The sequence below is a fragment of the Oncorhynchus nerka genome, linkage group LG14 (assembly GCF_034236695.1).
Source record: "Oncorhynchus nerka isolate Pitt River linkage group LG14, Oner_Uvic_2.0, whole genome shotgun sequence".
NCBI classification, from domain to species: Eukaryota; Metazoa; Chordata; class Actinopteri; order Salmoniformes; family Salmonidae; genus Oncorhynchus; species Oncorhynchus nerka.
Genome location: NC_088409.1, coordinates 37,746,842 through 37,867,693, shown reverse-complemented (window position 1 = coordinate 37,867,693; position 120,852 = coordinate 37,746,842). Strand labels below are relative to the sequence as shown.

The 120,852-nt window shown below is 42.5% G+C and overlaps 3 protein-coding genes, 1 long non-coding RNA gene and 2 pseudogenes across 9 annotated transcripts; 2 read left to right on the top strand and 4 right to left on the bottom strand.

The window, feature by feature from the left end:
- The first annotated feature begins 12,370 nt into the window (after positions 1-12,370).
- Positions 12,371-27,255, top strand: LOC115140976 (uncharacterized). The gene is made up of 8 exons (XM_029679517.2): positions 12,371-12,476; positions 13,232-13,277; positions 13,359-13,557; positions 13,718-13,800; positions 14,288-14,525; positions 15,744-15,925; positions 24,311-24,577; positions 24,821-27,255. Exons 2-8 carry the CDS (start codon positions 13,248-13,250, stop codon positions 26,609-26,611), a joined length of 2,790 nt encoding a protein of 929 aa, XP_029535377.2. The 5' UTR covers positions 12,371-12,476; positions 13,232-13,247; the 3' UTR covers positions 26,612-27,255.
- LOC115140977 (ras-related and estrogen-regulated growth inhibitor-like protein) lies at positions 27,053-29,365 on the bottom strand (annotated as a pseudogene).
- Positions 29,366-30,141: 776 nt separating this feature from the next.
- Positions 30,142-39,519, bottom strand: LOC115140975 (transcription intermediary factor 1-alpha-like). Of its 2 annotated transcripts, none has more exons than XM_029679515.2 (15): positions 39,282-39,519; positions 38,986-39,175; positions 37,709-37,824; positions 37,445-37,580; positions 36,964-37,084; positions 36,601-36,717; positions 34,752-34,866; positions 34,500-34,646; positions 33,577-33,688; positions 31,747-33,284; positions 31,411-31,610; positions 31,176-31,278; positions 30,970-31,038; positions 30,664-30,798; positions 30,142-30,526 (listed from the first exon to the last, which is right to left on the bottom strand). In XM_029679515.2, exons 2-15 carry the CDS (start codon positions 39,173-39,175, stop codon positions 30,239-30,241), a joined length of 3,387 nt encoding a protein of 1,128 aa, XP_029535375.2. In that variant the 5' UTR covers positions 39,282-39,519; the 3' UTR covers positions 30,142-30,238. The 2 variants fall into 2 exon arrangements, with proteins under 2 accessions (XP_029535375.2, XP_029535376.2); XM_029679516.2 differs by having other exon boundaries at positions 39,345-39,519.
- Positions 39,520-57,127: 17,608 nt separating this feature from the next.
- Positions 57,128-63,781, bottom strand: LOC135559644 (uncharacterized). The gene is made up of 2 exons (XR_010458455.1): positions 60,908-63,781; positions 57,128-59,354 (listed from the first exon to the last, which is right to left on the bottom strand). It is a non-coding gene; the product is annotated as an uncharacterized LOC135559644 (long non-coding RNA).
- A 3,310-nt stretch (positions 63,782-67,091) lies between these two features.
- On the bottom strand, positions 67,092-72,716 carry LOC115142209 (DC-STAMP domain-containing protein 2-like; annotated as a pseudogene).
- Positions 72,717-82,220: 9,504 nt separating this feature from the next.
- LOC115140974 (disintegrin and metalloproteinase domain-containing protein 15-like) lies at positions 82,221-119,958 on the top strand. 5 transcript variants are annotated; one of them, XM_029679513.2, is made up of 24 exons: positions 82,221-83,012; positions 88,786-88,889; positions 94,353-94,429; positions 94,678-94,756; positions 94,908-94,984; positions 95,773-95,986; positions 96,146-96,211; positions 96,363-96,434; positions 97,673-97,842; positions 97,998-98,082; positions 98,202-98,350; positions 98,555-98,732; positions 99,336-99,428; positions 99,802-99,997; positions 102,044-102,152; positions 102,334-102,529; positions 102,692-102,769; positions 102,894-103,005; positions 105,090-105,249; positions 105,533-105,586; positions 106,284-106,398; positions 112,279-112,344; positions 116,656-116,825; positions 116,984-119,958. In XM_029679513.2, exons 1-24 carry the CDS (start codon positions 82,748-82,750, stop codon positions 117,048-117,050), a joined length of 2,952 nt encoding a protein of 983 aa, XP_029535373.2. In that variant the 5' UTR covers positions 82,221-82,747; the 3' UTR covers positions 117,051-119,958. The 5 variants fall into 5 exon arrangements, with proteins under 5 accessions (XP_029535373.2, XP_029535372.2, XP_064856112.1 ...); XM_029679512.2 differs by lacking the exon at positions 112,279-112,344 and adding an exon at positions 114,815-114,883 and having other exon boundaries at positions 82,222-83,012; XM_065000040.1 differs by lacking the exons at positions 105,533-105,586; positions 112,279-112,344 and adding an exon at positions 114,815-114,883 and having other exon boundaries at positions 82,222-83,012.
- The last annotated feature ends 894 nt before the right edge of the window (positions 119,959-120,852 follow it).

Below are 120,852 nucleotides of genomic sequence, written 5' to 3'. Positions count from 1 at the left end.
AGCTGTCCCGGTCAAATGTAAACGCTGTTATTGTCAAGTGGAAACATCTAGGAACAACAACGCCTCAGCTGCGAAGTGGTAGGCCACACAAGCTCTCAGAATGGGACCACCAAGCGCTAAAGTGTGTAGCATGAAAAAAAACAGTTGCAACGCTTACTACCAAGTTCCAAACTGAATCTCGAAGCAACAGCACAAGAACTGTCATTGAGAGCTTCATGAAATGGGTTACCATGGCTGAGCAGCCATACATACACAAACCTGATATCACCATTCGTAATGCCAAGTGTCGGCTGGAGTGGTGTAAAGCTTGTCGCCACTGGACTTTGGAACAGTGGAAATGCGTTCTCTGGAGTGATGAATCACGCAGCACCATCTGGAGTGATGAATCACGCAGCACCATCTGGAGTGATGAATCACACTGCACCATCTGGAGTGATGAATCACTCTGCACCATCTGGAGTGATGAATCACGTTGGACCATCTGGAGTGATGAATCACGTTGGACCATCTGGAGTGATGAATCACGCTGCACCATCTGGAGTTATGACTCACGTTGGACCATCTGGAGTGATGAATCACGTTGGACCACCTGGAGTGATGAATCATGCTGCACCATCTGGAGTGATGAATCACGCTGCACCATCTGGAGTGATGAATCATGTTTCACCATCTGGAGTAATGAATCACTCTGCACCATCTGGAGTGATGAATAACGTTGTACCATCTGGAGTAATGAATCACGCTGCACCATCTGGAGTGATGAATCACTCTGCACCATCTGGAGTGATGAATCACGCTGCACCATCTGGAGTGATGAATCATGTTGCACCATCTGACAGTCTGACGGAAGAGTCTGGGTTTGACGGATGCCAAGAGAATACTACCTGTCCCAATGCATAGTGCCAACTGTAAAAGTTTGGTGGAGGAGGAGAAATGGTCTGGGTCTGTTTTTCATGGTTCGGGCCAGGCCCCTTAGTTCCAGTGTAGAGAAATCTTAATGCTACAGCATTCAATTATATGTGTGTGTGTGTGTGTGTGTGTGTGTGTGTGTGTGTGTGTGTGTGTGTGTGTGTGTGTGTGTGTGTGTGTGTGTGTGTGTGAGGGATGGTAAATATGAATATGTGTAGGAGGGTGGTAGAGAATGGGTGTGTGGATGCATAGAGTATATGTTGTGTGGGAATGTATGAGAATGGATTAGTTAGTAGATGGATAGATGGTGTGTCTGAGAGGGTGGGAAAAGATGTGAGGTTGGGACAAGCTTGGCTTGGTTGGGTAAGGATGGGAGGTAGGGACAAGCTTAGCTTGGATGGGCAAGAGTGGGAAAAGATGGGAGGTTGGGACAAGCTTGGCTTGGTTGGGTAAGGATGGGAGGTAGGGACAAGCTTGGCTTGGTTGGGTAAGCATGGGAGGTTGGGACAAGCTTGGCTTGGTTGGGTAAGGATGGGAGGTAGGGACAAGCTTAGCTTGGGTGGGCAAGAGTGGGAAAAGATGGGAGGTTGGGACAAGCTTGGTTTAGGTGGGGTAAAGGTGGAGGAAAACTGGGAGGGAGAGGGGGAGAGGGATACATTTGGGTTGGGAGAGAGGGAAGGAAGGATTTATCTATACTGCAATGTATTTGTATTTATTTTTGTGACTTTAAAACCTGCTGTAAAATGAATAAAATTTCTGGACAGATTAGGAGACGATTTAAAACGTTTTTATTTCAACTTTATTTAACTAGGCACGTCAAACACGGACGATGCTGGGCCAATTATTATTAGTCCTTGTTTGCCTTGATAGCTTAGATTCAGTGGTGGTTATTGGTTATTGAGTGGAGATTGGGACGGGGTGGCTAGTAGGGCATCAGACACTTCTTTGAAGTAAGTCCTTCTCTATACCATCTACTACATCTTTCCATCTTGATGTAATGTATCACTAGCCACTTTAAACAATGCCACTTTTATATGTTTACATACCCTACATTACTCATCTCATATGTATATACTGTACTCTATACCATCTACTGCATCTTGATGTAATGTATCACTAGCCACTTTAAACAATGCCAATTCATATGTTTACATACCCTACATTACTCATCTCATATGTATATACTGTACTCTATACCATCCACTGCATCTTGCCTATGCCGTTCTATACCATCACTCATTCATATATATTTTTATGTACATATTCTTATTCATTCCTCTACACTTGTGTGTGTATAAGGTAATTGTTGTGAAATTGTTAGGTTAGATTACTCGTTGGATATTACTGCATTGTCGGAACTAGAAGCACAAGCATTTCGCTACACCCGCATTAACATCTGCTAACCATGTGTATGTGACAAATACAATTTGATTTGATTTGGTCTCTTGGTGGACCCACTCTCCTCAAGTAGAGCCCACCAGCCACTATACTTTAATTGAATTCACAAGGTATTACAAACTGATCAAAGGATTTAAGTGGCGGTCATTCTCCAATGTATTTCCAATGACATAATTCACAGATTTTTGATACATTAGGAGAGGAGTTAGAGCTTAAATGCCCTAAAAAGGCACAGCAGCTCAAAGTACAAAGAAGTACTTTGTTTAATGTTTTTTTGTTTTTGTTTTGTGTGTTCTCTGTTTAATGTCTGGCCAGTATACATGTTCACATGTTCTATATTGGTAAAGTATACAATAACTATTCATTCATACTATGTCCACCGCCCTTATATGACATGTCTGCTAAAATGTGTTATCTGATTCTTCAATGATAAATGGAACAGACAAGGTTAACTTTGATTCTATACAAGTAAAGACCAACAAAAGTCAACTCATTCCATGGAATGTGCACAGGCTCCATGATGGCAAAAAAAGCACAAAGTTCTTGAATATTTAAAGAGATTGTCAGCAGATGTGGTTTTGCTGCAAGAGTTACATTTAAAAATAAGGAGACGTGTAAGATTTAATGAGGAGCTGTGTTGTGGAGGCCTATGCTGCTTCCTACCATTAGGAAATAAGAATACACCTTTTTCCCTTACATCCCAGCACACGGACCAAGAAGGCTGTTTTCTAATGTTGAATTGTACCTTACATAGTGAATAATACACATTGATTTAATTGTACATCCCCCGGGGCAAATCTGGTGTTGTTAGATGGAATTCAAGCTACAGTGCCTTGCGAAAGTATTCGGCCCCCTTGAACTTTGCGACCTTTTGCCACATTTCAGGCTTCAAACATAAAGATATAAAACTGTATTTTTTTTGTGAAGAATCAACAACAAGTGGGACACAATCATGAAGTGGAACGACATTTATTGGATATTTCAAACTTTTTTAACAAATCAAAAACGGAAAAATTGGGCGTGCTATTATTTTATATGGAAACCTAAATCACTCATTTGGCCACTTAGCAATAAAAAAGGCAAATTCAAGGATCCTCCAAAGAGGCTAAAATATGTCATAGCTTCAAATAATTTACAGGACACCTGGAGATTGTTATTCACAACTACAAAACTACTCCTTTTATCTGATAGTAAGAAAAGCTATTCAAGAATTGAGTAACAAAAAAACAAAAAAAATGCACTCAACAATTTACTTGGTTCAAAAAGCCATGGCATATGAGATCATTCTCCTGTAGTATCATGCTTAATTACACACAAAAACAAAGAAATTATGGGGAATGAACAGAGTGCATCATCAAGACCCAAAATGTATTATATACATAAATGAAAAAAGTAGACAGAGAAAAGCCACCCAACATAATTTGGGAAGCTTTTAAAGTGTACATTAGGGGAATGATAATCTCACACAGCAAAATGTTTATCTGAGTTAGAAATTACATAAAAAATAAAAATATGTCACTATCTTATCATTTTAAAAGATAAGGACACAAATGCTTTAATTAGAAACAACACTATTAATGACAATTTTAAAAGATTCTATTAAAATCTATACAAATTAGAATGAAACAATAATTGGACTGATCCTACAGCCGTATTAGATTAAACAATCCTGAAGCAACCATCAGCAGACAAAAAATCATCACTAAAAATAGAAATCACACAAAAATAAATATTAGACACTATTAAAACATTCACATGGAGAAAATAACCAGGTATGGATGGCTTTTCCATAGAATTGTATTATACATTCTGGGACGAAGTAGCGCACCTATTTAAACAAATGACAACACAAGTCCATCAATTCAGTGCTTTGTAGCTCCATGTTGTGATGGTATTGTAGCGATTTTTGTTGGTGGAAGGAGAGGAGGACCAAAGTGCAGCGTGGTACGTATCCATAATACTTTTAATTAAGAATGAATACACAAACAAAAACAACAAAACAAGAAACGAACAGTTCTGACAGGGGCAACAAACACTACCCAGAAAATAACTACCCACAAACATTGTGGGAAAACAGGCTACCTAAGTATGGTTCTCAATCAGAGACAATGATCGACAGCTGCCTCTGATTGGGAACCATACCAGGCCAAACACAGAAATACAAAACCTAGAACAAAAACATAGAATGCCCACCCCGACTCACGCCCTGACCAAACTAAAACAGAGACATAAAAAAGAAACTAAGGTCAGGACGTGACAGGTATTTTCTGTTAAACCTTACTAATGCTTGTCTACTATATCATTCTTTAAGCCTAGGCATTGGGCTTGAGATTGTTAAAGAAACTAACTCATATAAGATAGAAAAGTGTGTGTGCATTAATAAGAGGCCCGTTCTAACTGTTCTGTGTGTGTAGCATGATCCCATGAAATCTGGGCACTCAGCCAAGAGCTGACAGAAACTAACTAGTTCCTCTTAGCTTAACTGGAGACAGGGCAAATTGTTATATTCTGCACATCAGTGATAGAGCTATTGTTCTGTTTGGAGCCTGTTTCTGGGCGAAAGATTCATCTTTTGTGTGTATGTGACCAGTACGACCATACATTATCTGGGCCAACAGGCGCTTGCTTGCCCAACTTGGGGGAACCGTTGAGCTACTGTTAGAATAAGTATATCTGAGGTGACTTCCTGTCATTCAGGTCCCTATTGTCCTCACTCAGTTGCAACAGACTGAGGCAACCTTTTCACCCAGTTGTCTCCCCTCACAAACACATACACATACATAGGGTCATGTGTTTTGTAGATTCTTGCATGTGGTAGCTTGACTACATAAATTAGTACAGGAGGCTCTCACTCCATTTTATCTGTGTGAGTGGTGCGACCAGCCTCCTTATTATAATATATTTTTAATAAAAGTAATACCTTGATTGATTATTGACTTGGCCTCTCCTCATTATTAGTTAAAGGTAGAATTTTCACCACATTCTATCAAATTGTTATTTCAGTTATATTTAAAACCAGGAAAATCTGAAGAGCACTGCAGACTACAAACCCATACGTTTAATAAATTGCAACAATAAAATAAATACAAAGTTTACAAGCAACAGAATGGCAAAAGTCTTACCAGATAATACTTATTAATTAAACAGGGTTTATTAAAAATATACATTTACAAACAAATCCAATAACACATTTCAGTACAATACACTGAAAAACAAGATATAGATGTATCAATAATGGTTGTTGATGCCGAAAAGGCTTTCGACCGTCTTGAACGGCCTTTTTTATTCAAAACCTTGGAAGCCTTGTACTTTCCAGCTGAGATAATACATTTAATAAAAAATATATAATAAATATCCTGAAGCAAAAATATACATGTACACAAATACAACATTATCTGACGAAATTGCTTTAGAAAGTGGCACAAGACAGGGATGTCCTCTCTCCCCCTTTCTGTTATCGCTGGCAATTGAACCGCTTGCAGAAAGAATTAGACAGGACTCATAAAATAACAACTCATGCAATCCTTTGTGGACCACAAAAAAATATCAAATACTTAAGATGCTTAATAAATGACAACAAACAACAAATATATAAAGATAACACTATCCCATTACTCAACCATATCAAAGCAGATTAATTTAAATGGAACAATCTTCCCATGAATCTTACAGATAGAACAAACCTCTTCAGAATGGCATTGCTCCCAAAGTTGTAATATTTATTTTCGGTAATACCAATTACTCCACCGAAGACCTTCTTTAAAAAAAGTATACTCGGCAATAACAGACTTTATGTGGGCAAATAAAATCTCCCTAAATCTGACTTGCAATTGTATCACTTTGCCACCCAAGGCTTTTAATTGAGACATATTGATAAATGCACTAAAGAAGAACAATGAGCAAAAAAGGGTTATGGGAAAGGGAAAGGGGGATACCTAGTCAGTTGTACAACTGAATGCATTCAACTGAAATGTGTCTTCCACATTTAACCCAACCCCTCTGAATCAGATATTGAAGATTTGCATACTCACCCCCAGAATCTTTTCACGTGTCTATTTTCAAATGATAAAGATAAGAACATTAATAACTTCAAAGTTAAGAACACTCTAACAATACAGAAGAACATGTAACAAACTATACAATAATAAATATCACTCCTTAAAATCACAGCCCTATGGAACAATCATTGGATAGCTTTTCATAATCCACCAATAAAATGGTCCACATGGAAAACTAAAGGCATAGAAACCGTAAATGACGGTAATTGCAAATACATTTATTTCCATGACAGAATTAAGTAGTGTCACGACTTCCGCCTCATACGGGTCCTCTCCTTGTTTGGGTGGCACTCGGCGGTCGCGTCGCCGCTGTTCTAGCCATCATCGATCCACTTTTCATTTTCCATGTGTTTTGTCTTTTTTTCTTCTCACACCTGGTTTCAATTCCCTCAATAATTTGTTGTGCATTTAACCCTCTGTTCCCCCCCCATGTCTTTGTGTGGGATTGTTTATTGTAAGTGCTTGTGCACGTGTTGCTTGGTGCGCGACTGTTTTTTTGTACCCAACTTATCTTGTTATCTTTATGCCGTGGGCTTTGCTATTAAACTACTATGGCTATTACTAAGTTCTGCTCACCTGCGTCTGACTTCCCTGCCACTGATCATGTACCCCTTACAAGAAGCCATTTTGGACTGACCAATGTAGATATTTTCGAATACATACAACTTAAAAGTTTATTATCACGGAATGTCCATTTGTACATCAGAACAATCTTGAGGGTATCCTATTTGAGTCAAACAAATATATTCATATGGTAGGTAAGATATAGAAAATATTGCAGAAAGCCTATCCAACTGACAACCTCTTAGAAAATATAAACTATTGTAACCAAGACCTAAAAAGAACCAATATTGGCACACGACTGTTGCAACATAACTAACGAAATTACGACAATTTACGCTGAATCCAGAAAAAAATTATGTACAGAATGTATTATACAAGAGGCAACATTCACAAATGATACAGCACAACGACAGTCGTGTCTTAAGTGTAAAACTAACAATGCCTCAATAATCCATGCCTTCTGGGGAATGGTGAAATCCCAAAATTAGGGTCAGGGTTAGAAAGCTAGCTGTCAGAAGTATTACAATATAAATGTAGGCCTACTTTTAATCCTTCTGTTTGCATATTTCAAGACATGCCATATGAGAGGAGCAGTGAGATAGCCGATGGGTTGGACGATATTCTTCTCGTCAATTGTCTTGAAAAAACATATACTTAACTGGAAATCAACCAATCCTTCATCGTTAAGACAATGGAAAAATCATATATGTCATTATCTGAATATTGAAAGAATGTAGGTGACGGAGAGGAACAAAATGGTGCTATTCAAGGATATGTGGCAGAGAGTAGTGCAGGCACTGGAGATAGGTGGGAACAGGTGGGTCTGGGCAGGAGTGATGTAGTTGAAGTTTGTGTGTTCTGTATGTTGTCTTTTGTTGCCTCTGTGTATGTTTTGTATTGTTTGAAGAAAATAAAATTAAGATAAGACACCTGCCAATATGAATCTTTAGTGTACAGTTCCTCTTTTCATTTGAGCTCATAAAGACCATTGGTCTTATGACTCTATTTATCCCATAAAAGCACACAAATCAATCATTTCTGTGTTAATGCATTTACACCACTTTTTACAGTCATGTCACATGGACTTTGTTTCATCTTCATTACTTTTAAGGAAGAAGCTATTATGTGGCCTGTGGATATGCTTGAGGTTACCCATGTGCTGCAATAAGGACATCTTCCATGCTTTTGGGGGGGATAAAATCACATTTTATTTGTCACAGGTGGACTTCTAGGCAGAGTTGCAAAGAAAAAGTCATATCTCAGACTGGCCAATAAAAAGAAAAGATTAAGATGGACAAAAGGACCCAGACACTGGACCGAGGAAGAGAGACGCCTCTTCACTGTTGAAGTTGAGACTGGTGTTATGCGGGTACTATTTATCTATTTATCTATTCTCAAACTAGACACTCTAATGTACTTTTGCTCAGTTGTGCACCGGGGCCTCTCACTCCTCTTTCTATTCTGGTTAGGGCCAGTTTGCGCTGTTCTGTGAAGGGAGTAGTACACAGTGTTGTACAAGATCTTAAGTTTCTTGGTAATTTCTCGCATGGAAAAGCCTTCATTTCTCAGAACAAGAATAGACTGACAAGTTTCAAAAGAAAGTTATTTGTTTCTGACCATTTTGAGCCTGTAATCGAACCCACAAATGCTGATGATCCAGATACTTAACTAGACCAAAGAAGGCCAGTTTTATTGCTTCTTTAATCAGCACAACAGTTTTCAGCTGTGCTAACATGATTGCGAAAGGGTTTTCTAATGATCAATTAGACTTTTAAAATTATAAACTTGGATTAGCTAACACAACGTGTCATTGGAACACAGGAGTGATGGTTGCTGATAACGGGCCTCTGTATGCCTATGTAGATATTCTATAAAACATTTCTAAGTGGCCCCAAACTTTTGAACAGTACTGTAGGTAGAGTTATTAAAGTGACTATACATAGATAATAACAGAGTTGCAGCAGTGTAAAATAGGATCTGGGTAGCCCTTTGATTAGCGTTCAGGAGTCTTATGGCTTGGGGGTAGAAGCTGTTTAGAAGCATCTTGGATCTCGACTTGGTGCTCCAGTACTGCTTGCCGTGTGGTAGCGAAGAGAACAGTCTATGACTAGGGTGGCTGGACTCCTTAACAATGTTTAGGGCCTTCCTCTGGTATAGAGGTCCTGGATGGCAGGAAGTTTGGCCCCAGTCGATGAGAATGGGGGTGTGCTCGGTCCTCCTTTTCCTGTAGTCCACAATCATCTCCTTTGTCTGATCACATTGAGGGATAGGTTGTTGTTCTTGCACCACACTGTCAGGTCTCTGACCTCCTCCCTATTGGCTGTCTCGTTTTTGTCGGTGATCAGGCCACTACCACTGTTGTGTCATCGGCAAACTTAATGATGGCGTTGGAGTCGTGCCTGGCCGTGCAGTCATGAGTGAACAGGGAGTACAGGAGAGGACTGAGCACGCACCCCTGGGGAGCCCCCGTGTTGAGGATCAGCGTGGCGGATGTGTTGTTACCTACCCTTACAACTTGGGGGCGGCCCCTTCAGCAAGTACAGGATCCAGTTGCAGAGGGAGGTGTTTAGTCCCAGGGTCCTTAGCTTAGTGATGAGCTTTGAGGGCACTATGGTGTTGAACGGTGAGCTGTAGTCAATGAATAGCATTCTCACATAGGTGTTCCTTTTGTCCATGTGTGAAAGGGCAGTGTGGAGTGCAATAGAGATTGCATCATCTGTGGATCTGTTGGGGCGGTATACAAATTGGAGCGCGTCTAGGGTTTCTGGGATAATGGTGTTCATGTGAGCCATGACCAGCCTTTCAAAGCACTTCATGGCTACAGATGCGAGTGCTACAGGTCAGTAGTCATTTAGGCAGGTTACCCTAGTGTTCTTGGGCACAGGGACTATGGTGGTCTGCTTGAAACAAGTTGGTATTACAGACTCAGACAGGGAGAGGTTGAAAATGTCAGTGAAGACACTTGCCAGTTGGTCAATGCATGCTTGGAGTACACATCCTGGTAATCCGTCTGGCCCTGCGGTCTTGTGAATGTTGGCATGTTTCAGTGTTACTTGCCTCAACCCGAGCATAGAAGTAATTTAGCTCATCTGGTAGGCTCGTGTCACTGGCCAGCTCTTAGCTGTGCTTCCCTTTGTAGTCTGTAATAGTTTGCAAGCCCTGCCACGTCCGACGAGCGTCAGAGCCGGTGTAGTATGATTCCTTCCTAGTCCTGTATTGACGCTTTGCCTGTTTGATGGTTCAACGGAGGGCATAGCGGGATTTCGTATAAGCTTCCAGTTTAGTGTCCCGCTCCTTGAAAGCGACAGCTCTACCCTTTAGCTCAGTGATGTTGCCTGTAATCCATGGCTTCTGGTTGGGGTATGTACGTACAGTCACTGTGGGGACGACGCCATCAATGCACTTATTGATGAAGCCAGTGACTGATGTGGTGTACTCCTCAATTCCATCAGAAGAATCCCAGAACATATTCCAGTCTGTGTTAGCAAAAACTTTTTTATAGACCGAGTCACTGGTGCTTCCTGCTTTCCTGCTTGTAAGCAGGAGTCAGGAGGATAGAATTATGGTCAGATTTGACATGGAGTCATCTGTGAAATTCAGCATGGCTTCTGGGAACTTTCACTATACAGAAGTCCATTCATGTCAAGTGCATTCCACTCCTTGGAAACTGAAATGATCTAAATTTCAGATTGGGCTTGAAATTAGAGAAAGTGTATTATGTGAATAACCTCTACCTTAAGCTAGTATCTTTTCCTCTAAACTAAGAATCAGCCTTCAACTGTGATAGAAGGATTGTTTTATTAGAAAGAAAACATGAAAATGTTCTTGAATGTGGGAATGAAGTTGAATAAAGATGTCTCCTTTGCTCTATAATGGTTTAGAGCTGGGAAAATGGAAGTAATAGTGTAGAAAATAAAAAACGTTTTACCACAGTTGGCCTTTGTTCAGGTCAAGTAGTAATTCTACCTTACCCCTGAAATGGAAACTTACGAACGAGCCCTTAATAACCAACAATGCAGAGTATTTAAAAAGTAAAACTTGTTAAATGAACTAAAGGAAAATCCTGCATCATTGCAAGAAATAATAATAGATAAGAATAAAACAAGGGTGTCAATGCAAATACTCCAGGTACCCTTTTGATGAACAGTTCAGCAGTCTTATGGCTAGGAGCTGTTAATGTCAGTGAAACTCTGCTTAACGATATCTGTGGCATTTCATTGAAATTAGCTTAACAATGTATCTTCTGTTCAATTTTGGAAATGCCCAGATGAGTTAACTTGAAAGTTTCTTGGGTTGTTTTTCCCATATAATCACACGTCACTTCTAAACTGGTTCACATAATTGAGTCATTAGAGCTGACGAACTTGAATAGCCTCCTCAAGTGGGGCTCCGTGTACATTGATGGTGCTGTTTTTGATTTAACTAGGCAAGTCAGTTAAGAACAAATTATTATTTACTATAGCAGCCTACACTGGCCAAACCCAGACAACGCTGGGCCAATTGTGCACTGCCCTATGCAACTCCCAATCACAGCCAGTTGGAATCGAACCAGGGTTTCTGTAGTGACGCCTCAAGCACTGAGATGGAGTGCCTTAGACCACTACACCACTCAGGAGCCCATGTTATGTTAGCCTACCAACCAGGACCCCTAAGTAATGGAGTTAAGTGGCAAAGCTATAGTTGGCCATGTTTATCTAGACACTAATCAATGTATTAGTCTACCTAGACGACTAATAGGGTTGTAGTAAGCTTTCAGATACTTTCAACATCTTTTCAAAAGTTGTAACATCATCTACTATGTCAGGGTCAATCCCTCTTAAGACCGTGAGCAACTTCATCTCTGAATAATTTCAGTAGTCACAGAAAGTTGACTCAATCTTGTGCCTGTAGGCCTATTCATGTTTTCTGATTGAATCGGTGTATGGTGTTTCCAATGATGCTTTGGAAATCAAATCACTTATGCAATGTTTCATTTATTTATTCAGTGACTGTTGCAAGGGATAGGACATTAAAAGCCCCTACTTCAACATTAAGGTTCTACTACAGTTTTTGAAGGGCTAAGTAGTAGACCTAGGCTTTAATTTAGACTTGGAATACCTGATGTTCAAATGCTGACCCTTCTACCTGTGTTTTCAGCTGTTATCGTGACTGTTGTAGACATTCCACCACAGAACAAGAGAAATAACAAGCGTGCACTTTACAAACAGTACAAGGCTATAAACAAGCAACAACAAAAAAATACATAGAGAGGCTGCTTTTAATAATATGCATGAAATATCAATGCAGAAGCAAGGTATCCGTCAATTTGCTATGCTCCTCTAATTGATGAGTGCAAAAATGTGATTCGCAGTTCGATCACATGCGTGTCCTTTCCAAATTGAAAAGATGTCATAACCCGTGCACTTCAGCAGCGATACTTATTTAGTGCTGAACGGCTCTGGAAGCTCAGGAGTTGATAGGCTGAATTGAAAGTTGTGCAAGCCAAAGCTGCATAAACACTTGGAGAAGAGTTTGTATTTCAAATCTTTAAAACTACAATTATCTGAGGTAAGAATGTTATTCCATTGTTTTTATCAGCCTTCAAGAAATGTTTCCTTATTTTCCTAGGCAAGGCTACCTAGTTGGTCAATCTTACGGCAGATGGAATCATTAGCCTGGGCTACAACAAGGTGTTAGTGGTAGCCTATGTTGGCATATAGTTTGTATATATATCATTGACAGTAATTCTATCCAAAGCTCTGCTTACTTGATCTTATTCGAAGCATATATTTCTCTTGTCTTTCAGTATTTTCCTTTAAATTTGATAGTGTGAGCAGAATTGCTTTCTGTGTTTATGTTTCTGGTCAATACCACTAGGCTGTGGCTTAATATTTGATCATACTAAAACCTGGATGTAAGGATGGATGACCTCTGGTTTATGTAAATATTTATTGAGTTCCTTCCTGTTACTTAAATTAATTACAGAATTGTTTGAAATGGTTTCTTCATTGCAGCACTGCTGAACAGTTCATTCCCTTTCATGACTCCCATTGTTCACTGTCATCCTCCTTGGGTATGGTCAGCGCCCATTGAAGGGATAACTAGATTTCCATGCTAGGAGCATAGAACAACTGATATCATTGTGGCACCCTAGCAGCTGACATTAGATTCTAGACATTAGACATTAGACGTTAGATTCAAGATAAGGAAGTAATTATGAAACAGATGTGGGAAAGATTCTGCTTTTCCCCCTGTGTCCCTATGAGGTGTTTGCCTGACAGTCACTAAGGTAATTCACTCTTTCTACATATTCTGTTTTACAGGATTGGTGAAAAGGACATGTCGTACACAAATAATCATTACATTGAGGTGAGCTGGAAAATATATAAAAATAATAACCAGGGGTTAAACGTTTGATTCCAAGGGAGTAAATTGTCCTTCTATCCCCAGGCCAACGCCGTGCAACGTGTGGCTAGTCTGCCGCTCTTCGACTCCGCCCTGAAAACTGTTGTTTCAGTTTACATGGACGTAAAAGGCCGTTACCCGCTCCTGGGTGTGGTGGGGGGCGTGGCTGAGATTGGGGTGCGTAATGCGTCCCAGGCTGCCATTCTCCGTGCCACCCCCCTCCTACTTAGTCTGGAGCCCCAGAGTGAGTCCACTGAATACTGAAAACTCTACTGATTAATTATACCCTATTGCCTTATAACTCTCATCTGCCATCAAATATAAAATGTAAAATGTAAATAACATGGATGCCACTGCTACCACTAAATAACTCTAACTTTTGGTTTCCATCCCTCACATTGCAGTTGAGGTCGTCAATAACTATGCTTGTATGGGCTTGGACCAGCTGGAAAAGAACTTTCCCGTCCTGCACCAGTCTACAGAGGAGGTGGGTCTCTTCTCTCTCTGTTTCTGTTCTGCCTGGCCCACTGGGTGATGATGCAGTGTGTGAGGCTGTCTGACTGGTCTGTTATCGGAGACACATTCTGATTGTTCCAGCATTAACTGACCTTTCACACCACTTTATAGTCTATTAGATGCATTACCAGAGTTTCAATAGTTGACATTGACATTAAGTTTAATGGCGTTAGACTATGTGGAAGGTTACTGCTATTGATCATTAGTCATGTTGGATGGATTCCATTTATAACATCCTACTATTGCTCTGACTGATTATTTTTTCCCTTTTTCTAAATTCCAAACTGCCTCTCTCCCTTTCTTTCTACCTTATCATCTACAACTATTCTACCACTCCCACCTCCCCCTTTTACTTCACGCACCATCTTTCACTTCTTTCATTATCTCAACACCCTGCTACTTCTTTATCACCCTATTCCCTACAACCCTCCTCTCCTCCACACCCATCCTCCCCACAGGTATTGGGTCACCTGAAGGATGCCTTCTTTCTGACCCTGGATGACGTGCAACTGCGTGTGAATGATGAGCTGGACGGGATACAGGGGCGCTGGGACAAGCTGACCGATGCCACCTGGTACTACCTCCTGGCTCTGCAGGAGTCACAGCTGGGTCAGATGGCCACCTCGGGCCTGGACGACATCCTCACGCGCTCAGAGGAGGCCATGGCCAAGTACATGCCCCTGACGGCTACACTGCGTGAGTTTTGGTGGAGGGTAGTGGAGGGGCTAGTGCACTTTACACAGTCTTTGTCGAATGGTGGATTGGGAGGCTGTCTTTCCGCTGAAGTGTATTCATGAATGCTTTATGAGGTCTTTGGTCTAAAATCAGGTAACAGTATACAGTGTACACCACAATCTGCATGGTCATCCTATTGCTGCTTTCTGAGCTTTACCACAGGGGTTGTTAATGCTCTTCAAGTGTTTGATAATGTCCCTACTAATTTGTTTTGAGGCTGTTCTAATACACAATGACATCCATAATAACAGATTTGAGAATAAAAACGATTCTTCAAATGTTTTTTTTGTGTTGTTTTGTAAATATTTTAATCATAAGAAAAATTATAATAAATAACTAATTAAAATAGAGCATAATTGATATCCTGCTGTCTGTAAAGGAGATCAAATCAACATGAAATCAGATCAAATCAACCAGATTGATGTGATGCACTGTTGTCTTGGTAACATTGCAGTACATTATCAAGTCATAGTGACTCATATCCTCACTTGAAATATAAAGTGTGCTTGTAAATTCTATTTCCTTTCATCGTTCATCAACATGTAAACAATCAAGCATGTTTTTCGATGATGGTGTGTAATTGTAGAGTGCATAGACTGTGTTGATCAGACAGTGTGTAATTGTAGAGTGCATAGACTGCGTTGATCAGACAGTGTGTAATTGTAGAGTGCATAGACTGTGTTGATCAGACAGTGTGTAATTGTAGAGTGCATAGACTGCGTTGATCAGACAGTGTGTAATTGTAGAGTGCATAGACTGCGTTGATCAGACAGTGTGTCACACTGATGACGCTCTGTGTGTGGGGGAAGAGGTGTTTGGAAGGGGTGAAAGGAGTTGTGATGCCTGTGTGGAAGAAATGACACATAGCCTACCATGCAAATACAACCAACTACTAGTAACCCACTGGGCACAGACGTCAATTCAACGTCTACTCCACATTGGTTCAACGTCATTTCATTGAAATGACGTGGAAACAACGTTGATTCAACCAGTGTGTTCCCAGTGGGAAGTATATGTCCCTAACACCTCGCTCTGTCAATATGGCTGTGTCCAGTCTTCTTCGAATATTGGACGCTACAGTTACGAGGGCAGGTTTTGGCAACAAAGACACATCTACATCTTTCTGTTGAGTTGACCACACTATATTTGTCTTTTGATTTGCCTCTGTGTGTTCCCCAGGCCTAGACTGGGAGAGGAGGACACAGCAGTATGAGGATGAAGATGGGGAGGATGAGCCTGGGTTGTGGACGCGGTTCCGAGGCCTCCTGCTCTATCTGAGCCTGCAGCTGTACCACCGCCTGCTGAAGCTCAGAAACAGGCTGGAGCAGGCCATGGGGATGCTACAGGATGCTACCGAAAGGGTGAGAATCACCTAGAACCCTCTCTATGGCTGTGCCTGTAGCCTCAACTACAGCCCTCTTGCTTTACACGTATCACGTCCTAGCCCAGGTCAATCTGCTCTCTCCTCTTCGTCCTTTCTCACACATTCATCTGAACCACCCATCCTTTGCCACCCTCCGTGTCTCACTCCCCTGTTTTTTACACCTTTCTCTTCCTTCTCGTTTTCCTCCACACACCAATCTGTTCCTCATTGCTGTCAGACCTCGCATCGATCATGATAAACTATACCGCCTCCTCTTTACTCAATCAGGGTACAGCACAAAATCGAACAAGGTATTAAAGACATTTAGATGTACAGTTAAAATAGTCTAACATTCAGACAATATAATAATTTACACTAAAAGTAAAACATAATGATAATAACAATGTAATGATAAAATAACAACACAACAGAATAACTTTAAATGGATGAATAAAACATAGCATTTTCAGGCAGCACCTCAGCTGCTCTTTGTTGACCTCCTCTGTAATCACTTGATGCTCGGGAGGTTCTCTAACCAACACAACATCCTCACCTGTCTCTGTCTGCCTTTATTGGGTTCGGGTTAAATAGAAGCAGACTACGTGCCCAGAGACATGGTCAGTGCTCTCTGTGAAGGCTCTAGGGCACTCCCTGCATTTCCTGTCTACATGAGCAGAGGGCTGGGGCTCAGCCCTTACTTGGGAACAGAGTTCTGAGCACGGAGAACCATCATTAAGATGTAGCAGACTCAAATCTCCTGGGGCAATAGCAGACTCTATGGCCTAGGACAGAAGGAGGGGAGGGAGGGGAGGGAAAGCTTATGAGACAAGCGAGGTGACAACATTTGAATAGAGGGCTAGATAGTTCACATAAAACGTTTTTGTTATCCTTGTTATCTTTTGAAGAATTTATTTTGAGCATGCACAGGGAAAGGGATAGAAAGGGACATGAAATCTGCAACAAAAATGTCCACAAGAGATACATAGTACGTCAACATGAAAAGCATCATGACAATGGCACCACAGCCATCCAAATTAACAACTTGAAAGGGACAAAGATTAAAAATATGTATATTTAACCTTTATTTAACTAGGCAAGTCAGTTAAGAACAAATTCTTATTTAGAATGACAGCCTACTGGGGAACAGTGGGTTAACTGCCTTGTTCATGGGCAGAAAGACAGATTTGACCTTGTCAGCTCAGAGAGTCGATCCAGCAACCTTTCAGGTACTGGCCCAGCACTCTAACCACTAAGCTACCTCCCGTCCTGAGAATGGTCCCTGTGGGATTTGGCCTATGTGAGCTTTAGAGCCTACCACTGCCCCTGCAGCACACACTCAGACAGACAAACACACAGAGCGATGAGGAGATATGAGGGCTGGGGGGCAAGACTTTGATGGACCAATAAGACACAGACGGTAAACATACACAGCTCTCTGAATGCAAGAGTTGCGGAAACTAACAAAAAACACTATGGTGGCATGTTTAGAAATTCATTCATTGTGAGGCTTACTGTCGATATGAAGCTCAAGCTGGGTTTAGGTCAGTTGAAATTGGGGGATATTTTCAATAACACGGTCACTATATGGGTCACCTCAAGGAGGCTTTTAGGAAAGAGGATGAACATTGAGAAGAATAACTACTAGAATTTCAATGGATTGTTTTATAATACATACATTTTTAGGTTTATGGTTCGGTTCAGTGACCTAAAATTGGGTGTATAGCGAAGCTGTCAAAGTAGTTACTGAATAAAAAAATATAAAAATGAACAGTAACACTAGGAAATGTTTCATGCATTTTCGTAGAGATATTATATGTTTTTCCTTACAACTATAGGGTTTCCAGCAGCCTCTTTGCTTGAACCTCTTGTAATGTGCTGTGATGGAACGACCTGAGTCCCGAGTGCCTTGCGAAAGTATTCGGCCCCCTTGAACTTTGCGACCTTTTGCCACATTTCAGTCTTCAAACATAAAGATATAAACTGTATTTTTTTGGGAAGAATCAACAACAAGTGGGACACAATCATGAAGTGGAACGACATTTATTGGATATTTCAAACTTTTTTAACAAATCAAAAACTGAAAAATTGGGCGTGCAAAATTATTCAGCCCCTTTACTTTCAGTGCAGCAAACTCTCTCCAGAAGTTCAGTGAGGATCTCTGAATGATCAAATGTTGACCTAAATGACTAATGATGATAAATACAATCCACCTGTGTGTAATCAAGTCTCCGTATAAATGCACCTGCACTGTGATAGTCTCAGAGGTCCGTTAAAAGCGCAGAGAGCATCATGAAGAACAAGGAACACACCAGGCAGGTCCGAGATACTGTTGTGAAGAAGTTTAAAGCCGGATTTGGATACAAAAAGATTTCCCAAGCTTTAAACATCCCAAGGAGCACTGTGCAAGCGATAATATTTAAATGGAAGGAGTGTCAGACCACTGCAAATCTACCAAGACCTGGACGTCCCTCTAAACTTTCAGCTCATACAAGGAGAAGACTGATCAGAGATGCAGCCAAGAGGCCCATGATCACTCTGGATGAACTGCAGAGATCTACAGCTGAGGTGGGAGACTCTGTCCATAGGACAACAATCAGTTGTATATTGCACAAATCTGGCCTTTATGGAAGAGTGGCAAGAAGAAAGCCATTTCTTAAAGATATCCATAAAAAGTGTTGTTTAAAGTTTGCCACAAGCCACCTGGGAGACACACCAAACATGTGGAAGAAGGTGCTCTGGTCAGATGAAACCAAAATTGAACTTTTTGGCAACAATGCAAAACATTATGTTTGGCGTAAAAGCAACACAGCTCATCACCCTGAACACACCATCCCCACTGTCAAACATGGTGGTGGCAGCATCATGGTTTGGGCCTGCTTTTCTTCAGCAGGGACAGGGAAGATGGTTAAAATTGATGGGAAGATGGATGGAGCCAAATACAGGACCATTCTGGAAGAAAACCTGATGGAGTCTGCAAAAGACCTGAGACTGGGACGGAGATTTGTCTTCCAACAAGACAATGATCCAAAACATAAAGCAAAATCTACAATGGAATGGTTCAAAAATAAACATATCCAGGTGTTAGAATGGCCAAGTCAAAGTCCAGACCTGAATCCAATCGAGAATCTGTGGAAAGAACTGAAAACTGCTGTTCACAAATGCTCTCCATCCAACCTCACTGAGCTCGAGCTGTTTTGCAAGGAGGAATGGGAAAAAAATTCAGACTCTCGATGTGCAAAACTGATAGAGACATACCCCAAGCGACATACAGCTGTAATTGCAGCAAAAGGTGGCGCTACAAAGTATTAACTTAAGGGGGCTGAATAATTTTGCACGCCCAATTTTTCAATTTTTGATTTGTTAAAAAAGTTTGAAATATCCAATAAATGTCGTTTCACTTCATGATTGTGTCCCACTTGTTGTTGATTCTTCCCAAAAAAATACAGTTTTATATCTTTATGTTTGAAGCCTGAAATGTGGCAAAAGGTCGCAAAGTTCAAGGGGGCCGAATACTTTCGCAAGGCACTGTAAATGACCCTAACTGCTGCTGCAGGCTGCTGGCTTGAGAGAGAGAAGAATAGGCTGGTGCTGAAAGCCCACCAATGAGGGTCGGCCTCATCAGACAAACACCCTCATTAATGCTCCTGCACACTCTCCCATAGAGACTGAGGCACTGGGACAGAATCGAGTGTGTGAGACAGCGATTGCGTGTGTGTGTGTGGTGTCCTCAGATGTCCTACATTGATGAAATTTGGCAGCAGGTACCATGCTGCATTGTTACGTTTGCCCTGAGTCTGTCCCCAGGCCTCACCAGAATCCTTGGTTTGGTTTCACACAGCAGGAACACAAGGGGATAGTCTGTCACTTAGCTGACCCAAATACCTCTCCCACCACTTGTTGTCTTCCCCACCAAAACTGTGGTACTTTTGGCCTAGTTCTAGAGACTTGGTAAAATGTGTTTGCCTATCTGGAGCTGTTGATCCGCACTACAAGCTCACATGTAAAAGCCTGGAGGATGGTGTGATTTGATCTGCTTCTAGTTCCACGTTACTGCTGCGGTAAACAAGTTACGCTGCCAGGCATCACAAGTGATGTGATATGTCAGATCTTATAATGCAGAAGAGAACAGATGGAAAAAGAATGACGCATTTCATCAACGGTCATATTCAAGTGTCCTCCAGGTCAGATGACATCCTCTTGGCAGTGGACGGACATTGGTTGCTTTTTATGGCTAAATGACTAGTTTTACAGTGACTGTCAGTTTGTCATGTTTGTTTTTTCAACTTCACAAATAGTGGCGAGAAATCGCTTTAAAGGGTCCTTCAACAATTTCCCCAAAGATGAAATTCATATACAGTTGGAAGTCAGAAATGTACATACACTTGGTTGGAGTCATTAAAACTTGTTTTTCAACCACTCCACAAATTTCTTGTTAACAAACTACAGTTTTGGCAAGTCGATTAGGACATCTACTTTGTGCATGACACAAGTCATTTTTCCAACAATTGTTTACAGGAAGATTATTTCACTTATAACTCACAGTATCACAATTCCAGTGTTCAGAAGTTTACATACACTCAGTTGACTGTGCCTTTAAACAGAAAATGATGTCATGGCTTTAGAATCTTCTGATAGGCTAATTGACATAATTTGAGTCAATTGGAGGTGTACCTGTGGATGCATTTCAAGGCCTACCTTCAAACTCAGTGCCTCTTTGCTTGACATCATGGGAAAATCAAAAGATATCAGTCAAGACCTCAAAAAAAAAATTGTAGACCTCCACAAGTCTGGTTCATCCTTGGGAGCAATTTCCAAACGCCTGAAGGTACCACGTTCATCTGTACAAACAATAGTACGCAAGTATCAACACTGTGGGACTACGCAGCCATCATACCGCTCAGGAAGGAGACGTGTTCTGTCTCCTAGAGATGAACGTACTTTGGTGTGAAAAGTGCAAATCAATCCCAGAACAACAGCAAAGGACCTTGTGAAGATCCTGGAGGAAACAGGTACAAAAGTATCTATATCCACAGTAAAACGAGTCCTATATCGATATAACCTGAAAGGCCGCTCAGCATGGAAGAAGCCACTGCTCCAGAATCGCCATAAAAAAGCCAGTGTCAAGTCCTGACCTTAGTTCCTTTTTTATGTCTCTGTTTTAGTTTGGTCAGGGCATGAGTTGGGGTGGGCATTCTATGTTTTGTAGTCTAGGTTTTGTATTTCTATGTGTTTGGCCTGGTATGGTTCCCAATCAGAGGCAGCTGGCAATCGTTGTCTCTGATTGAGAACCATACTTAGGTAGCCTGTTCCCACCTGTGTTTATGGGTCGTTGTTTTCTGTCTTTGTGTGTCTGCACCAGACAGAACTGTTTTGTTTGTTCCACTTTGTTGTTTTTTTTGTTCTTGTGTTCAGTTTCTTTATTAAATCTACCATGAACACGTACCCTGCTGCACATTGGTCCTCTCCTTCCAACAGCCGTTACAGCCAGACTACGGTTTGCAACTGCACATGGGGACAAAGATTGTACTTTTTGGAGAAATGTCCTCTGGTCTGATGAAACAAAAATACAACTGTTTGGCCATAATGACCATCGTTATGTTTGGAGGGAAAAGGGGGAGGCTTGCAAGCCGAAGAACATCATCCCAACCGTGAAGCACGGGGTGGCAGCATCATGTTGTGGGGGTCTTTGCTGCAGGAGGGACTGGTGCACTTCACAAAATAGATGACATCACGAGGAAAGAAAATTATGTGGATATATTGAAGCAACATCTCAAGACGTCAGTCAGGAAGTTAAAGCTTGGTTGCAAATTGGTCTTCCAAATTGACTATGACCCTAAGCATACTTCCAAAGTTGTGGCAAAATGGCTTAAGGACAACAAAGTCAAGGTATTGGAGTGGCCATCATAAAGCCCTGACCTCAATCCTATAGAACATTTGTGGGCAGAACTGAAAAAGTGTGTGCAAGCAAGGAGGCCTACAAACCTGACTCAGTTTTTATTTTATTTATTTCACCTTTATTTAACCAGGTAGGCAAGTTGAGAACAAGTTCTCATTTACCAATTGCGACCTGGCCAAGATAAAGCAAAGCAGTTCGACAGATACAACGACACAGAGTTACACATGGAGTAAAACAAACATACAGTCAATAATACAGTATAAACAAGTCTATATACGATGTGAGCAAATGAGGTGAGAAGGGAGGTAAAGGCAAAAAAGGCCATGGTGGCAAAGTAAATACAATATAGCAAGTAAAACACTGGAATGGTAGTTTTGCAATGGAAGAATGTGCAAAGTAGAAATAAAAATAATGGGGTGCAAAGGAGCAAAATAAATTAATTAATTAAATACAGTTGGGAAAGAGGTAGTTGTTTGGGCTAAATTATAGGTGGGCTATGTACAGGTGCAGTAACCTGTGAGCTGCTCTGACAGTTGGTGCTTAAAGCTAGTGAGGGAGATAAGTGTTTATAGTTTCAGAGATTTTTGTAGTTCGTTCCAGTCATTGGCAGCAGAGAACTGGAAGGAGAGGCGGCCAAAGACAGAATTGGTTTTGGGGGTGACTAGAGAGATATACCTGCTGGAGCGTGTGCTACAGGTGGGAGATGCTATGGTGACCAGCGAGCTGAGATAAGGGGGGACTTTACCTAGCAGGATCTTGTAGATGACATGGTGCCAGTGGGTTTGGCGACGAGTATGAAGCGAGGGCCAGCCAACGATAGCGTACAGGTCGCAATGGTGGGTAGTATATGGGGCTTTGGTGACAAAACGGATTGCACTGTGATAGACTGCATCCAATTTTTTGAGTAGGGTATTGGAGGCTATTTTGTAAATGACATCGCCAAAGTCGAGGATTGGTAGGATGGTCAGTTTTACAAGGGTATGTTTGGCAGCATGAGTGAAGGATGCTTTGTTGCGAAATAGGAAGCCAATTCTAGATTTAACTTTGGATTGGAGATGTTTGATATGGGTCTGGAAGGAGAGTTTACAGTCTAACCAGACACCTAAGTATTTGTAGTTGTCCACGTATTCTAAGTCAGAGCCGTCCAGAGTAGTGATGTTGGACAGGCGGGTAGGTGCAGGTAGCGATCGATTGAAGAGCATGCATTTAGTTTGACTTGTATTTAAGAGCAATTGGAGGCCACGGAAGGAGAGTTGTATGGCATTGAAGCTTGCCTGGAGGGTTGTTAACACAGTGTCCAAAGAAGGGCCAGAAGTATACAGAATGGTGTCGTCTGCGTAGAGGTGGATCAGAGACTCACCAGCAGCAAGAGCGACCTCATTGATGTATACAGAGAAGAGAGTCGGTCCAAGAATTGAACCCTGTGGCACCCCCATAGAGACTGCCAGAGGTCCGGACAGCAGACCCTCCGATTTGACACACTGAACTCTATCAGAGAAGTAGTTGGTGAACCAGGCGAGGCAATCATTTGAGAAACCAAGGCTGTCGAGTCTGCCGATGAGGATGTGGTGATTGACAGAGTCGAAAGCCTTGGCCAGATCAATGAATAAGGCTGCACAGTAATGTTTCTTATCGATGGCGGTTAAGATATCGTTTAGGACCTTGAGCGTGGCTGAGGTGCACCCATGACCAGCTCTGAAACCAGATTGCATAGCAGAGAAGGTATGGTGAGATTCGAAATGGTCGGTAATCTGTTTGTTGACTTGGCTTTCGAAGACCTTAGAAAGGCATGGTAGGATAGATATAGGTCTGTAGCAGTTTGGGTCAAGAGTGTCTCCCCCTTTGAAGAGGGGGATGACCGCAGCTGCTTTCCAATCTTTGGGAATCTCAGACGACACGAAAGAGAGGTTGAACAGGCTAGTAATAGGGGTGGCAACAATTTTGGCAGATAATTTTAGAAAGAAAGGGTCCAGATTGTCTAGCCCGGCTGATTTGTAGGGGTCCAGATTTTGCAGCTCTTTCAGAACATCAGCTGAACGGATTTGGGAGAAGGAGAAATGGGGAATGCTTGGGCGAGTTGCTGTTGGGGGTGCAGTGCTGTTGACCGGGGTTACACCTGCTCTGTGAGGAGGAATGGGCCAAAATCACCCATCCAACTTATTGTGGGAAGGTTGTGGAAGGCTACCCGAAACGTTTGACCCAAGTTAAACAATTTAAAGGCAATGCTACCAAACTTCTGATCCACAGGGAATGTGATGAATGAAATAAATCATTTTCTCTACTATTATTCTGACATTTCACATTCTTAAAAAAAAGTGGTGTTCCTAACTGACCTAAAACAGGGAATCTTTACTAGGATGTCAGGAATTGTGAAAAACTGAGTTTAAATGTATTTGGCTGAGGTGTATGTAAACTTCTGACTTCAACTGTAACTGCCATTATAAGTCTGTCAGTCTTCAGCTAAGTGCCTTATCATTGTATCATCAGATCGGCCTGAGCAGGTTGCTGGAGGTGGTAGGCTCTGTGCTCCAGAGACTGCAGCTGCTCTACGTATACCAGGTGTTGCGTCTAGAGGTCGTGAGGAGGCTGGCCCTGGACCAGCTGAAGGCCCAGGTACGGGTCCTGGCTGAACTGGGGCCCGTCAAGCAGCTGTTGGGACTGCCTGCTCAGGTGCAGCTTGTGGTGGCTGACCTGCAGGAGCTGGGCAAGATCCTACTACAGCTGCTGGTCAACAGCACCCCTCTCTACAACATGGTGAGCATTCTAGATTATAGTTGCACCCTTCCTTACTAGGTTACTTAACCTTCCTCTTTGTATCATCTCCCCTCGTCTAATCTCTCCTTTATTTGCCCTTATATGTCGCTCTGTATGTATATTCCCCACAGTCTTAATCCCCTGTGTACCCCCACCTTTTATCTCGGTCGCTTTCTCTCTCTGTCTCTCTCTCTGTCTCTCTGTCTGTCTCTCTTTCTCTCTCTATCTCTGTCTCTGTCTCAGCTCCAGCAGCCAAGTGATCAGGATGTGGATGACTTCCTCAACCACCAGGAATCCATGTCCTCTGACACCACTCGCCGCAGTTCTGCCAATAGCCTCTTTCTCAAGGCCATGGACGGCCGCCCACACAAACGCACAAGCTCGTATGCCCGCTCCCAAAGGGGCTCAACCAGTGCCCCCAGTCCAGCCCCAGCCAAATCGCCCAACAGCAGCCATGGCAGCCAGAAGCAGGATGACCAGACTCTATCTCTGGAGCTCAAGGACCTGGATCTCCCTTTAACCATCGCTGTGTGTCATCGCTCTTCAGTACGCAGGGGCTCATCCAGCAATATCAATCCCCCAGACCCCAGCCCAGTCCCCGACCCAGCCCCGGCTAACCCAGCCAACGGCGATGACCAGCCTCTCTCTCGCCAGGGCAGCCAGAAGCCTGTCGACCTGGCTCTCTCTCGCCGGGGCAGCCAGAAGCCTGATGACCAGCCTCTCTCTCGCCGGGGCAGCCAGATGCCAGAGGATCAGCCTCTCTCTCTGGAGCTAGACCCCCTGGAGCTCCCTTCTACAAGCACCGTGCTTCGCCCCTCCTCGGCTGCCGAAGTCCTCCTTGGCTCCATCCTCCAGTACCTGAGCTCTGAGACACCCTCGGACAAGACCATTATACCCAAGGTGGAGACCACTGAGGACCTGAGCCCTGAGAAAGTCTCAGATGAGGCCATGGCACTCGAGGTGGAGAGCACTGAGTACTACTCAGATGCAAGAGATGTGAGCCCATCCAGATGCAACAGCCTATCTGCCCACTCCCACAGAAGCTCATCAAGTGCTGGTAACCTGGATGACCAGCCTCTCTCTCGCCGGGGCAGCCAGAAGCCAGATGATCAACCTCTCTCTCGCCGGGGCAGCCAGAAGCCAGACGACCAGCCTCTTTTTCTGGAGCTGGACCCCCTAGAGCTTCATTCTACCAGCACTGTGAGTCACCCCTCCTTGGCTGCCGATGTCCTTCTAGGTTCCATCCTCCAGTACATTAGCTCTGAGCCACTCTCAGACGAGCCTGTTGTACCCGAGGTGGAGACCACCAAGAACCACACAGAAGCCAGAGACGAGAGCCCACCCAGATGCAAGAGCCTGTCTGTTCGCTCCCGCAGAAGCTCATCAAGTGCTGGCAACCCATCAAACGTCCGCCAGGGCAGCCAGATACGGAATGAAGAGCCTCTCTCTGTGGAGTTCAACATCCTGGAGGTCTCTTCTACCAGTGCTTTGCGCCGCCGATCCTTGGCTGCCGAGGTCCTCCTTGGCCCCATCCTCCAGTACCTGAGCTCTGAACCATCCTCAGACGAGACCGTTATACCTGAGGTGGAGACCGCAGAGAAGAATGCACACGCAAAAGATGAGAGCCCACCCAGACACCAGAGCATGTCTCCCCGCTCCCGCAGGAGCTCGTCCAGTGCTGTTGTGCCCGAGGTGGAGACTACTGAGTACTACTTTGACGAAGGAAACGGCAGCCCACTCAGACGCAAGAGCCTGTCAATCCGCTCCTGCAGGAGCTCATCCAGTGGAGGCAATGCCCCAGCCCTCGGGCTAACCCCGGACAACCCACACAATGACCGCCAGGGCAGCCAGATGCAGGACAGCCTGGAGGAGATGGACACCCTGGCCTTCCCTTCTACCAGCACCGTGCGTCGCCGCTCCTGGGCTGTCGAGGTCCTCCTAGACCCCATCCTGCAGTACCTGAACCCTGGGCACTCAGAAAAGGCCGATATAGAAGAGGTCGAAATACCCGTTGTGGAGGCCACAGAGCACTAAGAAGTCACCAGTGTCCTAGAAATGGCCTCCCTTTGCAGGCCCAGGTGTAAGACTTATTAGTTGATTTTAGTTTGTGGGTACACATAGGGGGGCCATAGCTCAGCAGACATAATCTGTGATCGGTCCATTGGAATCCAAAATGTGTCAATGTATGTCACTGAAAGATTCAGGCGTTCTTCTTCATGTACAGACGCCAACCCACATTTGTTTTGGTTTCCTAACTGAGCATCATGTGACATTATACACCTTGCACCCCATTATATATTAGACCTAACTATTCTTCAATGATGTGCTAACCTGATGTCGCATTCTGTTTTCTGTTACACTAAGTAGCCGTGAGAAACATAGTTTGTCATGATTAAAGGTAGAATATGGACTGGCCTAAATATGGATGATGGAAGGATGTTGAATGTGTTGATTGAGGAATGAGCATCAAATAGACAGTAGAAAATGTGTATGTCTTTATTACAATGTCATAACATTTAATATTTCATAACATATAATACATGACACATTTAGATTGTCCTACAGTACGCATCAACATAATATTGGTTGTATTCAAGAAATAAATAACATTTGTATTGCTGCGGTGAAATGTATTGAGGTTATGAAGAGTGAAATAAAGTGCCATTTCCCCATCTACAGTACAGTACTCAGCTCATACATGTACTTTCCCAGAATAACCCATTCATGTTTCATGCATTGCATAAAGGTGAACATTACAACATATAACTTTTCCCAAATATTTATTACACAGAAATTAAATAGTTTTATCCACATTAGAGAGAAAATAGTAGACGGCACGTGTCAAACTATTGATTTATGACCCTATGTCCGGATGACGTGTGCATGCCCATATTTGGGCATCCTGTCAGGACATCCTGTTCCTGTTCTCACGCCTTAGAGTGAGTGTTAATTTATGCATATAGTGCATCTATTCCTTTGAAGCTGTCACGCTTTCAAGCCTTCAACATTTTACGAACTGAATGTACATTGTCACTGAACAGAAACTCCCTAACAATTGGCAATGGGTAGGACTTCCATCAGATCAACAGTATTGTCAGATGTCAACTACTCCAGATTCCTGTTCATGCTTCACATTGAATACATATTGAGTGAAGGATGGAAGTGCACATGATTTCTCATACAGTTTATCAACAGTACTGTAAGCCTACTTTTCAACTTCAGAAAGTAGAATAAATTATTGAATGACTGCTTCCATCTGCAATTCAATCTTTAGTGTAACTCTACAAGATAAACAATTTCTCCTTTCTGAAAACCTCCCAAATAAGTTCCCTCTCCGCACCTGCAGTTGCACTACAACCTGCCATAGACAATTTTTCTCAATTGCCAACGGTGTAGCTACCTACATGTTCTGACTATCCAAATCTCATTGCGCATAATGTAGTCTATCCTGTGGTAGATTACTCTGCACGTTTCTTCCCGAATACAGCTGACATGCTTCTCACTATACTTTTAATACCCGCAGCACCTTTCCGCAGAGCTCTCGACTCTCAGATAAGATCTATCAGTCCATGGAACACCAGCAAAACACCCTGGTATGTTTCAGCTGCGGATTTCTCGAAAAATACGCAATATTCCGAGATAGCCGTCTGCCCATTGAAGTTGTTTCTCACTTATCGACTCACTTATTGCACTGTCATAAAAACACATACAAACTTGACGTATGAGTTGTCACTATGGTTCGATGACAAATTGGCAAATGCGTAATGATGAATGGCGACATTTGGGTAGTCCAAGAGTGTTTACCTGTGGATAGAGCGAGTCCAATATGTTGAAGGATAAGGAAGGAATTGATTCTGACGGAGAAACATGTGAATTAAATCAAAAACATCATAATGTATTAAATGGTCAGCATTACGCACAACATGTATGTACTTATTTGGCAAGCTTACCTATTTCACCGTACTCGCCTATAAATCTTCTGGTAATAAATCGGACGGTGAGCGCTGGAAAAGACAAAAAGTTGTGTACAGTTTAATCTACATGTATTTTAATTGCACGTACGAACTTTGAGTGTACATGGTCACTGAAAATAAATTCCCTTACAATATGCAATTGTAAATAGCCCACCCACTCTACCTACTTCATCCCCATACTGTTTTTATTTACTTTTCTTCTCTTTTGCACACCAGTATATCTCTACTTGCACATCATCATCTGGCATTTATCACTCCAGTGTTAATCTGCTAAATTGTAATTATTCGCTCCTATGGCCTATTTATTGCCTACCTCCTCATGCCTTTTGTATATAGACTTTCTTTTTTCTACTGTGTCATTGACATGTTTATTGTTTATTCCATGTGTAACTCTGTGTTGTTGTCTGTGTTACACTGCTTTGCTTTATATTGGCCAGGTCGCAGTTGTAAATGAGAACTTGTTCTCAACTTGCCTACCTGGTTAAATAAAATATTCAATAAAAAAAATTGGTAGACCTTCCGTCAGATAAACAGTATTGTCAGATGTCAGACACTTGAATGCCCTTTGAGTGAAGGACTGCAGAGCATATAACTCGTTAACAACACCTCTCCCTGGGAACATTGCAAGGTGCATATTAAACACAAAGACAAGAACACATACCTACCTGATTTCCCGAAATTTTCAGCCCCATGTAATAAGATATTAGCTTCCACTATTTGCTGAGTTCCCTCAATTGTCTTGCTGCAGTGGTGTGAGCTGGGTTTGACTTGGACAACCATTTGGACTGAATTATGCTTCAAAATGCTCTGTTCATTACCCTGTTTTATATAAGGTACTGTACAGTGACTAGGTATATATAGTTTGCAAGAGCTGAAGGATAGGTGGAGCCATTTATGAACCAATGAGAAGATAGCCTGTTTAATTAAGTGGGCAGGGTCACAACTCTGATTCATTGATAAGGCTGACTGTATTGCCTACGTGTGAGTTGATAATAGAACTCATACAGTTATGTGATCATGATGGCTAGTCTTCTTGTGATAATTAAATGAACTGTTTCAGGTTGGTTAAAATCTTACATTCAACATTTTTCATAACTTTGATCAATTGGTAAATCCCCTCTACACAAAACTACTGAAAATATGAACGTATCAGAGAAATGTGAATCACTAACCAAATCATTTTATAAACATTTTCATTTAAACTGCCTTAACTCTGGGAAGGCAAATGTGTGCATTGCACACACCATTGACAGTTAATATCACTGATTCCCCAGGGTGTGTACTAATTTATCAGTTAGGAGAAAAACAAAAACAGCCAGGAATGCAGCCCTAGAGGACAGTCAGAAGTTGTTCACCCCTGATCAATGTGCTTTTACTCAGGCGCCATCTGGTGGCGTAGTATCAGCATCGCCAAGAACATTGGTTGAATCTTTGGCAGCCTTATGCATCAGTGCACCTTTCATCTAGGCCAACTTCAGCACGTTTGAAACACAGGCATACATAGAATATTTGATATACTAGCGCACAGTACAAAAGGCTTCCGTATTGCATAGTTGGTACAAATGTGCAAAAACAAAGTCACACACACAATCCCTTTTGTTTTTAATTTAATGAAACAAAGTACAATGTCAGTTGTATATAATTGACTAACATAGCATTTCTGAGACTCCACTTCAATGGCCATTATTCAGTCTGCATCTTTTTTAATTTTTTTCACATTAGTTTCATTTTCATCTGTTTCAACTCTGACCTGGGAGTGATGTTTCTTAGCTTTTGGCACTTTGGTCATATTGGTCATATTCAGCAACTCCCTCATCCTCTTCAGAGACTCTGCAGCTGTTGGTTCCTCAGGTTCCCCAGTCTCAGTCCAGCTGCTATTGGGGTGCCTGAGGAGGGAGGGGTGGAGAGCTGTCCCAAACACTTCACCTAACTTCCTCTGAAAGCTGCCCCGTAGCGTGACAACCAACTCCTGGTCCTTTTGAGATAATAACAAATGCACATTCAATGTAATTTGTCTGGTATTTTTGTCTGTAAATTCTCAGTTAAGTTTAGAAAATGCTTTCGGTAATGACATTTTTACTATATAAATTACATTTTAAAATATGTGACAACCTTTGAGTTCATCAACATGGTGTCGAAAAGGACCCAGACGTCAGAGACAAATTCGGAGGGGGTACGGTAAGGGGGTGATCGATGTTGTAGCAGCCTTCCATGTATGGAGTCAAGACATATTGAATCTGAGGGGGGCTGAAGAGATAAAAGTATGAGAGCTCTCATTTGAAATGTGCTAAATAATAGCAAAATATAAGATTATTTACAAATATCACTAATGCCAGTGAGTTACAATATGCCATTTTGGTCAGGACAGGCTAATCATAAAAATAAAACAACTTGTTTTTAATATATTTTCATACACACCTCAGCCGTGCTGCAAAGGATGTTTCTGTCATTCTCACACCTTAGAAAGAGTAGGAGATGCTCACATTTCTGTTAGCAAAGAAAATAACATCTGGTTAATGCCAGCATTGAATCTAAGAAGTTACAGGTCCAATAGTTAAATTTAAAAATGTTATCCAACTCAGCAGGAGGATACAAATTCAAATCTACAACGGGGTGAATCGTACCCTCTGGTCTGCTAGGCTGAGGCACATAGTCCTGTGCCTGTCATCACTGTAGGGGTCTGTGGTGTCAGCCAGGTCCTGACAAAGTGAACACTTCCACTCCTCCCTACCAGAGGGGGAAACAGACAGCACATAGCTTTAACACAAGGAACTCAGACTAGCATATTCCCTCCATATCAACTCCACCAAACTGGAACTTTACACAGAAACTAGTACTGTAATTCTTTAGAGAGATTACCAGAAGGAAGGACCAATGGGTGGGATATGACAATCTTGGTGGTAGCCCCTCCCACACTCCACACAGAATAGAGAACCACCAACAGTGTGGCAGGCCGCACAGGTCACATACTGGAGCAGTGGGGGACTCTCTGGGGAGGACAGGGCCTTAGTCCAGAGGAGGCTGTCTGACTCTGGTGGTGTGATGTCATCGCCATGGGACTGCAACAACAGCGGAGGGGATAGATCATCATCACTATCTTACTAAGCTAAAAAGGACAATGTAAAGTGCTTTATCACTAAACTTAACCAACACTTTAAATCAGAAACAAAACATGTAGTGCAGCTACGTGCTTACCTGGTGGTCTTCTGCAATCTCTTGCAGAATAATCTCATCTTTGCTGGCCCCTTGGACGAGCAGGAACTGAGGAAGAGCGCCTCCAGGAGTGGGGGTGGAGATGGGTAGCTGAAACATCAAGACCCTTGGTTGCCAGTACCTTGATTTGTTAACATTGTTGCCATTGGTCAAGCTCGGTGGCTCAGTGTTATTGGGTTGCCTGGTTGGCATTTCAGTGGCCACCACCAAACCTGTCCTGGTGGGGTTTAGAGAGGGGCCCTCCACCAAACCTGTCCTGTTGGGGCTTGGAGAGGGGCCCTCCAGTAGCACTCTAATGCGTGTTGGCAGCTCAGTTCTCCAGTTATTCACATGCCGATGAAGTGACCTGATAGCCTTAGCGTCCTCATGTTGTTGGTCATAAGCCATCTTTTTATTGTTAAGGGGGGCAGTACGGGTCCTACCCACAGAATAGGGTTTACTGTTAGGGTCCATGTCAGTTTCCTCTTTGGGGTGGTGGGTGTGGGTTAAGACACTGTGAGAGAGATGATTAGAGGTCCTCTCAGTAGACAAAGTCCCTGTGAAAGGCAGATCTGAAGAAGTACTGTCCGAGCAGGCAGCTGCCTTTCTATCACCCCAGGCTGACGGGACCTCCATCTCGATAGCACTGTCTGCCTCTGTGTCAGTCTCCAATTCAGTGACAGTAGAAGTAGGCTCGTTCTCCCTGGCCTGAGAGTTTAGGTCAGGGTCTGCCAGGCCAGTAGGAGGCAGGCTTCTATCACAGGGGGAGTCTGCTAGTGCTTTAACCGGGAGGACAGGGATAGGGTTTACAGAGGGAGGCTGATGGAGGATCCACAGTAGCTGCGATTCTGGAAAGTTCCTATTCTGATGCTGAGCTACGGCTGCAGGAGAGGAGGAGCCAGAAGGTGGGTGGCAGATCTCTACAGGTGAGTATGAGTGGAATGTCCAGGACTTTCCATCCTTACCTCTCCGAGATCGTCCAGGTCCAGGTGGAGGAGTTGCCTTGAACATACCATAAAGTCTTGGTGTGGCTTCGATCAGTGGTTGGAGAGATGGAGAAGTTGGAGGCTGAACAGGGGATAGCTGGGCATGGTTTGTGGGGACCAACGCTGATTGGACATGAAGTGCAGGGACAAGTGATGGCTGGGCATGGTTCGATGGAAGACAGAATGGTGAATTCTGTATATTCAGGGAGGGGTGAGATGGTGCTAGTGTAGATGGGCAGGGCTGGGGTGTCACAGGATGGCTCAATGGAAGGTTTGAAGGGGTGTGGACAGGCAGGGAGCGATAAGGAGGAGGCGCACGGGAGGTGGAGGGCTGGGAAGTTGAGGGCTGACTGTGGGGGTTGGATGGGGCAGTGTAAGAGGGGTGTGGGGGCTGGAAGACAGGGTTATGTGGAGGGGGAACAGAATGGATGGACATGTTAGGAGCACTGGAAGAGGTCTGGCCAGAGGGAGCATTGGGTCTTTCTTGGTTTTCCAGGGGGTTGTCTTGACTAACATGTGATTGGGCAAAGGGAACAATATCACCCAAAAGTTTACCTGGAAAAAAGGAAGAAAAATAATACTATTGTAGGAGCGATGATATAAATGCGATGGTCACAACCAAACAGTCTCAAGCTTGCGTCCTGTGGCCCCATTCCCATTGAAAGAAATTCCTTGGGTCGATTTTGGCATGTTATTTTAACAACACTGAAATGGGCAATACTGGACTACCACATCGTTATGTGGTAATCAATGCTAAAGCATTTTTTTCCTGATTTAATCTAAGGATTTTGTTAAAATCCAAGCCAGCAAAGCCTACATGAATATGAGATTGAGTATCTTGATTTACCAAAGGAAGCTATTTGTTTCTTGAAGTCATCAGTAATCACCAGCTGCAACTTAAGCATGGTCCCCGGGGGCTCAGTACTCTGAGTCAAGAGATGCTGTAACTGGGACCCAATCTGTGGAGTGAGAGGAGCATGTGTCCATAGGGTTATGCATGTGTGTTGATGTGGTAATGTTTGTGACGCAAAATTAGGGTCAATTTCGAATTTCTGAATCTAATTCAATTTCGAACAATACAATTGAATTTGCCACACCACACAGAAAGCAACATTTGAATTGAATTTTAATTGAAGGAAGTAACATTTAATTCAAACCAATTGAACTAAGACATAAAACATGAAAGTATCATTCATTTGACAAATATTTTATCAAGAAGGATATGCCACTTATTGATGCAAATAATACACACATACCATTTCAAATATTTGTCATGAGATGTTAGATTATTCCCTTCCATACTGCAGTGTTTGACCTAATGCCTTCTGGGAAATGTATTCTGATATTTAAAAACATTAAGGGAATGATGAATTATTATAGAAAACCCACAACATGATTTTCGAATATTTCCAGACCACAGTAATAATTTTAAATGGTTTTAGGAATGAGTTTTAAAAATGAAAATGTTCAACCTTATGCTACGTGATATTGGTAACCATACATTATGTCAAAATAAACATTTCTATGGTGATTGGTTGGAAAAATAAGCCATTTGAATTTCACTGAAATTTATAGAATTCAATTCTACTTCCTTTCATTCAAATTCTGCTTCATGTGGGGGATGGCCAATCCAAGTTCAATTCAAAGAGAAATTGGCAACTCAATTCAGAATGAAGTGTCTTTGGGGGAGAAGGCACTCTCATATAAGCCAAAAGAAAAACAAAGAAATGTGTGAGCAGCTTTGTACAGGCAGAACAAGTGGGTTCCTACCTGCCCTTTGCAGGAGAGCAGGGCAAAGAAGTCCTCCACATTCAGGGCTTTCTCAGCAAAGTCAGCAACATACTCCTGCCTCTGCCCCAGTCTGTTTAGCGCACTCCGTCTCGTCTCGATCCCTGCCACCTCGGCCTTACACATTGTCTAGGTAGACATGAGCAAGCATTTTATCGACTCAAACTGAGTAAAATCACATACACACCTTCTTTAGCTTTCATGCATTGTGTTAGTCTTGTATAGCTGAAATACCTCTATGTTGCTGTAGAGCGACATGGCTCTCGATTTCAAGAGTTGAACCGTGGCAAGAAGCATTCTCTTCAGGCTCTCCCTCAGCTTTGACTTGAGTTGTGTTATGTCTAGCAATCTGCAAGTGGGAGAGAACATGTGGGTCTTTCCATGAAATGAATGGCTTTTGCATCCCTTTGATATATGGAGTACCAGTCAAAAGTTTGGACACACATACTCATTCAAAGGTTTCTTTATTTGTACTATTTTATACATTGTAGAATAATAGTGAAGACATCAAAACTATGAAATAACACATATGGAATCACGTAGTAACCAAAGAAAGTGTTAAACAAATCAAAATATATTTGATATTTGAGATTCTTCAAAGTAGCCTTGAGAACAGTGTCATGACGTGGCCCCCCACCCTCACTCTCTCTCCTAAACCCAGGATTTGTTATCTCAGGTCATAAATTCCTGGCCGAGACGCTCTCCCTCTGGTCATGCAGAAAGAGAGGGAGAGCACAGAGAGAGAACAAAGGACTTCACTTAGCCAAACTCCTAAATGCCAAAAATGGGAGAATTAAACAATGTCTCTACTTTTGAGAATGTGGGAAGGGTCCGTGGACACTTAAGGGACAGTTATGACGAGTGTGTTTCATTTGGTGATCTCATGAAGGACAGCAACTATATCTCTTAAAGTGTACATTTCCTAGCTGTCAGGTTTACATCTAAATATTGTGAAACGTATGTGATTAAACATTAAACTATTTGTGAAAAGATTCAATGTAATGTTAACCTTCTAAATGAGAGTATGGATTTTCATATAGAGATTAACTAGTCAGTGGCCACGCCCACGTGAGCATAGACATTACGTCAGGGTCATGGACCGCCCTTTTCTACTGAAACGCATAAAACCCACTCCTGATGAAATTCACACCAGACCACGCAAACCCTGGTGTAAGCCAAATTTGCAAATGTTTGAATTTCTAAGACCAAAACATGCTGGGTGACCCCCCCCCCCCCCGAAGCATCTATTCTATAAGAACATTTCTGAATGGTACTCTGAAGTATCCATTCTAACCACCTACAACCACGAAAGACTGTGACCTCAATTAAAGTTAACCCAGAGACTCTGATGAACCTTACAGGACGATCGAGGATTCCAACAGAGAAGACAACAACGACATACGGGCGTAAATATGAATTGCAATTTATTTTGGAATGATCGGTCATCATGTAAAGTATTAGCAATTTCTATGAGTGTAGTAATCCTCTGAGTTTCCCGCTCTTGAACTGCACACCCCTTTCTTTTGTCGACCAAGCCGTCATATCGGCTTTGCCCTCTAGGGGCCTTTTCTTTGTATCATTGTTAACAACCCAATGTATAATATCTACTGTTTGTTTTCATGTATTTCTGTGACTTGATTAGTTAGTTGTCTTTTAATTGTTGCATGGTTTAATTCAATCACGTAATCAATTAAACGTTAGGTAATCGATTTTATAAAATAGCATGTCATATAATATAATCATAGTAAAGACACAACAACAGCTTTGCACACTCTTAACATTCTCTGAACCAGCTTCAAGAGGTAGTCACCCGGAATGCATTTCAATTAAAAGGTGTGCCTTGTTAATAAAGAATGTATTTCCTTATTAATGCGTTTGAGCCAATCAGTTATGTTGTGACACGGTAGGGGCGGTATACAGAAGGTCTTTTACCAAATAGGGCGATCAAGTCCAAATTATGTGAAGAACAGCTCAAATAAGCAAATAATTCAAGGCACACTTGAATTCATGAAATCAAGGCACACTTAACCAGCATGGCTACCAATATTGTAATTTCATTCCTGTGTAATTGACCAGTTATTACCTGCCATCCATGTCCAGAAGGCTCTGCTTCACTGCAAATCTCTGCTGCCTCACTCTCTGCACCAGGGACTGAAGCTGCTCTTTCTGGCTGACCATCGCCTCATGGAGGAACTGGAAACTGCATGGGAATGGAAGGGGAGACTCAGGAGAACAGGAGAAGAGACTTCAGCCCTGTTAAAATGCTTAAAGAATCCATCTTGTCCTCCTCTCAAAGTAATCACGTGACTTATTTTTTACCTATCGAATTGTGTTTTAGCGATTACTTCAAGGTCGGTAAGGATGCTTCTTCTACAGTATTTGAACTAGGCCCAACCTCACATTCCATGATACTGTGACTGTATTTACAATATGCCAGGAAACTTACCTGTGGTTCCTGTGATCCATTAGTTGGCAGTCTCGACAGGTCAGCTGATCGCAGGTCAAACAGAAGAGCTTGATTGGCTCATGTTTGTGTGTGGGACAAAACACTGTGGGGGCAGAGACTCCTGCAGGGGAATACAAAAATATGATACATTCTAGTATATAAACATGCTATTTCAGTGTCCTGGTATTATCAACAAGTGTTTGATGACTGTGTCTGGCTCAGTCAGACCTCTAAGTCAATGTTTGGGAGGCCCAGGTCTTTTGTGTGCGTGTAGTGACCAGATAATAAAATATAACTTGAATATTACAAAGTGTTTGCATAAGATGGTATGATGCTTGTAAAAATCTTTGAGCAGATAAGATATGTGTGGATAATTTAATCAAATTCTACATGAGTAGAAGTCTCTGAAAAAATAGCCATAATGCTCAATAGCATGGTATTGAGGGTATATAATTCTGGATGATGATTTTCTAGGACAGACCTGTTGGGGGTTGGAGCCGGATAGTGTGGTCCTTCGTCACCTTCACTCTCCTGTGTGCAGATACACACTCCGAACACAGCGCCTCTCCACACTCCACACACCAGCCACTCGCCACGAACCCCTCACAACAGGTACACTGCAGTCACAGACGTGATGATGGAATACACAGAATTTGTAAAGGCATTCACAGGCCATGGGAACAGCACTATCATTGACTGAGTTAATATTATTGAGTTATTCATATTAACCCCCAAAGTGTCTCACCTGGACATTACCAGTCCAGAGTTTGTTGGAAGAGTTCTTAATAAAGAGATTATCTTTGACTTCCAGAATATTAAATGGCAGGTCACAGGACGGACATGCTGGAGAGATAGAGAGATCTGGAGAGAGAGAGAGAAATAGACTATTGTTGCAATGTTGTAACATTTCCATTCTCAGTGTTTCCTGTCTAAAACACTGTGTGATTGTCTTGTGGGTTTCTCTGAATAGTCTTTGGCCTCCCCCCCAGATAATGATACTGTGACCTTGGAATTATAAGGTTATATCTGCCAAAAGTCTAGTTATGAGATATTGAGCATTCTCATATGTTGGATGTGGGTTGAGTAAAACGGTTCTGGCACTGAATTATAAGATTAATTTAATTTCAAAAGAAAAGCCATGTAATTGTTAAATAAAGAGTATCCCCTCCATCCTTCAAACCGCATAAATACATTAATTCATGTTCACCATATATTTGTTAAAGCAATAGTTCACTAAAATGTCAAATACACCATGGATAACTAGCAACATGGCTAAAGCTTAGCTCTGGATGAGTAAACTGGTATATTGTTCTGGTCTTTGATGCCCAGTGCAAGCAAACTACTTACTAGTTATCCATGCAATCTGGTAAGTTTGTATTTTCAGTGAAATATTCTTTCAATATCTATATAGAACAAGATAAAAATAGGGATGCCTCACCAATGGGGATTTAAGGGATCATCCAAGGTACCTGCATTTACTTATTGCCATAAAGAGTAGAAGTTGTGGCCAGTCATTATTCTACAAAAGTGGTGAAACAAATCAAAATAATTGCAAAAGAGCATCAGAACCCATGATATGAATAATCAAGGACATGGAACTATTGGTTTTATCAAAATGTATAGTTTTAAATATGGAGAGTCCCAGATCTCAGAACTGTTTTGTTATGTCTTCCTCTTTCACGACATCACTTTATACCATTTTTTATTGGAAACCCAGCATTGTGTGATTGAATTGCAAATAGAAACTTATAAAACCAAGTTCAAAGCAAAGCTGTTTGTGCAAATAAAACTTCCTATATATTTATTTTTTTCCGTCGTAAATTGACTTTTCCCAATAACCTGAGGTCTCACATGTGAAAATCATCTAAAGAGCTGTGAAGGACACCAACTAAAGTCAAGAACAACTCTAACTAGCTATGTGAATAACTCATTTTTTTACCAAAATGTCAGAACAGTCCTTATTCCAAGGGCTCGATATAGTAAATTCACCAAACCGATGTGTTCAACAAAAGTGCTTCATACCTTTCTGCAACCCTGGATTGTCTGGGGGCAGGCATGCTTGACATATAGAGTGCAAACAGGGAAGAAGTTGGGGATATCGCTCGTGGTTTAAAGTTAACCCACAGAGGACACAAGTTCCATAGGTTCCCGATTCTTTTACTACGTTCGGCCCAAACGGAAAGTCACCGCCGCTTTGCCCGCCATGGTTCATCTGTGTGGAAGAGTCATTCGGGATAAAATAGCTTTTAATGACAGAAAAACGAGACATGCATTACTATTCATAATCATAATGTATGTATATTTAAGGCGAGACTTACCTCTATTGATGATTATTCGCACGCAAATGAGAATAAAAACCGTTAAACTGTTTTTGTATTTACCTTGCGCAGGTTCTAAACCAGGGCAGGCTACTCCGGATATTCTTTCAGACTAAAAAAAACATTGTAACGGAAGAAGTTTGGTCAAAGATAGTCCAGCTAGGCGTAAACTGCTTCTCCCGATCACGACGGTTGCATTAGGCGAGGTCCATGGCGACGTTGGCTAGCTAAACTCATGCGCAGAATCACGTAAACATTGGTCTTGCGCCGAACTGCGCATGTGCAGGCCGTCAAAGGCACTGCTTCCACATAAATTCGTTTTTGACGAAAATGTGACAGTTTGTCCCCTTCACGAGGTTGGAGTTAGAAATTGTTCAACAACTTAAGACATTGGCTCCAATTTAGGTGTGCCTTTAGAGGAAATTAACAACTAAGGAAGAATGTTTTACTTCTCATTGGACTTGTTCAAAGTTGCAGCAGACTGCAGGCGACCGCCGACTGACTGATCTACAAATCACCTTCCATCATAAATAACTACTCTTCATTATTTTTAGATCAGTCCATTTAGCCACGATACATTACAGTTTTGACAGTTTTGAACCTATCGAGCACGGCCCATTGACTTCTCAAACCCAAAGTCCAGGCCTGGTCTGTTTAGCAAGCCTTCCCGGAAGACTCGCAATGTTGCACCTCTGGGTTTAGAAACTCTCTGGTTCGGTGACTTTGAGCGAGACGTTGCCGCATAACCACTGATCAGATTACTCTACCTCTAATTCTGACATTAGCTCTAGGAATGACATATTATCAGATCCAGAGTCAGTGGGTGGAGTCAGACCTACATAAAGGAGTAGACTGTATAGTGTTGTGTATTCTAGAGTTGGTAGCTTCCATGATATTGGCCTAGCCTATACTTATGATAGAAAAAAAGCATGAATAACACAAAACAGGTAACAAAGTGTAAAGTTTTATTCAACAAGTTATACAATTATCATGAACATAACACACATACTATGTTTCATTTCTAGTCATTTTTGCATTTGACATGTTGGTTTTAATATGAGTGACAAAAATGTAAATAATGAAAACATAAATAGCATGCTATTATCCATAAGAACTGACATAACAATGAAGTTGAAATAATAATGTTGGGTAATTGCAGATGAAATAGAAGACTATAATGTAAACCTTTCATTTAACCATCCAATAGGCCTACAACTTTATTAACCCTCTCTGTGGCAGACACATAACAACCAGGTGTGAACAGCCAGGGAGGAGGAGTTAGGGAGTTAGAATACTAGGATGGGGTGGGTGGAGGGGCCCAGGTCAAAGTGTGATTTTCTGGGTGGAGTAAACTGTTCCCTTAAGTGGTAGGTTTCCCAAGATAATGTTTGACCAGCTCCTCACTGTAGAACGCAATTACACTTGATTGTCTTCTCCTGGCTCATCTGTCCGTATTGAATGGTGGCCAGTGTCTGGACTAAGTTCCAAAAGTTCTCAAAGGAGACCCCCTTTCCATCCTTCACTCCAATCTGCTGCAGCAGCTGGCTCAAGCCTTGTTCATCTCCTGAGGTCTATTAGAAAGGGTATAAAGTTATAAAGTCCAAAAGTTATGGGCGGGGTTACAAAGTTGTCTGTCAGAAGTATTACAATGTAAATGTACTTTTAATCTGTCTGGCAGCATATTTCAAGACTTGGCATATGAGGGTGCAGTGGGATAGCCGATGGGTTGGACGATACTTTTCTCGTCAATCATCTTGAAAAAATATACACTTAAAAACTGGAAATCAACCAATCCTTCATCGTTAACACAATGTTGAAAGTGTGTGCGCGACAGAGAAATACAATTGTAAAGTTTGAGGCCATGTGGCAGAGAGTGTGGGCTCTGGAGATGGTGGCATGAGCATGTGAGTCTGGGCAGGTGTGATGTAGTTGATGTTTGTGTGATGTTGTCATGTGTATGTTTTGTTTTTTAAAAAAGGGTTGAAAAATATAACATAATTTACGGTCCATATTTAAATAGAGCCATCCAAACACCCCATCAATCCACCCTCCATGAATCAGTAATGGCTGGATAGATGTAAGCATGTAATTACGCAATGTATCCAGTTGAACTAGGTGGAGCCACAACCTAATTCCAATCCTCTCAGATCCACAAAGGGGAGGCAACACACAGCTTGATGGTAGAGATTAGACTGCTTAGGGATCATTTTGGGATTGCACTTCTATTTGTTCAGGGGTTGCCATAGAAGGGAAGAATTTATCAATCAAAATGAGGGACCTCTCCCTGGCCCAATAGTTCAAATGCATTATTCCTTCATCCTTTCCTTGGGATAAAAATGTATATAACATGGCTGGATAGGTTTAAGCCGGGGTTAAACTACACAGATTTCCTGAATTCAGTCATGTCAGATCAGTGATTACCGCAAGGAAGGAAGGAAGGAACATATTGGAACAGAGTCGTACTTTACTGTGTGGGTTCATATTACCTTGTCAAGGGTAGGTAGCTGTGTGGAGACCAGGGTCTGGAACTCCTCTGTGGTTAGTGTGGGGGCATTGTTGGCTGCAGCATCATGGAACTGACTTACCAGGGTGTTCAACGCCAACTCCAGATCTGAGTACTTGTGGTGTGTGAGAGAGAATAACACAAAGATTAAGAGCAGATTTGAAGGACGTATACACTTTAATAGTGTATGACAGATAAATTGTACTATGCATACCACAACCTAATCATGAGTGTAAGTTACTCATTTGCAATCACATTATGATCAGTATCCTGCACAGTGCATACCTGGTAGTAAAACATATATGTGTCACACACACTACTGTTAGGATAATGTTTACCCAAGAACAATACCAAGATGTGTTAAGCCTCAGGGCTAGTCATGAACATAGTTTAGGGCGTGTCGCTTGACACACCCTTATGATAAAATTACCTGTACTTTTGAAGCATTTGAATGGAGTTCACCAGTTGTAATTAGTTAAACTGCTATTACTGACATTTCCTAATTTATTTGATATTTCAGCAAATGTTGATTTAGCTGCCACAATATCTGCATCATCATGGGAAAAACATTAATGGCAGGATCTCAGATTCAGAAAGAATTGGTACAATTCCAAAATTCAATTGAGGGTTGATTGTATAGGATTCTGAAGTATTTAATTTGTTTACATACACACTGAGTGTACAAAACATTAGGAACTCTTTCCATGTGCTCTTTCCATGAGACTGACCAGGTGAAAGCTATGGTCCCTTATTGATGTCACCTGTTAAAACCTCTTATGGATCAGACTCTTTTTTTCAATTTTCGCCAAAAATGACATACCCAAATCTAACTGCCTGTAGCTCAGGACCTGAAGCAAAGATATGCATATTCTTGATACCATTTGAAAGGAAACACTTTTACGTTTTTGGAAATGTGAAATTAACGTAGGAGAATATAACACAGATCTGGTCAAAGATAATACAAAGAAAAAAACATGCAGTTTTTTTTCCATCATCTTTGAAATGCAAGAGAAAAGCCACAATGTATTATTCCAGTTTAGGCGTAATTTTTGACCACTAGATGGCAGCAGTGTATATACAAAGTTTTAGACTGATCCAATGAACCATTGCATTCCTGTTAAAAATGTTGCATCAAGTCTGCCCAAATGTGCCTAATTGGTTTATTAATACATTCAAGTTCACAACTGTGCACTCTCCTCAAACAATAGCATGGTATTATTTCACTGTAATAGCTACTGTAAATTGGACAGTGCAGTTAGATTAACAAGAATGTAAGCTTTCTGCCCATATCAGATATGTCTATGCCCTGGGAAATGTTCTTGTTACTTACAACCTTATGCTAATCACATTAGAGCACATTAGCTCAACTGTCCCGCGGAGGTTAAATCTACTTTAATTAGTGTATATGAAGGGGGGGAGACAGGTTAAAGAAGGATTTTAAAGCCTTGGGACAATTGAGACATGGATTTTGTGTGTGTGCCATTTAGAGGGTGAGTGGGCAATTCAAAATATTGAAGTGCATGTAGTAGGTGCCAGGCATACCGGTTTGAGTGTGTCAAGAACTACAATGCTGCTGGGTTTTTCACACGCAACAGTTCCCGTCTGCATCAAGAATGGTCCACCACCCAAAAGGACATCTAGCCAATTTGACACAATTCTGTGAAGAATTGGAGTCAATATGGGCCAGCATCAATGTGGAACGCTTTCTACACCGTGAAGAGCCCATGCCCAGATGAATTGAGGCTGTTCTGAGGGCAAAAGGGTGTTCTCCTAATGTTTTGTGCCCATAGTGTATATTTCAGCAGAATTGTATTAAACTAATGGTTGACTGACTGATTCATTAATTTAACAACCCCACTCAAGCGTTGTAGCACACCCTGTCAGTCTGCACTGGCAGCTCTCACAGATTTACCTTCTGGGTGTTGGCCAAAGCTGTAGAACGTTATTCCTATTAATCTCGGGTAGCCTTTTGTAATACATTGCATATCCATAGCTGAACTTTGGGCTCATTAAATCCCACTGTACTGCACCTATTATATGTGTGAGGCGTCAACTTTTACTATCAATGTTGGCTAGAAACCAATTTTCAATGCAATAAATTCAGATATCATTCAAATAGCCACGCAAAATTAGACGTTCCTCCTTAACAAAAAAGCGTACCCGTTCCAGCGTTTCCGCAGAAAGGGGTGCGTGAACCTGATTGATTCCCCGTGCTTTCTATTACTCTGCGCCGAATGTCGAGGCACAGGGCACTCAACTGCTACAAAATAACTGGCACCCAGATTGCGAATTCCGTGTCAAAATGAAATCCACAAGACCAGTGAGCATAATGTCGGCTAATGATATACTCTGGTAAAATAGCTAAATTGGTTTCGATTTGTTACGCTCTAACATGTTAGCGCTTTATCGTACATCATGCGCTGATGTCAGTTTGCACGAAAGTCCTATAGGTGAGATCCGGCGCCCTAGCTAATAAACTTGATTACAGTCTCCTGTGCGTTCTAAATATCAAAATAATAAACAGATAAGTATTGACTTAAAGATTATTAATGGTAAGAAAACAACTCTTACAAGGTGATATATCATACCTTGGTCGCCATTGAGTCCGTTTTGGTCTGTCCAGTCAAGAGGAAACTTTTCTTGTCAGCGTTCCATTGCCATCTTGGCTGGAATCTCGTATCCTCCCACACACACAAAAAAAAACTGGATTCCACCCCGGCATCAGACAAGGAATGGGGAGGAGAAACACCGACATTTAACACTGGGCCTGTATAATGAACTGAGGGTGGAAACATGAGACGTGTGCGTTGTTATTCAGTTTACTTATTTATTGTACTTTTTAATTCAAACTTTGTGGGCCTTTACCACCCCATTTACAAAGTCATAGTGTCCTTATCTGTTTCCAACTTTCCACAGAGACATACAAATATGAATATCACAAAACAGTCTGACTAACATTATAAAATGTAAATCTTAAATCATGTATTTATTCTCTTTAAATGGTCCTAAAATGGTCAATCCACAATCCATGACATCAGCTTGTACTATTCATCTTTCAAATAACTCTAAGGTCATTGGCCCTATAGCATCTAAGGTTATCATCAGTTTGATTATAAATGAACCTCTGGAGTGCAGGTGATTCATGCAGTGCATTACAATGTTACTCAATCATAAATGGGGGGAATTTAACCAAAACCAAAGCTCATTTACATTCTAGATTTGGAGAACACTTCAAATGCATCTAAAAGTTCAGTATGAAGTTCCCCTATTTTTAATCGCACTTACAGATGGAAAATACATGGGCTAATACTTTGGATAACATGGAAAACATGTATTTTAATACTAAATTAAATGTATATAACTTAGAAAGTCATTTGCTCATCCCTATTAACATCTGTAGCCTCTTTATCACAGACTGCAGTGTTCTGAGCTGAGCACAATTAGTTCCTTCTGAATGTGAGTGGAGCTGGTTGGTTTTAAGGTGGTCATCCTTGAGAAAGTTGCGGTTGTGAGTTGTGGCCAAGGCTGTGGACTGTGACTGTTCTCAGGGATCCATACTGAGTGGTCAATCTGGCCAGAGGTGATAGAGTGAAAGAAGGCGTCACTGTGTGAAGTGTCACTCTCGCACCCTTGGGTCTCCGCTCACACAGACGGCCGAGAGGGACAATGTTGGGTTGGGGTTGTGGTTATAGTCATGGTCACTAGGCTCAGAGTGGTCCTGTTCTGAGTAGTCTTGGTAATGAATGCTCAATTAAATATCAGATCATGTTCATTCTGATGGTAATGATAGTAGTGATCATAATCATACATATGAAGAGTCACATCTCCATTACCTGTGTTCAGAGTCACTGGGGGGGACTGATATGACCACTACTGTCTAGAGGTCGACAATTATGATTTTTCAACACCGATACCGATCATTGGAGGACCAAAAAAAGCCGATACCGATTAATCAGCTGATTTTTTAAATGTATTTGTAATAATGACAATTACAACAATAATGAATGAACACTTATTTTAACTTAATATAATACATCAATAAAATCATTTTAGCCTCAAATAAATAATGAAACATGTTCAATTTGGTTTAAATAATGGAAAAACAAAGTGTTGGAGAAGAAAGTAAAAGTGCAATATGTGCCAGGTAAGAAAGCTAACGTTTAAGTTCCTTGCTCAGAACATGAGAACATATGAAAGCTGGTGGTTCCTTTTAACATGAGTCTTCAATATTCCCAGGTAAGATGTTTTAGGTTATAGTTATTATAGGAATATTTCTCTCTATACGATTTTTATTTTTTATTTTTTAGTATTGCCAGTGTATGTTGATGGAATTTATAGGTTTAAATTAATGATTAGAATACTCCACCCTGAAACCATATAATTGTATGAAATTGATTAGAATCATAAAGTTATAATTAATGATGTGTGTGGTTTTAGTCAGTAGAATTATATATCCGTGAGTGTAGTTTTTAGTCAGAATTAGGGTAAAACAATATATCTGTACAATGTCTATCATCGTATCTTAAAAATAGACTGTCTTAGCAAGATTCGGTGCCGACCTTGGCTGGAGGCCACTGAGAGTACTTCCCAGGGTCTCCCTATCTTGAGGGAGGACGGGGAGTGATTCTCACAGTGCGTAGGATACCTAATGTTTGTGTGTGAAAGTATGTGCGTGTGTGCGTAGGATACCTAATGTTTGTGTGTGAAAGTATGTGCGTGTGTGCGTAGGATACCTAATGTTTGTGTGTGAAAGTATGTGCGTGTGTGCGTAGGATACCTAATGTTTGTGTGTGAAAGTGTGTGCATAAGAAGCCAGTATAAAATTAATGGTTTTGTACAACAGACCAACGCTCTCGTGAATAAACCTTTTTGACTATTTTATTACTGTTTCATTCGACCAGTATCTTACAAATTATAGGTCACAGACTGAGTAGTATAATTGAATTGGGTTAGGAACCTTGAGAACATAATTCTCATGACAGTGTAACAGTATAGCTTCCATCCCTCTCTGCTACCTGGGCTCAAACCAGGAACACATCGACAACAGCCATCCTCGAAGCAGCGTTACCCATCACTCCACAAGGAGAACAACCACTCCAAGTCTCAGAGCGAGTGATGTTTGAAACACTATTAGCGCGCACCCCGCTAACTAGCTAGCCATTTCACATTGGTTACACCAGACTAATCTCGGGAGTTGAGAGGCTTGAAGTCATAAACAGCCAAGCATTGCAAAGAGCTGCTGGCAAAATGCACGAAAGTGCTGTTTGAATGAATGCGTACGAGCCTGCTGGTGCCTACCATCAAATCATAACATAATGACATTATAATCATTACATAATAACACACATAAATATGAGCCTTAGGTCATTAATATGGTCGAATCCATAAACTATCATTTCGAAAACAAAACGTTTATTCTTTCAGTGAAATACGGAACCGTTCCATATTTTATCTAACAGATGGCATCCCTAAGTCTAAATATTGCTGTTACATTGCAAATCCTTTAATGTTATGTCATAATTACGTAACATTCTGGCAAATTATTTCGAAATGACCTGACTCTGCGTGCAATGAACGCAAGAGCAGTGACACAATTTCACCTGGTTAATATTGCCTGCTAACCTTTCTTTTAGCTAAATATGCAGGTTTAAAAATATATACTGTGTATTGATTTTAAGAAAGGCATTGATGTTTATGGTTAGGTACACGTTGGAGCAACGACAGCCCTTTTTCGCGAATGCGCACCGCATCGATTATATGCAACGCAGGACACGCTAGATAAACTAGTAATATCATCAACCATGTGTAGTTATAACTAGTGATTATGATTGATTGATTGTTTTTTATAAGATAAGTTTAATGCTAGCTAGCAACTTACCTTGGCTTCTTACTGCATTCGCGTAACAGGCAGGCTCCTCGTGAGGCAGGTGGTTAGAGCGTTGGACTAGTGACCGAAACAAGGTAATAATCTGTGGTTCTGACCCTGAAAAAGGCTGTCATGCCCTGGTCTTAGTATTTTGTGTTTTCTTGATTTATTTGGTCAGGCCAGGGTGTGACATGGGTTTATTTTGTGTTGTGTTTTTTATGGGGTTTTTTCGTAGGTTTTGGGATTGTGGCTTAGTGGGGTTTTCTAGCATAGTCTATGGTTGCCTGAGGCGGTTCTCAATCAGAGGCAGGTGATTCTCGTTGTCTCTGATTGGGAACCATATTTAGGCAGCCATATTCTTTGAGTGTTTCGTGGGTGATTGTTCCTGTCTCTGTGTTAGTTGTCACCAGATAGGCTGTATAGGTTTTCACGTTCCGTTTGTTGTTTTTGTATTGTTTGTTTTTTCATCATTATTAAACATGTATGAAAATTACCACGCTGCATTTTGGTCCGACTCTCCTTCGACGGAAGAAAACCGTAACAAAGGCAGTTAACCCACCGTTCCTAGGCCGTGATTGAAAATATGAATGTGTTCTTAACTGACTTGCCTCGTTAAATAAAGTTATTAAAATATATATATAAAAAATAAATCAATTTTAAAAATCGACAAAATCTACTACTGTCCCCATTGTCTCCTTCCACCAGCCCTATACTGCTGCAGGCCCCACGCTGCACCCTGCTCTCTGAGGGCCGTTGCCACGTTGCCATGGCGATCCCCATCTTCATCAGTCTCCTGGTGCCCCTGTAGGGGATGTGGGGGCAAGTTAGCGCCGCGGTCCACAGGCCCAGCTGCTCATCATCACTGGAGTCTCTGGAACATACAGATTATACCACTGTTACAACACACAACTGCTCTTCTGTATGACTAAGAGACACATTCTAGTTCATTAATTCATTATTATTCCACATTAGTTATATGTTTAGTTACTACGTTACAAATTGTTTCTAGTGACAAAATGCAATTGGGGCAAGTGAGTAACTTACTGTATTTTAAGTGTAACCAAACAAAGTGTAACACGATAGTTAAGTGGGCAGCTAGAGTCTAACAGGTTTAATAGTCTAACGCGTGGTCATCATGAGTAATGTGCCCCTGTGGATGCCTCCCAGCTCTTTCTCACAGTCCTCCTGAAAGGTCAGGGGTCCCATGCAAACTGCACACACCTGGCCCATACTCTGGAAGCACTGCTTACACTATACCCCTGTGTAATGTTAAAACAGCACACAGATTAGTGCAACAAACCACAGTGGAGCAGTTGAATGGAAGAGAAAAGTCAGATTGCCAAGAGGAACTTAAAACTCATCAATACCAGGGGCTATTTCACAAAATAGTATCAAAGATATGGCCTGCAAACATGGGTTAACATTCTGAAACAACAAGTAACGAGTAATAAGTGATTGCAAAGAGTTGCAAATCTGGCTTTGAGAAACACCCCTCGTTGTGCTTCACCAAAGTTGTTAGCTGAATTCTTATCCTTATAGGCTGAGTCAACAGTTTAACAGAGTCAACTCCCTCACTGTACACACAGTAAGGTCAAACTCCATTTGATTTTAAAAGGAAAGAAGGTAAGATTTTATGACACAAAAAAAGCAGTACATGAAAGGCAGGTAACTTTTATGAGCTTGTAGAGGAAACAGATCTATCTACTTTTCAATGGGGTCCTATAAACAAAAACAAAAATCCCCAAACAAAGACAACCTTAAAGGCCTGAGTTCAGCTGCTGTACCTTTACACTGAGGGGTGATGCATGTGACCATGCTGGGGTCATCCTGTCCCTCTCCTCCCCTTCCACAGGCCATGCAAGAGACAGAGGACACCCCCATAATTTCAGCCAGGTAGGACCCACCTGGGAGGCTAGATTAAAGAACACATCATTAGCTGTAATAACATTAGTAATGTGTCAAAGCTATCTGTACACACATCCACTATAAATATGTGTAATGTGTTACAGTCCTGTACTATTCTGGATTTGCATGGGCAAAAAAATGCACTAGTTAAAATACTAACATGGTGAAAAGATGAGAAATGGCTTCAAGAATGGGAGATTTAGGTGAAATTGACATTCATTTTACCAGATTGTGAGTGTCTGGAGGAATCTGGGTCCCTCTCCTTCTGCCCTATTTCTGGCTACAGACCTCAGCAGGGCTTTACCTAGAGACTGAATCCTCCTGTGGAAGAGCTGCACTCGCTCCTGCCCCACAGAGGAATGAGAAACACCATTACCTGCTCTATGTTATGTTAAAAGTGTCTGGAAGTGTCTGGATCTGGAAAAGGTGCTGGACAAATAGAATGCATCTGTAGCATGGCCCAGTAGATAATCTATAGAATTTCCTGATCATTTTGTCAATCTCAGAGAAGAAATTAGATTGTCACCAGGGCAAGACAATAATTACCTATCGGCAGACAATAGACATATACAGGTAATTGCCAAAATAAAGGAAACACTTGAGTAAATTAGGGATACAAAGTACACTGCTCAAAAAAATAAAGGGAACACTTAAACAACACAATGTAACTCCAAGTCAATCACACTTCTGTGAAATCAAACTGTCCACTTAGGAAGCAACATTGATTGACAATAAATTTCACATGCTGTTGTGCAAATGGAATAGACAACAGGTGGAAATTATAGGCAATTAGCAAGACACCCCCAATAAAGGAGTGGTTCTGCAGGTGGTGACCACAGACCACTTCTCAGTTCCTATGCTTTCTGGCTGATGTTTTTGGTCACTTTTGAATGCTGGCGGTGCTTTCACTCTAGTGGTAGCATGAGACGGAGTCTACAACCCACACAAGTGGCTCAGGTAGTGCAGCTCATCCAGGATGGGACATCAATGCGAGCTGTGGCAAGAAGGTTTGCTGTGTCTGTCAGCGTAGTGTCCAGAGCATGGAGGCGCTACCAGGAGACAGGTCAGTACATGAGGAGACGTGGAGGAGGCCGTAGGAGGGCAACAACCCAGCAGCAGGACCGCTACCTCTGCCTTTGTGCAAGGAGGAGCAGGAGGAGCACTGCCAGAGCCCTGCAAAATGACTTCCAGCAGGCCACAAATGTGCATGTGTCTGCTCAAACGGTCAGAAACAGACTCCATGAGGGTGGTATGAAGGCCCGACGTCCACAGGTGGGGGTTGTTCTTACAGCCCAACACCGTGCAGGACGTTTTTCATTTGCCAGACAACACCAAGATTGGCAAATTCGCCACTGGCACCCTATGCTCTTCACAGATGAAAGCAGGTTCACACTGAGCACATTTGACAGACGTGACAGTCTGGAGACGCCGTGGAGAACGTTCTGCTGCCTCCAACATCCTCCAGCATGACCGGTTTGGCGGTGGGTCAGTCATGGTGTGGGGTGGCATTTCTTTGGGAGGCCGCACAGCCCTCCATGTGCTCGCCAGAGGTAGCCTGACTGCCATTAGGTACCGAGATGAGATCCTCAGACCCCTTGTGAGACCATATGCTGGTGCGGTTGGCCCTGGGTTCCTCCTAATGCAAGACAATGCTAGACCTCATGTGGCTGGAGTGTGTCAGCAGTTCCTGCAAGAGGAAGGCATTGATGCTATGGACTGGCCCGCCCATTCCCCAGACCTGAATCCAATTGAGCACATCTGGGACATCATGTCTCGCTCCATCCACCAATGCCACGTTGCACCACAGACTGTCCAGGAGTTGGCGGATGCTTTAGTCCAGGTCTGGGAGGAAATCCCTCAGGAGACCATCCGCCACCTCATCAGGAGCATGCCCAGGCATTGTAGGGAGGTCATACAGGCATGTGGAGGCCACACACACTACTGAGCCTCATTTTGACTTGTTTTAAGGACATTACATCAAAGTTGGATCTGCCTGTAGTGTGGTTTTCCACTTTAATTTTGAGTGTGACTCCAAATCCAGACCTCCATGGGTTTATAAATTTGATTTCCATTGATCATTTTTGTGTGATTTTGTTGGCAGCACATTCAACTATGTAAAGAAAAAAGTATTTAATAAGAATATTTCATTCATTCAGATCTAGGATGTGTTATTTTAGTGTTCCCTTTTTTTGAGCAGTGTATATTGAAAGCAGATGCTTCTACACAGGTGTGGTTCCTGAGTTAATTAAGCAATTAACATCCCATCATGCTTAGGATCATGTATAAAAATGCCCAGTTGCCCATTATTTTGGCTACCATGGCTAGAAGAAGAGTTCTCAGTGACTATGAAAGAGGGGTCTCAAAGCAGTATAGGGGGTTTAAAGGGTGTTTGTGTGTCTCAGTCACCAGATCTCAATTCTCAACCCAATTGGACACTTATGGGAGATTCTGTAGTGGCGCATGTTTACGGGAGGCAACAGTCATATAATATAATTATTTAACAATGCTATTAAATTGTATTCACTTATAGGAAGTTGCTAGCTATCCCATAAAGCCATTAGCGAAAACCACATTATCTTTGTGGTCTGGCAACTTCCTGTTCTTCGACAGACTCTGGCTGGACTAAAGATGACGCAAAGTAGAAAAATGTTAAAGTTTGCAGCGTCCGTCCTGCAATGGAGCCTTCAACTGCAAGGGGGCATTATGTTTGCACTCCATTATGGACTTCCCCATTGAAAAGCATGACATGCGGAGCCTTCAACTGCAAGGGCATTAACTCCATTATGGACTTCCCCATTCAACTGCAAGGGGGCATTGCGTTTGCACTCCATTATGGACTTCCCCATTGAAAAGCATGACATCCGGAGCAACGCAACGGAGTGCTTATGGGTGATGTGAACGAGGCTTGAGACAGCGTTTTCCACCACCATTAACAAAAACCTAAATTATGGAATTTCTCATGGAAGAATGGTGTCGCATCTCTCCAATAGAATCTATGCCAAGGTGCATTGAAGCTGTTCTGTTGGCTTGTGGTGGCCCAACGCCCTTTTAAGACACTTTATGTTTCCTTTATTTTGGCAGTTACCTGTACATAGAGTTATATGTGCACATAGACAAAGTTACGGTACACAGACCCGGTGCTGATGCTCAACATTCTGTACATGGTTTGAATTCCATCTGATCCAACAGTCTAGTATAAAATGTAGTGACACTAAACCTGAAGCTGCTGGCAACGTGTATGAACACTGCCATTAGAATGATGCAACACCTTCCCTGTCACACCAGTTTGTAATAGATAATGGCTGATGCTAACCGTGCCACTACTAGTATACAAACAATGACAAAGACCGCCACTACATAAGACCAGAATCGACAACAAAATGATAGTTTTTTTTCTGGTTGAATAGTTTATCTACCTTTGGCACGACAAGAAGAGAACGTGATCAAGCTGTATTAACTTTTTAAGCATAACATTTCTGTCTGTTCTTTTGTCCTGAAATCAAGATAAGTACATCTGTATTGCTGTGCAGTGCTGACCTTGTTTCAATTCTATGCATGGTTCACATTCCTCTTTCTCATAGACTCCCAGACCAGTAGACTACTGCAGAACAAGTTATATTCTGCCTGCACAAAACCACAACCTGTAGTGGCTATTGTGAACAAATCTATCTGTGGATCTTTTTATTTCAGTGTAGTTGTTATGTAACTGACAGCCCCTAACTCATCAGTGTTTGCAGATCTAAATGAAATAGATAGGTGTAAGCGACAGCTAAGTCCACTGGGAAGGTATCCATTTATTACTACACCTACCTGGTTCCCTGAGATCAGCAAACACAGAAGTGGTAAGGGCTAGAGGAGGGGGTTTGGGATTGGACAGGTAAAGAGAGAGTTGTGACTGGGTCATAACGTACCCGTTCTCGTTTCGGGTGGTACCTGGCACACACGAGCCTCCTTAACTCATTTTAAGAGAGAGGAAGCAAAACAAACAGCTTATTTTGGCCACTGGGTGTCAGTGTTAAATAGCAAAAAATACAGAGACCCTGTAGAATTTACTCCATATCCCTAGGCCAAGGCATAGATACAGATAACAGACAAAATAAAGGAAACACATAAAGCATCTTAATGGGGAGTCGGGCAACCACGAGTCAGAACAGCTTCAATGCACCCAGGCATTGACTGTTGTGTCTGGAGCTCTACCAGAGGGACGAGACACCATTCTTCCATGAGAAATTCCATAATTTGGTGTTTTGTTGATGATAGAAAACACGTTCTCAAGCACCGCTCCAGAATCTCCCATAGGTGCTCAATTGGGTTGAGATCTGGTGACTGGAAGTCCATGGCATATGGTTAACATCATTTTCATGATCATCAAAACATTCAGTGACCACTATTGCCCTGTGGATAGGAGCATTGTCATCCTATGGGAGCATAGCCATGGTAGCAATAATAATGGCCCAAATAATTTTATACATGACCCTAAGCATGATGGGATGTTAATTGCTTAATTAACTCAGGAACCACACCTCTGTGGAAGCATCTGCTTTCAATATATTTTGTATCCCCCATTTCCTCAAGTGTTTCCATTATTTTGGCAGTTACCTGTATGTTAATCTTAGGGGCAAGTTCTACCAGATATTGTAATGTTAAAAGTCCACAAAAAATATATTTACTGAACAAAAATATAAACGCAATATGTAAAGTGTTTGTGCCATGTTTAATGAGCTGAAACAAAATATCGCAGAAATTTTCCACACACACAAAAAGCTTATTTCTCTCACATTTTATGCAGAAATGTGTTTACATCCCAGCTAGTGAGCATTTCTCCTCTGCCAAGATAATCCATCCACCTGACAGGTGTGACATATCAAGAATCTGATTAAACAGCATGATCATTACACAGGTGCATCTTGTGCTGGGCACTCTAAAATGTGCAGTTGTCACACAACACAATGCCACTGTCATGTTATGTCTTGTCCCTGTGCCTTCTCTTCGTTTCCCCCTGCTGGTCGTATTAGGTTACTATCTTTCTCTCTCTCTTTCGTTCCGTTCCTGCTCCCAGCTGTTCCCCATTCTCCTAACGACCTCGTTTACTCTCTCTCACCTGTCTCCTCTTTTGCCCTCTGATGTCTCTATTTCTCTCTCTGTTTCTGCTTCTGTCCTTGTCGGATTCTTGTTTGCTTTGCCCTTGTCCCGTCCTGTCGTTATCTGCCTCTTCATTAGATGCTGCGTGTGAGCAGGTGTCTCTGTCCTCTACGGCCCGCACCTACCCAGAGGGACCTGCAGTCTGTTGCCGCTAGCCCTGCAATTCTCCTCTACTACTAGTAGGAGGACTCCCCTGCAAAGATAGAGGATTTATGTTTTCCCTGTTTGGACATTAAAAGACTGTTTCTGTTGAATCGCTGTTGGGTCCTCACTCACCTGCATAACAGCCACAGATGTCTCAAGTTTTGAGGGAGCTTACAATTGAATTGCTGACTGCAGGATTGTCCAGAGCTGTTGCCAGAGAATTATTATTATTATTTTTTAATATATATATTTTCTTAAACTTTAGCCCCCTTTTTCTCCCCAATTTCGTGGTATCCAATAGTAATTACTATCTTGTCTCATCGCTACAACTCCTGTTCGGGCTTGGGAGAGACGGGAGAGACGAAGTTCGAAAGTCATCCACAACTCTGAAACACAACCCAACCAAGCCAAGCCGCACTGCTTCTTAACACAGCGTGCATCCAACCCGAAAGCCAGCCGCACCAATGTGTCGGAGGAAACACCTGGAGACCTTGGTTAGCGTGCACTGCGTCCGGCCCACCATAGGAGTCGCTGGTGCGCGATGAGACAAGGATATCCCTACCGGCCAAACCCTCCCTAAACCGGATGACGCTAGGCCAATTGTGCATCGCCCCATGGACCTCCCGGACGCGGCCGGCTGCGACAGAGCCTGGGCGCGAACCCAGAGTCTCTGGTGGCGATGCAGTGCCCTAGACCACTGCGCCACCCGGGAGGCCCATTGCCAGAGAATTTAATGTTAATTTCTCTACCATAAGCCGCCTCTAACGTCGCTTTAGTATTTCCAAAATTCCCCCAAAATCTAAATATATACCTTTATATGTATAAATTATTAAACCAGAGAGCGCTCTTAGATCATAGGAAAAGGCCGCACTTGACCGTTGCACGTGAATCATTCCCACGGTGAATGGCTAGGCCCACTAACCTATGAAACCATACACTATTGCAGAGACTTTGATATTACCGGCTGCAATTGATATGGTGAAAACAATGTGTTGGGAGGCAGAGGCACAGAAACTCACATCAATACCTTTGTCAGATAACACTGTTAAACAAATAATGTATGATATTGCTCACAATCAAGAGGAAACTCTGACAGAATGACTCAAAAACTTCCAAGCTTATGCTATTCAAATGGACGACAGTTGTTAGGGCAGAGATGCCTATGCATTGACTTTTGTTTACTATACATGTCGGGGGATGCTATTCATAAGGACATATTGTTCTGTCTCACGATTTCCAAGTATGAAACGGCATATGGAATGTGTGCTGCGTGGCTATATTGACGACAAACAGATTCCATATGGGATCGAATGGTGGACATTTGCACAGATATGGCTCCATCTATCAGGGGATGGGGGGCAGGCCTCTGCACTCTAGTTATGAATGTGTCTCCCTCTGCAATATGGACACAGTGTACGATACACCGAGAGCAACTGGTGGCAAAAGAGCTGAGCACAGAATTCTGAGATATAGTGCAGAAGGTAACTTCGATTGTTAACTACATCAAACCACATCCACTGCGCACACGCCTGTTCGCAAAACTATGTGGAGATATGTGATCAGAGCATGGCAATGTTTCACATTGAGGTTTGGTGGTTATGAACGGAGAGTGTTGGAGAAAAAAAATGCATTGAGAAAAGAATTGTTGTCATTCACAATGGGATGTTAAAAGAAAAAGAAAAAAGACTTCTGTGTAATGAAAAGAAAATAACAGAAGTGTCCCACACAGTGATAACTGCTCACCTCCAACGCTTGGATGAGTACTTTGGGACAGACCTACTTCCCAATCCGTTCGACTGTGATCCTGGCTCAGTTGACATGCAGGTAAGTGAAATTGAACAGCTGATCTAGCTGTCATGTGACCGAATACTGCAGACAATGCATTCACGGGTCACTACGGAGGAGTTTTGGTTCTTAACTCAAAGGCCCTGCTGTTTCCCTCTGAGCATTAATGCCGAGTTCAAAACAACTGGGAACTTGGAACTGGGACCTCGGAAATCTCCGACTTCCATGCGCTCACTGCAACTGGAAACTCGGATTGGGAAAAATACACTGCTCAAAAAAATAAAGGGAACACTTAAATGACACAATGTAACTCTAAGTCAATCACACTTCTGTGAAATCAAACTGTCCACTTAGGAAGCAACACTGATTGACAATACATTTCTGTTAGTGGAATTTCTAAATTCCTGTATGTTTTGTAGCCAAAACCAAATTCGCACTCATTCTAATTCATTAATGATTTGTAAGTTCATTAATTATGCATGAAGTAGATCGAGACCAGTCTTAAAAGCCAGGTAACAGCGTTTAATTCAAGAGAGCACTACCACATACACATATTTCCACAGGTTATAAACTGACAATGACGTCAGCATTTTCTAAACGTTCTATCTCTTAGAGGCCCTATAGTTTCTCGAGCTTTTCGCTCCACGCCTGAAGTCAAGGTCAGTCAGTATAAATCAGCATTCTAGACAGTCTGGAGATAGCCCGTTCCTGCCACCTGGAGATTGTCCAAATGAATGAACTAAGGAACAGACCTTCATTGTTACTAAACTCCTGACTACATTATATACAATTGGGAAAGGGAGCAAGAGAGAAAATTCATATGTACAGTACATTATAGCATTTGGACTAGTCAGTTCTGATTGGAATGTATACATAATTATTCATTTCAACCATAATTTCCTCCAACAATCCTCCCTTTGATCAAATATTATACATTCAAATCTACATCTAATTTTATCAAAAATAAAAAATAAAAATATGAACTAACATTATTATAAAGGTTTATCAGATTATCATATGAATAGACATATAACCAACATTATTATAAATGTTTATCCGACTCTTCACCCATCATTAATCAAATCTAACCTTAACTCCAACTGTTTTTAAACCTACATCAGAATCATAACTCTTCTTTCAGGATTTTCGTTACAATCTTTATTAAAAAACAGTCTAATATTGAAACAAAGTACAATCTAATTCTATCCTCAACACTAGTCTCATCAAACATAAATTCCCCAATGATGAAAGATCCAGATTTGTCCACTTGTCCTGTAGTCAGGCATTCAGTCCTCCACGGGTCAGGACCTGGAATCGTCCCACACCTCATCATCTATTGTCATAGATTACTCCAGAGTCCTGGAAATAATAACTTTCATACATACACGCAATCAACCACGTCCGTACAAAACTAACACAGTCACACAGGTGAAGGTAGCCCATATCACAACATTTTTCCATACACACTGTCAACCCAATTTAGTTCAGAGAAGTATCCACCCCAGAGTTTCTGCCAACCCGTGAGCCAGGGTGGTCAAACCAGCTGAGGCTTCGGGCACTGATTCGTCCGGAGCTGTGTTATTTGGGATGTAAGCACAAACATGGTCCTGATTATCACGCATACTTCTCCCTTTTCAGCCATTAACATATCTAATGCAATTCTATTCTGTCAAGCCTTCCAGCTGGTTACTTCAGTCTGTTCTACAAAACCTTTAATAACACCTCTGGTATACCTGTTAAATCGCTGTTGATTATCATAAATATAATTAATCCAGCCCACGTTCTTATGAGAGTAGAGCCCCGGAAATGCTTAACTCTAATCCTGCTAGGATCTGATTTCTTGCTTTGACTAATCTGGCACCTCCCCTGGAACCCCAATGTTATCAATGTATACCTTGTCATCAAATGACCCAGATGGAGTGCTTCTCTTTTCCCGTTTAGATAACTTCATGTCCTGGTGTCGAATGAGTGAACATTCTCTGTTCTATTACAAGTACTAACTTCTCCCACATTTTTTTCCATGAGTACTATATCGGGCCAAACAGTAATAATCTCCTCTGGATACTGTAAAGGGAGGAACCTGGGGATTTAAATAGTGCAAATCAATACAACTGTCATTATCTGGCATTCCTGCTTTCGTGAACAGCCCAAACTCCTCTATCCAGAACCGTACTAGGGTGTCGACCAAGACCTGGTCATCTCCATACCACAACCCTTGATCCTCCTTCATTTCTATTTAAAGGGTTAAGCGTATCTTTATGCCACTCTACTCTACCTTCTTCCATACTGGGTGAGTGGATTCATATCGCCCTCTCTCCCAATGAGCTATGACCTGTGTCCACGATCAATATGGGAACCTGCACCGATATCTCTTTTATTTTGGAAGACGAACAGCTTCCATGTGAAGCCCCACCCTCTCCCCTAGAACACATCGCTTAGCAAGAGTCAGACACATCTTCACTTCTATGAACAACAACAGTGAGGAAAGGACAGGTAAAGTATTTTTCATTCGAGAGATGGCCCCCAGAATTCTGTTAATTCCAGTTCTCCTCTCGAACTCTGTTATTGTTCGACAGGGTCACTGTGCCTTACCCTCCCGCAGTGCGATATGAATCCGGGTAGCTCTTTCAGCTAGCTGTTACCAGGAGTCCTTGGTATGGTCCCCCCAACAAGCCTATGGGACTGGATTGAGTGACTTCACCTGTAGTTCACCTGTAGTGCATAAAATCTTGGACATACAGGTTTGGTTAACAAACAGTTTCTCATTTGTTCTGTTTATTAGCAAAAAAAATTTTTTTATCAGTTAATTATCCCGTAGGTCACATCCTATTCTAGAACACAATTTACCCATCCCCCCTTTGTTACCTGGCTCTGCCCAGGTAACAACCTTGCCTTATTCTTAAACAATGACTTAGGTAAGATTTAGTGAATTATCCTTATGTCTGACATCATCATGTAGGAGCCCCTTTTAATTTTCCACATGTCCAATTCTCCCTTGGGCGCCCATTCATGTCAATCCTGTACCAATTCCCTGTCAAGTTTCTTATCTACTTTTATGAACTATCTGCGCTACTTATATATTTTCTTAAATATATATTTTTACCAATTGAAACCTTTTCTCTCATATCTCTCAAATACCACTAAGCTTCTAACTGTTTGACTTTATCTAAAATCATTGATTTTTAGAAAAAACATGTCTATGAGCGGCTTTTCTCTAAAGTCCTTACATTTCCTTAATCAATCTATCTTGATCCTAACAATAATCCTAAATCATCACAGATGTCCTATATTCCTGTTAAATGTAATACTATTTAAAAACGTATAATAATCAAACAAGGTCTAATAAATGCTAACCATATTAAAAATCCTTCCTACACTAACAAGCCCTCTCCTTCGGGGACCCTCAGTATTCTATCTGACAATAACATGAATTTAATATGTGTTGCAAAGTGTGGAATACCTTATCTACAGTAATTTCTCCCCCCTAAAAAACTGCAACTTATTTTTCTATGTAATTCCCTGCCCTATTGGCTTAATCTGTTTTATCTTCCCCTATTTATTCTCAATGATAAATATGACTTTTTCTCTGTTACAATACCAAATCATTAATAGCCCATTCAAAAACTTCACAGCTAATGTTGTAAAACAGAATCCTGAACCACTTTCTCATTTGTGGTTCAAACAATAATTCTAAACCCCTCAACCAAAACTCCATTATTATGAATTACCTTAAAACTAGTAACTCAATATGACCACATTCATTATACAAATGACTCTCCCCTGAGGCTGATCAGACCTCAGAAGACAGTCACGATAAGATCAATAGGTCATAAAATTTAAAGAGAATTCAATTGTATAATTAAAACTCATAATGTTCCATATGTGAGTGTGCCTCTTTAAAATACCTTGTCACTGGGAACAGGGAAATCCCCTTAACCCAAACTTTTACTACTACAACGACACCCAATAATTCTGATAATCCCTTCACATCGTTTGTTTTAAATCTCTTGATGTATCATGTAACTTATTTTTCTATCTTCAAATTGTCGTCCCACAATATATTTTCCACTGTCATACACTCAAACCACTGTGATTGACGTGCACTGTTCCTTTAAGATAAGACATTATTTTTCCCGTAAAGAAAAACAGAGAAAATAGATAGTGTTTTTTTTATTTTTTTTAGGATACTTTAACTTCTAGTTCGAATTCCCAGGCGTTACCTAACCACAAATCAATACTCGGAAAAACAATCACAACTTTTTACGATTAAACTATTCTTACCTATTTTATAGTCCAAAGCGTTGCACTATATAGTCCATTTAGTGCTTGGCACTTCCGTTGCAAGCTGTGGCATCTTTACGATACTTCTCCTTTTTTAAAATGAAATGTATCTGGAACTTCTGGCCGCTTTTGAAAAGTAACTCTAAGCTATAATGCATGCATTTTTCCTCTAAATGCCACAACCCCTTTTCTCGGTTTAAATTTGAGGAACGATGTTGTTAAACGTGCAACGTCATCACCCATCTGCCTGCCTCTGTAAAATATATATTCCCTATTCAGATTGCGTTCAGTTTTAAATTCTAATCATCAAAGTAAAACCAACCCAACTTCTCAACTTACCATACTCTAACATTTAAACGTACCATGTTTTGTGTTAAACTTATCATATGTCAGTCGATTCATAAATAGCTATAACATCCGGATAGCCCGAAATTGTATCGTATCTCTCCGTTATTCCCTACATTTCTTTAGGTGACTTTCTCTTCTATGATACATTTATTTAAATACGACTCCCATCTCAATACATTATTCCACCAGATAATTTTGGGCAAAATAGCGTTTTTCATCGAAATTGTCTCGCCATTATTTTTAATGCCTTCTTTTTTAACAAAATGAATTCAATCTAAAACACATAATAAACGTTCATTTAATATCTTTTACAAACATTGGCGACCGTATTTTTCAGGCAAAACATGCAAATAGGTCAATTACAATCTAAAATTAATTTTAGTTAAACGCCTCGGCCGGGATTACAATTAAACCTTCTTTTGACTCACCTTATCCATTTTTCTCAATATTATTATTATAATTGTCCGTAGTCCCAAAACTTCGACACCGGGAATTCCCCGAAAATCGTCCTAATTACAGATATAGCAAGGAAGGGTTTTAAATATCAGCTTCCATTCAGGTTCTTTGTCTGAGTCAGATTTTGGATGCTTCCCTTCCATTCTCTGTTTAAATTATTACGGTAATCTCCCGCTAGTTTTTCGACACTTCTTTTGTGGAATTTCTAAACAATCCTTCCTTTTCTGTCTGACTGTTTGTGTGTCTCTTTTATGGAAATCTTACCAATAGCTTTGACTTTTGAATCAGATATTAGGTCTTACCTTACAACTATAAGCCCAGGGTTTGTAAAGCCCTAGTTAAAATCTTATTTTCCGGTTGTGTCAGAGGGCTTTTAAAGAACGCTAATAATCGTTATCTCACGCCACTAATTGTTAGACTCCCCTCTCGCATGGAACTATCCTGTCTATAGATATGGCTTTTATCTCATTTCTTTAGATTTAAGTTCCCTCTCCTCCTTATTTGGATATTTCCGTAGTATTAGTTGAATCGGAACGATGATCAATACTGCCACTATTCAAATGACCAATCCAGTTATCTTGCGCATTCTTGCCGTCTCCCTACGCCCAGTATTTGTACAAGCTCACCGTCCTATCCCCCAGTACCTATTTAATATCCCGTCTTAATCTCGGGCGGGTGTGCCTCTCATGATTAAGTTTATTTTATTTACGGTAGTGCACATTACCACAGGTTATTTTCGAACCTGCTTCAGTGTATATCGGTTATACAAAACCCAGTGTATGATGGTCATACAAACCCTGTGGGAATAGCACAGCTCCCATTATTGATGAATTCTGAAAATTTCAGAACATCAATTAAAGAACTCAAATCCCCCAGAATCGAGAATAAAGGCTACTTTACCTGCTGCCGGCTGGGAAAGCATTGTTCATTTGAATCTAGTCACCTTCTCTGTACTCCGTGATAATACGCAGGCCTGAATTTGAACCTCAATTCAGAGGTCAGGTCTTTAGTAAAACGAGTCAAAAACGAGTCCGTGCACGATTTTCAGCGTACTACCTCCAGATAACAGGGAGGGGTATTTAGATCCGGGATCGAAGGACCAATTGTTAGTGGAATTTCTAAATTCCTGTATGTTTTGTAGCCAAAACCAAATTCGCACTCATTCTAATTCATTAATGATTTGTAAGTTCATTAATTATGCATGAAGTAGATCGAGACCAGTCTTAAAAGCCAGATAACAGCGTTTAATTCAAGAGAGTACTACCACATACACATATTTCCACAGGTTATAAACTGAAAATGACGTCAGCATTTTCTAAACCTTCTATCTCTTAGAGGCCCTATAGTTTCTCGAGCTTTTCGCTCCACGCCTGAAGTCAAGGTCAGTCAGTATAAATCAGCATTCTAGACCGTCTGGAGATAGCCCGTTCCTGCCACCTGGAGATTGTCCAAATGAATGAACTAAGGAACAGACCTTCATTGTTACTAAACTCCTGACTACATTATATACAATTGGGAAAGGGAGCAAGAGGGAAAATTCATATGTACAGTACATTATAGCATTTGGACTAGTCAGTTCTGATTGGAATGTATACATAATTATTCATTTCAACCATAATTTCCTCCAACAATTTCACATGCTGTTGTGCAAATGGAATAGACAACAGGTGGAAATTATAGGCAATTAGCAAGACACCCCCAAAAAGGAGTGGTTCTGCAGGTGGGGACCACAGACCACTTCTCAGTTCCTATGCTTCCTGGCTGATGTTTTGGTCACTTTTGAATGCTGGCGGTGCTTTCACTCTAGTGGTAGCATGAGACGGAGTCTACAACCCACACAAGTGGCTCAGGTAGTGCAGCTCATCCAGGATGGGACATCAATGCGAGCTGTGGCAAGAAGGTTTGCTGTGTCTGTCAGCGTAGTGTCCAGAGCATGGAGGCGCTACCAGGAGACAGGCCAGTACATCAGGAGACGTGGAGGAGGCCGTAGGAGGGCAACAACCCAGCAGCAGGACCGCTACCTCCGCCTTTGTGCAAGGAGGAGCAGGAGGAGCACTGCCAGAGCCCTGCAAAATGACCTCCAGCAGGCCACAAATGTGCATGTGTCTGCTCAAACGATCAGAAACAGACTCCATGAGGGTGGTATGAGGGCCCGACGTCCACGGTGGGGGGTTGTTCTTACAGCCCAACACCGTGCAGGACGTTTTTCATTTGCCAGAGAACACCAAGATTGGCAAATTCGCCACTGGCGCCCTATGCTCTTCACAGATGAAAGCAGGTTCACACTGAGCACATTTGATAGACGTGACAGTCTGGAGACGCCGTGGAGAACGTTCTGCTGCCTGCAACATCCTCCAGCATGACCGGTTTGGCGGTGGGTCAGTCATGGTGTGGGGTGGCATTTTTATGGGGGGCCGCACAGCCCTCCATGTGCTCGCCAGAGGTAGCCTGACTGCCATTAGGTACCGAGATGAGATCCTCAGACCCCTTGTGAGACCATATGCTGGTGCGGTTGGCCCTGGGTTCCTCCTAATGCAAGACAATGCTAGACCTCATGTGGCTGGAGTGTGTCAGCTGTTCCTGCAAGAGGAAGGCATTGATGCTACGGACTGGCCCGCCCATTCCCCAGACCTGAATCCAATTGAGCACATCTGGGACATCATGTCTCGCTCCATCCACCAACGCCACGTTGCACCACAGACTGTCCAGGAGTTGGCGGATGCTTTAGTCCAGGTCTGGGAGGAAATCCCTCAGGAGACCATCCGCCACCTCATCAGGAACATGCCCAGGCGTTGTAGGGAGGTCATACAGGCACGGGGAGGCCACACACACTACTGAGCCTCATTTTGACTTGTTTTAAGGACATTACATCAAAGTTGGATCTGCCTGTAGTGTGGTTTTCCACTTTAATTTTGAGTGTGACTCCAAATCCAGACCTCCATGGGTTGATACATTTGATTTCCATTGATAATTTTTGTGTGATTTTGTTGTCAGCACATTCAACTATGTAAAGAAAAAAGTATTTAATAAGAATATTTCATTCATTCAGATCTAGGATGTGTTATTTTAGTGTTCCCTTTTTTTGAGCAGTGTATATTGAAAGCAGATGCTTCTACACAGGTGTGGTTCCTGAGTTAATTAAGCAATTAACATCCCATCATGCTTAGGATCATGTATAAAAATGCCCAGTTGCCCATTATTTCGGCTACCATGGCTAGAAGAAGAGTTTTCAGTGACTATGAAAGAGGCGTCTCAAAGCAGTATAGGGGGTTTAAAGGGTGTTTGTGTGTCTCAGTCACCAGATCTCAATTCTCAACCCAATTGAACACTTATGGGAGATTCTGTAGTGGCGCATGTTTACGGGAGGCAACAGTCATATAATATAATTATTTAACATTGCTATTAAATTGTATTCACTTATTGGAAGTTGCTAGCTATCCCATAAAGCCATTAGCGAAAACCACATTATCTCTGTGGTCTGGCAACTTCCTGTTCTTCGACAGACTCTGGCTGGACTAAAGATGACGCAAAGTAGAAAAATGTTAAAGTTTGCAGCGTCCGTCCTGCAACGGAGCCTTCAACTGCAAGGGGGCATTATGTTTGCACTCCATTATGGACTTCCCCATTGAAAAGCATGACATGCGGAGCAACGCAACGGAGCCTTCAACTGCAAGGGGGCATTATGTTTGCACTCCATTATGGACTTCCCCATTGAAAAGCATGACATCCGGAGCAACGCAACGGAGTGCTTATGGGTGATGTGAACGAGGCTTGAGACAGCGTTTTCCACCACCATTAACAAAAACCCAAATTATGGAATTTCTCATGGAAGAATGGTGTCGCATCCCTCCAATAGAATCTATGCCAAGGTGCATTGAAGCTGTTCTGGTGGCTTGTGGTGGCCCAACACTCAATTAAGAGACTTTATGTTTCCTATATTTTGGCAGTTACCTGTACATAGAGTTATATGTGCACATAGACAAAGTTACGGTACACAGACCCGGTGCTGATGCTCAACATTCTGTACATGGTTTGAATTCCATCTGATCCAACAGTCTAGTATAAAATGTAGTGACACTAAACCTGAAGCTGCTGGCAACGTGTATGAACACTGCCATTAGAATGATGCAACACCTTCCCTGTCACACCAGTTTGTAATAGATAATGGCTGATGCTAACCGTGCCACTACTAGTATACAAACAATGACAAAGACCGCCACTACATAAGACCAGAATCGACAACAAAATGATAGTTTTTTTTCTGGTTGAATAGTTTATCTACCTTTGGCACGACAAGAAGAGAACGTGATCAAGCTGTATTAACTTTTTAAGCATAACATTTCTGTCTGTTCTTTTGTCCTGAAATCAAGATAAATACATCTGTATTGCTGTGCAGTGCTGACCTTGTTTCAATTCTATGCATGGTTCACATTCCTCTTTCTCCTAGACTCCCAGACCAGCAGACTACTGCAGAACAAGTTCTATTCTGCCTGCACAAAACCACAACCTGTAGTGGCTATTGTGAACAAATCTATCTGTGGATCTTTTTATTTCAGTGTAGTTGTTATGTAACTGACAGCCCCTAACTCATCAGTGTTTGCAGATCTAAATTAAATAGATAGGTGTAAGCGACAGCTAAGTCCACTGGGAAGGTATCCATTTATTACTACACCTACCTGGTTCCCTGAGATCAGCAAACACAGAAGTGGTAAGGGCTAGAGGAGGGGGTTTGGGACTGGACAGGTAAAGAGAGAGTTGTGACTGGGACATAACGTACCCGTTCTCGTTTCGGGTGGTACCTGGCACACACGAGCCTCCTTAACTCATTTTAAGAGAGAGGAAGCAAAGCAAACAGCTTATTTTGGCCACTGGGTGTCAGTGTTAAATAGCAAAAAATACAGAGACCCTGTAGAATTGACTCCATATCCCTAGGCCAAGGCATCGATTCAGATAACATCCAAAATAAAGGAAACACATAAAGCATCTTAATAGGGAGTCGGGCAACCACGAGTCAGAACAGCTTCAATGCACCCAGGCATTGACTGTTGTGTCTGGAGCTCTACCAGAGGGACGAGACACCATTCTTCCATGAGAAATTCCATAATTTGGTGTTTTGTTGATGATAGAAAACACGTTCTCAAGCACCGCTCCAGAATCTCCCATAGGTGCTCAATTGGGTTGAGATCTGGTGACTGGAAGTCCATGGCATATGGTTAACATCGTTTTCATGATCATCAAAACATTCAGTGACCACTATTGCCCTGTGGATAGGAGCATTGTCATCCTATGGGAGCATAGCCATGGTAGCAATAATAATGGCCCAAATAATTTTATACATGACCCTAAGCATGATGGGATGTTAATTGCTTAATTAACTCAGGAACCACACCTCTCAACTGGAAACTCGGAAAGAAATTAGCTACAACTGGGAAAAATACAATGCTAAAAAAATAAAGGGAACACTTAAACAACACAATGTAACTCCAAGTCAATCACACTTCTGTGAAATCAAACTGTCCACTTAGGAAGCAACACTGATTGACAATAAATTTCACATGCTGTTGTGCAAATGGAATAGACAACAGGTGGAAATTATAGGCAATTAGCAAGACACCCCCAATAAAGGAGTGGTTCTGCAGGTGGGGACTACAGACCACTTCTCAGTTCCTATGCTTCCTGGCTGATGTTTTGGTCACTTTTGAATGCTGGCGGTGCTTTCACTCTAGTGGTAGCATAAGACAGAGCCTACAACCCACACAAGTGGCTCAGGTAGTGCAGCTCATCCAGGATGGGACATCAATGCGAGCTGTGGCAAGAAGGTTTGCTGTGTCTGTCAGCGTAGTGTCCAGAGCATGGAGGCGCTACCAGGAGACAGGCCAGTACATGAGGAGACGTGGAGGAGGCCGTAGGATTGCCTGTGCCATTTACTTCCACTGCTAATACGATGGGTGCTAGAGAGAGCACAAGGAGAGAACACAATGTCTTGGATGATGTTGTTGGTTCCAAATATGGTTTTGATATACAATTTCATTAGAATAATCTGTACTATAGTATTTAATTGGAAACTGATGTCCAGTTTAATTCCGTTATTGGACTGAATAGAATGGAGTAAACTGATAGACTTCAAGTTTCAGGCAAGGTTATTCATCACACCGAACAACCACTTTCTCTCATAAAATAAACTGTTATGTCTAAAATAACTAAGTCCAAAATAACAGCCCAAACAAAATATGTACAAACAAAATAGCTGTACAAACATGTTTTGAGACTCGGCTTGTTAGCAGTGTTTCTGGTTTCATTCAGGTAAATATACTTTTTGGAAGCAATAACGAATGCAGATATTATACCTCTCATCTATTCCTGTTTTTAACCATGCACCTGTGAGTACACTGATGGGTGGGGTGGCTAGTAAGATTTAAATGTTTTTTCAAGTACAGTAAATAACCTTGAACTGAACATCATCTATTTCCCTGTAGCCAGACTGTCTCACCTCTGGCCACGATGTCCCCCTGGGCTTGGTAGTGCACCAGGTCAAACATCCAGAAGACCACCAGGTCCAGCGCCACCCCAGGCATCCTATTGCTATGTGCCTAAGAATGGACACTGCGCTGAGGGCAGCCGTCCGCCGCTCCCTGGCCGTCAGGTACACTGAGACTAAAGGACAGAGATGGGTGTGTGGGAGGGGAGGTTAGGTGGGTGTTTTCACTGCCATGACATCAATGTTACACTGACTTTCTCTTTTCACCTTCCTATATGTTTTTGTTGTTGTTCTCATTTTCTAACTTCTCTATATCCTTTCGCTCCCTACCTTTTCTATCAACACCCACACTGCTTCTCCCTACAATTCATTTATCTTTTCTTCTCCTCTTTCCTGTGCATTCTTCCTGCTCCACTCACATGGTCTGATGTAGGTGCGGGCCACTCTCTGGCTGAGCGGTTAGACAGGGGGTTTTCCCTCTCTAGCCAATCTCTCGTTGAGCTCCTCAAACTGCTCTGTGATGTAAGTGTTGTCAAAGTCATTCTGGTGCAGGTACTTGTGTTTGTACAGGACAGCCCTAAAACACAACACACACACACACACACACACACACACACACACACACACACACACACACACACACACACACACACACACTAGAGCAGGGTTTCCCAAACTCAAGAGAAACCCTGGTATAGAGTATACCTCTCCTTGTCAAAACCTTGTTTGCATGACTGACCCATGTGAATGAATATAGATAGACTCACCGTAGGTACATTAGCAGCAGAAGGAAGAGGCCTATGTAGGCTATTAGCCCCATCACTTCCTAGAAACGTCCCAGCTCCACCGACACTTCCTCCATCATATCCTGTGACACCTGTTGCACCATCTGACTGCTGTTCACATTCATGTCAAAGTGAATAGAGGCCGATATGTTGAACTCAAACTCCTTCTTCATCTTCTCAAAAACTGCTATGATTGCTAGAAGAGAGCAAAGAGGCACTTCAAGAATGTGCCACTGTGCATTTGTGACTGTTTAGATTGGCCATCAAAAAGGAGTTACAGTAGAACTATGGAATTGAAGAATGTTCTACCTTGGAATAGAGAAGTAGTAGAAACTATTATATAGGGCAAGGTTTTTGTACCTCTGGACTTTACTTACGGGCAGCAATCTTTGTCTTCATGTGGCCGACAATGAAAGAAGGGATGATGCAAAACCGCTGACCAACTGACATGAGAGGAATGCATTGATAATTACTGTCCTCATACCTACAAATGGCATAACCTCTAGCTAATTGACGTGAAAAATGCATCTCTGCATCACAGGCTCTAGTCATTGTCTCATAAAACCATTGTGAACAGTCATTAAAAGTAAACCCAAGTGTCATGTCAGGTTTATAAGACAGCATTATATAGGATTTATGACCCATAGTTTAGAAAGGGAAATGCCACCATTCACTTTATGCTGAGAGCAGCATTCTAGATCTCCAAAGGGCCAGGAAGCGTGTTTCATCTCTGGCCCTCGGGTCATGTTTGGATTAAAAAGTCACCAGTGCCCGGCTGGCTCCCGGCTGGCTCCCGGCTGGCTCCCGGCTGGCTCCCGGCTGACTCCCGGCTGGCTCCCGGCTGGCTCCCGGCTGGCTCCCGGCTGACTCCCGGCTGGCTCCCGGCTGGCTCCCGGCTGGCTCCCGGCTGGCTCCTGGCTGGCCCGAGAGCAGCGGTGGATATGAAACAATAATTCATTTGAAAAGAAAACAGGGGAGGCAGAGGGATGGAGGGTGACTCATGCCTGCGCTCCTCCTGGGAAATGTGAGAGGAAACCTGAGGGCAGTGTGGGGCTGGAGGGTTTTAAACTAGGCCTTGGCTCCTAAGTTACCCTGCCCTCCTAGGCTAAAGAATAACACAGAGCACCGCAGAGCTTCCAGAGAGCTAGAGAGGAGGGCTGTGCTGTACCTCCACACTGATGTCAACCTCACAACAATGGGTGATCTATTTTTCCATGAGCTAACATATTTGTAGTCAGCAATTTTTCACCAAAATCGGAAAAAAAAGGCTCGGGTGCAAAAAAAGGGGACATTTTAACTGAGTTTCAGAAGATTTTAAACTACTGACCACCCAGCTAGCACATAATGTTCTGAGAACCATATGTTGTTTAAAGCTTGGCGAGAGCGTGGTTATCCTATGGTTATTTTGCATGCAATCTTCCCATAACTTTTCCTATAGGTTTCTTCATGGTTCTATTTAAAGTAATGTTCTCAAATTGTTCAGACAACGTTAAGAAACAATGTTCTTCGGTGGTAATTTAAGTATAATGTTTTCAAAAGCTTTCCTCATGGTTCTATTTAAAGTAATGTTCTCAGAACGTTAAGAGAACGTTAAGAAACAATGTTCTTCTGTGGAAATTCCAATGTTTTCTACAGGTTACCTAATGGTTCTAGTTAAAGTCGTGTTCTCCGAATGTTCAGAGAACATTAAGAAACAACGTTCTTCTATGTGAATTCAAGAACTTCAGCATAATGTTTTCTGCAAGTTTCCTCATGGTTCCATTTAATGAATTTTCTCAGAATGTTCAGCGAATGTTAGGAAATGAAGTTCTACTATTGGAATTCCAGTACTTCAGCATAACATTTTTTGCAGGTTTCCTCGTGGTTCTATTTAAAGTACTGTTCTCAGAACATTAAGAAAACTTTCCATAAAAACCACAAGAAAACATTAACGTTTAAAAAACAAACTTTCCATTCTCCGCATCAATAAAGCTCTCTCTATCCTCTATCTTGTTACGTGTTTTCAGGTGTGTTGGCCACACCTGATCTTAATGAGTGTTTGTTTCCTTTGAAATAGAATCTGTTTGAATTTACAAAAATGTACGACTTTGTATTAGTAGAGAGTATAGAGAGCAGAAGATCATAGGTTTGAATCTCACTGACACCATGCCACAATAAAAAACAAATGTGCTTGCATGATTAATGCCTAAGCAAATTCATTTCCATGTGTCCTATCTATGCTTGGAGTTGAAAACAGTTAACCTAATCTAGCAGTGTTATTAAAAGTCTTACTGAAACATGTTCTCAGAACGTTATTTAATTACCTTAAAATAACCTATAATTTCAGTTCGTTAATAAAACCTCCCAGGAAAACTTTCAGGAAACCATAGGAAAACTTTCTCAGAACCTCCCTGCAATCTGAAAAGGTATGTTCCCAGAACAAGTGAAATTTTCACTTCTGTTCTCAGAACTTTTTCAAAAGCCTTAACGGTAAGGAAACGTATGGCTTCATTCCCACAACCAATGGGAAACCAAAAACGTACATTCCCAGAACTGCTAAGGAACCAAATGTGCTAGCTGAGAATGACTTAAAAACAGAGAACAAACATCTCAGATAATGTAATGGTTAGGAGGCAAGGAGTAATGTTTAGGAGGCCCTAACAAAGTTGTCCTTCATAATGGCTCTATAAGAGAAACATTAAGCGAAGACTGCGTCAATGACAATACAGATATGACAACCTAATTATAACACTACCATAGATTTTCTTATTTTTAAACAGACACCTTCCACAGTGATTGATGTCCTTTTCACATTTCCTTTACTCTATTGATACAGCTGTATATTGTATGTGCTAAAGCCTCCCAGGTTCCTACTCTTGCGATTTGAACCTGCTTCTCAGTGGACAATAATTTATTCATCTGACACTATGACAAACAGCTACGCTTCCTCTACTACTGACAGCTGATGGAAGTAAGGGTGAGTGAGGATAGTGATTATACTGTATGATGGAATAACATGTCAACCAACCTCGAGCGAGACCACAGAGGGGGCGGAACCCATCCACAATGTGACAAAGGAAGTTGAACGCAGACAGGAGCTCCATGCAGTCATCACGGGCATCATCAAACAGCTTGTTACACTTCTTACAGGGGGTGCCCAGTTTGTCATTACACACCTCGCCAATGCCGACCAGGAACACGGAACGAGCTGTAACAGGGGGCAGAGGGCACAGAAATCAATGGAAGGCTTCATTTGGAGAGTTAAATAGTTAGATACAGTAACTGTACTAACAGTGTCTTCGAATACTGACAGTGCTAGAATAAGCATGGCCCACAGACGTACCTGCTGGGTCTGGCTCATGGAAAGTTCGGCCCCACACACCACGCTGTCCGCTGCACGGTCAAAGTTTTCCAGGGTGTTGGTCATGGGGCCCTGGACCAACATGGAGAAGATGAGGAACAGGAGGAAGTCCTTGCCCTTCACTGTGAGGAAATAAAAAAATTAAAAAGTGCATTAGTGGTACACAGAACAAGTTGGTGTACTGAGTATTGCATTGTAGGTCATTCCTTCCACTCGGGCGATATCCTGCGCCAGCTCTGCGCACTGTGTCTCCGTTGCATCTGCACTGTCCAGTGCATCCTGTGCTAGTGCCCCGCATTTGCTGGGCGAAAGTAACCATCCAGCCAGGACGGGTTGTGCCAGCTCTACGCTTGAGACCTCCAGTGCGCCTCCACGGCCCAGTGTATCCGGTGCCTGCTCCATGCACCAGGCTTCCAGTGCATCTTCCCGGGTCCGGTGAGACCTGTTCCAGTTCCACGTACCAGGCCTCCAGTATTCTCCCCAGCCTGGTAAGCCCTGTGGCAGCTCCACGCACCAGGCTTCCAGTACGTCTCCTCAGTCTGGTGAGACCTGTTCCGGCTCCACGTAAGAAGCCTCCAGTGATGATCCATGGCACGAAGCCTCCAGTGATGATCCATGGCACGAAGCCTCCAGTGATGATCCATGGCACGAAGCCTCCAGTGATGATCCATGGCACGAAGCCTCCAGTGATGATTCATGGTACGAAGCATCCAGTGATGATCCATGCTCCGGAGCCTGTAGTGATGATCCATGGCAAGGAGCCTGCGGCGACGGTCCCCGGTCCGGAGCCTGCTGCGATGATCTGCGGCCTGGTTCCTCCAGTGAAGGTCCATGCACTAGGGCCGCCACCAAAGCGGAGGGATCTGCGGGTGGAGGGGGGTCTATGTCCACACCGGAGCCACCGCCTTGAAGAGATGCCCACCCGGACCCTCCCCTTTAGAGTCAGGTTTTGCGACCGGAGTCCGCACCTTTGGGGGGGTACTGTAACACCCTGGCCATAGAGGCTTTTATTCTCTTTCTTGGTTAGGCCAGGTGTGACAAGGGTGCGCATTCTAGTTTCTTTATTTCTATGTTGGTGTGGTTCCCAATCAGAGGCAGCTGTCTATCGTTGTCTATGATTGGGGATAAGTTGTCCTTTTTCGTTTGGGTTTTGTGAGTAGTTTTCGGTTTAGTGTCTGCACCTGATAGAACTGTTTCGTTTTGTTCAACTTTGTTATTTTGTTGTGGTATTCAGTATTATTAAAAAATCATGAACGCCTATCACGCCGCACCTTGGTCTCCTTCTTCAGACAGATGTTACACCAACTCATTGTGAATTCTCCCCTCCAGGTTTATTTCTGGGTCTCTTCCACAATGTCACAATGACCACTGTAAACAGGCTCTTAGCAGAATATGCATTTGTTGGTGAGTAGATTGTGGTACTGCAATTGAACACTGTTTGGAGTCAATCAGTAAAGTAAACTAATTGGAAACATATTAGTCATGCTCTGTGTGTATTTTTCAGCTGTATGTGTTCTGGGTGTGGCATTTTCCTCCTACTTTCGCTGCTCGTCCCCTCTGCTCTTTCCCAGCATGCTCAGCTACCGTGGCAGGGCGTACCTCATGCTGTTTGTCCTCTACGGCCTGTATAGGGGTAACTGAAAATAGCTCTGGAAAAAATGTATTGCCTTGATACTTGCCAAATAGCTTGCTAGCAGTATGGCATCGCTGTGGTGCAAACCGGCAATCCTCTGCTCACCCTGTTCTCTCATCCTGTCAGGCCCTTCCACTGTATTGTCCAGGATGTGGCCTTCTCTATGGGGTGCAACATAGAACTCCAGATCAAACACAGCAAGGTCATGTGGAGGGATGTGATGGAGCCCTTCATGGAGGTGGTGCAGGGTATTGTGGTAAGTTGCACATTATGTTCAGTGGATCACTATTGCCAGAATAGCATTAGTGGAAACCAAGACTGTCCTCAGGGCAGGCCTGGTTCTAGCTAGATATATTTGTGTTGTGAATTTTGGCTAACCCTTTTCCTAAACCTAATTATCCTAACCTGCTATGAAAAGTCACTAATGCTAGTCATAACTGGCAGACCTGCCCTGAGAGCAGTCTGAGTATCCACTAGTGTGATACAGTTCACTATTGTATTAGTTCAGTAGGTTTGTTTCACATTATCGACTGATATTTCAAGGACATGCCCCAACGTTTCCTTCATGTCATTACTGGGTCAGGAGGATAATGGGAAGTTCCAGGAGGAGGCTAAGAGTGTGAGCAGGAAGTTACAGAGCATCAGATATGAGGTCATGGGGAGGTATGGCTATGACTTCATGGAACAGGGCCCTGTTGCTGCCGGCAACAACACCCAGAATTTGTATGCAGCAGAGACGATGCGATGTGACTGAGTATTGGTTTGCATTTAAAAACCTATTCAGCAGATTGAAGTTGGTTGTTATTGGTCGATAGTTAGTTGAGAATGTACTGACATTACTCACTGTCTGTTTTTCTGCATTGTGGGACAGATGTGGTGGAGCAGGGGATGGAGTGCTGTCGGGAGTGGTTTGAGGTCAAGTGGCAGGATGCCATCAAAGCCCCAGTCATCAACCAAATGTGTGTGTCCATGAGATTCCACTTCCTCTGTTACATCATGAGAGGTAGGGGTTTAACCTCATTGGTAGCCCAGGTTTTTTAATCAAGTGGGATGATATACTGTACTTTTCTGATTACAATGATGTTTGCTTGGTTGCTTTTCAAGTCAGTCATGAAGTCCTGGTGCAGAGAGGAGATCCCAGTGGAAGGGAACTGTGGTGGTTCATTTCTTTATTATCAAATGAGGGGAGACAAATTTATCACACAAGTCAGAGTTATACTTAATAGTGAGAGCTTTGCAATAGCAATGGCTGGTCGACGAATCACAGTCTCTGATGATTTGTTGAAAAGCCGCGAGACAAAGGTCTTTTATAGCCAAGATCCACCCCCTAGTTGACATAACAAACCACAGATGTTTTGAATGGGTCACAAGGTGAGACTTTTTAAATGAGAAAGGAGTATCCCGTAGCCAAATAGCATTCGCTATAAATTATTGTTCAGTTTGGTCCCTAAGATGAGGTTCCAATCTCGTTCCTGGTACTTCACAGCACAAAAACACCAACTCATCCAATGGCATAAATCAGTTGTCAACTCCAGATACTCCCATCTCAAGTAAAACCCCTTCCTGACCCCACTCCTGGACAAGCTCCCGGAGGGTAGTGAGCCTCTAGGTCCCCGGTCCGGAGCCTGCTAACCCAGGATAAGTGCAACAGCAGAGATGACATACAATGGTTCCAGACACTACCACACACATCCCCCAATGCCAAAGGAGGGAGTGACTGGCACACAGACATTGTGGAGACAAGTAATTGGTTCCCCATTAATCACACCATCCCTTCACATGGTTTAAGAGTAGGTATAGACACATTTACATATGAAGACAATGTTCTCTCCTGTCCTCTTCCCTTTCTGATATTCTGCATAGCACCAAGGACATGTGAAAGACAAGCCTGACCTCTCCCTTCTCGGTGCCCCAGTTGACTGAGCCCCAGCTGAGGGAAGAAGTGCAACTGCCAACACCAGAGTCAGAAGAGATGCATTCTAATAACAAGTGTCTCACGGAAGCATATTATGCAGATAAAGACATCTTAATTATCTACGTTACACAACTAATTCTGATTCTTCCGCTATAGAACTTTGGGCAAACATTTGACAAGCTCAACTTCTCCATTGACGCACTGTCCAGATAATTCAGTACTAACGTGTAGTGCTGCAGTTACAAGCCCAACTCCTGTCTGCTCTCACTAAAACCAAGGCAGTTAAATAATGAAAGAAATAAAAGACTGTAGTTTACACATAATTGGGTCATTTGGAGGTTTTCTCTACTCGAAATACATGTATGATGCCTTACTCTTTTGAAGATGCACTTTGCACAATACTTTAATTGGATGTTATTTACAGTTCCTGAGCTTCCACGTTTCCCTCTCGTGTGTGTAGGAGGAGCAGCAGTCTGTTTGGTGTGTCAGCCCTACAGGAGGATTTCAGAGGCTCTGTGTAAAGCCTTTGAGGAGACCAAGGTTGGTCCCGTTTCTGGGGCTCATCAAGCTCCTCCTCCTCCCGCACCTTCAACACCATCTGCACCTCGTGAGCCTACTCAACCACACAGCAACTCGGTTAGATATGACGGAATGACATGTGTGTTTATGCTATCTAATGTAGGGGTTTGTCAGATGTTCTGCTTTTTGAGGCTATTTTAGTTCTTCAAAGTGACATTGTCCTTTTCTTTTGTCAGTGATTGGCCAGAGTCCATACATCCAGTTCCCAGGTCTGAATCAGTCAGGGTTGAAATCCAGCCTACTGCAGGCCTTGAGGACTAGAGTCATGCACCCCTGCATTAGACTCACTGCAGTACCATGATGTAGTTTATTTCTATAAAGTGTTTATACAGTTTCTAATGTAATCCCCGCGTGTGTGCCTCTTCACTCTCTTCCTTCCTCTGAAGGGTGTTTGAATATGCGAGGCAGTATACCCAAGACATTTGCTTTGACAACGTCTACATCACCACCTACTTCAGACAGATTGATGCCAGGAGAAACAGAGCAGTAAGCAAACAAAATATAACGTATTCATTTGGTCAGTGACGCTAAAATGTTTAATTTGGCTCTATACTCCAGCATTTTGGAGTATAGGTAAATAAATAATGTATTGTCATTTTTTTAGTCACTTTCAAGTATAGAAAATGTTTCTTAACAATTTTACATTAATGTGAATGCTACCACGATTACTGGTAATCATGAATGAATTGTGAGTTGCACAAAGATCATGCCCCCCAAAACATGCTAACCTCTTACCATTCCCGATAACGGTGAGGCTAGCGTTTGTGGAGGGGTGTGATATTTGTGCGTCTAACATTCTCACTCGTGTTTTGAAAGAACTGCAAAATCTGAATCCCTACAAATCAGCCGGGCTAGACAATCTGGACCCTCTCTTTTTAAAATTATCTGCCAAAATTGTTGTAACCCCTATTACTATCCTATTCAACCTCTCTTTCTGAGATCCCCAAAGATTGGAAAGCTGCCTCGGTCAACTCCCTCTTCAAAGGGGGAGACACTCTAGACCTAAACTGTTATAGACCTATATCCATCCTGCCATGCCTTTCTAAAATCTTCGAAAGCCAAGTTAATAAGCAGATCACCGACCATTTAGAATCCCACCGTACCTTCTCCACTATGCAATCTGGTTTCGGAGCTGGTCACGGGTGCACCTCAGGCACACTCAAAGTCCTAAACGATATCATAACCGCCATCGATAAAAGACAGTACTGTGCAGCCGTCTTCATCTACCCGGCCAAGGCTTTTGACTCTGTCAATCACCGCATTCTTATCGGCAGACTCAATAGCCTTGGCTTCTCAAATGACTGCCTTGCCTGGTTCACCAACTACTTCTCAGATAGAGTTCAGTGTGTCAAATCGGAGGGTCTGATGTCCGGACCTCTGGCAGTCTCTATGGGGGTGCCACAGGGTTACATTTTCGGGCTGACTCTTTTCTCTGTATATATCAATGATGTCCCTCTTGCTGCTGGTGATTCTCTGATCCACCTCTATGCAGATGACACCATTCTGTATACATCTGGCCCTTCTGACACTGTGCTAACAAACCTCCAAACAAGCTTCAATGCCATAAATAAACATTCAATTTTCTAGCAACAGCTCTGGGGGACATTTCTGCAGTCACCATTTCAATTGCACGCACCCTCAATCTGAGGCATTGTTTTGTGACAAAACTGCATATTTTAAAATGGCCTTTTATTGTCCCCAGGACAAGGTGCACAGGTGTAATGAATATGCTGTTCAATCAGCTTCTTAATATGCCAGACCTGTCAGGTGGCTGGATTATCTTGGCAAAGGAGAAATTCTCACTAACAGGGATGTAAACAAATTTGAGAGAAATCACCTTTTTGTGTGTATGGAAAATTTCAGGGATCTTATTTTTTAGCTCATGAAACATGGGACCAACACTTTCCATGTTGAATTTATATTTTTGTTTGGTATAGTAATACAAATATATATTTTTCTAAGGTCATAATGTATCAACTTCAGTAGTAGCTACATTAAAACTCTGGGCGCCTCTACACAACATGCACGTTGACATTGGGCCCAGTCTATGTAACGTTTTAAATAGGCAGACTAACATTTATTATTCCACTCTTTTTTTTTATCCCTTGTGGAATTGGCACAGGGAAGGTTTGAACAAACAGTAGGGTCCTGTCGGGCGACCTGCAAATAAACAAAGAATACAATGTCGCACAAAGTAGAAACGCTCCTTATACTGTTAGTATTTGCAGTCGATCTGGATATCACAAACGGTGGATTTCCCCAGAGTTCTTAGCTGTGTTACGGATATCTCCCCGGGAATTGGAGCAGCTACTGGGTCGACTGCTGAGTATAAATATAAATAAAACAAATCATTGTTCAGGAGAAAGTGTCACGACGTTCACCGAAGGTGGTTCCTCTCCCTGTTTGGGCGGTGGTCGGCGTCGCCGGCCTACTAGCCATCACCGATCCTTTTGTTAGTTTTGTCTTTGGTTCTGTCACACGTGGTTTCATTTGCTTTAATTTTTGTGTGTATAATTACCCCTGTTGCCTGCTTAGGTTTGTGTGGGATTATTCGTGTTTTGTTGAGGTTGTGCCTTGTTTCTTTTCACGTATTCTACCGAGTGCTTACGTTCAAGGAGCGTTGTTTTCCTCCTTCCGTGAATAACCGGTTACTCTTTTGTCGAGGGCGTTTATTTTGGTATTGTACCTGACCTATATGTTTGTGGACTCGCCTATTAAAAATGCAACTCTGACATCTCTGCTCTCCTGCGTTTGACTCCTGCCCATACCTCTAAACACAATATCCTAACCGAAAGCTTGGCCTTCATTTACATCATACACTATTTGTGTGAAATTCAACAGCTAAATTAAGCTACCTCATTAAGGCCAGTTGTGCACATTCTTGTTTTTGTTCTAATATCCCGTAATTGTTCCAGATGAACACCAAAATTAAGTCCAGGAATCTGTAGGCTTATAAAATGCACGTTCTCCATAAACATGCATACAGGAACGTGACCAAAAGAAGAAACCTAGCCTAATCCAGGCGTAATGGATATAACTGTTCATGCAAACTTGTGCACCATTGCTGGTGGAGGTATATTTAAGCAATAACACAGGAGAGGGTGTGGTATATGGTCAATATACCATGGCTAAGGGCTGTTCTTAGGCACAACCTTTAGCCATGGTATTTTGGCAAGATATAACAAACCCCTAAGGTGCCTTATTGCTATTATAAACTAGTTACCAACGTAATTGGAGCAGTAACAATAAATGTTTTGTCATACCCGTGGTATATGGGTTTGTCAGCCAATCCGCATTCAGGGCTCGAACCACCCAGTTTATAACTCAATGTATTCAAAAGGCTTTAGCACAATGTGTACACAGAGTGAATGTGGCCCTTTTCCCCCAATCCTGTAAGAAATGCACTGGCTCGTGTGTGTCGAGTAAAGCAGTGCTTACCTGAGAGCAGCTTATTGTAATAGCCTTAGACACTACGTATTCTGCTCATACCGAAGCCCTACCTACAGTACTGCACAGCGAGGGGCGAAGAAGTGTATGCTGTATGCAGAGAAACTAAGAATTTGAGGGGGTAAGAGATTAACAGAGGGAAAGCGGGATACATGCGGGCATTTCCACAACAGGGAGAGTGTTTTTCAAAGGTATTTTGAGCATTTAAAATTCTGGCCCGGGTTGAAAATGCATGTGTGAAATCTGTCCCTTGAGGTTCGATACACTTCTGATTTTCATTATTCTCTAATCAGGGACTGGTTTAGACCTGGGACACCAGATGAGGTGAGTGCAATGATAGATCAAGTAGGAACAAAAACCAGAAGTGTTTCGCTATTCCAGGATCATAATTGAAATGCTGCCTGGGTTCAAAATGCCAGTCTGAAAGCACCTATAGAGAAACTACAGTGAGGGGAGAGACTGGCATAGTAGATAGAGGGCAATCCTTCACTCTGTGTTTTCACTTAGCACTAAATCAGCTGAAGTGTCATTACTGTTATTAGTCCTCCCCTTATGCTCTCTGAAGGGGATTAGTTTCACAAATCAAGCAAAATTAAGCTGCTGCACATTCAGCATGTGGGAGAGAAGTGCAACATGGTGAAAGTGTGCAGCTCACAGATGAATCCAACTGGCCTCAGGAGTTCAGTGCTCCAGAAGCATCCTCATGGTGGACAGTATTGAGTGTTGATTCAGCAGTGGTGAAGTCTAGTACCCATGTTCAGGGTGATTCAAATATCTCATTCAACAGAAACTTTTCTACATCTTGCCTGTCTGTGCCCTACTGTTCTACACACTATATATTAGCTCACTGTCATTTATCTGACTGCCCCATTTCTCTGTCTGTCCACTCTCTGCTGTGGCTGCCTGTCTGCGGGAGAAGAGGCGCGCTCTGCTCCTTTATAACCTGCAGATCAAGAGGCGCATCTCATTCACCAAAAGGCAACGGACACAACTCATGCAGCTAGGAACAGGAGAGAACAGTGCGTACTGTGTGTATTTAACTACTCTCTCTCATTAAACAGAGTTTAAACATTTTTTTTCCTAAAGGTCTTTGAACCCTTCTATTTCCTGATTTAGTTGATGGGATGGCTCTTGGATGAACTCTGAGAACTCATGACAGAATGACAGTGCCTTTAATTTTGAAGTCAAATGGGCTTACTCTTTTCTGGGAATGATCTCCAAGACAAATCTAAACAAACACAGACAAACTCTTTGGGATGCAGCCTCCCTCCCACTCTCCTTCCTGGGCCCTTCTCTCTCCATCCGGTCTTACATGCTGTTGTATTATCCTCTTCTGTCTTCACTAATGCTTTTCATTCCATGCCCTGTGACACCCAATAATCTAATTAGGGCAAATATGTTCCTTTCATTGAATTGTACTGTTATTTAACACTGCTCCGTCTTACCTACTGTACTCTCCCCATCCCACTCTCTATTCCTCCCACTTTTCTGCTCTCTTTCTACCCTTCACCTCCACTCTCTCCTGTTTAGGTGTTGTCCAGACTGGGCTGCAGGCTGTGGTGGTGCTGTGTGTGTTGGGAGAGGCAGAGGGGTGACCGGGCCGTGAAGTGCACAGTCCCAGGCGGCCTACTGTCTCCAGTGCTGGAGGGACCTGGGCAGGATCTGTACCACCTGTGTCCCACTAGTAACTGGGACCCAGTAGAGAGCTGTTCAGACACAGACATGTACTATGTTAGGGCGACCACCTAAATTATATGCAGAGAGTAAAGATATTTAGCATATTAGGCAATTACAGGTTTTGGTCCTGAATCTTTTTCAATGGCAATAAAACAAACTTGCCGAATGAACAGTTGATCATTATACACTGTTAAATGTTTATCTTGGCTCATTTCTTTCAAGTTTTGTTCTGAAGGAAATTGTTTCATTCTTTGAATCCCTGTCCAAAGTTGTATTTCCTGTCACTAATTAATCGTTAAATCAACTAGACTAACAATAGCATCTGTTTCACCAGAGGTTTCAGCAGATTGCAGTTGTTATTTAGCAATGCTGACAATTGACAAAACTGTAGATCCAGCTAATTCTTTGGGATGTTCAGACAATAGGATGATTTGATATTATCAGATTAAATAGCCTGTCTGTGTGTAAAGTAAACAATTGCATAATTTAGTCACACTTAATTACCTTAAAATGCAGGACTTTATACATCGATTTAGTCATTTTAGAATTCGCTATATAGAAATGTTGTAAGGTTAGAATACGCGGCTGTCTAGAATGTCACCGCAGAAAGATTCAGGCAGTAAAGAGTTAAAGCACAAGAGAAAATCCCGCCCTGTTCGGGGTTGAAATGCGATTACACCATCGCTGTAATACACGGACTCAGTTTTGTGCCCGAATGTCTTGCATGTGCGAAGCAGTCTATCTTTCGGGAATTAAGATATTCTGAATAGTACTTTGGGATTTTAACGAGATCACAGTGGGCTCATCTCCGCTACGGAATGGACATATGTTGTAGTAGCTCTGTGTGTGAAGGTAACGGTACTGGAAGTATGACCCTGCGATAACGGCAGCCAGAGGCTACGGACAGCGAGCTGGGCTTGGTTAGAGGTTGGTTACAGGACTTTATGGTGTGGGCTAATGGCGCAGGTGAATGAAGCCTCTTGAAATAAAGTTACACGTTCGATTGACTGGCACAAGCAACACTTCTGCTCTGCTTTGCATTTGTGGATACTATCATGGACTTTCGCTTGACATTTGCCCCTGTAGGCAAATTGAGGTAGCCGTATAGTTGCCTCCAACAGAACCTGTGACCTTTCTCCGTTTTTGAATGCCTTGTTTTACACCTTTTACGGGGATTAGCTGATGGACACGAGCCAATGTCACTGCGCAACAATGTTTCCGTCTAGAGCTCTGGTAACATTGGTGCTACTCGAGACTGTTACATTTCGCGGTACTCAATCAAATACGTTACCTAGTAACCGTTTAGGATTGCTGCACGATGCCGATTTGCAGGAATATCTGCTGGCGGAAAGTAATACGAATTCAAATAAGACAGAGATGGAGAAGCCACAAGAGAAGCTGTCTCTTTTGAACGCAACAACAGTATCGTCCCACTCCTCACTTACAAGTAGGTATTTGTAGTAACCCTAGTTTAGCCTAGGCAACTTCAAAGGAGCTGTCATTAAAATGTAATTTCAGTCCTTGCCTGGGTACTCTCAAATTCACCCAAAATGACATTACATTTTAGGCCTATCCTACAGTCAGTTAACCCTCTATACTGGAGCCTAGCATACATGCTAATTACAATTAATATTTATCTGATACCTTTACTTTCTAAACACTTACAATAACGTTTCTAGTAAATTCGGGTGTAGAACGTAAAGACCTTTTCACTTAATTGTTTAGATATTGGCTTGACAGTCGCTGGACATGCATTCTGTCCCAGTTGGGGCAAATTCTCAAATATGTTGGTGGTTTATGGTAGAGAAATAAACATTAATTTATCTGGTGGACATTCCTGCAGTCAGTATGCCAATTGCATGCTCCCTCAACTTGAGACATTTGTTGCATTGTGTTGTGTGACAAACCTGCACATTTTAGAGTGACCTTTTATTGTCCCCAACACAAGGTGCACCTGTGTAATGATAATGCTGTGTAATCAGCTTCTTGATATTATTTTATTTATTTAACTTGGCAAGGCAGTTAAGAACAAATTCTTATTTACAATGACGGCCTACCAAAAGGCCAAAGGCCTCCTGCAGGGATGGGAGCAGGGATTAAAATATATACAGTGGGGAGAACAAGTATTTGATACACTGCCGATTTTGCAGGTTTTCCTACTTAAAGCATGTAGAGGTCTGTAATTATGTACACTTCAACTGTGAGAGACAGAATCTAAAACAAAAATTCAGAAAATCACATTGTATGATTTTCAAGTAATTAATTTGCATTTTATTGCATGACATATGCTTTTCTGATGTATCAAATACTTAATATTTGGTACAGGAACCTTTGTTTGCAATTAGAGAGATCATATGTTTCCTGTAGTTCTTGACCAGGTTTGCACACACTGCAGCAGGGATTTTGGCCCACTCCTCCATACAGACCTTCTCCAGATCCTTCAGGTTTCGAGACTGTCGCTGGGCAAAATGGACTTTCAGCTCCCTCCAAAGATTTTCTATTGGGTTCAGGTCTGGAGACTGGCTAGGTCACTCCAGTACCTTGAGATGCTTCTACGGAAACACTCTTTAGTTGCCCTGGCTGTGTGTTTCGGGTCGTTGTCATGCTGGAAGACCCAGCCACGACCCATCTTCAATGCTCTTACTGAGGGAAGGAGGTTGTTGGCCAAGGTCTCGCGATACATGGCCCCATCCATCCTCCCCTCAATACGGTGCAGTCGTCCTGTTCCCTTTGCAGAAAAGCATCCCCAAAGAATGATGTTTCCACCTCCATGCTTCACGGTTGGGATGGTGTTCTTGGGGTTGTACTCATCCTTCTTTTTGGTCTAATCAGACCACATTACCTTCTCCCATTCCTCCTCTGGATCATCCAGATGGTCATTGGCAAACTTCAGACTGGCCTGGACATGCGCTGGCTTGAGCAGGGGGACCTTGCGCGCGCTGCAGGATTTTAATCCATGACGGCGTTGTGTGTCACTAATGGTTTTCTTTGAGACTGTGGTCCCAGCTCTCTTCAGGTCATTGACCAGGTCCTGCCATGTAGTTCTGGGCTGATTCCTCACCTTCCTCATGATCATTGATGCCCCACGAGGTGAGATCTTGCATGGAGCCCCAGACCGAAGGTGTTTGACCGTCATCTTGAACTTCTTCCAATTTCTAATAATTGCACCAACAGTTGTTGCCTTCTCACCAAGCTGCTTGCCTATTGTCCTGTAGCCCATCCCAGCCTTGTGCAGGTCTACAATTTTATCCCTGATGTCCTTACACAGCTCTCTGATCTTGGCCATTGTGGAGAGGTCGGAGTCTGTTTGAGTGTGTGGACAGGTGTCTTTTATACAGGTAACGAGTTCAAACAGGTGCAGTTAATACAGGTAATGAGTGGAGAACAGGAGGACTTCTTAAAGAAAAACTAACAGGTCTGTGAGAGCCGGAATTCTTACTGGTTGGTAGGTGATCAAATACTTATGTCATGCAATAAAATGCAAATTAATTACTTAAAAATCATACAATATGATTTTCTGGATTTTTGTTTTAGATTCCGTCTCTCACAGTTGAAGTGTACCTATGATAAAAATGATAGACCTCTACATGATTTGTAAGTAGGAAAACCTGCAAAATCGGCAGTGTATCAAATACTTGTTCTCCCCACTATATATATATATTTATTATAACATAAATATAGGACAAAACACACATCACGACAAGAGACAACACTACATAAAGAGAGACCTAAGACAACAACATAGCAAGGCAGCAACACATGACAACACAGCATGGTAGCAACACAACATGACAACAACATTGTAGCAAAACAACATGTTACAAACATTATTGGGCACATACAACAGCACAAAGGGCAAGAAGGTAGAGAGAACAATACATCACACAAAGCAGCCACAACTGCCAGTAAGAGTGTCCATGATTGAGTCTTTGAATGAAGAGATTGAGATAAAACTGTCCAGTTTGAGTGTTTGTTGCAGCTTGTTCCAGTCACTAGTTGCAGCGAACTGAAAAGAGAGCGACCCAGGGATGTCTTTTCTTTGGGGACCGGAAGAACGGGTGTGACTGGCAGAACGGGTGTTGTATGTGGAGGCTGCAGTAGATATCTCAGATAGGGGGTAGTGAAGCCTCAGAGGGTTTTATAAATAAGCATTAACCAGTGGGTCTTGCGACGGGTATACAGAGATGCCTAGTTTACAGAGGAGTATAGAGTGCAGTGATGTGTCCTATAAGGAGCATTGATGGCAAATCTGATGGCCGAATGGTAAAGAACATTTAGCCGCTCGAGAGCACCCTTACCTGCTGATCTATATATTATGTCTCTATAATCTAGCATGGGTAGGATGGTCATCTGAATCAGGGTTAGTTTGCCAGCTGGGGTGAAATGAGCGAATATGATAGAGGAAACCAAGGCTAGATTTAACTTTGGCCTGCAGCTTTGAAATATGCTGAGAGAAGGACAGTGTACAGTCTAGCCATACTCCCAAGTACTCGTATGAGGTGGCTCCCTCGAGCTCTAAACTCTCAAAGGTAGAAATCACACCTGTGGGAAGAGGGGCATTCTTCTTACCAAACCACAAGAGCCTTTGTTTTGAAGGTGTTCAGATCAAGGTTAAGGGCAGAGAAAGCTTGTTGGACACTAAGAAATCTTTGTTGTAGAGCATTTAACACAAAATCCGGGGAGGGGCCAGCTGAGTATAAGACTGTATCATATCTTGGCAAAGGAGAAATGCTCACTAACAAGGATGTAAACAAATTTGTGCACAACATTTGAGAGAAATAAGCTTTTTGAACATATGGAAAATGTCTGCAGTCTTTTATTTCAACTCATGAAAATGTGTTGTGTTTATATTTTTGTTCAGTGTATAGTTGAAGTCGGAAGTTTACATACACTTAGGTTGTAGTCATTAAAACTTGTTTTTCAACCACACAAATTTCTTGTTAACAAACTACAGTTTGGGCAAGTCTGTTAGGACATCTACTTTGTGCAAGACACAAGTAATTTTTCAAACAATTGTTTACAGACAGATTATTTCATTTATATTTCACTCTCACAATTTCAGTGGGTCAGATGTTTACATACATTAAGTTGACTGTGTCTTTAAACAACTTGGAAAATTCCAGAAAATGATGTCATGGCTTTAGAAGCTTCTGATATGCTAATTGACATCATTTGAGTCATTTGGAGGTGTACCTGTGGATGTATTTCAAGGCCTACCTTCAAACTCAGTGCCTCTGTGCTTGACATCAGGTGAAAAATCAAAAGAAATCAGCCAAGACCTCAAACAAAATTGTAGACCTCCACAAGTCTGGTTCATCCTTGGGAGCAATTTCCAAATGCCTGAAGGTACCATGTACATCTGTACAAACAATAGTACTCAAGTATAAGCACCATGGGACCACGCAGCCGTCATACCGCTCAGGCAGGAAACGCTTTCTGTCTTAGAGATGAACGTACTTTGGTGCGAAAAGTGCAAAAAACAGAAAAGGACCTTGCGAAGATGCTGGAGGACACAGGTACAAAAGTATCTGTATCCACAGTAAAACGAGTCCTATATCGACATAACTTGAAAGGCCGCTCAGCAAGGAGGAAGCCACTGTCCCAAAACCTCCATAAAAAAACCAGACTATGGTTTGCCACTGCACATGGGGACAAATATTGTACTTTTTGGGGAAATGTCCTCTGGTCTGATGAAAGAAAAATATAACTGTTTGACCATAATGGCCATCATTATGTTTGGAGGAAAAAGGAGGATGCTTGCAAGCCGAAGAACACCATCCCAACCGTGAAGCACGGGGTGGCAGCATCATGTTGTTGGGGTGCTTTGCTGAAGGAGGGACTGGTGCACTTAACAAAATAGATGGCATCATGAGGAAAGAAAATTATGTGGATATATTGAAGCAACATCTCAAGACATCAGTCAGGAAGTTAAAGCTTGTTCGCAAATGGGTCTTCCAAATGGACAATGCCCCAAGCATACTTCCAAAGTTGTGGCAAAATGTCTTAAGGACAACAAAGTCAAGGTATTGGAGTGGCCATCACAAAACCCTGACCTCAATCCCATAGAAAAGTTGTGGACAGAACTGAAAAATCGTGTGCAAGCAAGGAGCCCTACAAACCTGACTCAGTTACACCAGCTCTGCCAGGAGGAATGGGCCAAAATTCACCCAACTTATTGTGGGAAACTTGTGGATGGCTACCCGAAACGTTTGACCAAAGTTAAACAATTTCAAGGCAATGCTACCAAATACTAATTGAGTGTATGTAAACTTCTGAGCCACTGGGAATGTGATGAAAGAAACAAAAGCTGAAATAAATCATTCTCTCTACTATTATTCTGACATTTCACATTCTTAAAATAAAGTGGTGATCCTAATTGACCTAAAACAGGACATTTTTACTAGGATTAAATGTCAGGAATTGTGAAAAAACTGAGTTTAAATGTATTTGGATAAGGTGTTCGTAAACTTCCAACTTCAACTGTACATAGGTAGGCTATTGTAAAATGGGCACTGGGAGGTGGTCTGCTGATTGTTAGTCCTCGAGACACCTGCCAGCCAGCCAGCCAGCCAGCCATCTTTAACTAGCCTAATACAGGCTCTGGACAACAGTTGTACTAGGAACAGACAGGGGACACAGAGCCTCTGGTACTGAAGTTAATGCAGCTGTGTCTGTTTTATGTGTGTGTGAAGAAAGGAGTCAGAAGATATGCCTGCTAAGAAACAGAGAGCATGAGCTGTTATAAGCACATCTGGCATCACTGATTGGTTTGTGCAATTAGCTTGAATTGTACATGCTTAGTTAAGATTGTGATGCTGAGCTTTTTTTCCTGGCATATTGAAACCATTTAATGAAAATTGTAGGTTTCCTGCATTTCCTACCCTAAGCCTGCATACCACATTAGTTTTTCCTTACGACTAAGGGATATCCATCTGGGATATGGCTGACTTTATCTTAGCATTAGCATTGTCCCATGGGGAAGGGGGTTCACTGACTACTAAGGCTGGGTAATTGGTTGCCATTAGCTGAGAATTTAGATTCACTACTAGCATTAACACTACTAGCATTAGTGTTAATTAGTGTTTCACTACTAGCATTAACAAAATAGTTTCTCCATCCACTGATGTTATAGTATCAAAGTGATTTATTCATCTGAATATAGCGCCTCAAGGGACGTAAGACAACATTTTCCTATGAATCCCATCTCTCCCTGTCCCCAGGTCCAGAGCACCACCATGGTAGTAGGCACGGCAAGCCACTGGAGAGGACCAGGCCCTTTGTGGTAGTGGACGGACACAATAGAAGTCTGAGTGAGGCCTTGCAGGTGAGACTACAGACATCAAGAGAATGGATGTGTGAGAGTATCGTTCTACACAGGGCCATACACATACATACTATTACTCTGGGTCCTACTTCCATTACCTGCTTTCTATTTCCAGGCTTACATGTTACCATTCTTCATTCAGTGATCCCAGAGCACTTTTATAAAGTGGCCTTTATTTTTTTAGTGTCAGAGGTTAATAACCATTCTATTTTTACAGGTCCCATAAGAACTCCTAATTTTAAACTGCAGTTTTCTATCTCAAACGAACATCAAACCCACACCTGGTTATTCCAATTCCAATGTGCGGCTCACATTTGTTTTCTATTCGAAGGTCGTCAGTGTTATAATGTTCTCCTCTCTGGGTGGAGTGAGTGATATGGGGGAATTCTTCAGGATATGATTTCAGACCTCCTGTCAGCTGCACAGGAAGTGTCTGTCCTCTTAAAGTGCCCCAGTCCCCCCCACCTTCTTCAGATCATAGTTTTTATTCAGGAAGCTCCCTGTAAAATATGTCAAGGCGCCTACTTCCTTCCTCTTTTATATTAGCACAAAAAAGGAAGCCAGACAGCAGACCCCCCTCCTTTCACACACACACACACACACACACACACACACACACACACACACACACACACACAGACACAGAAGAAAGTAGAGAATAAGAGCATGACAGGGCTACATTTTTGCACATCATTTTTTAAGCCAGCTACTGTATCGGAGTGTTGACTTTCAAAAGGTTGAACCCCATTGTCTCCATCAGGCACCTAGATGTTTGTTTACTGGTTTCAAAACACACCAGGGCACTGCACTGTCATACAAATAACACAGTTGAGTGGGCCTCATTGGCTAAGACTCAGCGGAGAGTCACTCCTAATTCTTACATTATTGTGCGGTTTATCCTCTGAATCACTGCAGTCATTGATGAATGAGTAGCCGTTTTTCACTTGTCATGAGATTACTGCACCCACAGCCTACTGCTCATACGGACGAACATAACACCAGTGATTCACATACTCACTCAAAATACATGCAACGTGTAACCATGGAAACCCGGGATCTGTTTTTAGATTGTTTGTCAGAAATGAGAGGAAAGGTGGGGGATGGTGCCATATGGGAGGGGTGTGACTGTGTGTGTCTGTTATACAAACTTTGTCCGTCCACCCTCATCAACACCCACCCATCCCCCTGAACAATGTAATTCCTGTAACGTTCCATTTCCCCGTCCAGGGTATTCACGTGATAAAGATCACTCCAACCCCGAGCCAAGTGTGACCTTAGAAATTAGAGCCACCACTTGTGCTCTAAATAACACCAATTAAAAGTATTTAAATTCACCACTCGAACTGAGTGCACTTACTTGAATGTATAATCCCCATGATAGTGTGCAACTTCATCACGTTAAATGTAGATATTTTATTTGTCTAGCAAAGCATGAATAGCTATAGATAAGATGATCATAAATGTTCTCTCGAGGCAAAAATATCTGAGTGTATATTCTTTGCATATCATTACCATGCTACAAATACAGATTATTATTTTAGTTAGTTCAAAAGAACTACGAGTTCCTTTTTGATGAAATGCGTGTAACTCCCAGCCCAATTAGGATCTCAGATTGATTATACGTGAGTGAGATATTAAAGAAGAAAACATGCCAGTCACCACAGTGTTAGTTTCATTTCTTATGGTGGAGCAGGCGACTTGTGTCCTCTTGGGAGAGGCACTTGACATGGCCTGAATAGCTTCTGTCAACGTTGAACCATGAATAGATCTACTTTGTCAAACAAACAAACTTTCAGACAGTTGCCACATTGATGTTGGAAATACATGTTTTAAGAAGAAAGTACAGACATGTATGACATGTTATTATTAGCCTCCACACCAACTTGGTTATGAATGGATTTGTGACACACACACACACACACACACACACACACACACACGGAACTCTGATGTGTAAGGCGTGCAGCAGGGAGCTTCACCTTAATACAGCTTAAGGAGGGGACCTAATTCAGAGCACGATCGCTCTGTGTTGACAGTGAGCATTTCTGCCACCCCAACCCTTTACCCTACCATTAAGACAGCCGTGTGTGTGTGAGGGGGGCATTACTGTCTTACACCCAGAGCATGGTAAGACTGATTCTTTACGTAAGGGGGGGCTCTTATCTACTTAAGAAAGTGTCTGTAGGGAAAGTGTTTCACTAGGGTGTGTGGTGTATTGAGCCGGGTAAAGAATGGTCTTGAGTTAATCCCCAACCGGGGTCGTGTTAATATAACCAGATCATTCATTATACCCCAAAAGTAATTCAAATCACTGAGTACTTCTCTAAGCCCAAGTGAAGGTAATGCAAGTAGGCAGGCTACTAGTTAAATGGGAATTAATCACTTGTTTCCTATTGGTGAGGTTAGTTCTGGATATCCATGCACAGCAGTGGTTTTCACTCTTGCCTTCATATCAGCATCTGTTGAACATTTATAAACCAGGACATGTTGACGATCTGGTTTATTGATATTAATCAGTCAAGTGCTAGGGAAGAGGAGAAGAGCCAGCAAACACCACATTCCCTTTGGGACTGGAGTTGAATGCGACACTCCTCTACCTCATGTTGCCCATTGTACATTCATTTACTTTGTTGTCTACCCCTTTGCATTACAATAACAAGTCATGAACTAACCCAGAGATTTCCCTCAGATAGTGGACAGGCACACTCCATTCACATGTCCAGACTTGATCCATAAACAGGCTCCAGGGCTGCTCTGGGTCAGACTAAATAACAGAGAAGCACTACAGGGACTGAGGAAGACCGACATCCCAGGAGCTGACTGATTGTATTTCCCTCCCTCACACTCGTCCGTTGAGCTGGAGAGGAATCACGACTCGCCCTGTCCCTCCCTTCCTCCGTTACACCCCCTCCGCCCCTTTTCCCCTCTCCTCCTCCCTGGTTTATTTCTTCTGCTCTGGGTCACAAGCAGCTCTGGGTCTGAATGGACCCCACCCAGCATTCATGTGGCGGTGAGCTCATCTTGTTACTAGCAGGAGGTCACGGCCTGGGATACTTACCTCACTGAAGGAGAGGGGGGAAATAAGAGGAGAGGGTGAAGGTAGAGAGCGGGGGAAGGAGAGGTAATGGCAGCAGAGATGGAGTGGACATGGTTGTCGATAGGATAAAGAATGACAGAGGTGAGAGAGGTGAAAGTGAAATGCCAGTGAGAGTGAAACGAGAGACCAGTTGCGAGTGTGAGGTAAAGATTCAGAAGGAGGAAGAGGGAGAGACAAGGAGAGAAATGTAAGAGAAATTGTAATGCTCAAAGAAGAGGGAGAGGGTGAGAAAGGGAGAAGTGAGTCAATGACAAACAAAGTGTGGAGAGGGTGGGTGTTTCTTGGCTGAGCTCCAGATATTTGGGTGTGATCCTCCACTAGAGCCCTGAACAGATGTAGCTCTGCTCTGCAAGGAGCCCTGTTTCTACTCTGACATCTCTCCCCAAAACCACAATCCAAGGCAGCTTGCCAAAAGATGCAGATTTTTGAGAGTGTGTACATGTGCTGTATGTCTTCCTATCTCTTTCTCTCCCTATCGCTTTCTCACCCTTAATCTTTATTCTCTTTGGACACATAACTGACATTACTGTAGTTAGTTTTTTGCCTTGTAGTTTTTAGCCAGATCTCCACCATTGTGCCTAGAGGCTTTGTTGTTTACCCAGGTCCACCCAACATAACTCAGTCACACTCTCCTTACATACGGTGGTGAATGACCTCACCGAAGCCCTCTGATTCTAATAAAGACTATAGGAACTAGAAATAGACCAGAGTTATATTTTCATTAAAATGTATTGGAAATCCCCCTCAATTATCATCATCTACTTCTGGGATTCTTCTTAGATGATGATATTCTTGGATGTGGAACCAGTTATATTTCGTACATATCCAATGACTGGGTTCCAGTGTGAATAGTTATGTTATTACTAATAGCCTCTTAGAGCCTATGGTACAGGGACACAGTTGTATGTGTCATATGAACCATGATGTTGTTAAAGTATTTCTTGGACTGTGGACAGTAGAATACTTCTGAGTGAATTGGGTGTAAGTTGTTCTTGGACTTGGGTACCCGGCAATGACATTATCCAGCATGGTTTTTGCCGGTCCACAGAAGATTTAGACTCTCTGGTTCCTCATAGTCACTAACCGCTACTTGGAACTGAACAGACCTCTCTGCCATACTGTCACCACCATTACCTTACTGCCTGTACTCCTACTTCTAGTCCCATTTCCAAGCCTGATCCCCTGCCAATTCCTGTCAGTTAGCTGGAGAGGAGAAAGCGAGGAAGCAGCACTCTGCGGTGGGGAAGGAGGGAAGCGCCACAGGAAGGGTTTCACTTACTCACTGTCTTCATAGGTGGAGCCGTTAAATGTGCTAGAAAATGACTGAATGGCAGGAAGAGAGACGGTGTTAGTTCCCGCTGGGGGGGGGAATGACTGTAATGAGATGGAAGCGCATGGGGAAATGGACATGAAAAGAGGGAGAGGATGTCGTTTACCCACCGCCTCTGCATTTGGTGAGAGAAATGTGCAGCAGGCAAATGAAGTCCATTTATAGCCTGGTCCTTAGTGCCTATGAGGGGTAACCCTGGCTGACAGTCTGATTCAGCTCATTTGGGCTCTAGTATTGTGCTTAGGTGCCAGTGCCTACCAAGGACTGGGTGCTGCATGCATTTAGAGACTGGGTCTATTTAGAGAGCATGCAGGTGTAAGCGTTGACGGGTAGTGCTCAGGGGGGGGGCTGCAGCCATAGACAAAGCATAACTTTAATCGCACCATCTCATTTCATGTCTGCTGACTGGTTTGATGGGATGAGTATTGATTGGCTGAAGGGATTCAAAGTATATATTATTATCCAATTTGAGCATTGCGTAATAATGGAACTTTAGTGCGGAGAAAGGATGAGCGCTCCATAGCTGTCTACTACATCTGAAATGTTGTCCATCAGCCTCTAAAGGATATAGGTCATTGTGTACATAAAATGCTCTTTATGAACTATGCAGGACTTCCTAAGCCTCAATCCTTTAAACTTGGCAGGGTTAATAAGAAAGACCACATGGTGGTACTGGATATTACTGCTGTTTCACTAAGGAGATTGTCCCTTTGCCCTGTTTGCCACTTCAAGCTGCTCTTGGCGGCATTCGCTCATTAAGACACTCATCACGTGCTAATCATGAGTACACCATGTTGAAACATTGAGTGATTACAACAACAACAACAACAGCAAACAACGTAATTGCTGGAAAGATTTTGTTGGACAATGAGTTAATTTGGTCACACAAGGTCCTTGTTCCCCTTTAGCACAACAGTTGTTAGGGGGAAGTGTCCAACCGAATTTTTGTATTACAGTTAGTTCAATTATCCACTGACTTATGAGGATCAAAATCACAGTACACATTACCAGGTGTCTGTTTCTTTTCCTTTCACAGAACGGTCACCCAGACAAGCTACAGTGTGGTCTTCAAATTGGAGGCAGCATCTATCTTTTGGACCTGGAGAAAAACCAGTAAGCTCACTAACAAAAGATACTCCATTTTAAAATATCAGAAGACTAAAATATATGTAATCATAAGCTTTAGCTATCTGAATGGGGAGTTGTGATGCAGAAATGCCCCAACCTTTGCCATCGTTGAGTTAAGACTTCATAGTTTCATAAAGGGATTTATCATCAACAATAAAACGTTCGGACTTCAGATAAATCTTCAGAGGAATTAGTCTGAATGAATGTACAGTAACCCTGTCCTCTCCCTGCAGCGCTCTCCTGCCCAAGCCCCCCAATGTCTTCTACTACCTCCCTAATGGCACTGGGGTTTCTTTAGAGGAGAGCACAGTGGTAAGTAATGTGTTGTAAATGTTCTGATTTGTTATAGCTAGAATTGTTAAAGGGGTTGAAATGAAAACGGCAAGTTAGTTCATATGAGCTTGGATAATAATGTCGTCCTTATATTATGTTGACTCCTCTCTCCCTGGTTGTTATCTCCTAGACTCACTGCTACTACCACGGCTCAGTGAGGGGCTTCCCACAGTCCAGGGTGGCTCTCAGTACCTGCTCTGGACTCAGGTAATAATATCAACTTGAACTCTCTGTCAAAACTACAGGATGGTATGCAGCCTGTCAAAATTAGGATCATTTCCACTCTGTCACTACTTGATTTGAGAATGGTGTCCATGGAAGTGAGATCATGCAAATTCATACTATGTAGTCATGCCTTTTAGGTTTTCCATGAAGAAATAGAGCCTAACGGCTCAATAGGTTTACCCGCATTACCTTATGACCGTAAGCATATCAAATCAAATCAAATGTATTTATATAGCCCTTCGTACATCAGCTGATATTATAAAGGGGAAGTCTTTACTAAGGGCACTTCATCTTTGCCTGCAGTACGAACAACGTCATGGTTATGTGAGCGTCATGGTTATGTGAGTGGGGCGGAATGATCGACCGTGAGGTGGCTTTAATCCAATTCAGATTCATCAGAAAGAACTCTGACCTCCTCAAGCGTACTAATCACCCGATTTGAGAAAGCGCCAGTTTTAATCTGGGGTCCCTTCCGCTGAATTGGATACTTTAGGGATATCCAAATGAACTTGGTGGAAATCCATGGAAAATCCTCTTGACCTATATTTAGAGTTGGAGTTATTTAGAGCTCTTTACTCACGTGAGAAGACCGTGTGGCCATATACTTGGTTTAGGGTCATGTTTATGTAGAAAAGGTAATCTGGTTGCTAGCAGAGCCTTGAACCATGTCCTCACCTGAAGTAACTGTATTTACTTGGAACTTGGACAGCATTTTCTGCCCCTGTTGACTCCCTGTTGAGTGAGTCCCTGTTTATTCCCCTCTCCCTCAGGGGTGTGGTGGCTATCAACTCCACCCTGAGCTTTGAGCTGCAGCCTGAGGAAGACCATGAGGAGGGGGCAGAGGAGAGTGGAGGGGAGGAGGAGGAGGAGGGGATGCACCTGCTTTACTCCACCAGACCTCTGGAGAGGGGTAGTGTTGGGGGCTGTGGGGTGTCCCATACACCTGTACCCCCCATCCACATCCCACCACAAGTCCCACACAGGGTGAGAGGGGCTGGAAGCACAATCAAATGTTTATCTAGGGATTGGAACTACTAATGTTTTCGCCACTGCTGAAAATACCATACTGACTTCCTTGAATTGTCGACAACATACTGTACATTGGCCCGAATGTCTTTTGTTTACACTTTGCTTTTTTTGCAGAGTAAGAGGGACATTCTCTCAGAGACCAAGTACATAGAGCTTGTGCTTGTAGCTGATCACGAAGAGGTAATGTACGATAAGGCTAATGTACGACAATGCCCCTTAGTGTAAGCAAGGCACTGACGTAGCTGCACTCTGAAGAGACCCCAGTACATTTAGACCAATCCCATCATGTTCTGTCTCTATTGTCCTAATCAATAACGGTTCTTTTTTACAGTACCTTAACTACCAGAAAATCAACAAGACTATCATCTATCGAATGCTGGATGTGGCCAACCAAGTAGACTGGGTATGTAACCTAATATTAAAGTGGTCTCCTTTTCACCTCATTTAACACCTGATTTACTTAACAAAAGCCACATCTCAATAAGTGGTCCAGGTAATTCGTGACATGGCACAAGTGGGGGGGGCCTTACTTTTTCTGTCATCTACTGCTTCTCTATTGTTCCTCAAGCAAGCGGGAGGCTGACGATATCACGTATTCCCAACAGACCAACTCCTTGAATGCCCTACTCCTTGAAGTTTGCAGGTGTCTAAAAACATTTATTTAGCTAAAAACACATTTTTCACCCTTTAGTGTGTGTACTTTACTGTATTTATACTTGGGATATTGCTTTTCAAAAGTAAAATAAATCGCGGGAGGTTAAGTATTAACCATATACACCCAGTTTATTAGGTACAGCATCCCGTTCATGAAAATGGTTCGCTCCTACAGACAGTGAGTCACGTGGCTTGCTGTATATAGCAGGCAGACTGGCATCAAGGCATTCAGTTACTGTTCGATTGAATGTTAAAATGGGCTAACGAGTGACCTGAGCGTGGCATGATTGTCGGTGCCAGGCGCGCTGGATCCAGTATCTCAGAAATGGCTGGCCTCCTCAGCTTTTCACACACGACAGTGTGTAAGATTTAAAGAGAATAGTGCGACAAACAAAAAAACATCCAGTCAGCGTCAGTCCTGTGGGAGAAAACAGCTCGATGAGCGGTCAAAGGAGATGGACAAGAACCATGCAAGCAAACAGGCAGGCCACAAACAGGCAAATAATGGCTCGGGACGGCATCTCACACACAACTCGTCAGTCCTTTTTATGGATGTGCGATTACAGCAGACGACAACACCGGGTTCCACTCCTATCAGCCAAAAGCAAGAAGAAGTCTCCAGTGGGCACGCTATCACCAACACTGGACAATTGAGGAGTGGAAAAACATTGCCTGGTCCAACTTAACCCGGTTCCTGTTGTGTCATGCTGATGGCAGAGTCAGTATTTGGCGTAGGCAGCATGAATCCATTAACGGTACAGGCTGGTGGCAGTGGTGTAATGGTGTGGGAAACGTTTTCCTGGCACACATTAGATCCCTTGATACCAATTGAGCAATGTTTCCATTCCCCAAAGAATTCCAGCTGTTCTGGTGCCAAAGGGAGATCTGACCCGGTACTAGGTGGGTGTACCTAATATACTGGCCGATGTATATTTGTATTATATTTTCATTGGTTTGTCATGGTGGTTCTCCTCTACCCCTCTCTAGTTCTACCGGCCGCTGAGTGTGCGTGTGGCTCTAACTGGGCTGGAGATCTGGAGTGACCAGGATAAGATCCGGGTTGACAAGAGTCCCTCAGACACCCTCAACCGCTTCCTGGAGTGGCGCACCAGAGAGCTGCTGCCCCGCCTGCGCCACGACAATGCTCAGCTCATTATGTGAGTAGTCAAATGGACTTGGTTGAAGGTTATCGTGCCTTTCTCACACCTGTACATTATGGAAGCAGATCCATCCCAAATACATGAATATACCAGTGGATGGCCTCTTTGTGAAAATAGACTAACTATAACTGTATGTGTTTGATCTGTTCCAGGGGGGAGTCATTTGATGGAACTACAGTGGGAATGGCATCTCAGTCTTCCATGTGCTCCAAGGACCGGTCAGGAGGGGTCAATGTGGTGAGTTAGTTAGCCTCAGTTTGGTTTATCAGTGGAGTAGAGGGGCAACTGCCCCACAATGATAGTATGAGTCTGGTAGTTGACTGACTGTGTGTCTCCCTCTCCCTCTCTGTGTGCAGGATCACCTGGTCAGTGTACTGGGGGTGGCGTCCACCATTGCCCATGAGCTCGGGCACAATTTGGGCATGAATCATGACACGGCCGACCGGCGCTGCCAGTGTCAGAACGAGCCACGCCTGGGAGGCTGCATCATGGAGCCATCTACTGGGTGAGGTGCTATGGGGCTATGGTGGGCTACGTTTGATGTGCATTACAAAAGCACCAGGCCACACAAAGTCAATGATGCAAAACAGAAAGGGTCAGTTATGTGCAGCTCAGTTGCCAAGTATTATGTTAATTTTAATGCACTTGTAAGAAGCTCTGGATAAGAGCATCCACTAAATGTCTTGCTCTCTTTGCCCCTCTGACCCAGGTTCATGCCAGGCCAGCTGTTCAGCAGCTGCAGTGCCAGAGACCTGTCCCTCAGCCTGCTCCACGGTGGGGGGATGTGCCTCTTCAACGTGCCCCAGCCTGAGAAACTGCTGGGGGGGCCACGCTGTGGAAACCTCTACGTGGAGAAGGGAGAGGAGTGTGACTGCGGCCTGCTGGATGTATGTTGGACAGTAAATTTGATATTTTTAGGGAGGACAGCATAGCTCACCATAGATGCAGGTTGACATTTATTTTGATGACTCTTGCCCTGGAGGCAGCACTGAGCGGTTTCCTCTAGATGGGCCAGCTGTTAAGTCCAAATTGGCTAAATCATACAAAATGTATGAAAACAAAAATGTGCTTTTTGGTCTGAATTTAAGGTTCGGCGTAAGGTTAGCAGTGTGGTCAGGGTTAAGGTACGGGTTAGGTTTAGGTTTAAAATCTGATTTTATGACTTTGTGGATGTGCCAGCTACTGACCACCCAGAGCTGCCTCCAGGACAAGATTCATCACAATGAACACCAACCTGCCACCATAGATGATAATTCAATGAACAGACTTTATGATTTAGGTCAGGGGTATTCAATCAGGGGGCCCGCGAAAATATATATATAAATTACACATTTTATTTTGTTATTTCAATGTTTATATTACTAACGTATGATGGGGGTCCCTGGGTCACAGTTTGCCTGGGAGGGGGTCCCTGGAAAGGAAAAGGTTGAAGAGCCCTAACTTTAGGGTTTAGGATGAATTATTAAGTGTCTGTCTCTCTGGATGTCCAGGAGTGTAACGATCCTTGCTGCAACGCCACCACCTGTAAACTGGTTCCAGGGGCCCAGTGTTCCTCTGATGGCATCTGTTGTGACAACTGCAAGGTGGGCAAGCCTCTCTCCCTCTGTGTCCTTCACTGGACCCTTACTGATACACTCACTCACACATTCATTCAACCTCATCACTGAACACACTACTGAACACCTACATTTAAAATCAGCTCAGGTTGTTAGTATCATATTTATTATAACTATAAATATATATGTTATAACTCAGATTTTTATGTTCTTGTCTAGTACTGTTCTGTATTTTGTTATGTATTTGTATGTTTTATGTGGACACTAGGAAGAGTAGCTGCTGCATGTGCAATAATCCTAATAAACTAAACTGATACATGATCTGTCACAAGAAACTGAACAAAGGTCCAAATCATAAACTCCTTTACTGATTTACTGTCTATTTTCTCCATCTAACCAGCTGCGTACAGGTGGATGGATGTGTCGGCAGCCCCTGGGGGAGTGTGACCTCCCAGAGCACTGCACCGGTGCCTCTCCCTACTGCCCCCCCAACGTGTTCCTGCAGAACGGCGAGCCCTGCGAGGAAGGCTCCTCCTACTGCTACAGTGGTGTCTGCACCAGCCTCAACACACAGTGCCAGATGTTGTGGGGACCTAGTGAGTTACAATATTGGTCAAATGTTTTGGACCTGATAACCATTTTGATTGATACCACTGTGGGGAGCTAGTGGCTAGTTATTTGGACTTGTTTCACTACTTTGACCAAGTACTGTAGAACCTCGAGATCTGAACCCCAGAGTTCTGGACTGACTGGTCAGCGGAACTGGAACTTTTTAAAAGCAACAGAGAATACTTCCCTGGACAAAGGATTCCTACAGTTGAAGTCAGAAGTTTACATACACTTAGGTTGGAGTCATTAAAACTCGTTTTTCAACCAGTCCACACATTTCTTGTTAACAAACTATAGTTTTAGCAAGTCGGTTTGGACATCTACTTTGTGCATGACACAAGTCATTTTTCCAACAATTGTTTACAAACAGATTATTTCACTTATAATTCCTGTATCACAATTCCAGTGGGTCTGAAGTTTACATACACTCAGGGGACTGTGCCTTTAACCAGCTTGGGAAATTCCAGAAAATTCCATCATGGCTTTAGAAGCTTCTGATATGCTAATTTACATCATTTGAGTCAATTGGAGGTGTGGATGTATTTAAAGGCCTACCTTCAAACTCAGTGCCTCTTTGCTTGACATCATGACATCTTTGCTTGAAAATCAAAAGAAATCAGCATGACCTCAGATTTTTTTTTGTAGACCTCAACAAGTCTGGTTCATCATTAGGAGCAATTTCCAAATGCCTGAAGGAACCACGTTCATCTGTACAAACAATAGTACGCAAGTATAAACACCATGGGACCATGCAGCCGTCATCCCGCTCAGGAAGGAGACGCGTTCTGTCTCCTAGAGATTAACGTACTTTGGTGCGAAAAGTGCAAATCAATCCCAGAACAACAGTGAAGGACCTTGTGAAGAGGCTGGAGGACACGGGTACAAAAGTATCTGTATCCACAGTAAAACGAGTCCTATATCGACATAACCTGAAAGGCCGCTCAGCAAAGAAGATGTCACTGCTCCAAAACTGCCATAAAATAGCCAGACTACGGTTTGCAACTGCATATGAGGGTAAAGATCATACTTTTTGGGGAAATGTCCTCTGGTCTGATGAAAGAAAAATATAACTGTTTGGCAATAATGGCCATCGTTATGTTTGGAAGAAAAAGTGGGAGGCTTGCAAGCCGAAGAACACCATCCCAACTGTGAAGCATGGAGGTGGCAGCATCATGTTGTGGGGGTGCTTTCCTGCAGGAGGGACTGGTGCACTTCATAAAATAGATGGCATCATGAAGTAGGAAAATTATGTGGATATATTGAAGCAACATCTCAAGACATCAGTCAGGAAGTTAATGCTTGGTTACAAATGGGTCTTCCAAATGGACAATAACCCTAATCATACTTCCAAAGTTGTGGCAAAATGGCTAAAGGACAACAAAGTCAAGGTATTGGAGTGGCCATCACAAAGCTCTGACCTCAAACCTATAGAACATTTGGGGGCAGAACTGAAAAAGCATGTGTGAGCAAGGAGGCCTACAAACCTGACTCAGTTACACCAGCTCTGTTGGGTGCATTTTGGCCCATTCCTCCTAACTTATTGTGGGAAGCATGTGGAAGGCTACCCGAAAACGTTTGACCCAGGTTTAACAATTTCAAGGCAATGCTACCAAATACTAATTGAGTGCATGTAAACTTCTGAACCACTGGGAATGTGATGAAATAAATAAAAGCTGAAATAAATCATTCCCTCTACTTTTATTCTGACATTTCACATTCTTAAAATAAAGTAGTGATCCTAACTGACCTAAGACAGAGAATTTCTATTAGGATTAAATGTCAGGAATTGTGAAAAACTGAGTTTAAATGTATTTGGCTAAGGTGTGTGTATACTTCCAGCTTCAACTGTATATATAATGTCACTACTAGTGATTGAAGAAACTGTTTTGGCGAGTTGTGACATCAAATTTTCATATGCCATGTGTTGGAGAATTGAGATTGGCTCATAAACTCAAGAGGCAGTGTTGTTCAGACACTTTTCCTGTATGATCTTTGAGACAATTATGATTGTTTAAACTTCCTTTTCTTTTCAGATTCCACAAGGGCTCCGTCTGTCTGCTTTTCCTCCGTCAACAAACAGGGCAACAAATACGGCAACTGTGGCCAGATGCCAAACGGAACCTACATCCCCTGCCCTAGCAAGTAGGTTCCATGTTCATTAGGGCACATCGTAGCAAATTGTTTTGCAACAGACAACAAAATGTGCATATTTTATTGGACAAGTTAATGTAGTCCTGCCTTGTTTCAGTTCTTATTCTTCAATTTGGTGCCTAATGAACACTTCTATATATAGAACTGTTGCTCTGACTGTCTGACTTTTCAGAGATGTGCATTGTGGGAGGCTCCAGTGCCAGGGAGGCAACGACCGTCCGTTGCTAGGCACCAGCGCTGAGATCCTGACCACCAAAGTAAAATTTAACTATAGCGACTTTGTCTGCCGGGGAACCTACTTCCACCTTGGCGACGACGTCTCCGACCCTGCCATGGTGGCACAGGGCACTGCATGTGGTCTTGGCAAGGTGGGCATTTCCTCAACTATAGAAATACAATGCAAGATACTTCTGTTTTTGTGGAATGGGCCATTTGACCTTTTGGAATAGGAGAGGTTTTCTGTGTTGTTATCTGAGTTTACGTAAATATCTAAAATGATGATTGGTTTTACTGACCATGTTGTGGTTCAGGCCTGTTGGAACCAGCGGTGTCAGGATGTGTCTTTGTTTGGCGTCGACGATTGTCAGAGCAAATGCAACGGACACGGGGTGAGCAAACCAGCTGCCTGTCTCCCCTTATAGGAGTTATATTGTATCGCTCACAATGGACTGGCTCATACTGTTGATGTTAAATGAATAATATGGCTCAATATCCTCTCTCTGACATTGCCAGGTGTGCAACAGCAATAAGAACTGCCACTGTGACGTGGGTTGGGCTCCTCCAGACTGTAGGTCCACGGGCCATGGAGGCAGTGTGGACAGTGGGCCTGCAAGAGCACCTAGAGGTACCTCACCATTCCTCTGTTAATGCACAACTTGACTGCGCTCATAGATATACACTCAAATCAAATGTATTTATAAAGCCCTTCTTACATCAAGTGCTGTACAGAAACCCAGCCTAAAACACCAAACAGCAAGCAATGCAGGTGTAGAAGCATGGTGGCTAGCAAAAACTCCCTAGGAAACCTAGGAAGAAACCTGGAGAGGAACCAGGCTATGAGGGGTGGCCAATCCTCTTCTGGCTGTGCCAGGTGGAGATTATAACAGAATATAGCCAAGATGTTCAAATGTTCATAGATGACCAGCAGGGTCAAATAATAATAATTACAGTGGTTGTCGAGGGTGCAACAGGTCAGCACCTCAGGAGTACATGTCAGTTGGCTTTTCATAGCCGATCATTGAGAGTATCTCTACCGTTCCTGCTGTCTCTAGAGAATTGAAAACAGCAGGTCTGGGACAGGTAGCACGTCCGGTGAACAGGTCAGTGTTCCATAGCTGCAGGCGGAACAGTTGAAACTGGAGCAGCAGCACGGCGAGGTGGACTGGGGACAGCAAGGTGTCATCAGGCCAGGTAGTCCTGAGGCATGGTCCTAGGGCTCAGGTCCTCCGTGTGTGTGTGTGTGTGTGTGTGTGTGTGTGTGTGTGTGTGTGTGTGTGTGTGTGTGTGTGTGTGAGAGCATACTTAAATTCACACAGGACACTGGATAAGACAGGAGAAATACTCCAGATAACAGACTGATCCTAGCTCCCCGAGACAAACTACTGCAGCATAAGTACTGGAGGCTGAGACGGGAGGGGTTGGGAGACACTGTGGCCCCATCTGACGATACCCCCGGACAGGGCCAAACAGACAGGATATAACCCCACCCACTTTGCCAAAGCACAGTCCCCACACCACTAGAGGGATATCTTCAACCACCAACTTACCTTCCTGAGACAAGGCCGAGTGTAGCCTACAAAGATCTCCGCCACGGCACAACCCGATTAAGGGGCGCCAACCCAGACAGGAAGACCACGTCAGTGACTCAACCCACTCAAGTGACACACCCCTCCTAGGGACGGCATGGAAGAGCACCAGTAAGCCAGTGACTCATCCCCTGTATTAGGGTGAGAGGCAGAGAATCCCAGTGGAGGGAACCGGCTAGGGTGGTTCGTTGCTCCAGTGCCTTTCCGTTCACCTTCACACTCCTGGGCCAGACTACACTCAATCATAGGACCTACTGAAGAGATGAGTCTTCAATAAAGACTTAAAGGTTGAGACCAAGTCTGCATCTCTCACATGGGTAGGCAGACCATTCCCTAAAAATGGAGCCCTATAGGAGAAAGCCCTGCCTCCAGCTGTTTGCTTAGAAATTCTATGGACAGTTAGGAGGCCTGCGTCTTGTGACCGTAGCGTACGTGTAGGTATGTACGGCAGGACCAAATTCGGAAAGATAGGTAGGAGCAAGCCCTTGTAATGCTTTGTAGGTTAGCAGTAAAACCTTGAAATCAGCCCTTGCCTTAACAGGAAGCCAGTGTAGAGAGGCTAGCACTGGAATAATATGATCCAATCTTTTGGTTCTAGTCAAGATTCTAGCAGCCGTGTTTAGCACTAACTGAAGCTGTCCTTGAAACAGTCTTGATATGTTCTTCAAAAGAGAGATCAGGGTCCAGAGTAACGCCGAGGTCCTTCACAGTATTATTTGAGACGACCGTACATCCATCAAGATTAATTGTCAGGTTCAACAGAATATCTCTTTGTTTCTTGGGACCTAGAACAAGCATCTCTGTTTTGTCCGAGTCCAGCCATCCACTTCCTTATGTCTGAAACACAGGCTTCCATTGAGGGCAATTTTGGGGCTTCACCATGTTTCATTGAAATGTACAGCTGTGTGTCATCCGCATAGCAGTGAATGTTAACATTGTTTCCGAATGACATCACCAAGAGGTAAAATATATAGTGAAAACACTCCTTATCTTAATCAAATCCTGGAGAAATTGGAACACCGTATCAACCGTATCAATAAAACTAGGATGAAATAAGTAACCTGCACCCAGCTTTGATTGTCTGCCATGATAACCAAGAACACAATATTTTCTGTATCTCCAGGATCCGACCCAGCACGTGTGGCCTTACTGGTCATCTTCCTCTTCGTCCTGCCAGTGGTTCTCCTCTTCCTCGCCCTGCGTTTCCCCCGGTGTCACCGCAACCTACCCTGTCTGGGCACTTCCAGCCTCTTCCACAAGGGCACCGGACGCCAACAGAGCCGGTGAGAGCCCTGACCCAGGGGACACCAGCTATGTGTTCACATATTAGTTACAGTGGTTATATAGTATGTATATGTTTGCGCAGTGCAGAAATCCGCTATCAGTATGGACAGAATTACGGCCATTGTGTTTCTTTAATAGTTATAATGGAATGAAAGGGGCTATATCCAGCTAGAGTATGTGCAAGTTTGAATTGGACATGCATAAGGTTTATCTTGCACTTTATCACTCAATGAAGGTCAGAGTTAACTGTGTTTTTCCCTACCCATGATTCAATGGGGTCAGTGTGGCCCATAGTGAGAAGTGGGGCTTGGTGTTTGCTGCGGAACAGGCTAAAAGGTACTAAATGTTAAGGGTAGAATAAAGCCATGGAATTAGTTCTGGGCTGTTGTCTTTATGACAAATTGTTACTGAAGTGCAATGTTAATACTTAGTGATCCATATAACACCCAAGAGTCTCTCTAGTTTGCAAAAATATCTGAACTTTGGTCCATATTAAAATAACTCACTATAATCTAAAGAGAGTGACTCAATTTGATTGATCAGTTTTAGTTCAACAGGTGTTTTTTGACTAAACAGCTCCGATACTAGCGATGCACTTTAAGTAGGATATAACGACAAACTAAATGCTACGAAGGCTTTGGGAAACTCACCCCAGTTCCCAATTTCTTCAATGTTTTATATAAGACTCCTTTAGAGCCGGTTTCGAGGATAGTGATGGTGACCATTCTTGAGTCTCAGTTCTATAAGCTTATTTTGAGCGTTACTTCTGTCAACCTCATTTTTACTAATACTGTAACACTGCAATGACCTCTGACTCTTCAGAACCAGATTATTCCCCTAGGTTGTAATATCATGTATACCAGTGTATTGTAACCAAACACCCATTCTTTGAGGGCTAGACCAGTGTTCTAGAGAAACATCATTCTTATCTCTTATGGCAGTTCTCAGCTTACTATTTGTAACGCTTTAGCACCCCCATTATTGAAATTGTGGTATGAACTTTGTTAATGTGTGAGTGTGTGCTGTCTCCCAGGACCCCGGCCACAGAGCGAGTGGATGCTCGTAACGGGGAGCAGGTCCAACCACTGAGGTACCACTGGAGCCGCCAGAGTGACATCCAAATGACCCCGTCTCCGCCTTCTAACAAGGTACCAAGATGACCCAGCCTTGCCTTCCCTGGCTCTCACTTAAATAGTTTTTCCACCTGCACTGTTCATATGTGGCCCTTGTTACAGGTACATGGAATCGATAACACTGACTTTGTTGTAATAATATTAGTCATTCAGCAGACGTCAATCTCTGTGTTGACCCACATGAAAAACATACTACCGTTTACTATAGAATACTATAGTACTTACTGTAGAATTCTGTAGTAAACTGTAGGATAGGGATTAACATGGGTAACCGAGATCCCTTAACTGACCCAGGAAAACACATTTCCCGAAAATATTAAATGACAAGACCCGAAAAATTACTAAAATTTTCCCCAATGTCGGCACTAATACAATTCCACAAAATACACAACATGTGCAGCAAAATATTTAATAGCACATTATCCAAACAGGTTGTCGCATGGTAGCCTTTAGTCTAGCGTATTTACTTCACACAAAGTTGCCATAAATTCAAAGTAAACGCATAATTGCCACTGCTGAACTGCACACATGACCCGAATGCAGTTAATGAACCCTACAGGAAACTCCTACAGTATAGCCTATAAAAGAACGTGTGCCTCTTTGAGCTGTCATTGTGACTCTTCAGACATTCACAAATTTGATAGGCCTATGCACAATTTAGTACATAGTCATCTCTGTCACAGACATGAAATCTGTGGGTAGGCATGAGGGAAAATGATTTCTTCTCCTGTACGAATGCCTAGCCTATTTTCTTATCCAAAATCCTGACTCCTGTCTTGCATGAAAATTCCTAACTTTATTCTGTAATCCATAGGTTGCATTATCAAAGCACGTCTCTGGTCTATGCATGTCGAACTACCGCGATCACATTTCCCCTGCTTCTGTGCTCTGTCTCAGACTTTCTGCCCATAGATCTTCAGTAGAGAATGTGTGCTCAACTAACAATATGGGAGTAGATATGGATGTTTTGAAAACGGGTGTTCTTTGTTAAGATACTTTGATATTTCAACTATTTCCACTCTTCATCTCCCTATTATTCATGAACTGATCTGCTGTCTGTATAATCATCAACTCCATTTTTGCCAAATATAGGAGATATTCTATCATTCGTTGAAGGTTATCTAGCAAGATTAGCCACTTTAGTCACTTTACTTTTGTTTGACTGCCATTAAAGTTTGTTTGATTATACATCTCAATGCTTTGGGTGCGCTCTGTGCGACCTGACATTTGCTGAATTAATTGAGGGAACATAAGGCTCAGAATTTATGAATGGCCTGTTTCGCAATTCACAACAATGTCATTGGCGATCAAAGATCAAAGACAGAGTCTATAATGACTAAATATATTTAATTTTCCCTGAAATCTTTACTCTCTTATTTGGGGAGAACCCTGGCATAGTGACCATATCTTGGTTTTAAACTCTTTAAATGGGCAGGTACCGGTGCGGTGCAGAACTTTTGGGATAAATATTAATTATTCGAGGGTATTGAAACTTGTCTTGAAAATATTCATCCTTACTGCTGAATACTATACTACACACTACTATTCCCCTCGATCGTGTAGTGCTTACTATAGAAATCTGTAGTGTACTGTAGAATACTATACTACACACTGTAGTATACCTTAATCATGTGTAGTAGTTACTATAGAATTTCTACCTACTGGTTATGGAAGTGTTTTAGTAGGAGAAAAGTGAAAGCAGCCAATTCTATGTCAAAGATAATAAAACAAAAATACTATAGTAAAGACTATAGTATTTTAGGCTTGGGTAGTATACTGTATACTGGGGTATTTGGAAATAGCCACGGGATGCTTTTTCAATACTGTCAATATCAATGAAACTATTTCTTACATTTTTTAAATACTTTGAATATTTGTAGCTACTTTTTAAGTAAAGTACCTGCAGTCAACTTGTGCAATACGTTAGGAGATAAAGAAGATTGCGTTCTTCATTTCACCTGTCACGTTATTTTTAACGGTAGTCGGTAGTCCCTAATCACATGGTGTTTGTCTACAAGCACACAAGGACTAGAGACCGGAGCCTTGTGAGTCACTCACTGTTGCGCATCACACGCCAGGTGATCTAGTTACAGTATGGAATTCATCACTAAATGTTTGACAGCTAGATATCTTCTAACTATTAAGTTTACTGTCTAAAATGTGCTCAATACTCTGTAGTTGTGCATTTGGTTTGCTAATTTATTAGCTAGTTATCTAGTAGCCAGCAGACCTGTGTAGATTAAAATGTACCTCAATCCAGGGATGAGAAATGTGAGGTACTCCGAATTGTCCCATTATCTTCACGGTGTAACAGTTGGGATAATGGGACCATTCAGAGTACAAACCATTTCTCATCCCTGGATTGAGGTACGTTTTCTGAGCCATATCTTGCACTGACTCCGTGGTGTCTTAATATACACAGGAATGCTGTCTGAACTAGTGCAGCTGTAAGTCAGCAGGTAGAAATTTCTGGCTAGTTATCGAGCTTAGTGGTCAGCTTCTTGTAAAATCAGCATTGGGTAACCTTTGGATTACATAGGCTGAATGGGGTTTGAAAATAGCACCCCTTGTGTTCAGTGCCACTATTACAGAATATCCCGGGATGGCACAAGGTCGGTATGACAATCTGGATACCGCCAAAGCCTATAGTATACACTATAATCTTTTAACTATAGCAATACTACTGCATTTATACTATAGTCAATTAGTATAAAAACACTACAGTAAATACTATAGTATATAGTTATAGTAATACTACAGCATTTACAATGCCTTCGGAAAGTATTCAGACCCCTTTACTTTTTCCACATTTTGTTAGGTTACAGCCTTACTCTAAAATTTATTTGTTTTTAAATTCCTCATCAATCTACACACAATATCCCGTTTGCTCATTTATAAAATAAACTGAAATATCATATTTACATAAGTATTCAGACCCTTTACTCAGTACTTTGTTGAAGCACATTTGGTAGCGATTACAGCCTCGAGTCTTCTTGGGTATGACGCTACAAGCTTGGCACACCTTTAATTGGGGAGTTTCTCCCATTCTTCTCTGCAGATCCTCACAAGCTTTGTCAGGTTGTCAGGTCCACAGCTATTTTCAGGTCCCTCCAGAGATGTTTGATCGGGTTCAAGTCCGAGCTCTGGCTGGCCCACTCAAGGAAATTCAGAGACTTGTCCTGAAGCCACTCCTGTATTGTCTTGGATGTGTGCTTATGGTCATTGTCCTGTTGGAAGGTGAACCTTCGCCCCAGTCTGAGGTCCTGAGCGCTCTGGAACAGGTTTTCATCAATGATCTCTGTACTTTGCTCCATTAATCTTAGCCTTGATTCTGACTAGTCTCCCAGTCCCTGCCGCTGAAAAGAATCTCCACAGCATGATGCTGCCACCACCATGCTACACCATAGGGATGGTGCCAGGTTTGCTCCAGACGTGACGCTTGGCATTCAGGCCAAAGAGTTACATCTTGGTTTCATCAGACAAGAGAATCTTATTTCTCATGGTCTGAGAGTCTTTAGGTGCTTTTTGGCAAACTCCAAGCGGGCTGTCATGTGCCTTTCTCTGCTGAGTGGCTTCCGTCTGGCCACTCTACCATAAAGGCCTGATTGGTGGAGGGCTGCAGAGATGGTTGTCCTTCTGGAAGGTTCTCCCATCTCCACAGAGAAACTCTAGAGCTCTGTCAGAGTGACCATCAGGTTCTTGGTCACCTCCCTGACCAAGGCCCTTCTCCCCCGATTGCTCAGTTTGGCCGGGCGGCCAGCTCTAGGAAGAGTTTTGGTGGTTCTAAACTTCTTCCATTTAAGAATGATGGAGGCCACTGTGTTCTTGGGGACCTTCAATGCTGCAGAATTGTTTTGGTACCCTTCCCCAGATCTGTGCCTCAACACAGTCCTGTCTCGGAGCTCTACGGACAATTCCTTCGACCTGATGGCTTGGTTTTTGCTCTGACAAAGTCAATGGGTCTGAATACTTTCCGAAGGCACTGTATACTATAGTATTTTTTAAATGTGGGGAGCTATTCCTGAATGTTGCAATGTTATAGACAGGTCTATCTTGTTCAAGACTGTTTTTGAATTTGTAGTGGAGGACGAGGCTACATGTGTAGCGGGCATTTCTATGAGTTGTAAGATTGGCCTGAATAAGGGGAGCATAAAGAAAATACAAAAATCATCTAACATATTAACAAGGTCTACAGTAACTATACCGAACAAAAATATAAACGCAACATGCAACAAGTTCTAAGATTTTACTGAGTTACAGTTGATAAAAAAACATATGGAAATCAGTACATTCAAATACATTCATTAGGCCCTAATCTATGGATTTCATATGATGGTCACAGATACCTTAAAAAAGGTAGGGGCGTGGATCAGAAAATCAGTCAGTATCTGGTGTGACCATCATTTGCCCCATGCTGAGCATCACATCTCCTTCACATAGAGTTGATCAGGCTGTTGATTATGGCCTGTTGCTCCACTCCTCTTCAATGGCCGTGCGATGTTGCTGGATATTGGCTGGAACACACTGTCGTACACGTCGATCCAGAGCAACCCAAACATGCTCAATGGGTGACATGTCTGGTGAGTATGCAAGCCATGGAAGAACTGGGACATTTTCAGCTTCCAGGAATTGTGTACAGATCCTTGCGACATGGGGCCGTGCATTATCATGCTGAAACATGAGGTGATGGAGGTGGATGAATGGCATGACAATGGGCCTCAAGATCTCGTCACGGTATCTGTGTGCATTCAAATAGCCATTGGTAAAATGCAATTGCGTTTGTTTTCCGTAGCATATGCCTGCCCATACCATAACCCCACCGCCACCATGGGGCACTCTATTCACAGCGTTAAACGTCAGTAAACTGCTCGCCCACGCGACACCATACATGCTGTCTGTCATCTGCCTAGTGCAGTTGAAACCCGTGATTAATCTGTGAAGAGCACACTTCTCCAGCGTGCCAGTGGTCCTCAAAGGTGATCATTTGTCTACTGAAGTCAGTTACGACACAAAACTACTGTGAACTTCCCTGATACAGTTTCTGACAGTTTGTGCAGAAATTCTTCAGTTGTGCAAACCCACAGTTTCCTCAGCTGTCTGGGTGGCTGGTCTCAGACAATCCCGCAGGTGTTGAGGCCGGATGTGGAGATCATGTGCTGGCATGGTTACACGTGGTCTGCGGTTGTGAGAAATGAAAATGTAATTCTCTGGCAACAGCTCTGGTGGACATTCCTGCAGTCAGCATGTAAATTGTATGCTCCCTCAACTTGGGGTGGCAGGGTAACTTACTGGTTAGAGTGTTGGACTAGTAACCGGAAGGTTGCAAACCTCCGAGCTGACAAGGTACTAATCTGTCGTTCTGTCCCTGAACAGGCAGTTAACCCACTGTTCCTAGGCCGTCATTGAAAACAAGAATTTGTTCTTAACTGACTTGCCTAGTTAAATAAAGATAAAATCAAATAAATAAACTTGTGACAAAACTGCACATTTTAGAGGGGCCTTTTATTGTCTGCAGAACTAGGTGCACCTGTGTAATGATAATGCTGTTTAATCAACTTCTTGATATGCCACATTTTTCAGGTGGATGATTTATTTGAGCAAGGGAGAAATGCTCAATTAACAGGGATGTTAACACATTTGTACACAACATTTTAGAGAAACAAGCTTTTTGTGTGTGTTGAACATTTCTGGGATCTTTTATTTCGGCTCATGAAACATGGGACCAACACCTTACGTGTTTCGTTGATATTTTTGTTCAGTGTATGTTCTCAAGTGACCAATTCATATTTTCTCAATCTGAGAGTTGAATATGTAATGCTTAATTCTAATAACTAACTTACCCTCCAATGCATGTTTCCATTGGCTGTCAGAACCCTTTGACTCCTGTTTTCTCAGATTCAGGACAGACCTGCTCCACCTACTAAGCCACTCCCTCCTGACCCTGTCTTAAAACAAGCCCAGGTAACCTGGCCTAGGCCTGTGAGGTGATGGGTAGCTTGAAAAATGCTTGTGTGTGCAATGCAATGAGATGAAATCACTACATAATTAATAATGAGTAATCCTCATGTTTTCTAGAACTAACATTCTGTGTCTTTTTATGTATGCGTAGTTGCAGTATTATAGCGAAGTCCTGTTTTGTTCCTCTACTTTTTCCATATATCCATCATTAGATAAGAAGGAAACGGTCAGCCCCCACCAAGCCCCTGCCCCCCGACCCCAGCCCCCTTAACAACTAGGTACAGTCAAAGGTTGCCATTTAATGAGGAGGTCTTCATCCATATGTAGCAGCAGTAGCAGTAGCAGTAGCAGTAGCAGTAGCAGTAGCCGTAGCCATAGCCGTAGCAGTAGCCGTAGCAGTAGCCGTAGCAGCACCACCAACACAGTTGATTCTCAAGCAATCACCCTTTTTCTATCTATGTTTAGAGGGCCATGCCATCACAATGTTTCTTTAAAAGGATTCTATGGAGGGGCCTCCTGAGTGGCGCAGCGGTCTAAGGCACTGCTTCGCAGTGCTTGAGGCATCACTACAGACCCGGGTTTGACCCCAGGCTGTGTCGCAGCCGGCCGCGTTGTTAGGGGAGGGTTTGGCCTGCCGGGATATCCTTGTCCCATCATGCTCTAGCGACTCCTTGTGGCACGCTGACTTCGGTCGCCAGTTGTACTGTGTTTCCTCTGACACAGTGGTGCGGCTGGCTTCTGGGTTAAGCGAGCAGTGTGTCAAGAAGCAGTGCGGCTCGTCAGGGTCGTGTTTCGGAGGACGCATGGCTCTCAACCTTCGCCTCTCCCGAGTCCGTATGGGAGTTGCAGCGATGGGACAAGACTCTAACTACCAATTGGATATCACGAAATTGGGGTAAAAATATTTTAAAAAATGTATTTAAAAAAAAATGTCAGTCAGTCTGAATGGAAACCTGCATGTACAGGGTGACTTAAATTATGTTGAAAACTAACCACAGCATTACTTTGATTACTTAGCATTACTTACTAGCATGGGGGGGAGCATGTTCTTCCTTTTAGTGCCAAGAGTAGCCACAGCGTCTAATGCTTAACAAAGGTTTAATTTGGACAAGATTAACTCTCCTGTTTAGACATGTAAGTCTGTCACTTAGCGAAAGAACCCTCCACATGAGCGAACTCTCTATCCCCAGCTTAGATCTGGAAGAGTAGCCTATGTGCTGAGACAATGATTGAACTAGTTGACAAAGACCGTGGCTCCACACACCAGAGTTGTTTTATCTCTTTATTTCCAATCACTTTTGTAAATTGTAATACTTGACTTGAATATTATGTGATGATGCCTACAAAACACTTGGCATTATTACATAACATTCAAATCTACAGCTACATAGTTAACTAGCTGACGCCCTAGAATCAATGTACACTGAGTGTACAAAACATTAGGAACAAATTCCTCATTTTGAGTTGCAACCCTTTTTGCCCTCAGAACAACCTTGAATCGTCAGGGCAGGGACTCTCCAAGGTGTCAAGCATTCCACAGGGATGCTGACCCATGTTGACTCCAATGCTTCCAAGAGTTGTGTCAAGTTAGCTTGATGTCCTTCGGGTGGTGGACCATTCCTGATACTCTCGGGAAACTGTTGAGGGTGAAAAATCCAGCAGCGTTGCAGTTCTCGAGCCACTCAAACCGGTGCGCCTGGCACCTACTACTATACCCGGTTCAAAGGCACTTCCATCTTTTGTCTTGCCCATTCACCCTCAGAATGGCACACATACACAGTTAATTTCTCAATTGTCTCAATGCTTAAAAATCCTTCTTTAACCTGTTGCCTCCCCTTCAATTACTGTACACTGATTGAAGTGGAATTAACGGGTGACATCAATAAGGGATCATAGTTTTCACCTGGTCAGTCTGTCGTGGAAAGAGCATGTGTTCCTAATGTTTGTACACTCCGTGTATATTCCATACCACTGTTCTTCAAAAAGTATCTTATGGTCTTTGGTCAAGTTGCTGATTTCTAAGTTTTGTTCAGTGTGGGTAAATTCATCTCATCTGTATGGCTTTGAGGAGCACTGGTGTCAATCATCTTTCCCTCTTATCATCTACTTCCATGATTGGAATCTGTCTTGTCAATAGTAGCGTAATGGATTCTATTCCATTACTTTAGAGTGCATTTGTTACCTGCATGGAACTAAGCATGATGGCGAATAAATAGAGGTAGCTGTCTCGTCTCTGTGGTTTGCCATTATAAATGATTTGTCTTTGTCTCATTGCATGGGAATTGGTCTGAAGTTTGTTTTCATCGTACAAATAGTGAACATTTGAGTATTGTGACACTACTCTGTAGAGTCTCATTCAGTATTCTGTTAGAATACCCGAATAGTCCCTTTCCTTTGGTTGGTCTCTTCCACCCCTCACTCTCATTCTCTCCATCTATTCCTCCTGTTCTTCTGTTTCCGTCCGTTATTCTAGCCATCGTTGAGTCGGCCGGCTCCTCCCACCAGGCCTCTACCCCCTGACCCTGTGCTAACAGGCAGCCAGGTACCAGAGTAGCATGTAGACATGGCTGCATGTGGGCATTGGGTCTGATTGGTTGATTTATGTGACGAGTGTGGTTGGTTGGTTAATTGATTGTGGAGGGATTTAATGGTTGATTGGTGGGATTGTGTGGTTAATTGATGTGTATGCAGTTGATTGGTTGATTCAATGGATTGAATGATTTGAGACAATTAATCTTAATCAGACTAATCAAGCTTTAGTTCAGAATTGTATTGTATTGCTGAATTTACAATTATGTGCAAATGCAGATCAAAGTACTTAATATTCACTCACTTGGAAGTGGCTCTAAAAGGTGGTTACAAAAGAATGCACAGCTAATCTATGGCTGTAGGTAATGACAATGTTGGTAACTAATTGAAAATAAAAAAGGATTTAGGTGAAATTAGCATTTTAAAGTTAAAGTACAAACTGAAATGTATTAATTTGTGATACTGCATTTGCATATTAAACCATGCTTAATATATTGGTGTAGTGTAAATACACACGCCGGCCAGTTTATTAGGTACAGCACCCCGTTCACGAAAATGGATCACTCCTACAGACAGTGAGTCATGTGGCCGTGTCATCGAGACATTAAGTGACTGTTTGATTGAAGGTTAGAATGGACAAAACAAGTGGCCCAAGCAACTTTAAGCGTGGTATGATTGTCAATGCCAGGTGCGCCGAGTATCTCAGAAATGGACGCCTTCTTGGGCTTTTCACACACGACAGTGTCAAAGGTTTACCGAGAATAGTGCTACAAACAAAAAACATCCAGTCAGTGGCAGTCTTGTGGGCGAAAAAGCACGTTGATGAGAGAGGTCGAAAGAGAGTGGCAAGAATCGTGCAAGCTAACAGGCGGGCCACAAACAGACAAATGGCCCAATATAACAGTGGTGTGCAGAATAGCATCTCGGAATGCACAACTCGTCGGTCCTTGTCACGGATGGGCTATTGCAGCAGACGACCACACCTTGTTCCACTCCTATCAGCTAAAAATAACAAGAAGCGTCTCCAGTGGGCACGTGATCATCAACACTGGACAATCGAGGAGTGGAAAAACATTGCCTGGAGTGGCCTGCGCAGTCCCCAGATCTCAACCCAATAGAGCATCTTTGGGATGAGATGGAACGGGCTGTTTACAGCATGGATGTACCGCTGTCCAATCTGCAGAAACTGCGTGATGCCATCGAGTCAGCATGGACCAACATCCCTGTGGAACGTTTGACACCTTGTAGAATGCCCCAAATAATTCAGGCTGTTCTGGAGGCAAAGGGGGTGTCCGACCCCGTATTAGATGGGTGTACCTAATAAACTGGCCGGTGAGTGTAGTTTGCATCATCCACGTACAAGCAGGCAACCTTCAACACGTCAATAACAGCAAGTCGCATAAATTATTTCTAGTACTATTAGCAGAACGGTTAACTAAACCAAAAGTTAATTAATTAAATCTACGTTTGGTCTAGAGCCCATCCATGCAACTCCAGTCCTCGGGGCCGTAGTGGTCACACTAGTTCCGTATCCCTAGCAAACACTGCTGATTTAAACTAATTACGTTTTTGAACTGAAGATCATTAGTTGATTATTGGAGTCATGTGTTAGCTGGGGCAAAAGTGACACCAATTAGGCCCCCAAGGATTGGAGTTGGTCTAGACACCTCCATTTTCAGTTGTCTTGTCACTGTTACCTAAACTCTGTGACGATCGGCTATAATCAACGAAAATCATTGTATCACACCTGGATTGTATTATATGTTTCTTTTGTATTTTCTTCAGGCCCTTGTACAACCCAAAAAACCACCAGCACCCAGGAAGTCCTTGCCTTCAGAGCCCCCGTCACATCCCACCCACCCTGGGTACATTGCATCTGGTGCCCCCCTGCAACATGGAGCGAGTATAACTTCAGTTCCACCTGTTGGCCCTCCTGTTGCAGCTGTCCCTTTCAGGTACTTCAGTGGCTGTATTGTTCGGCTAATTTGATGAATGTTTAGATGTCAAATGAATGGGCAGGTAGACACATACAGTTGGCGTTGTATAGTATTGTAACAAAAGCTGGAGGTGACCTTCTTTTCTATCTTTCTATATCCCTCTCTATCTCACATAGACGTGCCCCTTTACCTCCAGTACGGACGTCACAACCCAGGAAACCCAACTCGACACCTCCGGTTTAACTGCCAAAGATCCACAAAACCACTAAGATTCTGAGATTCTCTTAAACCGGACCTGAACGCATGAATTGCACTGATTCAGCCAAGAGTTTTAATATGGAGAACCTTACAGGAAGGCTCAGAACCCAGAAGTCTCCAAATGAAGGCTGCTTTTCACTCTCCCTGCCCCCCCTAAACTATTTCCTGTTGTCTTCTTCCTGAGAGACTGACAGGTGCCTTACCTGTGTTGGGACAGACTGGGCCTCCGAGCAAAGCAGAGAAGGTCTGGAATGTTCAGTTGGGTTGATCCGTTAGCCATTAAGAAACTGGATGGATGTAGTTAAGTATCCGTCAAAGATGTAACACTTCATGAAAACTGTGTGGCTTTTGACATTAACTGACAATTACAAAAATGGATGTCTACACAGAGGCTAAGCTCAATTGAGATTAAAGGCCCAGTACTGGTTTTATGCCATTGGCACATTTGAATGTGCCCTGTGATGCTTCAGAACAACGTATTACTCTTCTACTTATAGGTTGAAGCCCAAGTCATCCTCCCAATCTGACTGTGGCCACCACTTTTGCACCATTTTGCAGTATTTTATTTTAAGTGGCTTGGCTAATGCAGGCCTCAGGAAACCAGTCCTGACCACCCCCTGCTCTCTATCTGGAATAAAGAAGCATGTCAACACTTTCATTCACCGCAATGATTTCTTTGATCTCCATCACAATGGTGTCATTGAGGGGGAGGACCTTGCATGCAACCCTTTCTGACTAACCCTTGAGATGAAATGAGAATAGTGTCACAGAAACCTTAGTTCTTGATTGCAGAGCTGTACAACTAACTGCACAACTGTAAATACCAGAGAATTCTAACTTGCCTTATTAGTTTTAATTCTACAATAAGGGCTATTTAAAAGCCAAAGAGATGGATCTCTGGAGAAGTGAGGGGGGGAAGTAGATTGAACTTTGAAATGATAGGCCACTTCTCGAAGACTGACCTACGCTGCGACAGAAGACCGGTTGCCTTTTTTGTACCTTTGGTGATCAGTTGTGCCGCACCAGTGTAAGCCAGAATGAGTTAAGTGCACTCATAGAATGAGTCTTCACATATCCAGGTGAATTAAAACCAAGCCATGGGATTCACTTCTTTAGGATTGGTGGGTCCCCTGCGGGACGGTTGAGCGAACGTAGGCTAATGCGATTAGCATGAGGTTGTAAGTAACAAGAACATTTCCCAGGACATAGACATATCTGATATTGGCAGAAAGCTTTAACAATAATTTATCTAACTGCACTGTCCAATTTACAGTAGCTATTACAGTGAAAGAATACCATGCTATTGTTTGAGAAGCGGGCACAGTTTTGAACATAAAGTTATTAATGAACAAATTAGGCACATTTGGGCAGTCTTGATACAACATTTGGAACAGAAATGCAATGGTTCCTTGGATCAGGCTAAAACTTTGCACATATACTGCTGCCATCTAGTGAACTATTTATAAATTGCACCTGGGCTGGAATAATACATTATGGCCTTTCTCTTGCATTTCAAAGATGGTACAAAAAAAACAAACGGTTGGTTTCTAATTTGTATTATCTTTTACCAGATCTAATGTGTTATTCTCCTACATTCCTTTCACATTTCCACAAACTTCAAAGTGTTTCCTTTCAAATGATACCAAGAAAATGCATATCCTTGCTTCAGGGCCTGAGCTACAGGCAGTTATATTTGGGTGTCCTTTTAGGCGAAAATTGAATAAGAGTTAAACTGGGGGAACGCTGACTGAATGTACGAGAAAAAAAACTATAGGCTCACTCTTTACAGCAATGCCATGTAGTTACACCAAATATATAATTTTCTCAGTCTTATTTCATGTAACTAGATTGTTAATTAATGTAAAACATATTGTCACTTATCCTTTTAGTGCAATTCAAGCATTGTTATGTTCCTTCTCTGCAGTACAGTGTACAGCTAGTTACCAAAGTAGTTTGAGTAACTTCATGGTATAAGGGCAACTTAATATAAAGTGTTATGATGTTCTGGAATAAACCACAATATACGTATTACTACTCCTGAAGTGGTGAGCCACCAGTACAGGGGCTGTATGTCGGCAGGCAACAGTATTGATTTTGCCTGCATGTCATGAAAGTGTATTTCATTTCTAGTGAAAGATTGTTTTCCAAGTCAAAACGTCTGTTTGTCTTCCATTTAATATTTTTTAAAGTGATGAATTACCAGCCTTATGAGTTTTAAGTTGAGCACTCCACGGCAACATGGCTAACTGTGTCTATACAGCAAATAGATGATTTTGTGTATCAATGGTGGCTTATTTAGTCAAAGAGAATTTGGCTAGCAGGTATGATAATTGAAACTGATAATCTTCATCCTGATTTGAAATCTGCCAATACTTCTTGGTCATTTGGATAAATGAGTACTGGTATGCATTACAAGCATTTCAGATAATTTGACTGTTCATTATTTTTGATTAATTACTAAAGTTGTCAACTTTGATTATGACAAACTCTAAATGGCGCAGGCATGTGATTATGACAAACTCTAAATGGCGCAGGCATGTGGTTATGACAAACTCTAAATGGCGCAGGCATGTGGTTATGCCTTCCATCGGTCCATTTGATTTCGAATTTGTAAATGTCATTTTTTGACCTTCTACTGACTATGATCTGTTCCAATGTTCTGAACACACTCTCCCTTTTGGTTCTATTCATGTCTTACATTTCTAATACGTCTGATTATCAGTATGAGAACACTCAGATGTAACACGAATTGTTACGAATTTTGCTCAATGCAATTATGGGAGGATCTTTTCAGGAGACTGTTCTACTTTGACCTCTGTCTGCATTTTTCCTACTGTCTCAATTGAGACGTTCACTGCTGCTGAGGGAAATAAAACCAACTGTGGAAAAGTGACTGGTTTTGTTTTCTGCTTAATTTTCCTCTTTTGTATTATTAATCTTTTGGGCTTGACTTACCCTTTCACACAGTGATAACACAGCACTGGGTGTGCAACTACGTTGAAACAACACTGGGTGCTTGAGAAGGAGGAAGGGGTTAACTCGCTTGCATGCCAATTTGATCAAATACATTCTTCTCATACATGGTGTGAGTGTGTGCATGCAGCCCGGATTCGCAGTGTCTGGTTTTAGGGGATGCAGATGTGAGAAGAGATGTCATGTCGCTCTCACGTTTAACACAAAAGGAAACGTAACATAACAGAAGGCTTAATTCTGAGAAGTCAGACTTCCTCTGAGCATTTGCTATGAATTTTGAAGTTGTCTTATGGGGAAATATTTCTTTGTCTATCTCCAAGTAATGGAAGATGAGTTGGTTTATTTTGTAACATTTCTTGAAAACCCTTTTGGATCCATAAGTGTAGGTTTTGGTGAAATGGCACAACTGCACTACGCACCATTCACTCTTCCTTGCACACAGTTGTAGAACGTGTGTTGTTCAAAATGTTGTATTTCAAAACGTGTGTACTTAACACTAAAAAATCCGGGCCTCAAGGGAACCCACTTTGAACCAATGAGCGGTCATTTTGACTGCAACATTATAACAGTCTAATAAATACATTCCATATATGCTATCGGAAAATGTTTTAGAAACAGATGCCTCTCAAGTCTTCAACTGGCAGCTTCATTAAATAGTACCCGCAAAACACCATTCTCAATGTCAACAGTGAAGAGGCGACTCCAGGATGCTGGCCTTCAAGGCAGAGTTGCAAAGAAAAAGTCATATGTCAGACTGGCATATAAAAATAAAAGATTAAGATGCAAAAGAACACAGACACTGGACAGAGGAACT

Excerpts from the sequence above, each read along its gene's own strand:
- LOC115140976 (XM_029679517.2), top strand. The coding sequence starts at position 13,248 with ATGTCGTACACAAATAATCATTACATTGAG. Across the intron at positions 13,801-14,287 it reads TGCACCAGTCTACAGAGGAG|GTATTGGGTCACCTGAAGGA; the intron begins GTGGGTCTCTTC and ends TCCTCCCCACAG. Across the intron at positions 14,526-15,743 it reads GCCCCTGACGGCTACACTGC|GCCTAGACTGGGAGAGGAGG; the intron begins GTGAGTTTTGGT and ends TGTGTTCCCCAG.
- LOC115140975 (XM_029679515.2), bottom strand. The coding sequence starts at position 39,175 with ATGAACCATGGCGGGCAAAGCGGCGGTGACTTTCCGTTTGGGCCGAAC. Across the intron at positions 37,581-37,708 it reads TCTGGACTGGTAATGTCCAG|TGTACCTGTTGTGAGGGGTT; the intron begins GTGAGACACTTT and ends CTGTGACTGCAG. Across the intron at positions 30,527-30,663 it reads CCATGTTGATGAACTCAAAG|GACCAGGAGTTGGTTGTCAC; the intron begins GTTGTCACATAT and ends TTATCTCAAAAG.
- LOC115140974 (XM_029679512.2), top strand. The coding sequence starts at position 82,748 with ATGGACACGAGCCAATGTCACTGCGCAACAATGTTTCCGTCTAGAGCT. Across the intron at positions 96,435-97,672 it reads TGGCCAACCAAGTAGACTGG|TTCTACCGGCCGCTGAGTGT; the intron begins GTATGTAACCTA and ends ACCCCTCTCTAG. Across the intron at positions 98,083-98,201 it reads GGTCAGGAGGGGTCAATGTG|GATCACCTGGTCAGTGTACT; the intron begins GTGAGTTAGTTA and ends CTCTGTGTGCAG.